The sequence below is a fragment of the Salmo trutta genome, chromosome 9, assembly GCF_901001165.1.
Source record: "Salmo trutta chromosome 9, fSalTru1.1, whole genome shotgun sequence".
In the NCBI taxonomy this organism is placed as follows: domain Eukaryota; kingdom Metazoa; phylum Chordata; class Actinopteri; order Salmoniformes; family Salmonidae; genus Salmo; species Salmo trutta.
The window spans coordinates 12008592-12150756 of NC_042965.1; the positions used below are offsets into that span (position 1 = coordinate 12008592).

Consider the following 142165-nt stretch of genomic DNA (forward strand, 5'->3'; position numbering starts at 1 on the left):
AATGTTTTATACACTGTAGATTATTATAACAGAGAAATTGCACAAAAATATTTTAAACAAAACTTTATAGGCCCCATGTGCTGTCGGCCATGTCATGTTTTTCTAATATTTTCATGCTACGGCTAGGCAATAGGCTTGTATTTTAGGTGATAATCTGTAAAGTGATAACAGTGTATTTGCTTTGTGATTTGTCAAAAACGACATGTCAAGTCATGTGCTCCGGTTCTTGTGTACAAGTGACAATGGGCGCAGCAATCCTCGACTTTGTTTATTTGCGATTTATAGTGAAAGGCATTCTAGGATTAGGGAGTTTTCGCTTGTCAAACATACATTTGTTTATTAGAGTTTTTATAGTGAATGGCATTCTTGGATCCAACATAAACAAAAATGGCTGCCATCATAAAGAATTTAAACAATATTACATTTCTTCCTTGTGCTCACCAGAGATGTTGTACATTGTAAACAAGTTAACAGCTAGCTGTTAGGTCACTAAATTAGGTTTGTTTTTTTGTCAGCGCAACCTGTTTAGACTGGTTTATGGAACGAGTTTGGCTGTGGATGTGTTCCGTGTGATGCTTCGATGATGAAGTTTGCATTTATCTTTTACAATAAAAGGAATAAGGAATAAAGTTGTGAACGCCATTTATTTTCCATCAGTACAAAACATTGTTTTGATGCTTTAAAGACAACAACGCTATTTAGACTTGCTTGTTGCATCATATGTAGATGTTCTGTTGATACTGTCCTAATCACATATTTGCGATGGTATGCTGCAGTGACCACTCAACAATGATCACTAATATGTAATTGTATGCATCAAAAGGCTTTTAAGTAATCTTCTGTCTTATGTAACCATACCAAACGTAACATATCATACTAACTGGCTACTTGTATGAGAAAAACACTGAGTGAATGTGTGAAGAAATGTTTTAAATAAAGGTTGAGTGTGATGTCAATACAGATTTACAGCTGTTGCCCCCCTCCTCAATATTCCCCCATCCATTGTACATACAGTTAGGCTAACAAGTAATGTTTTTTCTCTGAAAAAGGTAGGAGTAAAAATAATTGACACTCATTTTCAATACCTCACCTTGCAAGGATAATGCCACTGAGCCTTTTTCTAAAATGTTTTATGAGTTAGGAGGGATCTTATAACATTCTTCCTTTCAGAATCCTTCCAGATCCTTGATATCCTTTGTCTGCGCTTATGGACTGCCTTCTTCGATTCAAACCACAGGTTTTCAATGGGTTTCAAGTCCGGACACAGATGGCCATTGCAAAATGTGGATTTTGATGTGTGCTTGCAATTATTGTCTTGCTGGACGATCCACGTGACCAAGTTTCAGCCTCCTAGCAGAGGCAACCAGGTTTTTGGCAGAGGCAATCCTGGTACTGGTTAAAGTTCATGATGCCGTTGACCTTAACATGGGCCCCAGGACCAGCGGAAGCAAAATAACCCCATAACATCAAAGATCCACCTCCATATTTAACAGTAGGTATAAGGTTATTTTCTGCTCATGCATTCTAATTGGACACCAAACCCACCACTGGAGTTTGTGGCCAAAGAGCTCCATTTTCATGTCATCCAACAAATGTAAACGCCTGGAGTTTGCTAAACAACATTGTCACTTAGATTGGAACAGGTGGTTTGGTCCGATGAGAATACATGAGCAGAAAATAACCCCATACCTACTGTAAAATATGGTGGTATATCATTGCTGTTATGGGGTGGGCTATTTTGCTTCCACTGGTCAATTTTGACCCCTACCTTTGAGAGAAAAAAATAGACTTGTTTCTGAGCAATGTACTGTATCAAAATATACATTTCCTTTTTTTTGCATACAATATTGCTCACTATTTGAATTATTTATTTTATACTAATTTTGCCTAATCCTTAACAGGCGTGTCAATCATTTAAAAAATTGTATTCACAAAAAACACCACTTCTTTCTCTAGATGAGACTAGGATTTTTTCATTACTTCGTCCTCAGGAACAGTTCAGGAACAGCTAATATCCTTAAAACAAGGAAGTGTTTTCACAAATGGAATATCTATAAAACAATAGTTCTAGGATAGTAATTTATTACAAAAATGTTAAAAAGACAACAGGATGAAAATATTAAGAAAGCACCAAAACTAATTCGTTGGAAATGTGAACAGCTGTCATTCTGGGATAAGACCTTGTGTCCTTTTGTCCTACAACAATAGTTGCAGTGTCTCCTCAGTCAAGACTAGTTACAGGTGGAAATCATATGCAACAGTTTCATTTGAAATTCACATAATCTCCTTGCTGTTAAAATCAGCATTTCTCAGCAGCAACACCCTCAAAGTCAGTACATCCTTATCAGTTGCACCGACACACTGAGTTACAAGCCATGGCGCATCACATGTCGTTCCAGGTCAGTGCTGTTCATGAGAGTTCGGCCACAGAGCTTGCAAGAAAGCGCATTTTCATTTCTGGTCGATGGAATTATCCTCAAGGTAGCGGAGGCATCTATACTCAGGGTAGGAGGCATAGAATAGGAATGATAATAGAATAAGTAGCAGAGTTAAACATCTGACAGGGAACCAGAAACAGTTTGATCAATTGGATATCAATAGTTTCATCATGTGAAAATGTACATACCTTTTGGTGCAGATGTGTTGCCATTTTCATGATCTTGCTTATCGTCACTCATGGGGTTTTCTTCAGACTTTTCGTCCTCTACAGACCCTTGCTCCTGTTTTGTATTGCACTCAGGTTTCAGGCTGTCATTCTTCACCACCTCCTCCTCATGTTCCTGTTTCTCACTAGGATTCCTGTGTGTTTCCTCTTTGCCCTCTTCATTTTCAAGCACTGGCATTTCATGATAGTTGCAGGCTTCATTTTTAAGCACTGGCATCTCATGATATTGGTTGTTTTGTTCTCCTATGTCCATCTCTCCAAGGTCTCGGTTCTCTTCCTCAAAGTCCATAAATTGTTCCTCTGCCATCTCCTTATCCTCATGCTCGAGTTCCCCATGGCATTCTTCATATTGTTCCTCCTTGTTCTCCTCATAACTAAAATCATGGCTCTGATAGAATTCACTGCTTTGGGCACTGTTCTCTGACACCTCATTATCTCCATCTTTGTTCACCTCATCTTGTTGCCCTTGGTTCTCTTCACAGTCCATGGATTTTTCTTCTACGTTCCCTTTGTTCTCATATCCTTGAAATTCATATTTCTTGGGGACAATGTTCTCCCCTTTTTTCTCGAACCTTTTTTCCTCAACGGTATCCCCTTCTTTAAGCCCTTGAGTTTCTTTAAGTCTTCTGTTAGTTTCTTCCTGGTCTTTCTCTTCTTCTTTTCCTAGCTTCTCTATGTTCTCTCCCTCCTCCAGCACCTGCTGCTTCTCACTATGTCTGCGGTTGGTTTCTTCCTTCTCTTTGTTTCTTAGCTTGTCAGCATTCTCCTCCTCTTCCTCCAGCCCTTGTTTCTCACCATGTTTATTTATTTCTTCTTCATTTCCTAATTCCTGGTCACATTTCATTTCCTTTTCTCGGTTGACTCTGCCCAGTCTGGTCTCCAGTTCCTCCAGATGGACCTGTCCCACCAGCTCATGGTTCCTCACGACCTACAAGAGAGAACAACACAAATCAGAAGACATTTACATCAGATATAGAAGGACAAATGACTCAACAGAGAAGAGTTGACTATAGAACAGACTTTCAGAATTAGCATTAACAAAACAATGTGTAAGAATACTACTAGTTGTGACCTTTGATTGGCTATTTGTCAACATAACCACTGTCCATGTGTAGAGACACAGGCTCTTCCAGAAACAACCCTGATCACAAAGGTACTGTGCAGCTCTGATGGGAGTGCAGGTGTAAGCAGTACGACAGAAATCCCCCCAGTCTTTCAGAGGAAAGGTTGCGCAGCGGTCTAAGGCACTGCATCTCAGTGCAAGAGGTGTCACTACAGTCCCTGGTTTGAGTCCCGGCTGTATCACATCCAGCCGTGATTGGGAGTCCCATAGGGCGGTGCACAATTGGCCCAGCATCGTATGGGTTTGGCCGTCATTGTAAATAAGAATGTGTTCTTAACTGACCTACCTAGTTAAACAAAAAAACAAGTGGATACACAACCATATTGCTTACACCTATGCAGTCCTCTCAGATCTTAAGGGTAGAACACTAACCTGGTGCTTATCGCATAGGTGTGCCTCCAACTCGCTCAGCTGTGTGAAGTCAAAGTAGCACAGTCTGCATTTGTACGGCTTGATATCGTCGTGCTTAATGAGCATGTGCAGATGCAGCTTCTCGTCACTGGAACTGGTGAAGGTGCACTTGTGGCAGCGGAACACGAGGCCCTGGAGATATCGCGATAGCCTTGGACGACGCACCTCTATCGGGGCCACCGGCTCCTCTGTTGTAACATGTAATAAAAACCAGGATCAGCAGCATAGAGTCGGGTATGATACTGATTAGTATCCGACAGAATAAACGGTAGACAGACAGATTAAGTGTCTAGTGAGTGTCATGGATGTATAAAGCATAATTTTGTATAGTCATAATGTCATTTATTGTATTAATACCACAAAAATACCTACCACGATGGAGGAGGATGTGGTCGATCATGCAGTTTTTGTTTTTGGTGTGGTAAAGACAGAGAGGGCAGCGTAGGTCCTTAGGAGCTTCTGTTGCGCTACTGGCATGTGCCGTCTCTATGTGCATATCCAACTTCTTCCTAATGTAAGCATTCAGAGAAAAACGTGTTACACTCATTTGGCAATACAGCATATTGAGGCTTAATAGTAGAAAAAATTATGACCAAGAAGTGATCATTTAAAGAGGGAGTTCATTTAGCAACCCTTGTCGTCACAGGTGCTACTTGTTCAATCACTTCAATTAGTTTCTACATTCTTAAGATATCCATAGCAGGAATATGTATACTAAAGCCCCAACTATGACCCAGCAAAGTCAAGCATTGGCATTTGAGCAGATTCTACCATTGAAAATAATATATTACCTGAAGCCCGTGAAAAAGGAGCAGTCCTTGCACCTCACCAGCCTTTTCCCATTGTGCCGATTTATGTAGTGCCGGCGCATACTCTTGATGTGTGTTGAGGTGTAGATACAAAACTCACAGACGAATAAGGCATCTTGAGTGGTCGCGGTGCCCTGTTGGGCTGGATGTCTGGAAGCCTGAGCCACCTGCCTGTAGTGGTTGAGCTGCCGCTGGACATCTGGGGGCTCCAAGTACACTGGTTCTGTAATGGAAAGTACACTGGATATTAGTACCACATTACATTCAGTCACTCAGCAGAAGCCTTCTCTGATTTAAAGAAAAGGTAGGGGAGGTATGCTAATGACAAAATACTTGAGGGGTCAATACGCAAAACGTTAATCGTTTTTCAAAAATATTGATTTTCTTGTCTGTATGCTGCGCAACACATTTGATCATTTATAGGAAAGGTTCTAAATCATGAAGTTTAATCATTCAAATTCAAATAATGAATGTAAAGGGGAGCACTTGCTTTCAGTGAGGTCTGTTTCCTCAGAATCATCAGACATGTTATTGCCTTCCTGAGGTTCTGGCAGGTTAGGGGCCTCTTCACTGGCCCTCAGGGTGTGTTCCTTGTCCTGGCTACCGGTCACGGAGGAAGGAAGGTTCTTAGATGGGTACTCAGCTACTCCAGCAAGACAGATTAAAAAAGGAAACAGGTTTTAAAATGTTTTCCACAGCTTTTTCCATTTCAATTTACATTTTATACAGTATCAAATTCTGCCAAATTATCAGATAGATATATATTTTTTATCTTTAAAATGTGGTGCCATGACAAATCAAATCAAATTGTATTGGTCACATACACATATTTAGCAGATGTTATTGCGGGTGTAGTGAAATGCTTGTGTTTCTAGCTCCAACAGTGCAGTAGTATCTAACAATACACAAATCTAAAAGTAAAATAATGGAATTAAGAAATATATAAATATTAGGACGAGCAATGTCGGAGTGGCATTGACTAAATACAGTAGAATAGAATACAGTATATACATTTGAGATGAGTAAAGCAGTATGTAAACATTATTAAAGTGACTAGTGTTCAAGGTATTATAGTGACCAGTGATTCCATGTCTATGTATATGGGGCAGCAGTCTCTAAGGTGCAGGGATGAGTAGCCGGGTGGTAGCCGGCTAGTGACAGTGTGCTATATTAGTAAGGCTGCCTCACCACCATGTACTTTGAGCAGGTGGTTCTTCAAGAGGCTCAAGATGGTAGTTCTGTACTGACAGAGCCCACAATGGAAGGGTTTGATGGTCCCGGGGCGATGTCTAATATGGCGGTCAAACCTGAGGAGACATTTGCAGACAAGCAGTCATTTCACAAATTGATTTATTCAGATGTTTAAGCAAATCTTTATGGTTATATAGAAACAAGAAAGAATGTTGTATTGTGGTACCTAAGAAAGTAACATTACAAGATAGAATCAATCACATACTATCAATACTCTCCTCTGATGTAAATATACAATATATTTCCTCTTACATCTGCTTCTGTTGATGTGGTACGTTGTCCAGCCGTTTGAGCGCTGCCGTAGCTGCATGGCTCCGCTCGTGTGAGCGTAAACCTTTCAAAGACATGAAAGTTCGCCCGCAGTGCTTGCACTCCTCTCCTGCTGACCCCCCCTCTGGTTCTGTTGTCGACGGCACAGGGGAAGGGGACCCCATTGGATCCATCCCTGTTGCAACAGATTCCACCTTTGTCACAATCCAATGACTGTCCGATTCCACTGCCGTCAGAACATCGGGCAGTTCTTGTCTTTCATGCTGAAAGACAAAGAAATGATTATGGTTGAGAATCACATATGGGAAAACACAGATGTATTTTCCCAATGTTGTACAGTACTACCATCTGTCAAACAATCACAAGCCCATAGGCTTGCAGTTTACTGCATTATGTGCCCCTTACCGTAACAGACTTGGTCTTTATTGGTGGCTCACTAAGGTGTTGTTTCCTCTTCTGTCCATTTTCCAGCGTCTGAAACTCTTCATTATGATGGTCAAGATGGGAGCCGAGGTCCGCACTGCCCTGGATTTGGAGGTTACAGTATCCACATCTGTAGAACTCTGTGCCAATCTCTGAAGTCTTTGAAAGTATAGTGAAGTCCCGTTTGAAATCTTCGTTGTGGAAATTGGTGTAGTGGATACTTAGCAGGAGATCTGAATTGAAGAATAATTTCACACATTTCTTGCATTCAACTGGACGCAATGCACTGCCTTTCTCACATTGTGGATCAAATAACTTGCAGACAGGTTTTTGTTGCCTGTGGCGATTTCTCGGCTTGGGGGGAGAGTGCAGTGTGTTAATCGGTCGGAGTTCGCTAGATTTGTGCATGCTGTGAGAGACTCCTGGATGGCAAATCACATAATGGGAGACCATGCCTTTTTCACTAAGACATTGGAAAAAACAGAGAGAACAGTTTCTCTTCTCACCAGGTGATTTGGTTTCCTGACTCAAAGAAGCCTTATGGTGCGGTGAGGTTGGAGGAATGCGGTGAGGTCTGAATGCTGGAACAAAGTGGTTGTTGAAAGCGGCATTGTCATGTTGCCTCCTATAGTGGGCTGCAAGGTACTTACAAATCAAAGTCGTATACGAGCACAGTGCACACTTGTAGGAAAACTCTTTGTCCTCAATTGGAGCCACTGTACTGTGGTTAATGCGAAGATGGCGGGCAAGACCCTTTTTAGTGGTGCAAAAGTACTTGCAAAGGTGGCACTTGACTATGACGGTTTTCCTATTTTTTAAAATGGCAGCTTGGGCAATTGAGGTCTGGGAGCCTCTATATTTGGAGAGCAGCTGTTTTTTAATGGCAGCGGATTGTTTCAAGGCCGGTTTGAACATATTGGAGGCAGATCGTTTGTGATCCATCTCATAGTGAGCTTTCAACTTCTTGAATTTTGCATGGATGACTGGACACATATTGCACTGGAAGCCTGCCAATCCTATCCTCTTACCCGATCGGACTTTCACACATTCATCTGGGTCACTGAAGTGTACAATTTCTTGTTCAAGTCTCTCAGTTCTGGCTTTGGTGGCTGGATGCCTCATCTGGCAGTGAGTTAGAACACCATGAGAGCGAGAGTTCACATACGGACAGATTGAACACTTGAATACCAGAGTCCCATCACCTGTACTAGATTCAGGTTTCTTTTCACAAGTTGATGGATCATATTCCGGATGTTTCTTTCCACAGTGAGTTAACATACCATGGAGGGTGTTGAACTCTCCGGAACAGACAGGGCACCTATATCGCTGGCTTGGCTTTGAGGTTTCATGAACATCAGGCTGTTCATGGACCTTCATATCATATTCTGGATGTTTCTTTCCACAATGAGTAAACATACCATGGAGGGTGTTGAACTCTCCGGAACAGACAGGGCACCTATATCGCTGGCTTGGCTTTGAGGTTTCATGAACATCAGACTGTTCATGGACCTTCATATCATATTCTGGATGTTTCTTTCCACAATGAGTAAACATACCATGGAGGGTGTTGAACTCTCCGGAACAGACAGGGCACCTATATCGCTGGCTTGGCTTTGAGGTTTCATGAACATCAGGCTGTTCATGGACCTTCATATCATATTCTGGATGTTTCTTTCCACAATGAGTAAACATACCATGGAGGGTGTTGAACTCTCCTGAACAGACAGGGCACATATGTGTCTCGCTTGACCTCAAGGTTTCGTGAACAGCTTGCTCTTCATGGACCCCTGGCTCTTGGGTCTGCCTACTACTAATGACATCTAACACAGATCCATCTTCCTTGACAGACCATGGATGAACTACACGGTAGTGGCTGCCAATACCCCCCATTGAAGTAGCCTTAAAAGAACATGCTCGGCATGGATAAACTTTTGTGTCACCTTCTCCGGAATGAAAAGATGGGGAGGTCTTCGGAACTTCCCCAAACCTGAGGGTAATATTTTCATGTTTAACATTGCACTCTGTGTTAGGCTTAATTGTTTTAGATCGAGTCTTAGGGCCAACATGTAACCTCAGGATGATGGACTCAAGTCCCGTATTTTTATCTGGATGACGTTGACGGTAGTGCCGGAGGAGTCCCTTCGCTTCAGTGTGTGAACAAACACACCACTCGCAATGATAACCTGCTTGTAAATGGCCATCTTGGTAAGCCCAACGCATAATCGTTGTGATTGGGGCTTTCTCTTGGTGGTTATTCCTCAGATGCCTTTTCAAAAGATATATATGGGGAGTTATATAAGCGCATTTGCGGCATTTTAAGGACCTGAGCGGTGCAGCTTTCTGCGTGCGAGATTGTGAAGCTTTCACAGAGGACTTTTTAGGTTGTTGGGTTATACATTTTTTGGGGGGGCTACAAACAATGGTAGTATACCGGACAACTTGATCCGCAGTAGCCGGCAGATCACTATGTCTTAATTTCTGATGATTCAAAACCCCCCTAACTGTGGGATTGTCATAGTCACAATGCTGGCAGTAAAACAACTTCCCCTCTTCTTCTTGGGATGAGTTAAGGGTGTCTTCTCGTACTGGCTGGGATTTGCCCATAACTGTAGCAGTATATTCAAGGATTTGCTTAGCAGTTAGTTTCATGTCAAGGTGTCTTTTCCTTTGATGATTCAAAACCCCTATCACTGTTGGATTGCTATAGTTGCAAAGCTGACAGAAAAACATGTCTACAACCTCGTCCTTCAAAAGAGGACGAGACAAGATGTGAGGAGAGTTGGGTGAGTGGACTGCTTTTGACTGAGATTGTTTGGTTTGCCCTTGAATCACAACAGTATGCCTTAAGATCTGCGCAGCATTTGTGTCGAGATCACCATGCATTTTATTTTGATGATTCAAAATCCCCCTTACTGTAGAATTGCTATAGTCACAATACTGGCAGAAGAACTTCTCTAATTCTTCTTGGAAAACCTCAGACGTTAAGAATGATGAGTGAGGTGATTTTCCAGATTGGGCCAAAATCATAGCAGCAGTATATTCAAGGATTTGTTTATGAGTTGCCTTAAGATCAGGGTGTCTTTTCCTTTGATGATCCATAACCCCACTCATGGTTGGATTGCTATAGTTGCAAAGCTGACAAAATAACACAGCCTCTTCTGTCACAAGAGGAAGAGGTAAGATGTGAGAAGAGTTCGTTGAGTTGACTCTTTTAGACTCTTCTGATGTTTTCATTTGCCCTCGAACCTCAGCAGTATGCCTGAAGATGTCATCAGGGGTTGTTTTGAGTTCACCGTGTCTTCTCTTCTGATGATTAAAAATCCCGCTCATTGAGGGATCTCCATAGTTGCAAAACTGGCAGAAAAACAAGTTACCTGCCTCATTCCCAACATCAGATCTGAGGAGAGAGGAGTTAGGGGCCCCAAATCCAGCAGACTGAGATGTAGATTTTTGACTACGAAGCTCAGATGTATATTGAAGAATCTGATTAGTGGAAATCTGAAGATAGCGATGTCTTAATTTCTGATGATTCAAAACCCCTGCAACACTGGGGTTGCCATAGTTGCAGTACTGGCAAAAAAACAAGTCAGCTACCTCATTCTCAACAGTGGATTTTAAAGAGGAGTTAGATGAGTCAAATGCAGTAAACTGAGGCTTTTCACATTGACCATGAACCTCAGCAGTATGTTTGACGACATTATCAGCAGTCACCTTGAGATGACTATGAGACGACATCTGATGATTCAAAACCCCTCTCACATTGGAGCTGCTACGAATCACAGCAGTATGTTTGATTATACTTTCAGCAGTTGACTTACGAGTACTGTGTTTTAACTTCTGATGATTCATAATGCCTCTCACTGTGGGGTTGCAATAGTCACAAAACTGGCAGAAATATGGACTCTCAACATCTGCCTGTGAAACATTGGATATGGGAGGGGATGTGTTCGGAGACTTAACTTCTGGAAGTTTGAATGGCTTTAAAACTTCTTCCTGTGCAACATCATTTTGGAGGGGAGTGCTAGGTGAGACTATTACGATGCCCTGTGATGTTTTACATTGACTACGAACCTCAGCAGTATGGAGGTGTATCTGCTCAACAGAAGCCTTGAGATCACGGTGTCTTGACCTTTGGTGATTCAACACCCCCCTCACTGTGAGGTTGCCATAGTTGCAATGCTGGCAGAAAAACATGTTCTCTGCATCTTCCTGTGCAACATCTGGTCTGGAGAGGGAAATGTTGGGGGCCTTAACTTCTGGGAGTTTGAATGGCTCCAAAACCATATTTTCAGAAGACACCTGTGTTTCGTCCTTAGGTTTCCTGGAAGTGGCAAGAGATGCTTGTTTTATGCTGTCAATTGTCAATCCTGCCTTCGGGTGGCTTTTTTGGTAGTGGACAAGCATGACAACCACTGACTTATTGCTGAATACACAATGTTTGCAGTGGTATAGTTCCACATCCACTCCCATGGAAGCAGAACATGCTTTTGAGGGTGTATGGGTGATATCAACAGTTTCTTTATGTGGGGTCGGAGACCTCTCAGGAGAGACATCCTCTGCATTCTTTAGGCTGGAGGTTTGCCCTACATATTGTGATTTAGAGGGTTCATGTTCAGAGGGTTTGGTAGTAAAACTGCAGTACATTAAGGGATTGCTCATTTTCAGTTTTGGATGCTTGTTTTTGTAATGGGGTTTCAAGTACTTGCCATTAGAAATGGTGAATGGGCAGGCAAAGCACTTGTACACCAAATCAAGTTGATCTGATCGCATCATGAACACATTTGGAGCTTCTGGGTGATGATCCCTATAGTGCTGCTTAAGGTCATCAGGGGCGGCAAACTCAACAGGACACTCCAAGCAACGGAAGGTGGCAGTCCAATCATCTGGATTCATGATGTACTGAAAGTCATACCTGATGTAAGGGTGCATTCTCTGGTAATGGGTGCTCACACTGCGAGATGACTTGTGACTGTAGTCACAGTGTTTGCAACGATAAAGTTTTTTGGGGTTGTCCCCGCTTTCTCCATTTGCCAACTGATCTTCCATTTCATTTCCTGAGGCATCTAGTTCAGTTCCCCAGGCATTTTCCTCCTCTTCATCCTCGCTAACCTCAAAGGTGAAAGCAGTGCCCCCTGATAGCTTACTTTGGATGACTGTACTGTTGGGGCTTGTTTTGATATTTTTCTTTGCAGGATTTAAACAGGTGTCATCATGCGTTCTCTTCTTGGTGGTTTTAGCTAATGGCTCTGTCAGTGACATTCCATTATACGTTTCAGGTTTGAGATTCCGCTGTTCTGTCACCGTTTTGTCCCGCAGACTTGGCCCCACGCTGTAAAAAAGGTAACTGTGCTTACTTCGCTGGTGAGTGTGAAGATCTTCCAACCAAGTCGCAGAGAAGTTGCAGAGCGAGCAGCAGTGAGAGCCCATCTGTTCACTTTCTGAATTAAATCTCTCGTCAGTTACTTTAGAAACACCTTTACCATTGTCTTGGTCATAGCTATGGAAAGGCGCATCTGACATGACGGTCACATCACGCGCACGTGATGGCCTTGGGAGGGTGGACATCTTCAGTTGCAAGGAATTTAAAGATGATTCATGCGCTGAACTTCCAGGTGTGACTCTGAATTTAGAACAATTTCCTGAGGATCCCACTTGAGTTTGCAGGTTCTTCAACAATAAACTAGAGCTAGGAATGTTTATGGTTTTTAAGGTAGACTTGGAATTCACTCTCCCCACGTCCCCTTTTTTGAGTTGGCGTGCTGACACATTTTTGTGATTCTTCTTACCTGGCAGTGACACTTTGGCATTGAGACGCTTGCCCCTCAAATACCGTTTCTGTGTTTTCAAGGTCCCGCCCTTACCAGGACCCCTTACCGGCGCCTTGTGATATGTTTTTTCATGTTTGATAATAACTGTCCAACTGGAAGACATAAACACACAATGCCGGCAAGAGAAAACCTTTTTTGAACTGTTGTAGTGAGTGCTACTGTGAGGTGGTGTGGAACTCTCGGAGGGAGTAGAACTCCCTTCACTTTGCGAAGGATCCACATCAACGCCATGCACCTTCTTCATGTGTTCAAGGAGGAAATACTTTGATTTGAAGAGGAGGACACAATGGTTACACTGGAATGACTGACTTGGAGACACGAATTGTTGAGAGCCTGGTTGACCTTGGGTCATTTGGTCAGACTTGTCGAGGTGCCCGGAATCTGTGGGAGTATAAAATATCTTAATAATGAATGAAAATACTATACAACTGCAGAATAAAAATGTGTATCATCAGATATTAATGACTAAATGTGCCATGCACCTAAGCATTTCCAGACCAACTAAGCAGTTAAAAACGTCGGTGATAAAGTTCACCATTCTCCTGTATACAACTTATATTATGGTATAAGAACAAATCATACCTTCGTCCATCTCCCCTGGCTCTGTGAGATTCTTGATCCCAGAAATTCACTGACAAACAGGAGAGAAACCTGTTGGGCAGCATAATAATTTAATGACAGTAACCAGGTTTCTATCCAAACATTTTTAAATGAATTACGTGAGAAATGGTGCTGGAAACACCTTTATGCGCAAATATTGATATAATATTCATCATATTGAAGTAAACTTTTTGTGTGGTCCTCCCACTACGACTCGGGAAAACATGCAGTTTATTAGGCTACAGATTAAATACATTTAGATGAAAGTGCACTATGATGAGCTTGATGCTCCTTTCCAATTAATATTGAGGGTCTTATTCTGGTGACATGATAAAATGCTTGGCTGCTGTTTGACAAATAAAAATAATCTCACTCTCATCTATAATAATCTCACGTACAGGATTAAATAAAATAAATTCGCTCATCAAGCTACACAGAAGACCCAATCATGACAAAGCAAAAACAGGTTATTTAAAATGTTTGCAAATTTACTTTAAAAAAATGTTAAAAGTGAAATTTAACATTTACATACGTATTCAGGCCCTTTACTCAAATCAAACTTTATTTGCCACTTGCGCTGAATACAACAAGTGTAGACTTTACCGTGAAATGCTTACTTACAAGCCCTAACCAACAGTGCAGTTCAAGAAGAAGAAAATATTTACCAAGTAGGCTAAAATAAAAAGTAACACAATAAGAATAACAATAACGAGGCTATATACAGGGGGCACCGGTACCGAGTCAGTGTGCAGGGGTACAGGCTAGTTGAGGTTATCTGTACATATAGGTGGGGGCGAACAAACACACAGCGAGAAGCAGCAGTGTAAAAGAGGGGGGGTCAATGTAAATTGAATTGTTCAGCAGTCTAATGGCTTGGGGGTAGAAGCTGTTGAGGAGCCTTTTGGTCCTAGACTTGGCGAACTGGTACCGCTTGCCGTGCGGTAGCAGAGAAAACAGTCTATAACTTGGGTGACTGGAGTCTCTGACAATTTTCTGGGCTTTCCTCTGACACCGCCTATTACATAGGTCCTGGATGGCAGGAAGCTTGGCCCCAGTGATGTACTGGGCCGTTCGCACTACCCTCTGTAGCGCCTTACGGTCAGATTGCGAGCAGTTGCCATACCAGGCGGTGATGCAACCAGTCAGGATGCTCTCGATGGTGCAGCTCTTGAACCTTTTGAGGATCTGGGGACCCATGCCAAATCTTTTCAGTCTCCTGAGGGGGGAAAAGGTTTTGTCGTGCCCTCTTCACTCAGTACTTTGTTGAAGCACCTTTGGCAGAGATTACAGACTCGAGTCTTCTTGGGTATGATGCTACAAGCTTGGCACACCTGTATTTGGGGAGTTTATCCCATTCTTCTCTGCAGATCCTCTCAAGCTCTGTCAGATTGGATGGGGAGCGTCGCTGCACAGCTATTTTCAGGTCTCTCCATAGATGTTCGATTAGGTTCAAATCCGGGCTCTGGCTGAGCGACTCAAGGACATTCAGAGACTTGTCCCGAAGCCTCTTAGAGCTGGCCGTCCGAATAAATTGAGCAACCGGGCAAGAAGGGCCCATGACCATTCTGACAGAACTACAGCGTTCCTTGACTGAGATGCGAGAACCTGCCAGAAGGAAAAGCACTTAAACAATCTGGGCTTCATGGGATAGTGGCCAGACGGAAGCACATGACAGCACGCCTGGAGTTTTGCAAAAAATGCACGCAAAAGATTCCATGGTCTGAGACAAATTGAACTCTTTGGCCTGAATGCAAAGCACCATGTCTGGAGAAAATCATGCACAGCTCTTCACCCAACTAATACCACCCCTACCTTGAAGCATGGTGGAGGTAGCATCATGCTATGGTGATGCTTTTCAGAGGCAGGGACTGGGAGACTGGTAAGGATAGAGGGAACAATGAATGGAGCCAAATACAGGCAAATCCTTGATGAGAACCTGCTTGAGAGCGCACACATCCTTAGACTGGGGTGAAGATCAACGTTCCAACAGGACAATGACCCCAAGCATACAGCCAAAGCAATGCTGGAATGGCTTCAGAACAAGAATGTGAAAGTCCTTGAGTGTCCCAGCCAAAGCCCAGACTTGAAACCCATCGAAAATCTGTGGAAAGACTGTTCACAGCCGCTCACCATCTAACTTAACAGTGCTTGAGAAAATCTGCAACGAAGTATGGGAGAAAATCCACAAATCTAGATGTGCAAAGTTGATAGACATACCCAAGACGACTCAAAGTTGTAATCACTGCCAAAGGTACTTCTACAAAGTATTGAATCTGGGGTGTGAATACTTGTGTGAATTAGATATTACTGCATTTAATTTTCAAAAGATTTGCAACAATTTCTAAATGCATGTTTTCCCTTTGTCATTATGGGGTGTGTGTGTAGATGGGAGAGAGAAAAAAAAATCTATTTCATCCATTTTGAATGTGGAATAAGTCAAAGGGTATGAATACTTTCCGAAGGCACTGTACATAGCTACACCATTGGATCACCCCTCATAACAACCAGCCTGGACAGCCACTAGTGGTCGCTATTTACCCGTCTTTTGACAGATCCCCTATCGGCTGGACGCACATTGTACATCAGCTCGCACACCTAGTGGTTAGAGCGTTGGGCCAGTAACCGAAAGGTTGCTGGATCGAATCCCCGAGCTGACAAGGTAAAAATCTGTCGTTCTACCCCTGAAGAAGGCAGTTAACCCACTGTTCCTAGGCCGTCATTGTAAATAAGATTTGTTCTTAACTGATTTGCCTAGTTAAATAAAGGTCAAATATAAATGAAATCAATCGCCGAGCTGCTACATTAAACATGCTGCATTCAGACTGCAATGGTGTCAGTTTCCGCCTTTAAAAAGGTAAACCGTACCTGTAGACTTGCAGTCATTGCGCTAGTTAGCACTGGCTTGCGAAACTACCGCTAACTTCCTTCATACTGCACGCGGAGACATAAAAATGGTATCCATGAGTTCATCGGACTCTGGGTAAATAAAACAAACGCCAGAATCTAGCAGTATTATCCCTTTAAAGCATACTTTGTGGACTGCACCACCAGTCAGTGATAGTAGCAGGGATAAAAATACAGCCATTTGACAAGACCATCATTGTCAACCTTTTTTTCTTCTTCCTCGATGCAACTACAAATATAAACGTATAATCCATGTTTTGTTTTCCTTCTTAAAAGCACATGAATGCAAGTGAAAGGGTAAGCAAAAACATGGAATTTGGTCATATGTGAAAACGTGCCTTTTGGATTTTGTGTAAGGTCACCTGCATTACGCAATGTCGGCACTCCAGTTGTTAGAACAAGGAAGTAAACCTTGAAGGTTTAAGAATCTCCCTCTGGTGGACAAGTTAACCTGTTTAACAAATGTGATTGGATGGTTGCTATATTGTGTTAGATCTGTAATAGGTTGATTTGTTATTGGATATAATCATGCTGCTCAACTGGTGGTACTTAGCATAATGGATCATTTTGCCAGGTTTACCTGAGAAAAGCTATCAGCCATTTTAGACCAAAGGTCTAAACCTTGGGTCTATGCAAAAGTTTGCGAGTATGGAATCTGCAGTAAGGGAAACAGCACCACTGTCCGTATTCCCACTGCTGTTATTGTTTCGTTGATGAAGCAGAGGTGAGGAGCGTTGTGCAAGGTGGTCATTTTTTTTGCAGTACACATTATGCTGTTCTATCGCGCGCACGTGCAAAGATGACCAAAGGACCAAAAAAACTGTGTCTGTTATTTGCAGTAACGTCTTTGTTATTGTAATATCGCAAACAGACATAGCAGTTTCACCATTAAGGATTCCAGCTTTAAAGTTGGTAAAGGAGGAAACCACAGTTTAAATACGCTATGAAAGTCCTGCCTACTTCCTGGATCATGTCCTTTGCTGTGCAGCGATATGCTTATGTTACTAGCTAGTAGCGCCTAACAATGCAGTAAAATGTCAAAGTACAAAAAAAACAAGGTCAGGAAGAATCCAATCAACAACCCAAATAGCACAGTAACAGTAATCCAAATGCAAACTATACGTTTGTAAACGGGAAGAATTTACACAAGATATACAAAGAATGATATGAACAGCAGTAGATACAACAGTGAGCCATGTCAAGAATCTAGTATTTAAATAAATATGTGGTGTGTATAAGCAGTTTAACAAAAATATAAAGTACAAGTAGAAATATTACACTGAACAAAAATATAAACACAACATGTAAAGTGTTGGTCCCATGTTTCATAAGCTGAATTAAAATATCCCAGGAATTTTCCATACGCACAAAAAGCGTATTTCTCAAAAATACTGTGCACAAATTTGTTTACATCCCTGTTAGGGAGCATTTCTCATTTTCCAAGATAATCTATCCACCTGACAGGTGTGGCATATCAAGAAGCTGATTAAGCAGCATGATCATTACACAGGTGCACCTTGTGCTGGGGACAATAAAAGGCAGCTCTAAAATGTGCAGTTGTCACCAAACAACTACAGAGCGTAGTGCGTACGGCCCAGTACATCACTGGGGCCAAGCTTCCTGCCATCCCAACATGACAGTCAAAGACTCCAGTCACCCAAGTCATAGACTGTTCTCTCTGCTACCGCATGGCAAGCGGTACCGGAGCACCACATCTAGGTCAAAAAGGCTCCTTAACAGCATCTACCCCCAAGCCATAAGACTGCTGAACAATTAATCAAATGGCCACCCAGACTATTTGCATTGACCTCCCCCCCACGCTGCTACTCGCTGTTTATTATCTATGCATAGTCACTTTACCCCTACCTACTTGTTAAAATTACCTCGACTAACCTGTACCCCTGCACATTGACTCGGTACCCCCCTCATTGTTATTTTATTGTGTTAGTTTTAATTTAATTTTTTACTTTATTTAGTAAATATTTTCTTAACTGCATTGTTGGTTAAGGGCTTGTAAGTAAGCATTTCAAGGTAAAGTCTACACCTGTTGTATTTGGAGCATTTGACAAATATAATTTGATTTGACAATGCCACAGATGTCGCAAGTTGAAGGAGTGTGCAATTGGCATGCAGACTGCAGGAATGTCCTTTATAGCTGTTGACAGATCATTTAATGTTCATTTCTCTACCATAAGCCGTCTCCAACGTTGTTTTAGAGAATTTGGCAGTACGTCCAAACAGCCTCATAAGTGCAGACCAGCCCAGCCCAGGACCTCTACATCCGGCTTCTTCACCTGAGGGATCGTCTGAGATCAGCCAGGCAGCTGATGAAACTGAGGATTATTTATGTCTGTAATAAAGCCCTTTTGTGGGGAAAAACTAATTCTGATTGGCTGGGCCTGGCACCCCAGTCGGTGGGCCTATGATTTTAAGCAAGAGACATCTAAGCCTCCCCTAACCCGGATGATGCCGAGCCAATTGTGTGCCGCCCCATGGGGCTCCTGGTCACGGCCGGCGGTGCCACAGCCTGGGATCGAACAAGAGACCGTAGTGGCGCCTCAGCACTGCGATGCAGTGCCTTAAACTGCTGAGCCACTAGGAAGGCTTAGATGTCCCTCAAGTTTTGAGGGAGAGTGCAATTGGCATTCAGGAATGTTCACCAGAGCTGTTGCCAGAAAATGTCATTTTAATTTCTCTATCATAACCTGCCTCCAACGTTGTTTTAGAGAATTTGGCAGTACGTCCAGTCGGCCTGACAACCGCAGACCACGTGTATGGAGTCGTGTGGGCGAGCGGTTTGCTGATGTCAACATTGTGAACATAGTGCCCCATGGTGGCAGTGGGGTTATGGTATGGGCAGGCATAAGCTACGGACAACGAACACAATTGCATTTTATCGATGGCAATTTGAATCCAAAGAGATACCTTGACAAGATCCTGAGGCCCATTGTTTTTTGTTGGTATATGTGCCCAACAGATGCATATCTGTATTCTCAGTCATGTGAAATCCATCGATTAGTGAATTAATTTCAATTGACTGATTTCCTTATATGAACTGTACTCAGTAAAATCTTAAGAAATTGTTGCATGTTGCGTTTATATTTTGGTTTAGTATATTTGTCCTACAGTACTTCACAAATGTATTATACACACCTCAACCTAACGTAGCAGGCGTAAAAGAAACACCTGAAACTAGATCCCTTACATACTGGTCTTGACGAGAAGGGGGAAAAAAACTGTCGGGGGGGTTCTCTTCTGCACTGTTCAACCAATCCAGTAAATGTGGAGGAGGAGTTAAGATGGAGTGTCACCTTGTTAACATCCAAAAGCGGAAGTTGTGTCACAGGCTCTCTTTCCATTTCCCCTGAAAACCGGAACATCCGGATGCTGGGGTCTCGGCGAGGCTATACGCACCCTGATACACCCTCGGAGAGTGGGTGAATGAGACTTAAACATGAACACACATTGAAAATCTATTTAGCTTCAGCTATTCAAGCACAACAGAGGCATGGCAGTGCCTCTGTTAAAGACTAATAACAAAATAAACAAGGGCAACTTATAGTCAGGTGAAGGTGTAATCATCATGTTGGCCATTTTGGATTCAGAATGGGCATAAGCGTTGTACACAATTCAGAAAAAAAGCCTATAAAATTAATATCTACACGTGATTTAACCTTCAAATGGTAATATGGCAGCCATATTGGATTTGAGGCTAAATCCATGGTGAACCCAAAGAGAATCTGTGGTGGCCCCGGACTTAATTACAAGAGTATGGCCTAAAAATACAAAATCCTTCAAGGAACCTTGGACCCCCAAAAAATGTAATTCCGAAGCCTGAGCCCACTTGTTTTCAGTCAAGCTGGTTACAATAGACTCAACATTTTTTTAAAACATGCTGGCAAAACCGGCACCGCGCGTGTGTCCGCATGTTGAGTTTGTCTATCCCGACCAGACGCGATCAGGACACGCAGGTTGAAATATCAAAATGAATTCTGAACCAACTATATACATTTGGGGACAAGTCGAAACACATATGTAACATTCATTCATGGACATTAAGCTAGCTAGCTTGCTGTTGCTAGCTAATTTGTCCTGGAATATAAACATTGGGTTGTTATTTTACTTGAAATGTACAAGGTCCTATTTTTGCTGGATCTTTGTAGAATACCGACCCATTTTGAGTCACACAAAATCGTGTGTTCTCTACAATTAATCCACAAATAAAAGGGAGAAACCTAGTTGGTTTCTAGTAATCTCTCCTCCTTCAGTCTTCTTCATCTGTGGATTTTATATGGCAGTTGGCAACCAACTTGAAGGTGCATTACTGCAACCAACTGGACTGGAGTGTGGACCTCATTCATCTCTTCAGTCACCCCCGTGGGTATATGCTTCTAAAAACCAATGAGGAGATGGGAGAGGCGGGACTTGCAGCGCTTCAAGCATCTAAAATAGAGCCAAGTATTATTTTCGCACCCGGCTACGCAGACCAGGGATGCCAACTGGTGAGAGACCAAAAAAGTGACACTTTTTTGTTGTTGCCAATGAAACATGCAAAAAATAAATAATCCCTGCTAGGGGGAAATGCAGGTTTTAACTAATAAACAACAAAGAATATGATCTACATGATCAGTCTCTGTGTGTTAAATAAAAAGTGGTTAATGTGAACCTAACAAACAGCAAACAAATGTAAAGAAAGCAATCCAATGTTACTTGTTGCCTAGACTTTACTGCAAATGACACTCTTGAGAAAAAACATTACACTAATATTGCAGTTAGCCATGACAGCCTTTATAATAGAACGCTTGTGACCACACACACACACACAGATCTAAATATTGCACTTAGGAAAAAAAACATCTTAAAGTAGAAATAGAATGAAACAGGCATTCTATTTTTGCTGTTTTTGACATTGATCAAGTACACAAGGCTACATGTGTGCAAAAATAACATTCACGGAGTAAAACATTTTATAATCCCCCCTCACTCACCCACAAGTGTTACTGTCAAATTCAACACAACAAAATCAATATCTTTGGGCTACACTGCACATTATTACATTATACACTTTCTGCCTGTGGATCTGTTCTACAATGTGCCAGCAGAGCAGGATACCGTTTGTTGGCATAATTGATCTCTTTCAGGCAGAGAGTACACCTGGCATACCCCTTTTTATCCACTGTATTGAAAAGTGAGAAAGAGGGAAAGTGTGTTGTGTTCCTTTCACCTCTATAGTGGCATCCAGCTTAAGCCAGGCCCAGCTCCAGCTACACTTGTTTAAGTTACTAATGTTAGCTCATCTGATGTTGTAATGTTAGCTGTCTGCCTTTAATATCCAGCTAATTTTCATAAACTCAATAATTTGATCAGACAAGTTGGCTAATGTTGCTCAACATTTCTCTGGCTAGCTAACGGAGAATTCGATCCACCTAGCAAAATTCTTTACAATGCTAACAATGCTTGTTCCTCCACACTTTCTCCCTCACCTCAAACTTTCCAAAATGCCAGTTGTTTTTCAGTTACAGCTCATGAAGTTCGTTCAGGGGACGCGCTGCTGTAAGTTAACTGGCAAGCTGCCTTTCCAGAGCGCATGCTGATGCTGTAAGCAAGTTGGTTGTCTCTTCTCTCTTCAGTTGCGTGCTGCATTCTGTTGCCATGTGAAGGATTGGAGCCTTGATACAGCCAGTATTGCTCCAAAGCCCCCCTCTCAACGGATCTACATGAATCACGTAGTTCACCTATTTTGGATTCAAAACAGCGAATTTTGCCAAAAGGTGACTAGTTTGCATCCGTGTCAGACGTCCGTTGACGCGTGCAAGATGTTTGGATGTTATGACTGAATAACATTTAGGGGTACACTTATTTCGCTATGCTCGTGCACGCAACGCGGACGGTGTGGTGTGCATGTAACAGTATGTCTTTTTTGTCAGGGAGGCTCATACAACACGGAATGAGAGCAAATTTGACTTGGAAAGTTGTCTATTAATCAGCTACCAAAAAGTAAAGCTTACATTCATAAATATTAATCATTTAAAATGTCTTCCTATTGTATCTCTGTGTTTACAGGTATACATTTCCAAGATGCATTAAAACATCCTAATGCTGTTTGTTTATGTATGTAGGGCAGACAACTGACTACTTGTATTCCACATTTTTGCTACAGTAAATCAGAGCTTCCACTATTGGGTTACATGAGCTTATGCGGCCCATCTCCTTTCCAGCCAGGCATTATTCTGCATTTTGAGTTTAAGGGGTGTGCCACAATATCTTTAAAATGTAACCATGTTTGCAGTAAACTATTTTTACCCAACCATCCATTTCATAAATCTGAGACATTAGGGATGTGAAAAAACATATTTTGCTTGTCCATTCCCAGCGTGCCTCTACAGGGTGCTGTTGGAGAGATGCATCGCTGAGGCGCTCCACCAATGTTCAATCAAATAAATCATGTATCAGATATAGGATATGGTAGAAAGAGTATGTGGCCTTTTCTGTAGCCTACAGGCTGGAGATAAAATGTATAACAATGTAATGAGATGGACACTAGCGATGCACCGATATGAAATTTTTGGCCGATAACGATATCTGATATTTTCCTTGCCAGAAAAACCGATAACCGATGTTTAAAATGTTAGTGTCCTTTTAAGCATTCAAGTACAGTTAAACAGTTAACACACATGGACACAGTGGTCTAAGAGGTGTCACTATAGTCCCTGGTTTGAATCCAGGCTGTATCACATCCGGCCGTGATTGGGAGTCCCATAGGGCAGCGCACAATTGGCCCAGTGTCGTTCGGGTTTGGCCGGGGTAGGCCATCATTGTAAATAAGAATTTGTTCTTAACTGACTTGCCTAGTTAAATAAAGGTTACGCACACACACACCACACTGACCAAAAAGTTATTTTGTTGGCATTTTTACGTATGTCCCCATTACCAGTAAAACATTATCAAAACCTATTTCTTTCACTTACTTGCTGTGCTGTTTCGTTGTTCATTTGTTCAGACCAGGATTTCAATGGAACGCTGTTCGGGTCTTTGCATGTCAAAAAAGATACCAAATAACACTATTTGACATTTCAAATAAGCTTGTTGACAAAACAGGACCTGAATATGACTGCACGTCACATAATACTTTAATGCGTTCATAAATTTTAAAAGTAGTTATTACACATCGATTACACTATCACTCATATTTCACAACGATTCATCGATACGTATGCTATGATGCCAGTAAAGTTGTCTCACGGACCTACAGTGCTGGTCATAAAAAAAGCTAGCCATCTCATGGATGCAAACAATGTTCTCCCCCAAAAACCCAGCAAAACGACAATCTGTTTCAGTAGCTATAGTTAGCTAGCTAACTACATAGCTAGGTGTCATCATCTAAAATAACCCTAATTTATAAGACAGTTTTAATTTGATTAATGGTTGTTGGAAACATCTATGTGAAGCGAGCCACAATAAGGATTAGTCACAATAGTGGACTTTGCGGTTTGCCTTCAAAATAAAAGTATGTCATTGACAGTGATGCAAACGCATACAAATAGTAGAAGTATGCCTTAATTTAATAGATCATGCTAAATGAGGTTTGAATGTTGTTATATAGAATCAACAAAAGAATAATTAGTTAATTTGACAAATCTGTTGAAATCACACTGGATGTATTATACTTTAGAATTGCATTGGGGGCCTACTTATTCTCACTGTAAATCCTTGCATATGGATTGTGGATCAATTACATGGTGTTTCAGTCTACTCAGTGACACCCAGAAAACATTAGCATTGTAGCTCTTATTGCGGGATGCAAAACAACTGAATTGAGACACATTTATTGTCAACCTATGTGTATTGAACAGTATTCCAGAGGAAAACAATACTGTGTGGATGTTTTGGAGTCTGATAACTCTGAGGAGGATGTTGGGGAAAAATATATTGGGTATTGAGTAGACTGTTACTACATTTCATTGATCCCCAATCCTTAGGTAAAGCTGTACAGTGCAATATGAATGTCAATACACACAATAGGATGACTGGGGAGGTGATTTCACACAGTCACAGTCCAGCAATAAGAGCTACAACGCTAATACTTGCGTAAACTCTTCACAGTTGTGTTCTGTGGGTGTCACGGAGTAGACTGATACCCCATTTCATTGCTTCACATTCCAACCGTGTTTAATGTTATCTAGTCTAAATATGGCATGATTCCACCAATTGTAACCTTCTGCATCACTTTCAAATGGGTACTTTTATTTTGAAGGCAAACCGCAAATTCCACTATTGTGCCTAATCCTTATTGTGGCTAGCTTCACAACACATAACCCAGTCAGATCGAGCTTCACTAGCCAGATGAAGCTAGCTGGCTGCTTATAACTTTCGCTTTGGGCAACAGGGTTAAGTAGCTGGCTAGCTATTTATTTTAATGAACTGAAGTTAAATTTCAATAGGCGAACAACAAGTGGCTACCTAGCAAATACTCACCAGGATTCCTAAATCATTGCTAAGAATAGTGAAAATGACTGCAGATTCTACTGGTCATAGTTTTTTTGAGGCTGGTTGTATTTGCGCTAGCTAGGTACCAAGCTAAAGCTAGCTAGCTACCCCAGAAGTTGCGGTTGAACAAATAATGCTTTATTACTAACGCGGTATTGTAAACACATTGTTCGTGGCCGGTGTTTGCTTGTTTGCAGACTTTTTTTGTACAGCTTTGACAGTGCTACTGATAGTAGTGGTGACGCTTGTCTTGCACGTGCAAATTCAGAACACAACATTCTATAATAGAACTGTGTTATTTGACGTGTCAAATTAAAAGCTTATTTAACACGTCAAATAGTGTTATTTGACGTGTATCTTTTTTGACACGCAAACATCCAAACGGCGTTCCATAGTATGTCGTGAAGCTAATAGCAGTGTCGCTATTACTGTGTAACTCCAGTTGGGCAACATCTGAACAAAAGCGCACTTGGTAACGTTAGTGTGTACCGGTGCTCAACCAGTCGCGAAAGCCAACCTCACCCACGACAGAGAACGGTTGATTGTCAAGGGCAATGAATTTGAGTTGTCTCGCTGAAATGTTGTTACTCTTTCAAATGACTGCTCAACTTGTTGACTGCTTGATCCACATAGCAGACATTGTGGGCTAGGTTAGGAATGCTGTGTTGCAGTATAGCGCAAAATTTTACATGGCGTCATTACGTCATGTACCTACGTTATATAGGTATGCACGTCAGCTTTGACATTGGTTTTTCACATCAGCGTTAAACTACACATCGGGCCGATACAGATGTTGGCATTTTTAGCTAATATCGTCTGATTCCGATATGTTCACCGATATATTGTGCATCCCTAATGGACACTTTTTAAACCATGCAGGTTTCTCTGACCAAATAGCCTAACCTAAATGGTGCAAAATCCAACAAAAACAAATGTGTTGTCATGTAACAAACTATCCTAAAAAAAATATCCTAAAAACAGGCCAGGTCAAAGTAAAATGGACAATATGGAATGGACAATCACAACTGCTGTCCAGGAGTTTCACCCCATTGTCATAATCTGTGGTTTAAAGTTTGTCAAAAATTGACAATCTGTCATAGCAAAAATAAAATACTTCTGCACTTCCTGCTGTAAACATGTTGCAAATAGAGTCATGATAACTCCTGATAAAGATGGGTTGCTGATATTCAGAGCTTAAATAGCCAAACTGATTAGTCACAGGAATCTGGACTAATAAAGCCAACGCAACAGCCTGCTTTACAAATGGTGGGCCTACCACATGGATGGGCATTCATACAATTCTATTGTGGGCTGATATGGTAGGCTACACCCCAGTATGCACGGGCCGACGCCTTTTGGACGTCTTTTTTTGGTGCAGTCCGGACCGGCCTTGATTTCCACATCCACAGACATTCGTTTTTGGTCCAGTCCAAATCTGAACCAATCATAGACATCATAGATTTGTTAACGGTCTGGACCAGCCTTGATTTGACCCAAACATAGACGTCTATAAATTAAGTCCTTTCAACTTACATTCAACCCAAAAATGAGCCTGATTTCAACATTAGGAAAATACGTATTTTTCAACGTCCTGGAAAATATGTACCCTGGCCTTAACAGTCCTCCAGACGATAGTGTATCCGTTAAGTAAATAGCGACCATTAGCGGCTGGCTGGGAAACAACATACTGCAAACTCCGATAACTCACTGCAGAGATTTACCAAAAATCACTTACTGCATTGTTATTAGAATCAAACTTGTGAACAAAATTAAGGTGATCCGACTAACTGTTTGGCCACTCAATTAAGTTTACAACATTTTCGTCCCAGCCCTAACGTTAGGTCACTTGTCGAAGAAGAATTAACAAGGGGCGTAATATCTGAACCCCTCTCTATTTGATCCACCATAGAAATCTGAAATTGTTTGGCATGCAAATAGTTAACGTTACAAAACGTGGCATAAAAATTACCAAAACGTTAACGAAATAGATTGAATAGCCTACTTACACGTTTATACAAAGAAAAGGGGCGCCTCAGACAATGTTTTGAGTCCTCAATGTGCTAGCTAGCTTCGTAGATGTTCGTCGCCATTTTTTTCCCGCTCCTACAACAACCTCATGTGTCTTCTTACGTCTGCGGACCAAGCTACACTGGTGACCAGTAGCTAGAGACTACAAAGAACTCTGCAGTCAAGCAAGAAACGGGGTGGCGGTGCAATGCAAAAAAAAAAAAAAAAATCTGCCAATTGCCGCTAAAGCACATCCCATACTGTCTCTGATGGGCCCTCGTGCATACTGATTTATTTTGAAAGAAAGTTTACTGAACATACACTATACCTATCAATTGTAGCCACTTTAACTAAGACTTGCATGTGATAATGTCATCTTTCGTATTTTCAAAAATAAAGTTTAATTTATGTAGACACCCTCAAATCTACTAGCGACAAATGTATTAGTTTCCACTTGGCATTTATAAGTGTCAACCACGAATATGACCATAAAACATTTAGCTGCGCCAAAATTGTTGGTGTTTTGATATCCCACGTGGAATATGGTCCCACAAGCAGAACAACAACTGACCGGGCGAGTGTTTCTTGCGGAACATTTAACATGTCGTACCAAACATTCCGCGAGAAAAAACGGGAAGTCATGTTAGTAAGGTACGTTTGCATGTTTTGTAAAAATATGACCGTTTAGTGAAAAATATTACATTTAACACATATCGTCCTACAATCTGAAATAATATAGCAATTGAACTTTAACCTTAATGCGTTCAGATTTATGAATCCATAGATTATTTAGACCGATAGTGCCGATCTAGCATCTATGCACTAAGCTTGATGTGCATTCCCGGCGTTCATGTCCCCCGTGGACCTGCTCATACATAAAGCATCCACCATTTAGTCTGCGAAGACAACATGTTTCTCTAACTAGCTTTAATGGCGAGAAGGCGGGAAAACCGGGGAAAATATGCGTATTTTATTAAACATAATTTTTCTATTTTCGGACAATTTAGGATTTTGCACATCGCGTCCTGCCAAGGGTGTGCAACAACCTAAATGGTCTGAAATCGGAAATGTGGTGCCTAGGCTATAGGCTGCCTAAGCTATTAAGAGTAATTGATTCACGGCAGGATTTACATTGTGGATTGCAAATGTCACAAAACAATTGGTTAGCTAACGTTAGCTAGCTACTTAGTGTGGCATTGCCAGCTTGTGGTTTATTGACTGTTGACTGTTAACTGTTAGGTACTGTAGTAACTCTTAACAATATCGCCTAGCCAGACAATTACTCTATTCCAGCTGGCTGATAGGCGTTATTAGATATGTACTGTTTTTGGAGTAGCACAGTATTTTCGACCAACCTTAACTTGTTGATACTTCTTCAATTCCCAACTTGGAAGACAACCAATGTGTTCTAAACGTCCATGTCTAGTTGCAAGGGGCTTGTTTTGAATTTAGAAAATGCTCCTTTTAGCCGTTACAGTATCTAACCTGGGACGGCGAATGGAGCATCACATTAGCCCGTTACAATCAGCTAGCTACATTAACTATATTACATTATATTTGAGTCTTTCCACAGTCTGATGGTGTATCAGTCATGTAAAGCCATTCAGCTATGGCACACAATAAAACACTAGTCTGTAAAGGCAAAGAGTGCAACCCTATTGTGTGTGGTTGGCCCTTCGTGACAAAGGACATCATTTGCATATGAATGACAACGTGTCATGTTCCCATCATGTTTCCTCTCGTTCCAGATGTGACAAGTGTCAGTGAGGATAATGTGCATTTGACTGCAGAGAGAGGAGATGATGCTCCCTGCCAGATTAACTTCTCAGGTCGTTCTGAACCCCTGGAGGCTGCGTCACCATGGGACCTGCTACTCCAACCTCCCTAGCCTCTCCAGCAATTACCTGAAGAATCAGAGAAAAACCGCGGTCTCTACCCACCACACCGAAAATAGCCCGCAATCATGGTTGTTAAGTCCATCAACCAGACATGATGCCACCAGGAAAAGACTGTTCAGCCTGTCAGCGGCTGGGATTGTCAACTCTGCCCCAGCGCCCATGCAGCCCTACCTCAGATTAATGAGACTTGACAAACCAATCGGTTAGTAGCTTTAATGTTGACCTAGAGTTTGAATGTTATATTATGTGGTAGGTGGATAACTGATGGACTATAGAGTTAACAGTCTGGAATCGTATTATCATTTTGTATTTTTAATGGTAACCCTTTACACTCATACCCGTATACGGGTTTGAAAATGTCTAGTTCTGGACAGTAATAAAAACCTACATTGGAACCTAGTGGCTGTACAGTAACATGCTATACATGATGTCAGAGTTCTGGCTCTACGCTTTACAGCCCTGTATAGATTTGTACTGACAGCCGTTCTGAACTTGAGCACCACGCACAACAATAAGTTGCCATCAGCCCTCCTGGTAATTGGGCAACTTTTGCATATTTATTGTTGTCTAAGTGAGGGAAATTATGTAAATGTAAGATTACTCAATGTATTTTGAAAGATGAGATGTTGAGGATTATAATAAATACCGCTTTGATGTCATACAAGCAAGTTATGTACAGTTACAAGTGATGTACAGTTACAAGATGACATGGCATCATAACCTGAGTTGTTCTAACCCTATGTTTGTTTATTGTGAAAACAATTTGTCGCAGAATACGCACCTAAATGCACTCATGACTCCTTTTTATGCGTTCCAAAATTACCATCCGTTTTTCTGAATTGCCTTGTGACAGCCTAACACTGTAAGATCTTTTTTTTTTTTTTACTTTGCTAGTCAGGTTGGCAGTAGAACAAGCTTTAAAATCATTCCCACCTGACCCAGATTGGGATTTATAATGGACTGTCTTTAGATTAGGTAAACAACAACAGTAATTCAGGGACGCAGGGTGGTTTTCCAAACAAACAACTAGAAGTATGCTTATCTAGTTATTCAATGGCACAGCTAGGAGAGCTCCAAAAAGTACCTTATAGTTGGAGACTCTTCTTTGAGCCATAAAAGTGCATTGAAATTGCTTAGGAACTGCACATTTGGAGAGGTGTGTGCCAACTTGGAGACATCAGTTAATTCTCTCACTCAAACCCTTGTCATTTTTGTTGTTGTCTTATGTTAGACCTACCCCACATTTTCCAGGAATACTCTTATCATGTTACTGAATGTATCCAGATTATTTTCAGATTTACTTATCAACAAATATGCCGAAGGTATAGAATGTGAAATGCACATAAAATCAACAGTGTAATGTTGTGATTCAGTCTTGTGTCAGGTGAACTCTTGTGCACTCACCTTTGGTCTAATTATTTTCCCATTATCTCCAAACTGTTCCCTTTCAATTGCTACCATGGTCATGCATATGCTTTTCATAGTTATTTTTTAAGAAACATTTCAATTTATCCCTATCCATATAGGCCAATTCCCATGAATGTAAGAGGTGTATGTATGAGGGGGTTAAGCAGGGTTAAGAGGTGTATGTATGAGGTGTCTGAGACGCCATCGGTTGTTCCTCATTTAATATTTTGAAACATTGATCTGATTGCCTGTTCTTTGTGACATAGGAACATGGTTGTTGTACCTGCCTTGCACTTGGAGCATCGGCCTGGCTGCAGACCCAGGCTGCCTCCCACATCTGGGCATGCTCACGTTATTCGGCACCGGGGCCCTGCTGATGAGAGGGGCTGGCTGCACCATCAATGACATGTGGGACAAGGACTTTGACAAGAAGGTAATCTACTAGTTGTCACTTTTTTATAGTATAGACCTACTCATCCTTTTTGTTAAAGTCCTACCCCAGTCTTCTTTTCACCTCATTTAACATCTGATTTACTTAACAAAACGCACATCTCAATAGGTGGTCCAGGTGCCTCATGACATAGCACAAGGGTAGGGGGGGCTTTCCTCTTTTGTTCTCTGTTGTTCCTCAAGCAAGGGAGGAGCCTGAGGAAATCAGCGGGGCACCATCAGACTAACTACTACTTGAATTTTGATCAAAACACACATTTTTTTGTCCTTTAGGCTGTCTACTTTACTGTATTTTGACATGGGATATTGTTTTTCAATGGGAAAAGTAAAAAAAAAGATATCGCCGGAGGGTGCCTTTTTAAATCACACTTGTCACAGAGGTTATGGCCAAAAGTAATTCATCTTTACTCAAAGCAGCACAAAATGGAACAAACTGCCATGGATATTATACAATCGGAGGACTTAATTGAAAGGCTTTTGACTGTGTATTTTGCCGCATCTTTGTACTTTGCAGGTTGCCAGGACAGCTACTCGGCCAATTGCTGCAGGGGAGATCACTCAGATGCAGGCCCTAGTCTTCTTGGGGGGTCAGCTTTCTCTGGCATTGGGGGTCCTGCTTTGTCTCAATTATTACAGGTACATGCCCCATTCAAACCAAAGAACACATTAGCCAGCTGTAAAATACTTTTCGAAAATTAGATTAAGGCTAGATTGTGAAAGTGCACAAGATTGTGACCGGAGTACTGTCTGTCCACGAGCAGACCGCTTGGACAGATGTGATGACATTTCACTTTCCCGTTCACAGTATAGCTCTTGGAGCTGCTTCCCTGTCTCTGGTAGTCACATATCCACTAATGAAGAGGATCACCTACTGGCCACAGCTTGTATTGGGTATGTTTTTGTAAATACTTTTTAATCTGCATTCTTTCAATTGTCACAAATAATAGCTTCCCCTTTGCAATAGATAGTTAGATAAGTAATTAACCTTGCATGAGCCTTGGCTTGTAGGAGCCAGAACGTCTCAGGGCGATCTCGCCAAAAATCCATATCGCGATAAATGTACCCATTTTTTACGATAACTATGAATTAGTGATTTAAATTACAATAAAATGTTTTTTGGGGAGGTGCTAGAGCTGGGCGTTATGGTAAAAAGTCATATTGCGATAAATGTAACTATTTTTCTCGATAACCAACACAACGATAAAGACATTTTTGATGGACATTTACTTTACATTAGCGTCAGGGTTCCAGACATAAACATTTTCAGTGCCAAGTAAGACAACGGAAATGGTAGCCTATTTCATATAACATATCCAGGAAATGCATGATTGATTTTTTTAAATTGCCACCTGGCAAAATAGGATCCAGAATTATCAGATTTCTTTTGGTCTTTTCAGAGAATTATCCACCATCTTTGGGCATATTGTCCGAGGTTATATTATTCACCACCTGAGGAAGTGGGAACTCAAAGCACTTAGCTAGATTTCTAAATGGGATATGGTTGCTAGGTAGCCATGTATGCTAATTGATTAATCTACATTTTCCATTTACATTTTAGTCATTTAGCAGACGCTCTTATCCAGAGCGACTTACAGTAGTGAATGCATACATTTCATACATTTTTTTTATTTTTATTTTTTCCCCCGTACTGGTCCCCCGTGGGAATCGAACCCACAATCCTGGCGTTGCAAACACCATGCTCTACCAACTGAGCCACACGTAATCTATAAGTAAATGTAATGTCCTACAAAAACATTCCAGTGCTAGTGTAACAGTGTAGGTTCCGTCCCTCTCTTCACCCCAACCCGGGCTCGAACCAGGGACCCTTGCACACATCAACAACTGACACCCACCGAAGCATAGTTACCCATCGCGCCACAAGAGCCACGGCCATTGCAACGCAAGGGGAAACCCTACTTCAAGTCTCAGAGCGAGTGACGTCACCGATTGAAACGCTATTAGCGCGCACCACCGCTAACTAACTAGCCATTTCACATCGGTTACACTAGGACTAGGCTACTTGATGAAGGCCTATTCATTGCAAATGGCGTGCCCTGCGGGTGCATCAAAACCATACTAACTACATCCTACTTCGGTTGTAAAGTGGTGCCATGAATTTTAATATTAAGAGGTGAGAAATACATGATATACTCCCAGAAAGCTGTGACTACTCTCTGTAACTAGAACAACAGTAGTTGCTTTGAAAACGGTCTTTTTCCCACAATAGCATTTTGCGCAACAGTCGTATGCTTGTGCTTCAGCAGTCGACAGGGACATTCAGATACTTTCATAACAGGAATCAACATAATGCATTACTGTTGACCAAATAATGGTTTTAGAACAATCTACAGGAACGTTGTGTGGCAAAATGACTGACGTAAGCAAAATGCTTCGGTAAGAGGAACTTAAATCTCGGTGTCAGTAATTTTAGGTTTATTGTCCCAGCTCTAAGCAGGAGCCCATCTCCTTTTTCTGTTGCGTGAGGCAGCTGTATAAGTACACCCCCTGGACAGAACATTTTTTGGGGCGTTAGTTTGTCGCAGGGCATTACCCCCAATATGTCTCCTTAATGCTGAGTGCCAAGCAGAGACTCATCTGGTCCCAATTTTACAGTCTGATATTACTTGGCCAGGGATCAAACTCCCAATCTTAGGGTGGACACTAACCACAAGGCCACTGAGTTGGTCTTTGCAATAGAGCTGCCATATGCCGTGCATTTGGAAAGTATTCGGACCCCTTGACTTTTTCTACATTTTGTTATGTTACAGCCTTACTCTAAAATGGATTAAAGAAAAAATGTGCTCTACACACAATACCCCATAATGACAAAGCGAAACTGCTTTGAAGAAATTTTTGCAAATTTATTAAAAATAAAAAGTATTCAGACCCTTTGCTATCAAACTTGAAATTTAGCTCAGGTGCATCCTGTTTCCATCATCCCTGAGATGTTTTTACAACTTGATTGGAGTCCACCTGTGGTAAATACAATTTATTGGACATGATTTGAAAAGGCACACACCTGTCTATATAAGGTCCCTCAGTTGACAGTGCATGTTAGAGCAAAGATCAAGCCATGAGATGGAAGGAATTGTCCGTAGATTTCCGAGAAAATAACATTTCTGCAGCATTGATGGTCCCCAAGAACACAGTGGCCTCCGTCATTCTTAAATGGAAGAAGTTTGGAATTACGAAGACTCTTCCTAGAGCTGGCCGCCTGGCCAAACTGAGCAATCGGAGGAGAAGGGCCTTGGTCAGGGAGGTGACCAAGAACCCGATGATCACTCTGACAGAGCTCCAGAGTTCCTCTGTAGAGATGGGAGAAACATCCAGAAGGACAACCATCTCTGCAGCACTCCACCAATCAGGGCTTTATGGTAGAGTAGCCAGACGGAAGACACTCCTCAGTAAAAGACACATGACAACCTGCTTGGAGTTTGCCAAAAGTCACCTAAAGGACTTTGACCACGAGAAACAATATTCTCTGGTCGAATGAAACCAAGATTGAACTATTTGGCCTGAATGCCAAGCATCACGTCTGGAGGAAACCTGGCACCATCCCTACAGTGAAGCATGGCGGTGGCAGCATCATGCTGTGGGGATGTTTTTCAGTGGCAGGGAGACTAGTCAGGATTGAGGGAAAGATGAACGGAGCTTAGAACCTCAGACTGGGGCGAAGGTTCATCTTCCAAAAGGACAACGACTCTTAAGCACACAGCCAGGAGTGGCTTCGGGACAAGTCTCTGAATGTCCTTGAGTTGCCCAGCCAGATCCCGGACTTGAACCCGGTCGAACATCTCTGGAGAGACCTGAAAATAGCTGTGCAGCAACGCTCCCCATCCAACCTGACAGAGCTTGAGAGAATCTGCAGAGAAGAATGGGAGAAACTCCCCAAATACAGATGTGCCAAGTTTGTAGCGTAATACCCAATAATTTGCTTCAACAAAGCACTGAGCAAAGGGTCTGAATACTTATGTAAATAAGGAATTTCTGTTTTATATTTGTAATACATTTGCAATAAAAAAAAGTATTTTTTTGCTTTGTCATTATGGGGTATTGTGTGTAGACTGATGAGTAAAAAAAGCAATTGAATCAATTTTAGAATGAGGCTGTAACGTAACAGAATGTGGAAAACGTCAAAGGGTCTGAATACTTTCTGAATGCACTGTAAACAAAATAAAACACTTGTTTCTCCTCAGGACTGACCTTCAATTGGGGAGCACTGCTTGGTTGGTCAGCGGTCATAGGCTCCTGTGAGTGGTCGGTGTGCCTTCCTCTGTATTTCTCAGGAGTGATGTGGACATTAATTTATGACACCATCTATGCCCATCAGGTATTAAGTGTACACATGTGCCATGACTGTCATTTTGTGACTATTTAAAGTTGCTGTTGCAAATGTTGGTGCTTCCTCAGTTCCGTTTGTTGGAGAACATTCTAGATTGTTCCATGAATGACGACTCTTTTTATAACGTGTGCACTACATTCCTTCCTATTGTCATCAGGACAAAGATGACGACATTAGGGTAGGGGTCAAGTCTACAGCATTGAGGTTCCAGGAGCAGACCAAGCCGTGGCTCAGTGGGTTCATGGTGGCCATGATGTCAGGGCTGATTGTGGCTGGGGTCAACGCAGAACAGACTCTGCCTTATTATGCAACACTGTCCACTGTGGCTATTCACCTCACACATCAGGTGAGGGTATATTTCATATACTGTGTGCTAACGTTTTAGTTTGAGAGGATTCAATAATGATTTAGCCTGTGCTAACATTTTAGTTTGAGAAGATTCGATAATGATTTAGCCTGGGTTATGCAGAGAAATATATTTCTATGTGGTTATGTTAATGTTTTACACAGAACCCTCAACTGTGAATCATTCCTTAATACTCGAGACAAATGCATCCCAACAACTATTTTCAGTGGATGCAACTGATTGTGATGCTTTTCTCTTTATCGGCTAGATCTACACATTGGACATCAACAAACCAGAGGACTGCTGGAAAAAATTTGTTTCAAACAGAAACCTTGGACTACTCCTGTTCTTAGGAATAGTCTGTGGAAACTTGTGGAAAGAAAGAAGAGACACTTCATTGCAAAATGATTAACTAGCACTACAATAAACTTCTCAGAACACAAGATTTATATTCTAGTGTGCACAGGACGTTCTAGTTATATAGTAGTACACAACCCATTATTTTTTAAGTTGACCGTATTGGGTGTTGTCTTTAAATAAAGCTCATGTTAAGCTCTGGCTTCTATGAAAATCTATGTCAAGAACAGCTAATCAACCCTATAATTCAAACAGCCCTAAAAAAAAAAAGATGCAACAGCCATACAATTTCGATAAAATCATTAAGTTTCTACAAATCTACACTGACCCTCAACTGGTAGATGCATTCAACAACGTATACTGTTCTGTAAATAAGATAACAATTGGTCCAAAATAATCAGATGGTTGCACTCTCCCAGAACACGATACCTCCCCCTTCAGTCCTCCAAAACAAGCAAGAATAGAAGTGTGCTTTGTGTCAATGACTATGAATAACGGCAACTAATTGATTTTACAGCAACATTTAAAAACCCAGATGATATTACTCTTGATCTTATCATACAATGAAGATAAATAGAACATTAAGAAGAGGGAAAACGCCAGTGTATGTCAGACCCAATATTCTCAAAGAGGAAGTGCTTCGAAGCTCGATTGCAATAACAACACACGCCATGACCATTTGAGTGTTTAACCAACACAGACATGTGCGCACCAATCTCCTCCTAGTAGACGTGAGCTTTGGTTTCAAGTACTTGTGTATCTGGTAGTCTGCTCTCACAGCTGCAGCCCAGACAAGAAAACCTACAAACTGACCCAGATGTATGCCATGCCACCAGATTGAAAACCCAAATGTCATTACCAGCGGAGCGGTCTTGCATCTTTGGAAAACCAGCCTACGTAGCCATGTAGCTGTCGTACCATTCCACCGACGGGCAAATTCGGACACCTGGCAGGACATCTCTGTGGTCCAAAGATCACCGTCAGACAGGCCGCTCCAGTTTGGGCTGTCCTCCTTGACCATCCCCCTGAACCCAAGCCCAGCAGCATTATTCAGACACTCACTGATCTTCCAGTGGGAGTAGTATCTGATCCTCAACACCACAGCAAGGCCCCATATCCACAAGACATCGGTGAGGACGTTGTTGGAGACGGACAAACTGGAGGCATTGTCTCTGAGGAGACGAGTGAGATAGTTCCTAGCCCACTCCAGAGATAACACCTGAAAGCCCTTGTAGGATATAACAGACAGAGGCTGGGGAGGAGGGCTGATGGTTATCTGCTCTACAAAATATACAAATTGGTCAAACGAGGACAGGGGTCCGCCGAGCAAGGCAGTGAAGTTTAGTGCATAGCTGATGAGTGGGAGAAAGACCCGGCATTGGGTCATTAATGTCGCCCTGCCCCCGTCCTGTAGGTCCATTGACACGGAGGTGACTCTCTGGGTGAGTAGCATCAAGGAGGACACTGATAGGAGAAGCCTGACAGAAAATAAAAGTAAGACAGTCAGTCTGTGATTAAGTTCTGTACTTTCCACATTTTATTGGTGGACTGGGAGACGACGACTACTTTATTTCAAATGTACTTATTGTGGAGCTGATGTTATGTTTTTCCATTGTGAACTCATTGATCTCCCCCAAGCCCCAGATTATGGTTTGCTCATGAGGTCTACTGCACAGACCACCAACACAAACATTTAAGTCACAAGTACATGTAGGAAACTAACATCCTTTTGAAAGTCTTGACTGAATTAAGAACAGTGCTGTACCTGGAATCAGTGGGCTCATTGAGGTAGTATTCTCTGTACTGTATGAGCAGGTGCCAGAATGTTTGCCAACCCATCTGCAGTCCAAAGACCCATGGATGGACACGCTCTGGGCTCAGTGAACACACCAGCAGCACAAAGATCACAGTGGAGACGAGCAGAAGCAAGCTGTATACACCCATGGTGACAACTGCTAGGATACAGCCTCCGGATGCCAAGAAGAGGTACCTGTCAAGACCAGTGTTATACCTCCTACCACTCAACCAAAATAAGCAGTTTGATTGAAATCCTTTATTGAAACCTCAATTTGGAATTAACAAGTGGATTAACCAGTGGATAAACAATTTGTATGAACAAGTGTGTGTATACTAAAAGTAAATTATAATCGGTCTGACCTTAGTTGAAAATTATTATATATATATTTTTAAATAGTCCTGATCTTCAACTTAATACTACAATAGAAGTATAAAATATATAATACAGACCTGTATGTCAAAGAGAGACATCCCTGTTTAGCCAAGACGTAGAATAGAAAAGCAAAGGGAATGGAAAAACATTGGTACGTCAGAAATGGATGCTGCTCACACAGCCACTGGATTGGCTCCATTTTAAACCCTTCCTGTGAAATATCACCACTATTATGAGTAGAGAATGGTGGGACTTTAGGCCTATATATAGTGTTTCCTGGGTTGACTGTCTTGATAGACAATTCCACCTGTGTCTGGCATGAACATAATTAGCATTGTTTAATGATAAGCAAGCAGTACATTTGAGCCATCTGCAAACCACTTTGTTTTCTCTTTGCCTATAGCAACCATGAAATCTCTATACTTTACAGTCCACTGTTGATAATGTAAAATGGCCTGAATATACTGTAGTTGTTTCCACCCTGATATATTGGATGGATAAATAAATTGTATTCTACTTTGTTTAAAAGAGCCAACCACAATGAGTGGCAGTAATCTATTATTTTAATGCAAAACAGATGAGCACATATGAGCCAATATTTCTCTTCAAAAACAAGGTCATAATGTGTTTTGAAAAGCTTTTACAACCAGCTGCAGGGGCAAATTCAGTGACATCTATTGCACAACATGTTTTGGTCAGGGTAATGAGGAGAAGCACTATGCAAACTGCCTCCATTCTCATCTGTGGTCAAAGCATTTTAAAAGTAATTGTTTAGTAGACAAACATTATTGCAAAGATTGCAACAATACTCAATAGGGTCCAGATTGCCAAAAAGGCAGTAGGCTTGACTTCAATTTGACCTCCATTCACGAAAAAAGAAACAGTTCTGTCATTGTTTTTACCCTTTACAATTTCTGTGGTGCATGGGAGGCACTATCAATGATTTATATACTAAACAAAAATATAAATTCAACATGTAAAATGTTGGTCCCTTGTTTCGTGAGCTGAAATAAAAGATCCCAGAAATTTTCCAGATGCACAAAAAGCTTATTTCCCTCAAATTGTGTGCACAAATTTGTTTACATCCCTGTTAGTGAGCATTTCTCCTTTGCCAAGATAATCCATCCACCTAACAGGTGTGTAAATAAAATGCCACTCTAAAATGTACAGTTTTGTCACACAACACAATGATGCAGATGTGTCAAGTTTTTAGGGAGCGTGCAATTGGCAGGTTGACTACAGGAATTATGAGGTTGGTCCCTTTACAGAGTGTGACAGCTACTTTAGTCTACCAAAATATACAGTGAGTATACAAAACATTAAGAACACCTGATCTTTCCATGACAGACTGACCAGGTAAATCCAGGTGTAGAGGAAGGGGAGGAAACCAGTTAAAGATGGATTTATTGGCCTTGTGTTTTAGGTTATTGTCTTGCTTAAAGGTGAATTTGTCTCCCAGTGTGTATTGGTAAGCAGACTGAACCAGGTTTTCCTCTAGGATTTTGCCTATTCTTAGCTCTATTCAGTTTATTTTATCCTTAAAAAGAACTCCCAAGTCCTTGCCAATGACGAGCATACCCATAACATGATGCAGCCACCATCATACTTTAAAATATGAAGTGGTTCTCAGTGTTGTGTTGGATTTGCCCCAAACATAACGCTTTGTATTCAGGACATAAAGTTAATTTATTTGCTACATTTTTTGCAGTATTATTTTAGTGCCTTATTGCAAACCGGATGCATGTTTTGGAATATTTTTATTCTGTAAAGGCTTTCTTCTTTTCACTCTGTAATTTAGATTAGTATTGTGGAGTAACTACAATGTTGTTTATCCATCCTCAGTTTTCTCTTACCACAGCCATTAAAATCTGTAACTGTTTTAAAGTCACTATTGGCCTCATGGTGAAATCTCTGAGCGGTTTCCTTCCTCTCCGGAAACTGAGTTAGGAAGGACGCCTGCATCTTTGTAGTGACTGGGTGTATTGATACACCATCCAAAGTGTAATTAATAACTTCACCATGCTCAAAGGGATATTCAATGTCTGCTTTTTTTACCCATCTACCAATAGGTGCCCTTTTTGCAGTGCATTGAAAAACCTCTCTAGTCTTTGTGGTTGACTCTGTGTTTGAAATTCACTGTTCGATTGAGGGACCTTACAGATAGTTGTGTGGGGACAGAGATAACGTAGTCATTAAAAAATCATGTCAAACACTTAATGCACACAGACTTATGTGACTTGTTAAGCAAAATTTTACTCAACTTATACTGAACAAAAATATAAATGCAACATTTGAAGAGTTGGTCCCATTTTTCATGCGTTTAAATAAGATCCCAGAAATGTTCCAGATGTACAAAAAAGCTAATTTGTCTCAAATTTTGTGCTCACATTTGTTTACATCCCTGTTAGTGAGCAATTCTCCTTTAGCAAGATAATCCATCCATCTGACAGGTGTGGCATATCAAGAAGCTGATTAAACAGCATGATCGTTACACAGGTGCATCTTGTGCTGGGGACAATAAAATGCCACTCTAAAATGTGCCATTTTGTCACACAACACAATGCCACAGATGTTTTGAGGGAGCATGGAATTGGCATGCTGACTGCAGGAATGTTCATCATAGCTGTTGACAGATAATGTAATGTTGATTTCTCTACCAGAAGCTGCCTCCAATGTTGTTTTAGAGAATTTGGCAGTACGTCCAACCGGCCTCACAACCGCAGACCACGTGTAACCACGCCAGCTCAGGACTTCCACATCTGGCTTCTTCACCTGCGGGATCGTCTGAGACCAATCACCCAGACAGCTGATGAAACTGAGGAGTATTTATATCTGTAATATCAAATCAAATCAAATCAAATTTATTTATATAGCCCTTCGTACATCAGCTGAAATCTCAAAGTGCTGTACAGAAACCCAGCCTAAAACCCCAAACAGCAAGCAATGCATGTGAAAGAAGCACAGTGGCTGGGAAAAACTCCCTAGGAAAAACTCCTGAGAAAGGCCAAAAACCTAGGAAGAAACCTAGAGAGGAACCAGGCTATGAGGGGTGGCCAGTCCTCTTCTGGCTGTGCTGGGTGGATATTATAACAGAACATGGTCAAGATGTTAAAATGATAAAGTCATTTTGTTGGGAACAACTAAATCTGATTGGCTGGGCCTGGCTCCACAGTGGGTGAGCCAGGCCCACCTATGGCTGTGTCACTGCCCAGTCATGTGAAATCCATGGAGTTAATTTACTTCAATTGACTGATATCATAATATCAACTGTAACTCAGTAAAATCGTTAAAATTGTTGCATGTTACATGTTGCGTTTATATTTTTGTTCAGTATACTTAAACACTTCAACCATCAAACACTTCGGCTAGCTTTTGCTAAAGCCGATATCAATGAGCATTAGCATTCTAGCTAACAATGGCTGCATCCAAAATTAGCTATTTTGCAAAGATCACAACCAAATATAATCTTAGCGCCGTTGAAGCAAGAACCAAAACATAATTGTAAGTGTATGAGCACCCCAAAAATGTATTTTATTTAGAAGTAATAAAAAGGTACATCTAGGCTATGTTGAATTGGTGCAGATGGCGATGGCTTTTTTTACTGCCGCCAAGAGTCGCGCGAATCTCTCAACTGCGCGATATACGTCATGAATTTGGCACCCGGCGTGTCCATATAGTGGCCTATCCCGTGTAAACGCAGGTTGCAATCTGGGAGCCACAAAGTTGGTATAGGGACAGATGGTGGATATATGTCCCGTTTATGATTGGAAAAAAAAGTGTCTACTAAACGGGGTGGCTCTCACATAGGCACCAATGCATTGGCAACCGGGTCTGGTCTGCTTTCATTGACTGTATTTTAACCAGAAAAATTAAGGAGCTTAATGTCTCGCTTCCGTCTCCGGGCTCAGTGCAGCCTGGCATATTCAGCGACCTTTCTCTTATCGATTGGTTAGTTCTTGTGGAATGGGCAGGTTTATAAATTAAACAGTTTCAAGTAGTTTGCAGATACTTTGGGAGAAAGCAGAGCAGTGTCTGAGGGATTCAGTTGAGGTCGGCCGCTTGAAGGATTTCTTTAATATATATATATATTACATTATCGTTTTAGTGAGTTAAAAATGCAAAGCTGTGCAAAGTCATGGGGGATCCTATTCACCAAGTCTGTGAATCCCCATGCACCTTGCAGACACATTAATGGTAAAAGCCGTATCTTTGGGAAACAACAGAATAGAATCCAAACACTTAATGCTTGTGTAACTGTACGGGGTCTACGGACTTCTGCAGTCTATGCTGCTTCTAGACAGATAGACAGAATACTGCCGAGACACGATGATTTTGCAGAGAGGCACATTGGCCCAGGTGAAAGGGACAAAAGGGAGATGCTGAATGTGCTTGGACTTGAGGTAAGATTGAAATACATTTTGGATAAAGAGAGAAATTATAGGACAGAAAGTAAGCTAATGTGTCGATTCAATGCATGGCAGGCACTCTTGCATGTTTCTTACCATATACAGTAAACGTGCAACTATTTATACAAGTTCAGTTGGTTTTGACTTGTATAGCATTTATTGCTTTTCAGTCGATCGCCCAGTTGATAGAAGATACAGTTCCAGAATCCATCCGTATTCAAAGAAGTATGAAAATGGATGATCCTCTCTGTAAGTGTTTCTTCTTTCCAACATCTTTGACAGCACGTGTTATTGTTGATGTTTGTGTTCTCAATAGATATATTGCCTCATCAATGTTATAAAATGCTGAATTTGCTAGCCTGTGATTTTTCTTTACAAGTGCGTTATAATGTATTTCTGTTGATATCCCTGACAAATTCATCTTGAATTGATTATTTATGAATCAATCTTGCATATGTCACTCTTTATGTTTTGTCAATATATTTTACTGATCTCTGAATTGTATTCTACAATCAAGCCAAACGAGTGGCTGAAATGTAGATTGCACTCCTATTGTGTGCCATTGTGAAGCGCTCTTCACCCTTAAGTCTTCCTTTGAACATATTTGGAGTTGTTTTTGCGAAACTCAATGACCAGCACCAATCTCCAGTTGGGAAGCCGATGCTAATAGGATGGCAATTGGAGTGTAAAGTTCAGCCTTGAGCTCCTGTCCCAACTCCAGTTCAATCTGGTTATAACATTACATCACAGTTGAATGAAATGTACAAAAGGAACTTCATGAGATTCCTTGATGGGTTAGGCATTTATTTTATTTTTCTTACTTGAATACATATTTTTCACATTTAATAATAGACTGATTTCAGTTGATTGAGCGAGTAGTGAGACCTTTTCAAACGTGTTTCTATCAATAATGGTTTGTCTACAGCAGATCTACATTTGCAAGGTGTATTTCATTAGCAAACCCATGCTGCATAATTCCATTAGAGACCGACATATCAGATCACTTGCTAGAGATTTACAAGGCTATTAAACACATACTATTCTGGACCTGTTCAGTTGATTGTTTTACCACTTTATCTTATTTTGTATAATAAATGACATTTATTTAAACAATACTTCTGAAGCAACTGACAATATGGCCATAATACAATTAATTAAACAAAAGTCAATTAAACAGACAAGCATTACATGCAAAGTAAATAAACGCAATAGTATTGCTTAAGACAATTATTTGTAATAACATAGATGATACATATTTTGCCAATATTTTCACTACTGTGCATTGATGCTCTAATGCGCTCTTTCCATTTGATAGTGATCCATAATCAATGTCATACAAACTACTACATTGTTTTCAGAGGTCAATAGTGAAACCGGCTCAGCTGTCAAAATTCCTAGTATTATTGTTACATCATTTTCTATTTTACATTAGTTACATTAGTCATTGTTTTCACTATCCTGATACACTATATATTATATACAAAAGTGTGTGGACACCCCTTCAAATGAGTGGATTTGGCTATTTCAACCACACCCGTTGCTGACAGGTTTATAAGATAGAGCACACAGCCATGCAATCTCCATAGTTAAACATTGGCAGTAGAATGGCCTTACTGAAGAGCTCAGTGACTTTCAACGTTGCACCGTCATCGGATGCCACCTTTCCAACAAGTCAAATTTCTGACCTGCTAGAGCTGCCCCGGTCAACTGTAAGTGATGTTATTGGGAAGTGGAAACATCTAGAAGCAACAACGGCTCAGCCACAAAGTGGTAGGCCACACAAGCTCACAGGAAGGGACCGCCGAGTGCTGAAGCGCGTTGCAAAACTTACTACTGAGTTCCAAACTGACTCTGGAAGCAACGTCAGCGTAATAACTGTTCATGGGGAGCATCATGACATGGGTTTCCGTGGCCGAGCAGCCCCACAAAAGCCTAAGATCACCATGCGCAATGCCAAATGTTGGCTGGAGTAGTGTAAAGCTCACCGCCATTGGACGCTGGAGCAGTGGAAACGCGTTCTAGCAGTCAGACGGAAGTCCATCTGGCAGTCATACAGACGAAGCTGGTTTTGGCGGATGCCAAGAGAACGCTACCTGCCCTAATGCATAGTGCCAATTGTAAAGTTTGGTGGAGAAGGAATAATGGTCAGGGGCTGTTTTTTCTTCATGGTTCAGGATAGGCCCCTTAGTTCCAGTGAAGGGAAATCTTAATGCTACAGTATTCAATGACATTCTAGACGATTCTGTGCTTCCGACTTTGTGGAAACAGTTTTAGGAAGGCCCTTTCCTTTTTCAGCATGACAATGCCACCATGCACAAAGCGAGGTCCATAAAGAAATGGTTTGTCGAGATCGGTGTGGGAGAACTTGACTGGCCTGCACAGAGCCCTGACCTCAACCCCGTCGAACATCTTTGGCATGAATTGGAACGTCGATTACGAGCCAGGCCTAATCGCCCAACATCAGTGCCCGACCTCACTAATGCTCTTGTGGGTGAATGGAAGCAAGTCCCCACAGCAATGTTCCAACACCTAGTGGAAAGCCTTCTCAGGAGAGTGGAGGCTGTTACAGCAGCAAAGAGGGGACCAACTCCATATTAATGCCCATGATTTTGCAGTGAGATGTTCGACGAGCAGGTGTCCACATACTTTTGGTCATGTAGTATATTTCAGAAGTGCTCATCTTGGGGGAGAGGAATAAGGCCTTCAATTGGTAATGAAGACTTTGCCTAGTGTACTCTGAAATAACACTGTACTACTAGTCACATGTTAGAACAGAACACAGTATCTGCCACTTGCTATTTGCAAAATGGTTGACTGAATATTGCTTGGACCTTATTCTAGGTTGGATAATAAGGTCCGTGGATCGGGGGGTTTAATACCACCTTCGGTCACTCCTTTCTGCCTCTGTCACGTTCCGTTATGTAGCAAGCCATGCATGAAGGAACAGACTGATGGCCATACTGGTTTTTGCTTGTTCAGGTTGGAGGAGCTTGGTTTGCAAAGCCAGCAAGGGATTCTCTCCTCAACAATGGTTCTGAATCAGGCTTTTCTGTTGCTTTGAGGATCTTTGCGACCATAGTGAAACTCCCCTTTGATGAAATGTGCAAATCCACATTACGGCCCCACACACACAAAACCACTGGCCTCTACTACTGATGATGCTTCCACTTGTTTTGTTATTAATGTTAGATATTTCCAAACACCATCTTGTGCTGCTGTGTCCTAAAGCGTCACATTTTTAAATGCAGGATGGATTTCCAGTAAAAACGTCTTGTGCCACCTAAATTCAAACCGCAAATGTTCACATCTTTGTGTGGTGTATAACAGGAGAAATGCTCATCCTGAATATGAGCGCAGTTTGGCCACTCGGTTCAGAGGGGTCGTGTTGTCCATTCTTTGCTGAGGGAGTTGCTAAGCAGCAATGGAATGCCTGAGGAATTCCAGTGTCTCTGTGTGTATTGGCTGATCTCCGCCACAGCACTGAGGAATTAGGCTAGATAACTAACCATCGGGAAAGGGACCATATGTTGCACATAATTGTCCCCGCCAATGCATAGAAATATGATGACCAAATGAAAATGCATTCGACATGTACCAAAATGTTGTATACAGTTCACACAACATGACACGCAGAGATGTGGATTACACATCCAATCACATAAAGCTGTTTAGTTTAAATTCCTATCCACTCCATTTTGAAAGCAAATCTGATGCTATATGATGTCACTGCCCATTTGTTTTGGTGGGTTGTTCAGAAAATGGATGTGTAAAATCATTTTCAAGTTGGTTTCATGCAAGCCTCATCCCCATCCTGACTGAGTCAGGATGATCCGGAATCATAATGCAGCCACCTGCCTAGATGGGAGAGAAGATGCCATCAATCTCGTGCTGTTTTGCAGTTGAAATGAAGATGCATTTTTATTCATTTAAATCAAACCAATAAGAAAACATACATCATACACATCAGAAATTCCTTTTTATTGAAATGCATTTTTTTGTCTCAAATGCATGTGATACCAATTGTGATGGCTATTTCTCTAGGCGAGAATGAAGTCTTGGACCATCTCCAAAAGATTGCATCAAAGAACAAGGTGTGGAGGTCTTACATCGGAATGGGCTACTACAACTGCTCCGTGCCTCCAGTTATACAGAGAAACCTTCTAGAGAATTCGGGATGGTAAGGGCCACTTTGACACACACACAGAGGGATATGTTCTTCTTGTAGCCAAGTTGTCCCCATTTAGTAGGGCATGCTATATTTGATTGTGTACTCAAGGTGTGTATATGTATGGGCTTCTGTTAGTCATTAAAGCACTAATTGCGACATTGCAGAAGAACTTGCCCCTAATCAGAAATCTTGTGACTTGATGCTCAAGTTTCCAGTATTAGGTTTGCACTGGATTAAATTACATGCTCACATGTGGAATCTTGTGATCCATATTTGTTCAACTTAAAACGAGACAAGACTCTCAATCATAACACTTTGATTTTACATTTTACAAATGCATTTTTCTTTTTATCTTCGTAAACTTCCACTCACGTCTGCCTAGTGTCTTGATTCCTTGAAAACCAGCTTGTTTTTCTGGGTATCTTTTAATGATTTCTCTGTATCCTCTTCTCGTCAGGGTGACTCAGTACACCCCCTATCAGCCCGAGGTGGCTCAAGGTCGCCTGGAGAGTCTGCTCAACTACCAGACCATGATCTGTGACATCACGGGCATGGCTGTAGCCAACGCCTCTCTGTTGGATGAGGCAACAGCTGCCGCCGAGGCCATGCAGCTCTGCCATAGGTGAGGCGAGAATAAACACAAGTGGGAGAGAGTGGTTGACCATTAAAGGACAGTTAATTTAGTAAAGTTCATGTATAGGGTCTAGTTGTAGTCTATAAATTGGGCCCAGGCCCAGGCTTAGTCAGGAAAAACTCCTGGCCCTACAGGTGTTCATAATTTTTTTTGTTACACGCTCCCCACAGACAGAACAAGAGAAGGACGTTCTACATTGACCCACGTTGCCATCCTCAGACGATCGCTGTAGTGCAGACAAGAGCCAAGTATGGGCATCCTTTCAATACTTCAGGAACAAGGTTAGAACTGTGTACCAAAAGCAGCATCCTCACTATTAGGTGCTCTGCTCTGTGATTGTTGACTAACAGCTACATCGGGGTGAAGACAATGCTGAAGCTGCCTCATGAGATGGACTTCAGTGGGAAGGATGTGAGCGGGGTGCTGTTCCAGTACCCAGACACCGACGGCAGAGTGGAGGACTTAACCGCGCTGGTGGACCGCGCTCACAAGGGAGGGGTAAGAGAGCCGCCATGTCTGACGTTCTGCCCCTGAACAAGGCAGTTAACCCACTGTTCCTAGGCCGTCATTGAAAATAAGAATTTGTTCTTAACTGACTTGCCTAGTTAAATAAAGGTTAAATAAAATATATCTTCAAGTAAATTGGGGTGTGGGTTTGGTAGACTTATTTTGGATTTGTCGCTCCTGGTTTGGTAGGAAAGGATCCCTTCTTGCTACGCCACATATATTCACAGTGATTCACTTTGATGCAGGTCTTTGGTTGAACAGTATAGGATGTGGTGATTCCAGTTTGGTACCTAAGTGTATGAAGGCTCACCATCTCTCATCCCTGTAGGCTCTGGCTTGCTGTGCCACTGACCTGCTGGCCCTGTGTGTGCTACGCCCCCCTGGAGAGTTTGGGGTGGACATCGCCCTGGGCAGCTCCCAGAGGTTCGGGGTACCTCTCTGCTATGGTGGTCCCCACGCTGCCTTCTTCTCTGTCAAAGAAAACCTGGTCAGGATGATGCCTGGCAGGATGGTGGGAGTGACTAGGTGAGAGCCCTTGAGATTCACATCGGCCCTGTTCAGAATGGAAGTCAGATCTCTTGAAGTTGTTCAATGTTGGGAAATATAAGCAGCATATTGAGATTCACAGTCTAAAAGACACATGCATACATACATAAAGAAAATATCTTGATGTACATTTGTTTTAAATGTCCCTTTTTCACCTGCAGGGATGCCGCTGGTAAGGAGGTGTACCGCCTGGCCCTGCAGACCAGAGAGCAGCACATCCGCAGAGACAAGGCCACAAGTAACATCTGCACTGCGCAGGTACTGTACAACCGACACACTGAGCCTCCATCCAATATTGACACACTGAGCCTCCATCCAATATTGACACACTGAGCCTCCATCCAATATTGACACACTGAGCCTCCATCCAATATTGACTGTTGGAATCGGCTAAACTTTGAACATTGAGATATGAAATAAATGATAGAGAAGAAGCCTGGAATAGGAAGAGTGAAAGAGACTGGGTTTATGTCAGAAGTTAAGGGTTCTCTGTAGGAAGACGGATAGCTTTGGAATGTGTTGGGTGGAAGGGAGGAGAGCAACGTGTTGAGATGGGGGAGACAGATGCACATCTGTGGATTCGGTGAAGGAGGGGTTGAGGTCAGGAGGTGTGGACAGATTCCCTTAAGGGAGTAATAAGGGTTTGGTATCCTGTTACCCTTTTAACCCTCTTCCTGTTGAACCATAGGATGTAAGGATTGGAGAGAAGGAGGAGTGTCTTAAGTGGGATGTATATAACTGTGATGGTGAGAAATGTTTTTCTGTCTGAATTACAGCTGTACAGGTCCCTTGGGAAGAATTAAACTTGGTTAAAGCTTCTCTAGTGTCCGTGAGTTACTTACTCTGAAAAATAAGAACCTAACATGACACACTGAGCCTCCATCCAATACCGACACACTGAGCCTCCTTACAATACCGACACACTGAGCCTCCTTACAATACCGACACACTGAGCCTCCTTACAATACCGACACACTGAGCCTCCTTACAATACCGACACACTTTGCCCCGGAGCAGTTTTTCTGTGTAAATTTAAAATAAAAAATAAACTAGATGTAATGGTTGTCTGCGTTTTTCGAAGTATATTTTTAAACAACTTTCTCTCACCTTCGAACTGTATATGTCTCTTTCAGGCTCTGCTGGCCAACATGGCAGCCATGTTTGGAGTGTATCATGGACCCCAGGGCTTAAAGCACATTGCTGAGAGGACACATAATGCTGCACTGATCCTGGCTGAGGGTATGTCCTCCAACACACTCACTGCACATATTCATTTTAGCAGTGCATTGCTTTATATCTGCCAACTCTTCTCTTACATCACAACACTTAGGGCTTATGTCAATCAACCGTGACCTAATTCAATCACAAACGTGTATTGAGAAAGAAATAGTAACATTGCTTCTCTTTAGATAAATTATGAGATTTTAGAAATGCCTTTCTCTCCCTCCCTTTGTATCAGGTCTGAAGCGGGCCGGACACAGGCTGCACAGCGAGATGTTCTTTGACACGCTGAAGGTTGGCTGCAGTGTGGCAGCCAAGGACATCCTGGCGAGGGCTGTCCAGAGAGAGATCAACCTGCGTGTTTATGGCGAGGGAGTGGTGAGTAGTACCAGATACGGTTTAGGAACAGATTACATGCGCGTCCATCCAGTGTTCCTACTGTAAGCAGGTCAACAAAGGTACAACAAAACACTCATCACACTTCAGTCCATGCTCCCATGTGCTTTATTGACAATGTTTGACCCTTAGAATACGTTGTCGAATCATTTTGTAAATAAAGCACACGGAAGCATAGATACTCTTACATTGAGTCCCCACTATAGATAAAACCAGGGGCTAGTTCCGGATGGTGAAGTGTTACAGAACGTTCAGATAGAAATGTATTGTAGAGTCATTTGAGCTCTACTCATTAAATATCTATCTGCAGCATTGTAGAATTGGCACCCCTGTGAATAAGCCACATGTGGCCATGTTTATTTATGCTTTACATACACACACATTTCTTTCACTCTGAAATGATGTCTGTGTTTCCCTAGTTAGGTGTGTCTCTGGATGAGACGGTGAAAGAGAGGGACTTGGACGATCTGCTCTGGGTCTTTGGATGTGAATCCTCAGCGGTATGTTTTGATTTCAATATTCCGTATAGGAGTATGCATAAACTCCGCATTGACCCGGTTGCTATCTTGAGAGTTAGTGCAAAAGATGCATCTTGAAGCCATGGGACAAAAACTTTGATTTCAGCTATCCCATATATAATTCCATTAAATCTCAATTTACAGGAGCTCATTGCTGAAAAGATGGGTGAAAGGGTGAAAGGCATTATGGGTAGTCCTTTCAAGAGGACCAGCAAGTACCTCACCCACGCAGTCTTCAACAGGTTGGTCTGTTTGTAACGAACTCAAATTCCAGTACTGTCCTGGGCGTGATGAGGATGATGCTTGATATGCCATAATTGTTATTATGACTTGTGTTCTCAGCTACGATAATATTATCAGTATGACACCAGAATGGTGAGAGACATGAGCTGACCTTCCATATTGATTAGTTATTTCTGTTGTCCCAAACTGCACTTGATTCCTGATAGAATATATCCTTGCACAGCTAACATAAGGATGTTTACGCATGTACTGTAAGTGATAATACAGGGTTTTAGACCTAAGGTTTTAGAAGTGAAATAACATATTAGGCCTAAAACGTGTCTTATAATCTTGATTCACTCTGATTCTTCGTTCCCGTGCAGTTACCACTCCGAGACCAACATTGTGCGCTACATGAAACGCCTGGAGAACAAGGACATCTCTCTGGTTCACAGCATGATCCCACTGGTGAGTCTCATGGGAAAGCAAAGAAGACATGTTTTACTTTAGACATGGTGCTTTTCACATGATCTGAATACTACACAAAAACACTGCAAACCACTGTAAAGATTAGTGGGCTATCATCATTTTTAATATCGATTTTGTTTGCCATGTCAGGGTTCCTGCACAATGAAGCTGAACAGTTCTTCAGAGCTCATGGTGAGTTAATAACAGGGTTAGGGTAAATTTGAATTAAAGGCAGTCAATTCAGGACATAAACTGAAATTCCAGTTCAATAATTAAAAAAAGGGCATGTATTTAATGATTTCTCAATAAACTTAAAAGTAAAAGCTATTTATTTAAAGTTTATTTTTATTATTTTAATATCCAATCAGTGCCTGAATTGACTACCTTCAATTTTAATTGAACCCAACCCTGGTTAATATCTCTCCTTGTACAAAACATTAATACACCTCCCTAGTATTGAGTGAAAAAAATCCTTCTTTAACCTCTCCTCTTCATCTACACTGACTGAATTGGATTTAACAGGTGACATCAATAAGGGATCATAGCTTTCATGTTTTGTACACTCTGTGTATGTCCCCTTTTTACCCTGATTACTACAGTCATTTCTAATGGTGGTGTTCCGAAGAACACTTTAGGTTACCTTGTTATGACTATTTTTCCCATTGTTCCCTCTTTCCAACTGTTTTAGCCCATCACCTGGAATGAGTTTGCCAACCTTCACCCCTTCTGTCCCCTGGACCAGGCTGAGGGTTACCAGCTGCTCTTCAGGCAGCTGGAGAAGGACCTCTGTGAGGTGACTGGCTATGACAAGATCTCCTTCCAACCCAACAGGTAAGCCCCTCACTGAGGGGGGGGGGGATTCATGACCAACTGGGATGTCAGTTTCCCACACATCATCTGAGCGTGATTTACCAAACTGTGATTTACCCCACTGTCAATGGATTCTTGGATTTAGTTCAGGTCATTTTACTTGATCATTTAACTATCAAAGCCCCCCCCCCACACACACACGTATTCAGTATTATCTGGGCTGATGTATAGCACACCGTGCGACATTGGCCTAGATGGAAAGATAGCGGTATGGTTGTTCAACTTAGTCTATGCTTTCCCTTTACAGTTACTGTAAAGCCCATTGACCTACCTTAGAACTTGGTACGTTTGATGATTATGCTGAGACAGGACTTCACTGGGCACATGTTTCTGAGCATGTGGCTGGTACATTAACAAACTGGATGACCTTGTCTTTTAGTGGTGCTCAGGGAGAATACGCTGGCCTCGCTGCCATCAAAGCCTACCTGAACTCTAAAGGAGATGCCCATAGAACAGTAAGTATGGTTCTAATGAAACGAAACACACTCATTTTTGCTAGCATACGTACTAGGCCCTGCAGAGTCATGCAGTATGGGATCGGGAAACGGGGATACCTAGTCAGTTGTACAACTGAAGTGTGTCTTCCGCATTTAACCCAACCCCTCCGAATCAGAGAGGTGCAGGGGGCTGCCATAATCGACATCCACATCTTCTGCGCCCGGGGAACAGTGGGTTAACTGCCTCGCTCAGTGGCAGAACGACAGATTTTTACCTTGTCAGCTTTCGGTTACTGGCCCAACGCTCTAACCTCTAGGCTAGTATGTCCACCCTTTGTTAATTGTTATCGCAATAAAATGTATATTATAAAATTACAGAATTATTTTTGGGAGTATATTGTCAGAAATGTGGGTGTGTATGTACTATAAATGAAGACCCTAATAAATGTTCAGCCTGAATGTTTGCTGTAGTCAGCCATTTCCCTTTTGAACAGCCTGTAATAAGCGTGTCACATGGTATTGCGCACTGGATACTTAGACCTGCCTACAATCATTTTTTTATCAGCGCATGTAAAGCCATCAAGAGACTTGTTTTAGGTACAGACCGCTTATAGGTATGATGGCAAAGATAATCATCCACTCGTTTGCCGACAGACATTGTATTGGAAAAGCCTTCTGAAGAATAGTGCGTTTTGGATACTTATACAGGAACTGTTTGAAAGTCCTCAAGTAGACTAGCTCTGGATGAGAGCGTCTGCTAAATTACTCAAATGTAAATCTAAGTATCACAACCGTGACTGGAGATAAGACTGGGTGTTCAAGTAGATTTCCCGTTTTGTAATTTGCCATTTGTTTCAAGAGCTCCCACCACTATCAAAAATAACAACTCCCTTATAAGCACATCTTAGATAGTGGTGTGAGCTTTTCAAACAGTCAATGTCCAAAGTTGTGCAAATAAAGGACAGAAAACCCAACACTACCTGGAGGTTACTTGATTTCAAGATCCCATATTTGGTGATTTTAAGACTTTGGGATCAGCAAGTCATGGGCAAAACTGATTGAGCGCGGCTGTTTTTCCCGTCAGGGGGGAAATGTAAATGTTACCCAATAAACACACAGGTATTCGTGTCCCTGTGACATTGTTGAAAATGTATAAATAAGTCACCTAATAAGGGATAAAATCAGCTGATTACATATTTTGCATTGATGTCACTTGGAGATTTGCACAAAGAAATGTTAGGACTCTAACGCTGTAATGGTTGACTTGCTTAGGCCTAGTTGGCTCTCTTTTACTTTGTGATGGTCTGATTGTAACTGTCTTTGATGTTTTCTATTTTGCTCAGGTTTGTCTGATCCCCAAGTCAGCCCATGGCACCAACCCAGCCAGTGCCCAGATGGCTGGCATGAAGGTGCAGGTGGTGGAGGTGGACAAGGATGGCAACATTGACATGGCAAACCTCAAAGATCTGGTAATAGCTGGTTGGAGCCATTCTGATAATAAGCTCACTGTTACAGAAGAGCCTTTCAATATAACCAATGATCTTGAGTATCCCCTCAAATGCTTTTAAATCTAGGCACAAAGAATAATTGAGAAACATGATGGCCAGAGAGTCGGTGGTCACTATCTACCGGTCGTGCAACCAGCAGTGAATTAGCCCCCTTAAAAGTGGCCTCTCGCATTGCAGTCACACAGACTAACCCATTATTCCTCTCTTAGGTGGACAAACACAAGGCTAACCTGGCAGCCATGATGATCACGTACCCCTCCACCTTTGGTGTGTTTGAGGAGAGCATTGATGATGTTTGCAATCTCATCCACCAGAACGGAGGACAGGTCTACCTGGACGGTGCTAATATGAACGCACAGGTGAGAGAAGAGTATACGCTTGTCACCTTGCTCATAAAGTATGTTTTTGTGTGGATATACTGCATAGATACTTTTTAAGTTGAACAGTGTGTTTATATAAACTATTTTGTATAGTAAAACTTTAACCCTTTTTGCTAAAATAATGAAAATAACACATTGGGTTGCTTATCCAGGTGTTAACTGAATCATGGACCCATCAACCATAAATGATTTGAGTTAGTTGAGATACTGTGTGCGTGTGTGTATACACACACACACAAGAATGTGGACACCCCTTCAAATGAGTGGATTTGGCTATTTCAGCCACACCCGTTGCATACATAATCAAGCACACAGCCATGCAATTTCCATAGACAAACATTGGCAGTAGAATGGCCTTACTGAAGAGCTCAGTGACTTTCAACGTGGCACCGTCATAGGATGCCACCTTTCCAATAAGTCAGTTTGTCAAACTGCTAGAGTTGCCCCGGTCAACTGTAAGTGCTGTTATTGTGAAGTGGAAATGTCTAGGGGCTGTTTTTCATGGTGTGGGCTTGGTTCCAGTGAAGGGAAATCTTAATGCTACAGCATACAATGACATTCTAGACGATTCTGTGCTTCTGACTTTTTGGCAACAGTTTGGGGAAGTTCCTTTCCTGTTTCAGCATGATAATGCCCCTGTGCACAACGCGAGGTGCATACAGAAGTGGTTTGTCGAGATTGGTGTGACCTCAACCCCATCGAACACCTTTGGGATGAATTGGAATGCCGACTGTGAGCAAGGCCTAATCGCCCGACCTCACTAATGCTCTTTTGGCTGAATAGAAGCAAGTCCCCAAAGCAATGTTCCAACATCTAGTGGAAAGACTTCCCAGAAGAGTGGAGGCTGTTCTAGCAGCAAAAAGGGGATCAACTCCATATTAATGCCCATGATTTTGGAAAGAGGTGTTCGACGAGCAGTTGTCCACATACTTTTCAACACTACTTTTGGTCATGTAGTGTATATTATTTAGTTATTTATTTGAGGCATTTGAACATGGCATTTTTACAAGGCTCCCAGGGAGCGCATGGGCGTGCGGTGACTATTCCACAGCGTACAGTACACACCTTTGACCACAAGTCTGTGAAAAATGCAGATTACGCATTTCTTCAAACCTCCTTGCACCAATAGCCATCGGTCTGAGCGCCACACCCCAAAATTCCTTTCTTGAGCAGAGGTCAACTTTATCATGCTTTTCCTCCCCTGTCAGCAGTGGCCTCTTGCATAGTTAGTCTACACAGGATCCTAAGGGCAGAGATATTTCGATGTGGAGTGGTGGGGGGGGAAACCCTCTTTCATATGAATAACATGTTTCACTACCTCGTGCATTGCAGACATGGATTCAAATAGTATTTCAAATCATTCACATAGTTAGGCTGTGCTTCATAGAGCTTGCCTGGGGCAACAGAAGCAATGCAGTAGTCCCAAACGTGCAAATAAACAAACATTTGGTACTCCAGGCAGGATCAAGTATTTGAGCAATTATGTTTGAAAGATTATTTTGAATGCATTTTACCCTCCACCAATTACAGCACCCACTTCTGCAGATAAGAGGAAATGTAACTTTGGAGCATTGCCTTTCTATCACCCTGTAATCTCCTCTCTCTCTCCTGCCTGCTCTGCTCTCTACAGGTGGGCTTGTGTCGTCCTGGTGACTACGGATCTGACGTGTCTCACTTGAACCTCCACAAGACCTTCTGTATCCCCCACGGGGGTGGAGGACCAGGGATGGGACCTATCGGAGTGTAAGTGACCATAACGGGATTATTTCCATCAAATGCACAGTAATGGACTAAGTACAAAAACTGAACCTGCCCAAAGCAATATAACTGGCCAAATCCATTATAAATGGGGAGTTTTGTCCTGGTCAGGTCACATAATATATGTATGCCATTTAGTAGACACTTTTATCTGAAGTGACTCAGTAATGCGTGCATACATGGTAAGGAAACACTACTGGCACAATCTTTTTGTGCAAAACACGACTTAAAAGTGAACAATGAATGACTTTTGATGACTTAATGGAGTGCATGTTGAACAGGAAGGAGCACCTCGCCCCGTTCCTGCCCTGCCACCCAGTGGTCAGCATGTCAGCAGGCAACATGTCCAGCTCCCTGGGCACCATCAGTGCTGCCCCCTGGGGCTCCAGTGCCATTCTGCCCATCTCTTGGGCTTACATCAAGGTCAGCACCAGTGTACTGTAACTATCCTATGGTTCAGTGCCATGAAATGTAAATAAAGATAATGATAGATTTGTTAGAATAGTGCTATTGGTGTTACTTAAAAGGTCTTTATAGGCAAATGCAGCAGAAAAAACATGCAACTGAAGTGGGGCCGTACCAGTTTAGTACATGCGTTGACACCCTTTTGGATCCTACTGTGTAGATGATGGGAGCCAAGGGACTGGTTCATGCCACAGAGGTGGCTATCCTTAATGCCAATTACATGGCCAAGAGATTAGAGAGCCACTACAAGATCCTCTTCAAAGGCAGGAAAGGTGAGTGGTATTGGTCCTATTCACCCAAGTATGGTGTCCTGTGTCCATCAGTAATCGGCCAACACTAGCAAATGTTGATTTTCTTAACACAGATTTTTTTGGGGTCCACAGGTTTTTGTGCCCACGAATTTATTTTGGATGTGAGGCCATTCAAGAAGACCGCCAACATTGAAGCGGTGGATGTGGCAAAAAGGCTACAGGATTATGGTGAGCTGGAACATGGATATTCACAACATTGCATTTACGGATAGTTTGGTACTGCTTAAAAGTCAACAGGGTCTACTTCTGTCTCTTTCTGTATCTTATGCAAAAAATAATTGCAAAAAAATATATATGTATATATATATATATATATGTATGTATGTATCCCCCACATTCCACACACAGGACCTGCTTACTTAAGTACATATATTTCAAGTAATGTTTTTTACATTTTTTTATTTAACTGAGGCCTCTCCTCATCCCCCTCTGTATCTGACCCTGGCCAGGTTTCCATGCACCCACCATGTCGTGGCCCGTGGCAGGAACCCTGATGATCGAGCCCACGGAATCGGAGGACAAGGCAGAGATGGACCGCTTCTGTGATGCGTTGATGGGAATCAGACAGGAAATAGCAGACATTGAGGAAGGCAGGATGGATGCCCGCGTTAACCCACTGAAGGTGCACTGCACTGGCCTGACTCATAGACACAATTTACACTCTGTGTATTAAGCCATGCAATCAGCTACGTACAATGGTCTATAAACTCATAGTTATTTTCCTCAATTAAATAGGTGTGTGTGTGTGTGTGTGTGTGATAGCCTTGTGTGCTTTATTCATAGGACCTAAATGTAGCAAGAGTTGAGGTATGTTGCCAGAGCAGCTAAAATAGGTGTTTACTTGGGTCTGTCTGTGTCCACAGATGGCCCCTCACTCCCTGGCGAGCATCACCTCCTCCACCTGGGACAGGCCCTACTCCAGGGAGTACGCTGCTTTCCCCCTGGTGAGTCTTCCCTCTGGAAAACATCACAACACACACTACCAACTCCACTTCCCCTGAGGAAAAAATGGCTCTGTTTACAATTTGATTTACCAAAATCATTATACACAGATTATTTGACTCTCTCTGTATTAATGTTAACAAATTGTAAGCATGGTAAACACAAATGTTTCTCATTTTAAAACTTCCAGCCATTTGTGAGGCCAGAGACCAAGTTCTGGCCATCCATCTCCAGGATCGACGACATATACGGTGACCAGCACTTGGTCTGCACTTGCCCCCCTATGGATGTGTACGAGTCACCATATGAGGAGAAGAGAGCTTCCTCATGACACTAACGCCTCTGTTATACCAGCCCTCATCGTTCATCACACTTCCATATTCTGAAAGTCCATGAAGAGTTGTGTATCTTTTTTCTGTATTTCCGTGATGTGCCCTTGGTGCCTCAACTCTGTCTATATTCTATGTTGTACAAATAGTTGCCTTGACTCTCCCTTCATGCTGTTTTATTCTCTAAAGTCTAGGATCGGCCAAAAAAACGTATATCTCAACTTGTGTAGGGTTGTTCTTTATTTGCCATCTGTTTCGTGTATGAACATTTTTAAATGTGTATTTTGACACTTGTTTGCCTAATTACTTATGCTAACGTTAGTCTTGATGTTAATAGTTTTTGGGGATAAAGAAAGTTAATAATCTTTAAATTACTTGTTAGGAAACATAGTTGTAATAAACATTGATTGTCTGGATCTTTTCTTGTTCAGTTTTGGAAGTAGACTGCCAGCTAGATGTGACTGTTGGAATACCAGCACTTGTTCTGTCTCACATGGTTTGCCACATGATTTGTTCTGTGGGACACAATACTAATACATCTGGACATTGAGAGGTTTTTTATCACCAGATTACATTATATAATTGGGTGAAAAATAATAAGTGAAAATTACAGTTCTCGTAACTGTCCTGTGTTCAGTCTTTGATGCTAATGAATTGGCTTTTAAAGTATTACAGTTCAAAAGAATGAATGTCCTTTTCAGTCTGCCCACAGACATGGAATGAGAACCTAAGGGAAGTTCCTTCATTTTCTTAATATGGTTAATCCTATTTGGTGATCATTTTTTTGCTTTGCCTCAGAAAATCTATTTTGTGTCATTGTGAAAGCACAATCAATGGAACTGTTGTGGGTGCATGACTAGTTTAAAGTAATACTTACACTTACTGTATGCAAGAAGCTATGGCATTTTTCCATTGCTTAAGACACCCTATTTTTACCCCATCTGCTTTTTAACTCCCCACACGGTGCTAAAGTTTTGGGGATTGACATTAAGGATTCCCCTATTGCCTGGGGCAAGTGAGCAGTCCTACTCTGAGGTTGCCCCATTGGGCAGGTTTTATTTAGTATTTTTTTTTTATGTGAAAACAACCAAACTGCTAAGAATTCCGGTTGCCTAAATTTTATCATCTGGGGCCAGATTCCCAAAACCTTATTAAGAAGACATTTCTTAACTGCCATTTTTTCCTTAACTATAGACTTAAGAAGAAAGAACATGTTTTAGAACAGTAATCTCAGTATGAAATATGCTAACATGATTGCCATTGCTAACTAGATAGCTAGCTAAATTGGTTACCTAGCAACAAACATCTTAAGAAGATTCATAAGAAGATATTTGGAAAGTTCATAACAAAATCATTAAATCTTAAGATATTGCACTTACAAACTATCTTAAGAAAATATAAGAAGTTCTTAAGTTTTTGTGTAAGAAGTGTTTTGTGAATCCGGCCCCTGGTTCCTCCCCATTGTTTAAGTGAAAGAAAGACAGTCAAGTTGAGCCTCCTGAGACTAACTTATTTTTCTTTTTTACACCCCTTGACATTTTCCACATTTTGTTGTGTTACAGCCAAAATGTTAAATTGATTACATTTGTCTTGTCACTGGCCTACACACAATACCAATAATGTCAAAGTGGAATTGTTTTTGAAATTTGTACAAATTCATTCAAATTAAAAGCTAAAATGTCTTGAGTCAACAAGTACAGTGCATTCAGAAAGTATTCAGATCCTTTGACTTTTTCCACATTTTGTAATGTTAAAATAACAACCAATGTTTATATCCCAGGACAAATTAGCTAGCAACAGCAAGCTAGCTAGCTAAATTGCCATAAATGTTTAATGCTTTTCAACCTGTCCCCAAATGAATATAATTGGTTCTGAGTTTGTATTGATATTTCAACCTGCGTGTCCTGATTGCATCTGGTGTGGGGGGACAAAATCAACATGCGTGCGATAGTGCACGCAGACTCACGCGTGTGTTCTGGTCAGCATGTTATTCTAAAATGTATTTAAATCGTTTTTTCCCCTCATCAATCTACCAACAATACTCCATAATGACAAAGCAAAAGCAGGTTTTTAGACATTTTGCCAAATTCATTTTCAGGTCTCTCGAGAGATGTTAGATCAGGTTCAAGTCCAGGCTCTGGCGGGGCCACTCAAGGACAATCCGAGACGTGTCCCGAAGCCACTCATGCATTGTCTTGGCTGTGTGCTTAGGGTCGTTGTCCTGTTGGAAGGTGAACCTACGCCCCCAGTCTGAGGTCCTGAGCGCTCTGGAGCAGGATCTCTCTGTACTTTGCTCTGTTCATCTTTCCCTCAATCCTGACGCGTCTCACAGTCCCTGCCGCTGAAAAACATCCCCATAGCATGGTACTGCCACCACCATGCTTCACCGTAGGGATGGTGCCAGGTTTTCTCCAGACGTGACACTTGGCATTCAGGCCAAAGCGTTCATTCTTGGCTTCATCAGACCTGAGAATCTTGTTTCACATGGTCTGAGAATCCTTTAAGTGCCTTTTGGCAAACTCCAAGCGTACTGCCTTTTACTGAGGAGTGACTTCCGTCTGGTCACTCTACCATAAAGGCCTGATTGATGGAGTGCTTCAGAGATGGTTGTCTTCTGTAAGGTTCTCCCATCTCCACAGAGGAATGACCATCGGGTTCTTGGTCACCTCCCTGACCAAGGCCCTTCTCCCCCGATTGCTCATTTTGGCCAGGCGGCCAGCTCTAGGAAGAGTCTGGGTGGTTCCAAACTTCTTCCATTTAATAATGATGGGGCCACTGTGTTGTTGGAGACCTTCAATGCTACAGAAATGTTTTGGTACCCTTCTCCAGATCTGTATCTCGATACAATCATGTCTCGGAGCTCTACGGGCAATTCCTTCGACTTCATGGCTTAGTTTTTGCTCTGACATGCACTGTCAACTGTGGGACCTTATATAGACAGGTGTGTGCCTTTCCAAATAATGTTCAATCAATTAAATATTACACAGGTGGATTCCAATCAAGTTGTAGAAACATCTCAAGGATGATCAATGGAAACAGGATGCACCTGAGCTCAATTTCGAGTCTCATAGCAAAGGATCTGAATACTTACGTAAATAAGGTATTTCAGTTTTATATTTGTAATACATTTGCAAAAATGTAAAAAAAAACGTTTTGCTTCCTGTAGATTGATGAGGAAAATGTTTTATTTAATCCATTTTAGAATAAGGCTGTAACAAAATGTGGAAAAAGTCAAGGGGTCTGAATACTTTCCGAATACACTGTATCACCTTTTCCACTTGGAAGTTTTTGAAATGCTGGCCTTGTAATTTAGGAGGAAATTTGGAGACCCCAGCTACAGGCTTCTGTAACCATACGTAAATGAAAGAACAGTGCCAAACCTACTGAGTTGATTTATGATTTCAAGAATGTTCTAATTATTAGCCCAGACTTTTCACTGTATTTTTTACAATTTCTATACTGTTAAATATTAGCCACTATCGGTAGCCACTGTCAGTTACACCCAAATAAATGTATAACTTTTACTGACTTTAGTGTTATAGTTTCCTTTCATTTTGCATCATTCAATTACATCGTTAATTGACCTTTTTGTTTCCACTGTCACGTTCATGTGGTTGTTCCTGAGGATCGATCGCTAGCAATAGTGGATCATATTAGGCTAACATATTACAAGTTGTGCAATAATTTGAGACATGTAGCCTATTTGAATCATTATGAAACGCAGACCACATGTAGCAGTTTAAACCTCGAGCATGGCCGCACGGTTCACGAAGAATGGACCGTTGTCATCACAGTTCCATGATTGGGGAGGATTATTATGGTAGATTTATAGGACTAGTGTTCAACCCCTATTGTACACTTCTCACCTTCCAATATTTCATGCATGGAGCAATTGAATATGGCAATTTGAGGATGACTCAAACCACTGTATTTTTTATTCACCAATATATTTTGTATTATTCATGAATATTTTCCTAACCCTAAATAACATACAAGATTTTTAAATCTACAAATTGGTGCTGAATTTATTCTAGTCTGTCAAGAAAATAAAAATTAAATGTACACCACATTTAAAGGGATGGCTTCAGATAAATGTATTGAAAAACCTAATGAATGAAAAGTCCAGGAGAAAATAGCTTGGCCAGCAAGTGGGAGAGTTTTCAGCGATTGAATTACATCTATTCAGGACGCGCCTGCAAAGCCTGTTACGCACCAGCATAAGTGAAGTCTGAATACCAACTATTGAGAAGTGCTTAAGAAAAGCATACATTTTTTAAGTCTGAATCAGGACCTCAGTGAACTGCAAAATGTTGGCGAACACAAAACCCACTTCGATGAGCATAAAAATACATTAAAAAAATTTCAAGTACCATTTTCAAAACTTTATTTTCATACAAATATTGCAAAAGTACTGTTCTATTTTTCTAAATGAAGGCTACTACTCTTCGGCTAATCGTCTCAGCCAACTAATTCATTGATTAAAGTCCTTATATACAACACAGGTATGTGTGTTATTCAAGTAGAACAAAAATGGTGCCCCCGAGAGCAAGGCTTGGGTACTCCTATCACAATGACTTTTAAACAAAATAAATGCTGGGCAATGCATCTTCAGTTGACCATTAGTGAAAGAAAGTGGGAAGACAAATGGTGTGGCAACAGTTGACACTGTTTTCTGATGTGGATGGAAGGAAAAAGTTCATTAAGAAATGAAAGCGGCCAGGACTTAATTCAAAAGTTAGTTGGTTTTGCAGTGTGGTTTGATGTGAGTGTCTCGTGTGTGTTTGCAAATGATAAGATTTCCGGATGCTAAGATGCAGGAGTATTTTGCTAGCACAGACTGGAATATGTTCCAGGATTCATCCATTGGCATTGAGGAGTGTACCACATCAGTCACCGGTTTCAGTAATACGTGCATCAAAGACGTTGTCCCCACAGTGAACATTTGTACATATCCCAACCAGAAGCCATGATTACAGGCAACATCTGCACTGAGCTAAAGACTAGAGCTACCGCTTGCAAGGAGCAGGACACTAATCAAAACACTTATAAGAAATCCTGATACGCCCTCAGATAAACAATCAAACAGGCAACGCGTCAATACAGGACTAAGATGAAATCCTACTGCACCGGCTCTGATGCTCATCGGATGTGACAGAGATTGCATGCTATCATGGATTACGAAGGGAAACCCAGCCGAGAGCTGCCCAGTGACGCAAGATGAGCCAGATGAGCTAAATGCCTTCTATGCTCGATTCGAGGCAAGCAACACTGATCCATACGTGAGAGCACCAGCTGTTCCGGACGAACAGTGCTTAATTTGTAAATCGAGAGGTGCCAAAACAAAAAGTGAGCACGAGAGGAGGGTGACCTGGGGAGCTCTGAGTTACTTGAACGCATTTGTGTGGTGGCATAGAGCAGTAGAGTAGAGGCAGTTACAGAAGTTGCACATATGGGGAACATTTTAGTAGCCGTCTGGGAAAAAATGTGGCCTTTTATAAACACATTTTATGCAAATTATTTTACATGACTGGAGACTTTTTTAATATGATCGAAATGGCAGGCTACTTTGAAACTGACAAACTGAGATCCACGCACACAGATTCTTACATTGAATCCAGGGGCCGGATTCACAAAACACTTCTTACACAAAAACTTTAGAAGCTTCTTAAGAAAAAAATAAGAAGTTCATAAGATAGTTTGTTAAAAAAGTATTTATTGAAGAAGCCTTTGACTCGCCTCCTGAAGTGCCACCATACACAGCACAGCCATTGGTTAGGCAGCACAAAAGGGTTTGCATCAGCAAGAGCAGGGCAGGCCAGGGCTTATGATTGGGATAGCCTATCCATTGCAGTGTGTAATGCAGTCTAGCCTAGTTTTATATACACCAAACATAACACAGTGTAGCCTAGTTTTATATACACCATCCCAGCAGTGCAAAAACTTGGGAAGGAAGTATATTTTTTTGCGCTGTGCTTCTCCGATTATGCTCTTCGTATAACCTAGGCCTATAACCTATAGTATAGGCTATGGATCAGTTTATTGAGACTTTATATTGCACGCCCAGCAGAGAATCAGGGGTGAGGAGCAGCATCGGGCAACCATCGAGATATAATAATAAGCAACTAATTCTCAAATACTGAGCAATATGACATTTAATCAATTACAAATTACATGACCCTCCATTGGACTAGATCATACTAAACCCTCCTCCTGAATGAAATTGAAAAAGCATGACCCTCGCCCATTTTCCTCCAGGTAGCAATTGTGTAAATTTTGACCTCTCCCTCAAATAGATTTGTTTTCCTCACCCATCTACATACAATACCCCATAATGACAAAGTGAAAACATGTTTTTAGAATTTTTTGCAAATGTATTGAAAATGAAATATAGATAACTAATTTACATAAGTATTCACACCCCTGATTCAATACATGTTAGAATCACCTTTGGCAGCGACTACACCTGTGAGATTTTCTGGGTAAGTCTCTAAGAGATTTGCACATCTGGATTGTACAATATTTGCACACTATTCTTTTTAAAATTCTTCATGCTCTGTCAAGTTGGTTGTTGATCATTGCTTGACAGGCATTTTCAAGTCTTGCCATAGATTTCAAAGCCGATTAAAGTCAAAACTGTAAGTAGGCCACTCAGGAACATTGAATATCATCTTGGTAAGCAACTCCAGTGTATATTTGGCCTTGGGTTTTAGGTAATTGTCCTGCTGAAAGGGGAATTTGTCTCCCAGTGTCTGTTGGAAAGCACACTGAACCAGGTTTTCCTTTTGATTTTGTGCTTAATTTTATTCTGTTCATTTTTATTCAAAAGAATCTCCCTAATCATTGCCGATGACGAACATACCCATACCATGATGCAGCCACCACCATGCTTCTTTATATTAAGAGTGGTACTCAGTGATGTTTTGTGTTGGATAAAAAACATCCACTGTCCAAATAACCTTTGGAGCTTACTGTGTGTAAACTGGCAACTTTAAAATAGTGACTGACCGGGTATAATATCAACACCCTCTGTTACTTACTGTAACTCCTGTGAAGCAGCTTAATATGGGTAAAACCCTAGCTACACACTACAAGCTCTGACTCGAGAAATCCCAAGAGCTCATAAACTGCAAACACAGTTACTGCAATATCATCTGAAACAGATGAATAATATTTGCAGTAGCTCTCACAACAACCTCCTTCACCTCCTTAACTCCCATCTTGTAAGTGCAGGCCCGGGTGACCTCTGGGTCTGTTTCACTGGGAGCTGCCTTCCTCCTCTCGACAAGCCAGTCTACCAGCGCCACAAACACACCAGATATGATGAGGACCAATCCAGACAGGTAGAAGCCTGCACCGAAGTCATTGGCCCAGTCAACCAGCCAACGAGAAGGAGGAGAAATTAGACCACACAAACAAGTGGCCTGGATGAATAAACCAATAGCTTCACTGAATGAAAGCTTAGTTCATTCAAAGTGCAAATGAATGCAAACCCTTAGTTACGTATTTAGACAGTTCATGTTAACATTGTCATTACGCCCCAATTCTCACCTGCAGCAGGTGGACCAATGAAGCCCCCGGTGCTTCTGAAAAGCATGAAAAGTCCCAGGCCACTGTCAAACCCCTCCAGTCCCACTATGTCTAAAATGGACATCACATGGATGGCCACCACGCAGCCAAACAGAAAACCGTAGAGCGAGGAGAAGACCAGGAGGGTCCTTTCTAATGGGCAGCAGCAGTAGCACCACCCTCAACATGGTGACCACCAACGTCAGCAGCGTCACAACATTGCATTTACGGATAGTTTGGTACTGCTTAAAAGTCAACAGGGTCTACTTCTGTCTCTTTCTGTATCTTATGCAAAAAATAATTGCAAAAAAAAAAAAATATATATATATATATATATATATATATATATGTATGTATGTATCCCCCACATTCCACACACAGGACCTGCTTACTTAAGTACATATATTTCAAGTAATGTTTTTTACATTTTTTTATTTAACTGAGCCCTCTCCTCATCCCCCTCTGTATCTGACCCTGGCCAGGTTTCCATGCACCCACCATGTCGTGGCCCGTGGCAGGAACCCTGATGATCGAGCCCACGGAATCGGAGGACAAGGCAGAGATGGACCGCTTCTGTGATGCGTTGATGGGAATCAGACAGGAAATAGCAGACATTGAGGAAGGCAGGATGGATGCCCGCGTTAACCCACTGAAGGTGCACTGCACTGGCCTGACTCATAGACACAATTTACACTCTGTGTATTAAGCCATGCAATCAGCTACGTACAATGGTCTATAAACTCATAGTTATTTTCCTCAATTAAATAGGTGTGTGTGTGTGTGTGTGTGTGTGTGTGTGTGTGTGTGTGTGTGTGTGTGTGTGTGTGTGTGTGTGTGTGTGTGTGTGTGTGTGTGTGTGTGTGTGTGTGTGTGTGTGTGTGTGTGTGTGTGTGTGTGATAGCCTTGTGTGCTTTATTCATAGGACCTAAATGTAGCAAGAGTTGAGGTATGTTGCCAGAGCAGCTAAAATAGGTGTTTACTTGGGTCTGTCTGTGTCCACAGATGGCCCCTCACTCCCTGGCGAGCATCACCTCCTCCACCTGGGACAGGCCCTACTCCAGGGAGTACGCTGCTTTCCCCCTGGTGAGTCTTCCCTCTGGAAAACATCACAACACACACTACCAACTCCACTTCCCCTGAGGAAAAAATGGCTCTGTTTACAATTTGATTTACCAAAATCATTATACACAGATTATTTGACTCTCTCTGTATTAATGTTAACAAATTGTAAGCATGGTAAACACAAATGTTTCTCATTTTAAAACTTCCAGCCATTTGTGAGGCCAGAGACCAAGTTCTGGCCATCCATCTCCAGGATCGACGACATATACGGTGACCAGCACTTGGTCTGCACTTGCCCCCCTATGGATGTGTACGAGTCACTATATGAGGAGAAGAGAGCTTCCTCATGACACTAACGCCTCTGTTATACCAGCCCTCATCGTTCATCACACTTCCATATTCTGAAAGTCCATGAAGAGTTGTGTATCTTTTTTCTGTATTTCCGTGATGTGCCCTTGGTGCCTCAACTCTGTCTATATTCTATGTTGTACAAATTGTTGCCTTGACTCTCCCTTCATGCTGTTTTATTCTCTAAAGTCTAGGATCGGCCAAAAAAACGCATATCTCAACTTGTGTAGGGTTGTTCTTTATTTGCCATCTGTTTCGTGTATGAACATTTTTAAATGTGTATTTTGACACTTGTTTGCCTAATTACTTATGCTAACGTTAGTCTTGATGTTAATACTTTTTGGGGATAAAGAAAGTTAATAATCTTTAAATTACTTGTTAGGAAACATAGTTGTAATAAACATTGATTGTCTGGATCTTTTCTTGTTCAGTTTTGGAAGTAGACTGCCAGCTAGATGTGACTGTTGGAATACCAGCACTTGTTCTGTCTCACATGGTTTGCCACATGATTTGTTCTGTGGGACACAATACTAATACATCTGGACATTGAGCGGTTTTTTATCACCAGATTACATTATATAATTGGGTGAAAAATAATAAGTGAAAATTACAGTTCTCGTAACTGTCCTGTGTTCAGTCTTTGATGCTAATGAATTGGCTTTTAAAGTATTACAGTTCAAAAGAATGAATGTCCTTTTCAGTCTGCCCACAGACATGGAATGAGAACCTAAGGGAAGTTCCTTCATTTTCTTAATATGGTTAATCCTATTTGGTGATCATTTTTTTGCTTTGCCTCAGAAAATCTATTTTGTGTCATTGTGAAAGCACAATCAATGGAACTGTTGTGGGTGCATGACTAGTTTAAAGTAATACTTACACTTACTGTATGCAAGAAGCTATGGCATTTTTCCATTGCTTAAGACACCCTATTTTTACCCCATCTGCTTTTTAACTCCCCACACGGTGCTAAAGTTTTGGGGATTGACATTAAGGATTCCCCTATTGCCTGGGGCAAGTGAGCAGTCCTACTCTGAGGTTGCCCCATTGGGCAGGTTTTATTTAGTATTTTTTTTTTATGTGAAAACAACCAAACTGCTAAGAATTCCGGTTGCCTAAATTTTATCATCTGGGGCCAGATTCCCAAAACCTTATTAAGAAGACATTTCTTAACTGCCATTTTTTCCTTAACTATAGACTTAAGAAGAAAGAACATGTTTTAGAACAGTAATCTCAGTATGAAATATGCTAACATGATTGCCATTGCTAACTAGATAGCTAGCTAAATTGGTTACCTAGCAACAAACATCTTAAGAAGATTCATAAGAAGATATTTGGAAAGTTCATAACAAAATCATTAAATCTTAAGATATTGCACTTACAAACTATCTTAAGAAAATATAAGAAGTTCTTAAGTTTTTGTGTAAGAAGTGTTTTGTGAATCCGGCCCCTGGTTCCTCCCCATTGTTTAAGTGAAAGAAAGACAGTCAAGTTGAGCCTCCTGAGACTAACTTATTTTTCTTTTTTACACCCCTTGACATTTTCCACATTTTGTTGTGTTACAGCCAAAATGTTAAATTGATTACATTTGTCTTGTCACTGGCCTACACACAATACCAATAATGTCAAAGTGGAATTGTTTTTGAAATTTGTACAAATTCATTCAAATTAAAAGCTAAAATGTCTTGAGTCAACAAGTACAGTGCATTCAGAAAGTATTCAGATCCTTTGACTTTTTCCACATTTTGTAATGTTAAAATAACAACCAATGTTTATATCCCAGGACAAATTAGCTAGCAACAGCAAGCTAGCTAGCTAAATTGCCATAAATGTTTAATGCTTTTCAACCTGTCCCCAAATGAATATAATTGGTTCTGAGTTTGTATTGATATTTCAACCTGCGTGTCCTGATTGCATCTGGTGTGGGGGGACAAAATCAACATGCGTGCGATAGTGCACGCAGACTCACGCGTGTGTTCTGGTCAGCATGTTATTCTAAAATGTATTTAAATCGTTTTTTTCCCCTCATCAATCTACCAACAATACTCCATAATGACAAAGCAAAAGCAGGTTTTTAGACATTTTGCCAAATTCATTTTCAGGTCTCTCGAGAGATGTTAGATCAGGTTCAAGTCCAGGCTCTGGCGGGGCCACTCAAGGACAATCCGAGACGTGTCCCGAAGCCACTCATGCATTGTCTTGGCTGTGTGCTTAGGGTCGTTGTCCTGTTGGAAGGTGAACCTACGCCCCCAGTCTGAGGTCCTGAGCGCTCTGGAGCAGGATCTCTCTGTACTTTGCTCTGTTCATCTTTCCCTCAATCCTGACGCGTCTCACAGTCCCTGCCGCTGAAAAACATCCCCATAGCATGGTACTGCCACCACCATGCTTCACCGTAGGGATGGTGCCAGGTTTTCTCCAGACGTGACACTTGGCATTCAGGCCAAAGCGTTCATTCTTGGCTTCATCAGACCTGAGAATCTTGTTTCACATGGTCTGAGAATCCTTTAAGTGCCTTTTGGCAAACTCCAAGCGTACTGCCTTTTACTGAGGAGTGACTTCCGTCTGGTCACTCTACCATAAAGGCCTGATTGATGGAGTGCTTCAGAGATGGTTGTCTTCTGTAAGGTTCTCCCATCTCCACAGAGGAATGACCATCGGGTTCTTGGTCACCTCCCTGACCAAGGCCCTTCTCCCCCGATTGCTCATTTTGGCCAGGCGGCCAGCTCTAGGAAGAGTCTGGGTGGTTCCAAACTTCTTCCATTTAATAATGATGGGGCCACTGTGTTGTTGGAGACCTTCAATGCTACAGAAATGTTTTGGTACCCTTCTCCAGATCTGTATCTCGATACAATCATGTCTCGGAGCTCTACGGGCAATTCCTTCGACTTCATGGCTTAGTTTTTGCTCTGACATGCACTGTCAACTGTGGGACCTTATATAGACAGGTGTGTGCCTTTCCAAATAATGTTCAATCAATTAAATATTACACAGGTGGATTCCAATCAAGTTGTAGAAACATCTCAAGGATGATCAATGGAAACAGGATGCACCTGAGCTCAATTTCGAGTCTCATAGCAAAGGATCTGAATACTTACGTAAATAAGGTATTTCAGTTTTATATTTGTAATACATTTGCAAAAATGTAAAAAAAAACGTTTTGCTTCCTGTAGATTGATGAGGAAAATGTTTTATTTAATCCATTTTAGAATAAGGCTGTAACAAAATGTGGAAAAAGTCAAGGGGTCTGAATACTTTCCGAATACACTGTATCACCTTTTCCACTTGGAAGTTTTTGAAATGCTGGCCTTGTAATTTAGGAGGAAATTTGGAGACCCCAGCTACAGGCTTCTGTAACCATACGTAAATGAAAGAACAGTGCCAAACCTACTGAGTTGATTTATGATTTCAAGAATGTTCTAATTATTAGCCCAGACTTTTCACTGTATTTTTTACAATTTCTATACTGTTAAATATTAGCCACTATCGGTAGCCACTGTCAGTTACACCCAAATAAATGTATAACTTTTACTGACTTTAGTGTTATAGTTTCCTTTCATTTTGCATCATTCAATTACATCGTTAATTGACCTTTTTGTTTCCACTGTCACGTTCATGTGGTTGTTCCTGAGGATCGATCGCTAGCAATAGTGGATCATATTAGGCTAACATATTACAAGTTGTGCAATAATTTGAGACATGTAGCCTATTTGAATCATTATGAAACGCAGACCACATGTAGCAGTTTAAACCTCGAGCATGGCCGCACGGTTCACGAAGAATGGACCGTTGTCATCACAGTTCCATGATTGGGGAGGATTATTATGGTAGATTTATAGGACTAGTGTTCAACCCCTATTGTACACTTCTCACCTTCCAATATTTCATGCATGGAGCAATTGAATATGGCAATTTGAGGATGACTCAAACCACTGTATTTTTTATTCACCAATATATTTTGTATTATTCATGAATATTTTCCTAACCCTAAATAAGATACAAGATTTTTAAATCTACAAATTGGTGCTGAATTTATTCTAGTCTGTCAAGAAAATAAAAATTAAATGTACACCACATTTAAAGGGATGGCTTCAGATAAATGTATTGAAAAACCTAATGAATGAAAAGTCCAGGAGAAAATAGCTTGGCCAGCAAGTGGGAGAGTTTTCAGCGATTGAATTACATCTATTCAGGACGCGCCTGCAAAGCCTGTTACGCACCAGCATAAGTGAAGTCTGAATACCAACTATTGAGAAGTGCTTAAGAAAATCATACATTTTTTAAGTCTGAATCAGGACCTCAGTGAACTGCAAAATGTTGGCGAACACAAAACCCACTTCGATGAGCATAAAAATACATTAAAAAAAATTCAAGTACCATTTTCAAAACTTTATTTTCATACAAATATTGCAAAAGTACTGTTCTATTTTTCTAAATGAAGGCTACTACTCTTCGGCTAATCGTCTCAGCCAACTAATTCATTGATTAAAGTCCTTATATACAACACAGGTATGTGTGTTATTCAAGTAGAACAAAAATGGTGCCCCCGAGAGCAAGGCTTGGGTACTCCTATCACAATGACTTTTAAACAAAATAAATGCTGGGCAATGCATCTTCAGTTGACCATTAGTGAAAGAAAGTGGGAAGACAAATGGTGTGGCAACAGTTGACACTGTTTTCTGATGTGGATGGAAGGAAAAAGTTCATTAAGAAATGAAAGCGGCCAGGACTTAATTCAAAAGTTAGTTGGTTTTGCAGTGTGGTTTGATGTGAGTGTCTCGTGTGTGTTTGCAAATGATAAGATTTCCGGATGCTAAGATGCAGGAGTATTTTGCTAGCACAGACTGGAATATGTTCCAGGATTCATCCATTGGCATTGAGGAGTGTACCACATCAGTCACCGGTTTCAGTAATACGCGCATCAAAGACGTTGTCCCCACAGTGACCATTTGTACATATCCCAACCAGAAGCCATGATTACAGGCAACATCTGCACTGAGCTAAAGACTAGAGCTACCGCTTGCAAGGAGCAGGACACTAATCAAAACACTTATAAGAAATCCTGATACGCCCTCAGATAAACAATCAAACAGGCAACGCGTCAATACAGGACTAAGATGAAATCCTACTGCACCGGCTCTGATGCTCATCGGATGTGACAGAGATTGCATGCTATCATGGATTACGAAGGGAAACCCAGCCGAGAGCTGCCCAGTGACGCAAGATGAGCCAGATGAGCTAAATGCCTTCTATGCTCGATTCGAGGCAAGCAACACTGATCCATACGTGAGAGCACCAGCTGTTCCGGACGAACAGTGCTTAATTTGTAAATCGAGAGGTGCCAAAACAAAAAGTGAGCACGAGAGGAGGGTGACCTGGGGAGCTCTGAGTTACTTGAACGCATTTGTGTGGTGGCATAGAGCAGTAGAGTAGAGGCAGTTACAGAAGTTGCACATATGGGGAACATTTTAGTAGCCGTCTGGGAAAAAATGTGGCCTTTTATAAACACATTTTATGCAAATTATTTTACATGACTGGAGACTTTTTTAATATGATCGAAATGGCAGGCTACATTGAAACTGACAAACTGAGATCCACGCACACAGATTCTTACATTGAATCCAGGGGCCGGATTCACAAAACACTTCTTACACAAAAACTTTAGAAGCTTCTTAAGAAAAAAATAAGAAGTTCATAAGATAGTTTGTTAAAAAAGTATTTATTGAAGAAGCCTTTGACTCGCCTCCTGAAGTGCCACCATACACAGCACAGCCATTGGTTAGGCAGCACAAAAGGGTTTGCATCAGCAAGAGCAGGGCAGGCCAGGGCTTATGATTGGGATAGCCTATCCATTGCAGTGTGTAATGCAGTCTAGCCTAGTTTTATATACACCAAACATAACACAGTGTAGCCTAGTTTTATATACACCATCCCAGCAGTGCAAAAACTTGGGAAGGAAGTATATTTTTTTGCGCTGTGCTTCTCCGATTATGCTCTTCGTATAACCTAGGCCTATAACCTATAGTATAGGCTATGGATCAGTTTATTGAGACTTTATATTGCACGCCCAGCAGAGAATCAGGGGTGAGGAGCAGCATCGGGCAACCATCGAGATATAATAATAAGCAACTAATTCTCAAATACTGAGCAATATGACATTTAATCAATTACAAATTACATGACCCTCCATTGGACTAGATCATACTAAACCCTCCTCCTGAATGAAATTGAAAAAGCATGACCCTCGCCCATTTTCCTCCAGGTAGCAATTGTGTAAATTTTGACCTCTCCCTCAAATAGATTTGTTTTCCTCACCCATCTACATACAATACCCCATAATGACAAAGTGAAAACATGTTTTTAGATTTTTTTGCAAATGTATTGAAAATGAAATATAGATAACTAATTTACGTAAGTATTCACACCCCTGATTCAATACATGTTAGAATCACTTTGGCAGCGACTACACCTGTGAGATTTTCTGGGTAAGTCTCTAAGAGCTTTGCACATCTGGATTGTACAATATTTGCACATTATTCTTTTTAAAATTCTTCATGCTCTGTCAAGTTGGTTGTTGATCATTGCTTGACAGGCATTTTCAAGTCTTGCCATAGATTTCAAAGCCGATTAAAGTCAAAACTGTAAGTAGGCCACTCAGGAACATTGAATATCATCTTGGTAAGCAACTCCAGTGTATATTTGGCCTTGGGTTTTAGGTAATTGTCCTGCTGAAAGGGGAATTTGTCTCCCAGTGTCTGTTAGAAAGCACACTGAACCAGGTTTTCCTTTTGATTTTGTGCTTAATTTTATTCTGTTCATTTTTATTCAAAAGAATCTCCCTAATCATTGCCGATGACGAACATACCCATACCATGATGCAGCCACCACCATGCTTCTTTATATTAAGAGTGGTACTCAGTGATGTTTTGTGTTGGATAAAAAATATCCACTGTCCAAATAACCTTTGGAGCTTACTGTGTGTAAACTGGCAACTTTAAAATAGTGACTGACCGGGTATAATATCAACACCCTCTGTTACTTACTGTAACTCCTGTGAAGCAGCTTAATATGGGTAAAACCCTAGCTACACACTACAAGCTCTGACTCGAGAAATCCCAAGAGCTCATAAACTGCAAACACAGTTACTGCAATATCATCTGAAACAGATGAATAATATTTGCAGTAGCTCTCACAACAACCTCCTTCACCTCCTTAACTCCCATCTTGTAAGTGCAGGCCCGGGTGACCTCTGGGTCTGTTTCACTGGGAGCTGCCTTCCTCCTCTCGACAAGCCAGTCTACCAGCGCCACAAACACACCAGATATGATGAGGACCAATCCAGACAGGTAGAAGCCTGCACCGAAGTCATTGGCCCAGTCAACCAGCCAACGAGAAGGAGGAGAAATTAGACCACACAAACAAGTGGCCTGGATGAATAAACCAATAGCTTCACTGAATGAAAGCTTAGTTCATTCAAAGTGCAAATGAATGCAAACCCTTAGTTACGTATTTAGACAGTTCATGTTAACATTGTCATTACGCCCCAATTCTCACCTGCAGCAGGTGGACCAATGAAGCCCCCGGTGCTTCTGAAAAGCATGAAAAGTCCAGGCCACTGTCAAACCCCTCCAGTCCCACTATGTCTAAAATGGACATCACATGGATGGCCACCACGCAGCCAAACAGAAAACCGTAGAGCGAGGAGAAGACCAGGAGGGTCCTTTCTAATGGGCAGCAGCAGTAGCACCACCCTCAACATGGTGACCACCAACGTCAGCAGCTGTAGGTTCCTCACCAGCCTCAGGTTGGCCAGTCAACCACAGGCCAGATGACCAAACAGATCAGCCAATGCCAGCACAGACAGGATGGGTGCCGCCCGGTAGTTCTTCAATCCCAGGCTGGTGGCATAGGGAACCAGGAACAGTGGTTGGATGAAATTCCTGCAGCAGCGAAAATGGCGAACAGGATGTAGAGCAGCAGTTCTGGTTTCCTTCTTTGGTGTCGGGTCAGCAGCAGCTTTGGAGTCCTGGTGGTTGAAACAGTTTTTAAATATTATTTATTGTCACTCGGGAACTCTGTTTGCTTCAAAACCAGAGGGAGCCCTCAACCCTACCTTGCAGTATGCTGACACTGAGGTACATCCATGGAAGTCTGAGGTTGAGAGGAGCCAGGATCATCCCTGAAGCAGTGAGGAGCTCTCCCATCATGAATACTGCCCTCTGGGTACAGTGCATGCTCAGAACACTGGCAACTGCGGCTGCGGTGAGGTGAGATGAGGTGAGGAGACAAATCATTACAAGAACCAGAGTGGAATGTTCAAGTGGGTGCTACTAGGTAATAGTTCCCCTTCAGGACAAAATGTCAACATTGTCTCTAGCTGTTTGAGCATGAAACCCTTTTTTGTTTCTTTGGCCAACTTTAACTCTCTAAAACTATGCAATATAGAGTTATATACAGATGAAAAAGAAGTTATACTGCAATACAAACAAGACAAGTTGCACTCAGCCTCCCTTACCTCCTGCATAGTCACTTTAATACCTACATGTACATATTACCTTAATTAGCTTGAATAACCGGTGCCCCCGCACATTGACTCTGTACCAGTACCCCCTGTATATAGCCTCGCTATTGTTATTTTACTGCTGCTCTTTAATTATTTGTTACTTTTATTTCATTTTTTTAGTTATTTTTCTTAAAACTGCATTGTTGGTTAAGGGCTTGTAAGTAAGCATCTCACTGTAAGGTGAGTACTGTTGTATTCGGCGCATGTGACAAATAACATTTGATTTTATTTTATTAACAAGCATGACAAGGCATTCTAGGCATGCACAGCGGGGGCGAGAGTGTGCATCTCACCAATGCAGGTCAGGAACAAAGAGAAAGAGAACGAATCTGAGTCCTTTTTATAACATCTGAGTTTTTGGGATTCAAAATCTGAGTACTTGACCAATAGCATTACTGTAAAATGAATCTCCAATTAGACATCAGACCTACAGGATGTAAAGACAACAGAACCTCTGCTTCACATCACAGAGGTGTGACATAATGGGGTTTGGAGAGAAACACAGAAGGCTGAATTCCTGAGAAGACAATAAACCCTTTTGCATAGAGCGTAAAAACTCGGGGGCCTTCCTACATAATGCTCCCGGATGGCCACTGGTAGTCACTGTAGACAATCTCATGGTCATAGTAGCTTCACTTCAGGAGGGTCCTTTTGGTGGGTAACATTGTCATTCTTTAGACATGCAAATGTACCTAGGTAACACCTTCCCTGCAAGCAAGCTATAAAGGAATGCCCTCTGGGTACAGTGCATGCTCAGAACACTGGCAACTGCGGCTGCGGTGAGGTGAGATGAGGTGAGGAGACAAATCATTACAAGAACCAGAGTGGAATGTTCAAGTGGGTGCTACTAGGTAATAGTTCCCCTTCAGGACAAAATGTCAACATTGTCTCTAGCTGTTTGAGCATGAAACCCATTTTTGTTTGGTGGGTAACATTGTCATTCTTTAGACATGCAAATGTACCTAGGTAACACCTTCCCTGCAAGCAAGCTATAAAGGAATGCTCCATTCTTCTTGTAAAAGCAAAGCACAGAGAAACATCACAGATTAATTCAACATTTCAACAGGCATAAAATAGTCTGTTAATCTGATTGGATTGGTCAATGTCAACTTCAGATGTAGTTTTATCAAGTCAGTCAGATGAATATTAAAGATGATCAGAGATCACTGCCTCATAAAATACAGAGTATTCAACATCAAACAAAACTCCCAAACTCTCCTCCCTTTGAGAGAAAATAGATTCACCTTGAAAATGAGAAAATAAACAAAATAACCAGAATTTTGAAATATTCAAGAACAATTTCAAAACAGCTTTCAAGCAACTGGTTTCACAAGCAATTTGAAAATGAAGTGTATTAGCATCTCAGTTTACAGCAACAAACATTAGCGTACCAATGGTGAAGGTTCTAAGATAAATTTGTGAGAAACAAGGCAATTACTTTTCCACACACACATCTATACATTCAGATGGACTTAGCCATATGCACTGCACTACACATAGGAAAACAAACTCTTTGTGTCTTAACAGGAGCTATTACATTTTGTCTATCTGTACACATAAAAAAGCACATTCACAAAAGTAACCTATATACTGTAGGATCACAAATGGATATAGAAACTATTGAGTTGCAAAGGATGGCTCTAATCCTGAATGCTGATTAGTTAAAACCGCATTCCGGCCGGTGTCTATTCCACAAGTTACCACCAAGCTAAATCTATGACATTAAAATGCCTATTTACTCTTTTCCATTTGACTGCACAATCCACTGTCGCATCAGCCCAGCCAGGCAATTTATAAACTTGATCTCCACTATAAAAAGCCTCTAGACATTATCTCACATTTCTTTTAGACTAACAGCAGAGGTTTGTATAAACCTTGAGGTCTGTCTCTCAGACATTTGCAACATTGCTTCAATATTAAAATTCGATCTCCAGCTGTCCTATAGTAATGAATGTGTTGGGAGTCAGGAAGAGACAGACAGACAGGCAGGCAGTGTTTCTCAGCCAGTCGAAATCATGAATCAGCTGGCATCATTTTTATGGATATATACATAAAATATATATACTCCCCTGAACAACAGTGTCCTTGCTGTTATTCTGGCTGCACTATTTGACATGACTGTAAGTTACCCGTAGTTGGCTAGCTAACAAGCAAGGGATAAGAACGTTGCCAGCCAGTATGGCAATGGAACACTTACAATGAATGTCTGGGTCACGTCCATAGATACAGAACAAAAAGACTGAACGACTAGGACGTCTCCAGCAACCTTAGATTTGTGTCGGGACTATATCTTGTGGAAGGATGAAATAGTATGAATGAATTCAACAAAATAACATTTTTTATGGAAATATGTCAATCATTATTTGAATATGTTGGTAACCTGTTGTATAAAAGGGATAATGCCCGAGAAGCTGGTGTTTGGAGGATATAAGTTGAGGGCCGGACTTCATCTCGGGCTTAACAACACCCATACCAATATATCCTACAAACACCGTCTCCTCTGGCATTATCACTTTAATAATCAACATCCTAAGTTTGAGAAAGCTCCAAATTGACCCTATGCTGCAAGTAAAATCAAGACCCTCCCTAAATCGCAACATTTCTGCATCATGAGAACATTTCTCTCAAAGCACAGCTGATGAAATTGTCAACAAATCATCAAGCCCTTGACTAGGTGAATCAGGTGAGTTAGAAACCTCTGGAAGTCCCAGAGGAGAGGTTTGAGAACCACTGCTCTAGCTAACCTCTAAATCACCCTCACAGGTTCTGTCACTCTCCACATCTCCTGATGGACCAGTCCCTAATCAATGCCAACCACCCACAGTTAATATCGGCCAGATTATCCTCCTACCCGACTTCCAAAAGAAATATAAAGAAACATGTAGGACATGACCTGCAGGACTTTTGCCATATTCAACATAAAAAACTTCACACACAGGCCAATTAGGCATCTAAAGGCAAGTCTGTTTGTGACAGCCCTTTCACAGACTTTCCTTCACAACCAGACAAGTAAGATGGCGCCGGAGCAGAAGGCAGACGTTTTACTTGCCCCCAACTGATTGTGTTTTTTGTTCGTTTATCTGCGTTGTTTGTAACTTATTTTTTTACTCTTTTTGTACATAATGTTGCCGCTACCATCTCTTATGACTGAAAATAACTTCTAGACATCAGGGCTGCGATTACTCACCGCGGACTAGCAGAATCCTTTTTCTTCTTTCACGACTCTGATGAGCCCGAGGATCAACGGCTCCCTCGGGAACAGGCCCCGACCCCAGTGATCTGCGTGAAGAGGAGGCGGAGAAAGAGAGGCCAGAGGGCAGGCTGCCTTCTGAGAAGTCGGAGGCGATCGAATAATCCCCCACTCCCCTAAATTCTGCTAGCAAACATGTAATCTTTAAACAATAAAATGGATGAGTTATTGGGAAGATTAAACTATCAACGGGACATTAAAGACTGTAACATCTTATGCTTCACGGAGTCGTGGCTGAACAATGACAATATCAACATACAGCTGGCTGGTTATACGATGTACCGGCAGGATAGAACAGCCGGCGTCTGGTAAGACAAGGGGCGGCGGTCTATGTATTTTTTTAAACAACAGCTGGTGCACGATATCTAAGGAAGTCTCGAGCTATTGCTCGCCTGAGGTAGAGTTTCTCATAATAAGCTGCAGACCACATTACCTACAGAGAATTGTCATCTATATTCTTTGTAGCTGATTACATACCATCACAGTCAGAGGCTGGCACTAAGATAGCATTGAATGAGGTGTATTCCACCATAAGCAAACATGAAAATACTCACCCAAAGGCGGCGCTCTTAGTAGCCGGGGACTTTAATGGAGGGAAACTTAAATCAGTTTTACCAAATTTATATGAGCATGTTAAATGTGCAACCAGAGAGAAAATAACTCTGGACCACCTATACTCCACACATAGAGATGCATACAAAGCTCTCCCTCGCCCTCCATTTGGCAAATCTGACCATAATTCCATCCTCCTGATTCCTGCTTACAAGCAAAAATGAAAGCAGGAAGCACCAGACGAGCTAAACTACTTCTATGCTCGCTTCGCGTCAAATAGCACTGAAACATACATGAGAGCACCAGCTGTACTAAGGTAACCTGCCTAAATGACTATCGACCCGTAGCACTCACATCGGTAGCCATGAAGTGCTTTGAAAGGCTGGTCATGGCTCACAACACCATCATCCCAGAAACCCTAAATGCACTCCAATTTGCATACCGCCCCAACATATGCACAGGTGATACATTCTCTATTGCACTCCACACTGCCCTTTCCCACTTGGACAAAATAAACACCTATGTGAGAATGCTATTCATTGACTACAGCTCAGCGTTCAACACCATAGTGCCCTCAAAGCTCATCAATAAGCTAAGGACCCTGGGACTAAACTCTTCCCTCTGCAATTGGATCCTGGACTTCTTGACGGTCCACCCCCAGGTGGTAAGGGTAGGTAACAACACATCCGCCATGCTGATCCTCAACACAGGGGCCCCTCAGGGGTGCATGCTCAGTCCCCTCCTGTACTCCCTGTTCACTCATGACTGCAAGGCCAGGCACGAATCCAACACCATCATTAAATTTGCCGATGACACAACAGTGGTAGGCCTGATCACCGACAACAACGAGACAGCCTATAGGGAGGAGGTCAGAGACCTGGCCGTGTGGTGCCAGGACAACAACCTCTCCCTCAAGGTGATCAAGACAAAGGAGATGATTGTGGATTACAGGAAAAAAAAGACCGAGCACGCCCCCATTCTCATCGACGGGGCTGCAGTGGAGCAGGTTGAGAGCCTCAAGTTCCTTGGTGTCCACATCACCAACAAACTAACATGGTCCAAGCACACCATGACAGTCGTGAAGCGGGCACGACTTAACCTATTCCCCCTCAGGAGACTGAAAAGATTTGGCATGGGTCCTCAGATCCTCAAAAGGTTCTACAGCTGCACCATCGAGAGCATCCTGGCTGGTTGCATCACTGCCTGGTATGGCAGCTGCTCAGCCTCCGACCGCAAGGCACTACAGAGGGTAGTGCGAAGCTTCCTGCCATCCAGGACCTCTACACCAGGCAATGTCAGAGGAAGGCCCTAACTGTTCTCGCCACACGGCAAGCGGTACCAGAGCGCCAAGTCTAGGTCCAAGAGGCTTCTAAACAGCTTCTACCCCCAAGCCATAAGACTCCTGAACATCTAGTCAAATGGCTACCCAGGCTATTCGCATTGCCCCCACCTTTGTATTGCCCCCACATTTTGTAATGTAGTGGTGTAATAATTCGTTGAATGATGTATTGTTTTATTTTTTGTGATGTAATTGTTTTAATCTTGTCTGGACCCCAGGAAGAGTATGCCTTGGCAGCAGCCAATGGGGATCCTAATAAATACAAATACCACCACTGGCTACTTTGTCTCCTCATCCGGTTAGGACAGACTCATGTCCTGGTCACCTGAAAGACATTGCATATTTAATTTTAGTGTGGAAAAGAGGGTCTGTGCATATCTGCTACTAGAGTAGCTGACTGTTGTATTACGGTTGGTTACCTGTAACTTAGTTACGCTGCTATGTGCTTCTGTCGTGAAAGGCTTTTTATTATATTTTGTGGAATTGCCCATTGTTTATATGCTGTAAGTGTGTGAATGAGATTAAAACATGAACATACATTGAAAAACTAGTTGGCTTGGGCTATTCAAACACAACAGAGGCATGGCAGTGCCATTCCCTAGATATAATGTACCAAGACTCTTATGAAACACTTTCAAAGACAGAATAACATTATATAAAATAAACAAGCATAAAAGGAATGTCTTTGTATAATGGACTTCAGAACGTTCTCTGAATAAACTGTACGAACCTTTTGCAGAAGCTGAGTCTTTGCCTAATTATTCTTAACCCAGTGTCTTACAAACCTTGGGGATTAGTCAAAGCTTATTGATTGTTAGTTATCATTGGGATAGAAAATTCTTCTGACATAATCTGTGATGATTTAATTGAAAGACTAGGGGCTAAAGATACAAAATCCTTTAAGGAACCTTGGACCCCGAAAAAGGTCATTTCGATGTCGGAGCCCACTTGTTTTCCTTAGAGACCAATACAATAGCCAAAACATCAAAAAGCATGTCTAACTGTATGCATTTTTGTCAGGCAGGACCATGCAGTACTGGTTAACGTTCATCATAAATACTTAAAGTTGATATTTCCGCCTATTGTATCTGTCTGTTTACAGGTCTATATTTCCAAGATGAATGAAGATATCTTAATGCTGTTTATTTGTGTATTTTAGGCAGACAACGGACAACTTGTATTCCAAATTTGAGCAATATCAGAGCTTGCAATATTGGGTTACATGAGCTTGTGGCCAACCCCTCATTATTCCGTTAGCCGTGGTATAAATGGCCATATACCATACCTCCTCGTGCCTTGTTGTTTAATTATACCTCGGGTAGGGGTATCTAAAACATTTTGGGCACTTGCCACTAGCCTAAAATACAGCCAATGGAGTTGTGGTTGAATCCATTATATGGTTGTATTCTCTTTGCTTGTATCCTACTTGTCCCGAAGCCACTCCTGCGTTGTCTTGGCTGTGTGCTTAGGGTCGTTGTTCTGTTGGAACGTGAAACTTTGGCCCAGTCTGAGGTCCTGAGTACTCTGGAGCAGGTTTTCATCAAGGATCTCTCTGCACTTTGCTCCGTTCATCTTTTCCTCAATCCTGACTAGTCTCCCAGTCCCTGCCGTTGAAAAACATCCCCACAGCATGATGCTGCCACCACCATGCTTCACAGTAGGGATGGTGCCAGGTTTTCTCCAAACATGACACGTGGCATTCAGGCCAAAGAGTTCAGTCATAGTTTTATCAGACCAGAGAATCCAAGAGGGCTGTCATGTGCCTTTTACTAATCTATAGATTTCACATGACTGGGAATACAGCTATGCATCTATTGGTCATAGTGTCATGCAGCGTGACACATCTCCTTTGCATAGAGTTTTTCAGGCTGTTGATTGTGGCCTGTGGAATGTTGTCCCACTTCTCTTCAATCGCCGTGTGAAGTTGCTGAATATTAGCGGGAACTGGAACACAATGTCGTGCACATCAAACCAGAGCATCCCAAAAATGCTCAATGGGTGACATGTCTGGTGAGTATGCAGGCCATGGAAGACCTGGGACATTTTCAGCTTCCAGGAATTGTGTACAGATCCTTGCAACATGAGGGGCTGTGCATTATCATGCTGAAACATGTGATGGCGACAGATGAACGGCACGACAATGGGCCTCAGGATCTCACGTTATCTCCATGAATTCAAATTGACATTGATAAAATGCAATTGTGTTCGTTGTCCGTAGCTTATGCCTGCCCATACTATAACCCCATTGCCTCCATGGGGTACTCTGTTCACAACACTGATGTCAGCAAACCTCTCGCCCAGACGACATAGTACATGTGGTCTGGGGTTATGAGACTGGTTGTATATACTGCCAAATTCTCTAAAACAACAATAGAGGCGGCTTATGGTAGAGAAATTAACATTCAATTCTCTGGCAACAGCTCTGGTGGACATTTCTGCAGTCAGCATGCCATTTGCATGCTCCCTCAAAACTTGAGACATCTTTGGCATCGTGTTGTGACATAACTACACATTTGAGTGGCCTTTTGTTTCCAGCACAAGGTGCACCTGTGTAATGATCATGCTGTTTAAACAGCTTCTTAATATGCCACACCTGTCAGGTGGATGGATTATCTTGGCAAAGGAGTAATGCTCACTAACAGGCATGTAAACAAATTTGTGCACATCATTTTAAAGTATTAAGCCTTTTGTGCGTATGTAAAATGTCTGGGATCTTTAATTTCAGCTCATGAAACCAACAGTTTACATGTTGCATTTATATTTGTGTCAGTGTATATTGGGTATCATGTGTATATTTATGTTGTATATACAGGGCACATTTGTAAAAGAGATCAAGGTCTTAATGTGTCTGCCCTGTTAAAAAAGGTTACATAAACAATTTTTAATTGCCCGATTTCCTTATATGAACTGTAACTCAGTAAAATCTTGTAGTTAAGAGTGCCCACTGAACAACACCATAACCCCTAGAACCATTCAGGGGAAAAAACGAATAGAATACGCAAGGAAAAAAATGAGGTGCTAATATGATATAGACAAATCTCTTTTATTAACACGATATTATGACCATTCACTAGTGTACCACTTTGAGTTCCAATGTTTGGCACTGTCAATTATATTACAGTGTACATTGATACTTTAAACTGTATTCACACAACCATTCTTAACAAAATTACATACTTTTTTTTTTAGAAAGGTGGAAAAGTGAGTATTAACATAGTTATTTGAAAATACATGAACAATTATAATTCCAAGAGGACATTAATGCACACTTAACTCAAGTTGTACATTTGTATCAAAACGACATGTATTTAAAAACATACCACAGTTCCCGTTTCTCCTGGTGCTTTATGTTTAAAGGTTCACCTGTATAGAAAGTGTCAGTGTTGTGTAGATGTGCTCAGTGCATTCGTTTTTAAAAACTTTACCTGTATTACAAGTGCATCAGTAACTCATAGTATACCGACATGGTATAAACAGAACATTAAAATCAGCCAACAAAATATTATTTTGGAACTATTCAATTATCATTATGGGCCAAAACATTTGTGTTCTCACATTTCAATAATGCAATAACCGTTTGTGTATTGGAAAAAATAATACATACAAAAAGTGTTTCATTATTTTTGTGTAATCATTCTTATTATTATCTATAAGTAAAATGTACAAATATCTCAGGTTCGTAAATATTTTTTAAATGTGTGAATTGAATTACTCCAGTGAATTTTCTTTTGTAAAAGTACCATTAAAAAGGTCGTTTAAGAGGTCCAGCATTCATTCAGGATGCCCAACAGGCCAAAAACCCAGACTGCAGGACCCGCTACTAAGTCAGAGTAGAGCATAATACTCAGCCACAACCATTGTACTTTTTAAAGTAAGAGAAAGTGATAGATTATCCCATCTTAAAGGATCATCCAGAGAACTATCAATCACAAGGTATCATGAGACCCTCCAAACTGTACTTCTGTCCCTGTTGAGGTTATATTTGGCGTTAAGTTTGTCTATTGTAGCTTAATTGTTCTGGAGTCCCTTTGAAACGTGCCTGGATCTGCTCTAGAGTCTTGCCTTTGGTCTCCGGGACAAAGATGATGGTGAAGACTATGTTGAGCGCACAACACCCAGAGAACAGCCAGAAGGTTCCAGCACTGGTTAGGAGATCCTGAAATACATTTTCATGGTTTGTTATTACAATACCCAAATACATCCTTACCAGTATTACCTTATAGACCTCTGAGCTGATCCTCTAAAATGTATTGACTGACACTACACATGAACTGCAGAGTAAACTTCTTTGTTCAGCGCATTAAATGTCTATCTGTATACATAGCAATGTTTGTATATCTGTAATAAAAAAGCTGTTAAAGTTCGCATATAGACATTTATGTCTCTGCTTGGCTAAGAAAATGCGAACCAGTAAAACCACAACTGCAAAATGGCTTCCTCACAAGCCCTCTTTATCTGCCCGCTCAACATCTCTTTATCCCCCACATCTGCCATATAGGATGCCCAAAATCAACACCAGCTCACCATCAGGTTCTGGAAGGTCTTGGTGATGATGAAGGCAGAGCCCCAGTTGGTGAGGACACAAACAGAGCTGGCAAACCCCTTTACTCGCGTGGGAAAGATCTCTGACATCACCAGCCAGGGGATGGGACCCCAACCAAGAGAGAAACCTGAATTGACCACATGGTATGATGATTAGAATAAGTTTCACACTAAGCAAAATGTCAGATCTGAACTTAAAATTTAAAAATGGCTATACGGTTGATAGTAAGTTCAAAACACATGGAATAATTTACAGGTGACTAAACCAACTATACTCTAAAAGAAACATTACTAGGCAATGCAGACAATTAATTTCAATTTGTTTTTATCTAGCCAGGATAGTTTGCTGGGTCCCAATAGTCACAATTTAAGAGTGGGGTTCACCTGTGATGAAGAAGCCCATGCTGGACAGTGCGAGCCATGACAGATCAGCCGCAGGGTTCTGGGCAAGGGGACTCTCTACTAGGCAGAGTCCTGAGGAGTTACCATGGGTTTCACTGGACAACTTGAAGTAGACACCAAAGGCAGCAGTGCTTAGACACATAAAAACTCCTTAATAGAGAAAGAGAGAGAGACAAAGGACATTTCTTTTCACAATTGAACATGGATTTTCAGGTAGTTGGGGCCCAGTTTGGGTGATGGGTGTGGTAATTTGATGTCAAGCTTGACAGTGCCTTATTTCCGCCGTAAAACTTTGGAGAGGGATTGCCAAAAAGGATTCTATTGATGCATTATAAAAATCAGTGGAGGAAGAAAGATAAGTAACTGATAACACGCAGACAGTGACAGACACACACGTTTGTGAGACATAAGCACCAGAGACGATGAGGAGAAGCTTCCTTCCAGCGCGGTCCATGACCAATGCTGCTACTGCAGTGAATACTACCTGGGTTGCTGCTACTACCACCGTAGCAACATCGCTGTTCTGAAAAACAAATAATCACCTGTCATTTTATTACATATAACCTCACTGGTATGTCAATATTCATAGTATCTATAGTACTTAGATAATCACATTACAGCTTATGAATAGTAATGAAATTAAAATACATCAAACCAATGAATCTTAAAAACAAACTGAATCATAAAAGATGACAATAAATAAAGCATTGGTTGGTCCAGCTGCTAAAATACCGATAACACTTAACAATTCTTACCTTAAAATGGGCCTTCTCAAAGATAGTCTCAGCATAGAACATGATGGCGTTGATACCGGTGAGCTGCTGGAAGAGCATCAACATGATGCCCACTCCAAGGGGCTTGTATACTCCAGGGTCCTTAAGATCAGCCATCCCAAAACGACCTCCCTGGTTTAACACAAAGCACACAGTCATCACACCCTCTAATGCCAATTAACACGGGTCAGATGTGTTAGCATGCTTCTTTGTTCCAGATTCTTCTCAGACTAAATCCACAACGTAGAGGACAACCGTTTCTCAGCTCTGTCAAGTTTCTCTCTGCTCTGGTTCCCTACACTAGTGGGGCTGACCTAAATATACTTACTCAGACACATAACCGTGCAAGTGAAGAGAGGTCCCGCGATAAAAATGGTAAGACTGTTCCTTCTGATTTGGTTAAGAGCAACACAGACGTGTGACTCTCTCTCCCTACCTGAGTATTATTCTAGTTCTCTGCTGCCAATGACTGGAACGAACTACAAATATCTCTGAAACTGGAAAAACTTATCTCCCTCACTAGCTTTAAGCACCAGCTGTCAGAACAGCTCACAGATCACTGCACCTGTACATAGCCCATCTATAATTTAGCCCAAACAATTACCTCTTCCCCTACTGTATTCATTTAGCTCCTTTGCACCCCATTATTTCTACTTTGCACTTTCTTCCACTACAAATCTACCATTCCAGTGTTTTACTTGCTATATTGTATTTACTTTGCCACCATGACCTTTTTTGCCTTTACCTCCCTTATCTCACCTTGTATATAGACTTATTTTTCTACTGTATGTTTGTTTTACTCCATGTGTAACTCTGTGTTGTTGTATGTGTCGAACTGCTTTGCTTTATCTTGGCCAGGTCGCAATTGTAAATGAGAACTTGTTCTCAACTTGCCTACCTGGTTAAATAAAGGTGAAATAAAAATAAATTTAAAAAAAATACCTTTGTCTCATACATTGTGAAATGGCATAATGCCTTTCTTAAAGCAAGTCTTATACTTCATGATTACTAGGGAATAGGCAAAGCTCACCTGGTCGTCAGAAGCATCCTCGATGCGGGCACACTCCCACTCTGCAGGGGCGTCTGGCCCCCTCAGAAAGCGCAGTGCCTCCTCAGCTTCCCTCTGTTTACCCTGAGACAGCAGGAACCTGGGTGTCTCAGGCATGAAACACATGAACACCATCATCAGGGTGGGAGGGATGGAGCAGCAGATCGCTAGCCAGCGCCAGTCCAGTGACATCCCTGGGAAGCATCTACATTTAAGTCATTTAGCAGACGCCCTTATCTAGAGCAACTTACAGTTAGCTGCATGTAGGTGGGACAAACACATATCTCAGTCATAGTAAGTACATTTTCCTCAATAAAGTAGCTATCAGCAAAGTCAGAGCTAGTAAAGGGGGGGAAGTCAAGTGCGAGTGTTAGTTCATGAAAGGTGGGGTGAGTAGGGGGTGCGAGGGGGGAGGGTGATGGAGGGATTATTTAAGACTCTTTGAAGAGGTAGGGTTTTCAGGAAGATGGGCAGGGACTCTGCTGTCCTAGCTTCAGGGGAAAGCTGGTTCCAACATTGGGGTAACAGGACAGAGAAGACCTTGGACTGGGCTGACTGGGAGCTGCTCTCCCGCAGGGGTAGGAGGGCCATGAGACCAAAGGTGGAAGAATGGAGTGCTCGGGTTGGGGTGTAGGGATTGAGCATAGCTTGAAGGTAGGGATGGGCAGTTCCTCTTGCTGCTCCGTAGTCAAGTACCATGGTCTTGTAGTGGATGTGAGCTTCGATTGGAAACCGGTGGAGTGTGCGGAGGAGCGGAGTGACATGGGAAGGTTGAACGCCAGGCAGGCTGCAGCGTTCTGGATAAATAGCAGGGGTTTCATGGCACCCAGCCAAAATAGAGTTGCAGTAGTCCAGACGTGAGATGATATGTGCCTGGACTAGGACCTGCGCCGCTTCCTGTGCGAGGTAGGGTCGTACTCTACGGATGTTGTAGAGCATGAACCTGTAGGAGCGGGTCACTGGAAGCAGAGAGACAGTAGAGTATGGAATGTGCGAAGGCAGTAGTGCAATGACCCTAGTAGAGTCATTCCGTGTGAAAAAACTAAGTTCTGGATTCCACAGCTGTGTTGTTGATATTACGTAATTTTATGTATAAAAAAAAGAAGGTAACTCCAGAACATGAACAATGAAAATGCAGAATGTTGATTATTAGTATCCATCACTAGCCTAGCACGAACGAGATCAGGATGGTTCGTACTAGGCAAATCCATCACCCTGGTTGATTAAATTGAAATTCATATTTAGAAGAGCATATACAGGCAATGAGTGAATGAAACGTTTCTTCCTTTCAACATTCCTCAGCCAAAGACCATTGCCTACAAATACTAGAGACGATGGAGACAAAACAGCCAACCTCTCCTGCAATGGTACTGTCTACTGAGGAAGTAAATGGAGAAACACGCATGGTATGTCGGTAACTAGATAAGGCATAGCGGTGGCTTGTGAGGCCGGCAAAAATGAGAGCACTCTCAGTTAGTAGGATGGAATCTTGATCATGCCTGGCGATGATAATCACATGACAATACCGAATGCAGCTGAATAGCCTTTGATGGTGGTTTGTACCTTGAACAAAACACCACATCATTAAAACATTTACCTCTACCCGTATGACTACTGTTGTAACCTCTGTCATAAAATTGTACAACACTGACAAACCCTTAATGACATGGTCAGATGCTTGTCAAATCCTGTCTGCTGACCAGATACAGTATACAAACGGCATATAGAATTCCTCATGAGATTCAAAACAATAAATCATAACATTCAAATGTTGCCAACAACTGGCCATCTGTGGCGTACCTGCTATATATACTCCCATGATTCCTGTGACCACCATGAGTTGAACACAGGAGCCCATTGCCCCACGGACACGCTCATGGGCCATCTCTGAGATGTACAGCTAGAGCACAGAGGAAGAGAAAAGTGAAAAGCGATGTTCACACAGGAAGAGTATGCAGCATGACATATTGCTAGAAGCGATAAAACAGAGGTACAGCGTAAAATAGGAATATATGAGGAAATATACTAATTAGAATGCATGCATTCATTCCTACAGTCATGCATCTTAGTCATCAATCTTGATCAATTTAAGCAGATAGCATCAGAGTAAACATTCCATAGTACTTACTGGGACCACTAGAGACGTAACCCCACTTGCCAGTCCTGTGAGGACCCTTCCAAGATACAGCATCCAGATATTCTGAGCAGCAATGATGATAGTAAAACCAAAGATATAAGGTATGGAGCACAACATAAGACTCAGCTTCCTCCCGATCTTGTCCACCATCCAACCACCGAGTAGACCCCCTATAGCAGCTCCTATCGTCACGATAGACTGCAAAACAGAAAACAGAACAGAGTCAATGAAATGGATAACGTCCACTTCAATCTACACAGGAATGATTAGGGCCCTGACCTGACCAGGAAAAAAAACTCTGTGTTATAGCATGACAATGGTCCAGAGCTCATCCTGGTTGGGTTATGAGGGGGGGGGGGAAATCAGGGCCCCATGACAAGAATGTTATCTTACCCCAAACCAGGAAGCCTCTTCTTTGTCTAGTTGTAATCTCGGGTCAGTAATTGTGCTTAGTTCAGGGATGGCAGGGGAGCTGTACCCTAACACGAACCCAAAACTCAGGGGGCCAAGGACTGCTGCAAAAGTGGCGAGGTACAGCTTTCCATTCTTCACCTTGCTGTTGAAAATATAGAACAGGTGGGGTTACAAAATCAGCTTTATTGTAACAACACTATTTACATGCAAGACTTCACCAACCCAACAAAACTAGACCATGTTTTTAGTAAAGAACTACAGTATGCTACTGCTGTCAAGTAAGCAGACACTCGCAGTCAAGCCATCCCCCTGAATTTGGGTGCTCGAATACACAAGACTTTACCGGTGTCGCTTGTTTTCTGGTAGGGAAACTGAGTCGGATGCACATTTGGAGACGATAGCTACAAATCATTCCAAGCAAACAGTTTGAAGCACACATTCAATATTCCACAAAAATCATACCAAATAGTATATTTCAGTTTCGCGCCTTATCGAAAATGACTTTATCACGGGTAGAGTGAGGCTGCAGTAGCTTCCCGGGGGGTGCTGTTTAGCAAATATTAAATTGTGAAAGCAAGAAGTGTTTACAGCCATGACATCCAAACACAAACCTATGATCTAAGTGAGCTTGATGGGTTTTCCATTAGAGAGAGAGATTATACATTTTTTTAAAGTGTTAAATAACTACATTTTACTTGATCTATTCCCACATTCTTTATCTTAAGCATTATTTTAAGTACTTCTATTAAAGTGTACTTTGATGACTCCTAAGAAATCCACAGTGAAAATGTCTGGTAGACTTTTTTGTTGTTGTTGCGTGTCACCAGTAGATAATTAATCCAGTATGATGACCATTGCATACCACAAAGTGACAATATTATGCCACATCTTAAAAGGAGCTGACACACACCAGTTCTATGCAGCCTCTTGAATGGTGTTCCTTTCAATACTTGCCCCTTGGAACTGTTCAAAACGTGTGTGTGTGTGTGTGTGTGCTCTTAGATCAGGAGTGAGGGCTGGTTCAGGTGTGTCTCCCCCTCCCCTGAGTAACACCTTCTCTGTTTTCCTTCCTCTCCATCCCCTCCCTCGCTTTTCTCCTGTTCCTAACATCCGTCTCTGTCTCCCTTCCAGGGTTCCCAGGGGAACTATGAGGCGAGGACACAGGAGAGAGGGATGAGGCAGATGACAGGAGAAAAGCGAGGGAGGGGATGGAGAGGAGGGAAAACAGAGAAGGTGTTGCTCAGGGGAGGGGGAGACACACCTGAACCAGCCCTCACTCCTCTAAGAGCGCACACACACACACACACACACGTTTGAGCCAGCTATACCCTTCCTGTGACGTTATATGCTTGCTTTCTAAATACAGAATCATGTAAGAAAGATATAATTTGTGCTTGAATATGATATATTTATGGACTGACTTAATTACAAAAAATGTTAAGAATTGTCATTAACGTCAGATAATTTCATATGTTATAGCTTGAAAAACATGAAACCCTGTGGTGCTGTAGAGCAGGAATGGCGGAGGTGAAAACAATGTATTTTTCCACCAGAAATTAGTATAGGGGGATTTCAAAAGGCTTCTGATGTTCTTATGCTCATAATTTGTGTAACTCTGTGTAATAAACAGCTCCCTATCCTCCGGATGTGTACCAAACTCACTACAAGTGGCAGTAATAAAGCCTCTCCTGAATAAGACAAACCTTGACCACTCGAAAAATTAAATTATAATAAATAAAAATGGCCTATATCAAATCTCCCATTCCTCTCAAATCTTTGGGAAAAAGCTGTTGCTCAGCAACTCACTGCCTTCCTGAAAATAAATCAAGTTTACAAAACGCAACAGTCTGGTTTTAGACCTATTCATAGTACTGAAACCGCACCCGTAAAGGTGGTAAATTATATTTTAATGGCATAAGACCAAGGCCCTGCTTCTGTCCTCGTGCTCCTAGACCATAGTGCCGCTTTCGACACCATCGATCACCACATTCTTTTGGAGAGATTGGAAACCTTAATTGGTCTACACTGACAAGTTCTTGCCTGGTTTAGATCTTATCTGTTGGAAAGACATCAGCTAACCTCTGTGGATGGTTTGTCCTCTGACAAATCAATGGTAAGTTTCAGTGTTCCGTTCTAGGACCACTATTGTTTTCACTAAATATATATAACACACACTCAGCAAAAAAAAAAAGAAACGTCCCCTTTTCAGGACCCTGTCTTTCAAAGACAATTCGTAAAAATCCAAACAACTTCACAGATCTTCATTGTAAAGGGTTTAAACACTGTTTCCCATGCTTGTTCAATGAACCATAAACAATTAATGAACATGCACCTGCGGAACGGTCGTTAAGACACTAACAGCTTACAGACGGCAGGCAATTAAGGTCACAGTTATGAAAACTTAGGACACTAAAAAGAGGCCTTTCTACTGACTCTGAAAACCACCAAAAGAAAGATGCCCAGGGTCCCTGCTCATCTGCGTGAACATGCCTTAGGCATGCTGCAAGGAGGCATGAGGACTGCAGATGTGGCCAGGGCAATAAATTGCAATGTCCGTACTGTGAGACGCCTAAGCCAACGCTACAGGGAGACAGGACGGACAGCTGATCGTCCTCGCAGTGGCAGACCACGTGTAACAACACCTGCACAGGATTGGTATACCTGAACATCACACCTGCGAGACAGGTACAGGATGGCAACAACTGCCCGAGTTACACCAGGAACACACAATCCCTCCATCAGTGCTCAGACTGTCCGCAATAGGCTGAGAGATGCTGGACTGAGGGCTTGTAGGCCTGTTGTAAGGCAGGTTCTCACCGGCAACAACGTCGCCCATGGGCACAAACCCACCGTCGCTGGACCAGACAGGACTGGCAAAAAGTGCTCTTCACTGACGAGTCGCGGTTTTGTCTCACCAGGGGTGAGATGGTCGGATTAACGTTTATCGTCGAAAGAATGAGCGTTACACTGAGGCCTGTACTCTGGAGCGGGATCGATTTGGAGGTGGAGGGTCCGTCATGGTCTGGGGCAGTGTGTCACAGCATCATCGGACTGAACTTGTTGTCATTGCAGGAAATATCAACGCTGTGCGTTTCAGGGAAGACATCCTCCCTTTTTGCAGGCTCATCCTGACATGAACCTCCAGCATGACAATGCCACCAGACATACTGCTCATTCGGGGCGTGATTTCCTACAAGACCGGAATGTCAGTGTTCTGCCATGGCCAGCGAAGAGCCCGGATCTCAATCTCATTGAGCACATCTGGGACCTGTTGGATCGGAGGGTGAGGGCTAGGGCCATGTTTTACTTTTAAACTCGGACAAAACAGATGCTAGTTCTAGGTCCCAAGAAACAAAGATCTTCTGTTTGATCTGACAATAACTCTCAATGGTTGTACAGTCATCGCAAATATCATTGTGAAAGCCTTCGCAGTTACTCTGGACCCTGATCTCCCTTTGACGAACATATCAAAAATATTTCAGGAGCAGTTTTTTTTCCATCTTTGTAACACTGCAAAAATCAGAAACTTTTTGGCCAAAAATTATGCAGAAAAACGAATCCATGATTTGTCACTTCAAGATTAGACTACTGCAATGCTTTACTCTCCGGTTACCCGGATTAGTGCTAAATACAGCTGGTAAAATCTTGAGTTGAACCCTAAAGTTCTAATTACTCCAGTGCTAGCCTCTCTACACTGGCTTCCTTTTAAGGCTAGCCTACAAAGCATTACATGGATTTGCTTCTACCCAGCTCTCCGATTTGGTTCTGTTGTACATACTGGGGCAGCAGGTAGCCTAGTGGTTAGAGCGTTGGACTTGTAACCGAAAAGTTGCAAGATCAAATCCGAGCTGACAAGGTAAAAATAAAAAAAACGTGCGCTACAGTCACAAGACGCAGGCCTCATTGTTCCTAGTATATCTAAGCAAACAGCTGGAGGCAGGGCTTTCTCCAATATAGCAACAGTTGTATGGAATGGTCTGCCAATCCATGTGAGAGATGCAGACTCGGTCTCAACCGTTTAAGTCCTTAATGAAGACTCATCTCTTCAGTAGGTCCTATGATTGAGTGTAGTCTGGCCAAGGGGTGCGAATGTGAATGGCAAGGCACTGGAGTGACGAACCACACTTGCTGCCTGGCTGACTCCTCTCGCTCCACCGGGAATCTCTGCCTCTGATCCTATTACGGGGGTTGGGTCACTGGCATGCACTCCGTCCCTAGGGGGGGTGCAACACGTAGTGCCAGACTTTGTTGCTATACTCGACTTGAGTGGGTTGAGTCACTGTCGTTATTTTCCTGTCCAGTTTTGCGGCTCCTCTGGTTTGTGCGGTGGGGGAGATCTTTGTGGGGTATACGCAACCTTGTGTCAGGGTAGTAAGTTAGTGGTCTGTTGATATCCCTTTGGTGGTATGGGGCAGTGCTTTGGCAAAATGGGTGGGATTACATCTCCTGCCTGGTTGGTCCTGTCCAGGGGTAACTTTGGATTGGGCCACAGTGTCCCCCGATCCCCCTGTCTCAGTCTCCAGTATCTATGCTGCTATAGTCTACGTGCCAGGGGCCTATGGCCAGTCTGTCATATCTGGTGTAATTCTCCTGTTTTATTTACATTTACATTTAAGTCATTTAGCAGACGCTCTTATCCAGAGCGACTTATCACACAGGACACCAGATCTTACGTATTTATCTAATTCTCCCATCTCTTTCTCCCTCCCTCCCGGAGGACCTAGGACCATGCCTCAGGACTACCTGGCCTGACGACTACTGGCTGTCCCCTTCCCCAGTCCACCTGGTCATGCTGCTGATCCAGTTTCTGCTGTTCTAATTTTCGATAATGTCGATATAGAATAATTAGGTACAGCAGTCCATTTCACCTCTGTGTCGCAGCAGGAACGTGCGGAGAAGTGACAATATGCACGTGGAGAGGTATACGCCCATTAAAAACCACTTAGCACCTCGAGTGATGAAGTAGCCACTATTAACCACAAAAATGTGTGATGTAGGTGAAAACACTGGCAGCGATAGCCATGGAAAAGGAGCAGCTTCCAATGAAGAAATTATTGATAAAAAGGGTTCAACTGTTTCAGTTATTTGAAAGTGGTTTGGCTTTTTGAAGTCCGACAAAGAGCAGAGCAATGTTCATTGCAAATTGTGCCGTAGACAGGTGGCTACCAAGTCTGGAAATACGACAAACCTTTTTCATCATCTGAAGCAAAATCCCTTTTTCTAACATGCAGAAAGTTTGAGTTTGCGCCACGGTATTGATAAACTCCCCTCAAGCACCAGCCAATCTATGGATGTTCGCCCGAAGCAGTCAACACTGACAGCGTTTATGCCCTACGAGCAATCACAAATGCTATTATGCATTGCTAAGGACATGTTACCAATTAGCACAGTTGAAAAGGAAGGTTTCAATAGGCTTATCAATGTAATTGTCCCCAGGTACGTGCTCCCTGGCCGCAAACATTTCTCTCACACCGCACTGCCTAAACTCTACACCGAGTGTAGGGAAAAAGTTAAGGAACAGCTCAAGACAGATTTGACGTATTTTGCTACTACTACCGATCTGTGGTCTAGTCGCACGTCAGAGCCTTATATTAGCCTCACTATCCACTATATTGACAAAGAGTGGAATCATCAAAATAAATGCCTTCAAACATCATACTTTCCCGACGACCACACGGGTGAAGCTATAGCAGAGGGGCTCATTGACGCTCTCGCCTCCTGGGGACTCAGTCAAGACAGACAGGTCTGCATTACAACGGATAGTGGTGCAAACGTGGTGAAGGCCGCTCAAATCAACAAATGGACCCGACTGCAATGTTTTGGACATCGTCTGCACTTGGCCATTGGTAAGTAACCTTGTCAATTGTGTATATTGAAGTGATTGGTTAGATGAAACTAAATGTGCATTTTTCTTCATCAACTGGATTAAGTTAAATATAACATTTATACATAACTATAAGGGATTATTGTGATTTTATTAAAATCTCAATTTATCAGAGTGGGTAGAGACAAACGGGTGGATCGTGCAATTGGAGTGTGTAAGAAAGTGGTAGGTGCCTTTTCCTATTCGTGGAAAATGAAGAGACCTGGCAGTTACTAAAAAATTAAAAAATATATGAAAATTTTTTTAAAAAACGGGTGAAAAAAACCAGGTGGCGATCAGATCAAAAGATGGTGCAATAAGTACTGGAGCAGGAGAAAACCATTTCACAGGTCTTGTCCAGTGACAAGAAGACCCAGCACTTAGCTCCCACCTATACAGATATTCTTGAGTACATCAACCAGGCATTGACCCCACTCCTAGAATCCACAGATGCTCTGTCTGGTGAGTCTTATGTCAGTACTACACCTGTTCAATACAGAGGTCATGAAACCTGATGATGGTGAAACAGAGCTCACCCAAACCATCAAAACAATAGTCATGGACTATCTGAATGAGAAATATGATGACCTAGCAACAGATGACATCCTGGACATAACCTCGTTGGTCGACCCTCAGTTTAAAACATACTACATCAAAGAGGCGAAGGTGGGCCACATAAAAGCAAGAGCTGTCTCAGAGACAGTCAATGAGGGACATAAAACCCAAGCCCAGCACAGGGAGACATTGCTGCTGCTTCACCACAACTGACTGCTAAAAAGAGAAAGTCTTATATATATATTCATTCAGATCTAGGATGTGTTGTTTAAGTGTTCCCTTTTTTTTTGGAGCAGTATATATATATATATATATATATATATATATATATATATATATATATATATACACACACACACACACTGCTCCAAAAACACATCCTAGATCTGAATGAATGAATGAATGAATATGTGTATATATATATATATATATATATATATACATATATACATATATATACACACACACACACACACACACACACACACACACTGCTCAAAAAAATAAAGGGAACACTAAAATAACACATCCTAGATCTGAATGAATGAAATAATCTTATTAAATACTTTTTTCTTTACATAGTTGAATGTGCTGACAACAAAATCACAATAATTATCAATGGAAATCCAATTGATCAACCCATGGAGGTCTGGATTTGGAGTCACACTCAAAATTAAAGTGGAAAACCACACTACAGGCTGATCCAACTTTGATGTAATGTCCTTAAAACAAGTCAAAATGAGGCTCAGTAGTGTGTGTGGCCTCCACGTGCCTGTATGACCTCCTTACAACGCCTGGGCATGCTCCTGATGAGGTGGAGGATGGTCTCCTGAGGGATCTCCTCCCAGACCTGGACTAAAGCATCCGCCAACTCCTGGACAGTCTGTGGTGCAACGTGGCGTTGGTGGATGGAGCGAGACATGATGTCCCAGATGTGCTCAATTGGATTCAGGTCTGGGGAACGGGCGGGCCAGTCCATAGCATCAATGCCCTCCTCTTGCAGGAACTGCTGACACACTCCAGCCACATGAGGTCTAGCATTGTCTTGCATTAGGAGGAACCCAGGGCCAACCGCACCAGCATATGGTCTCACAAGGGGTCTGAGGATCTCATCTCGGTACCTAAATGGCAGTCGGGTTACCTCTGGCGAGCACATGGAGGGCTGTGCGGCCCCCCAAAGAAATGCCACCCCACACCATGACTGACCCACCGCCAAACCGGTCATGCTGGAGGATGTTGCAGGCAGCAGAACGTTCTCCACGGCGTCTCCAGACTCTGTCACGTCTGTCACATGTGCTCAGTGTGAACCTGCTGTCATCTGTGAAGAGCACAGGGCGCCAGTGGCGAATTTGCCAATCTTGGTGTTCTCTGGCAAATGCCAAACGTCCTGCACGGTGTTGGGCTGTAAGCACAACCCCCACCTGTGGACGTCGGGCCCTCATACCACCCTCATGGAGTCTGTTTCTGACCGTTTGAGCAGACACATGCACATTTGTGGCCTGCTGGAGGTCATTTTGCAGGGCTCTGGCAGTGCTCCTCCTGCTCCTCCTTGCACAAAGGCGGAGGTAGCGGTCCTGCTGCTGGGTTGTTGCCCTCCTACGGCCTCCTCCACGTCTCCTGATGTACTGGCCTGTCTCCTGGTAGCGCCTCCATGCTCTGGACACTACGCTGACAGACAGCAAACCTTCTTGCCACAGCTCGCATTGATGTGCCATCCTGGATAAGCTGCACTACCTGAGCCACTTGTGTGGGTTGTAGACTCCGTCTCATGCTACCACTAGAGTGAAAGCACCGCCAGCATTCAAAAGTGACTAAAACATCAGCCAGGAAGCATAGGAACTGAGAAGTGGTCTGTGACCCCACCTGCAGAACCACTCCTTTATTGGGGGTGTCTTGCTAATTGCCTATAATTTCCACCTGTTGTCTATTCCATTTGCACAGCAGCATGTGAAATTTATTGTCAATCAGTGTTGCTTCCTAAGTGGACAGTTTGATTTCACAGAAGTGTGATTGACTTGGAGTTACATTGTGTTGTTTAAGTGTTCCCTTTATTTTTTTGAGCAGTGTATATAATTTGTTTGACATATCGCCCAGCCCTACTCCTGAGGTGTTGACCTGTTGCACCTTCTATAACCACCGTGATTATTATTTGACCATGCTGGTCATGTATGAACATCTTGAAGAACGACCTGGCCATGTACTCTTATAATCTCCACCCGGCACAGCCAGAAGAGGACTGGCCACCCTACAGAGCCTGGTTCCTCTAGGTTTTTATCCTAGGTTCCTGTCTTTCTATGGAGTTTTTCTTAAACACTGTGCTTCTATATCTGCATTGCTTGTTATTTGGGGTTTTAGGCTGGGTTTCTGTATAAGCACTTTTTTTTTCACCTTTATTTTACCAGGTAGGCAAGTTGAGAACAAGTTCTCATTTACAATTGCGACCTGGCAATTGCGACTTTGTGACAACTGCTGATGTAAAAATGATGCAAAAAGGACTTCATAAATAAATTTGATTGATTGAGTCTCTGGACTTTATCCCCATTTAAAATCTGTAGTTTGAATTGAAGAGAGGAGTCCATAAGTGCAGATGAAGGATATCAAAGATCTGGAAAGATCATGTATGGAGGAATAGTTAAAAAAAAAAAAAAAGTTCCCAAACAGGTCACTGTTTCCCATGTAAAATAGCACTTTGAGTGACTAAAATATCACCCATAATGTTGGTTTTGGATAGAAATGCTTAAAATGTGAAAGTACTCTCAATGGCTAACTACTAGGAAGTTTGAACGTTTTTCGGGGCATGGAAACATTGCTCAATTGGTATCAAGGGACCTAACGAGTGCCAGGAAAACATTCCCCACACCATTACACCACCAGCCTGTACCATTGACACCAGGCAGGATGGGGCCATAGCTAGCTAACTATAGCTACTGAAACAGATTGTTGTTTTGCTATGTTCTTGGGGAAGAACATTGTTTGCAACTTTACCAGCATCATAGCATACTGGACGCTTTTAAGAAATCCCGCTACGCCCTCAGACGAACCATCAAACTGGCAAAGCGTCAATACAGGATTAAGATTGCATCCCATTACACCGGCTTTGGCGCTTGTCGGATGTGGCAGGGCTTGAAAAAATTACGGACTATAAAGTGAAACCCAGCCGTGAGCTGCCCAGTGATGCGAGCCTACCAGACGAGCTAAATGCCTTTTATGCTCGCAACACTGAAGCATTCATGAGAGCACCAGCTGTTCCGGACGACTGCATGATAACGCTCTCAGTAACCGATGTGAGCAAGACCTTTAAACAGGTCAACATTCACAAAGCCACGGAGCCAGACGGATTGCCAAGATGTGTACTCAAAGCATGCGCGGACCAACTGGCAAGTGTCTTCACTGACATTTTCAACCTCTCCCTGACTGAGTCTGTAATACCTACATGTTTTAAGCAGACCACCATAGTCCCTGTGCACAAGGAAGCGAATGTAACCTGCTAAATGATTACCGCCCCGTAGCACTCATGTCGGTAGCCATGAAGTGCTTTGAAAGGCTGGTCATGGCTCACATCAACACCATCATCCCAGAAACCCTAGACCCACTCCCAATTCACATACCCCCCAAACAGATCCACAGATGACGCAATCTCAAATCGCACTCCACACTGCCCATTCCCACTTGGACAAAAGGAACACCTATATGAGAATGCTGTTCATTGACTACAGCTCTGTATTCAACACCATAGTGATGAGCTTTGTGGGCACTAAGTTAAGGACCCTGGGAATAAACACTTCACTCTGCAACTGAATCCTGGACTTCTTGACGGGCCACCCCCAGGCGGTAAGGGTAGGCAACAACACTAGTGGTTCGGGGGGGGGGGGGGGGGGGGGCAGTGCCCGTGACAACGATTTTGGACCCTGTTTGTTACTTTGTTGCAGTATGAAAAAGGATAAAATATATGATCAACAAACTCATGGTGCTGAGTGTTTTTACTTAAACCACACTCCGGAAACGCACTGTAACGTAAAACGGTTAGACATAAAGGGTAGTTACCTAGCAAGTCAGTTATTTTAAGTAAATGAATTAATAAGCGTGGTCCCCATTGCTTTTGCTCTTTAGTTTTCACCAAAATGAAGAGAAAGAAGGACATCATGTTCTTCTTCCAAAGAAAAGACAAGGCAGACAGTGAGACAGAGCCAGATGGTTCAGGTGTGGAGAGAGCAGAGAGGCTGCAGAGAGAGAGCAGGAAGACTTGTCCATTGGAGAGACTGAGAGTGAAGGCATAGTAGAGCAGGAAAGTGAGACAGATGGAGAGACTGAGGCTGAGGTAGAGGCTGAGAGTGAGACACCAACAGAGGAGCCTCGTGCGTCCACAAGCAGTGAACCATCAGGTTTGTGATGTTGAATACATCTTTGGTTACTTGTAAAGCAGTGCAATTAGTCAGTTTGGGCACAGTGAATGGGCACAGTAAGTCCCAGTAAATCCCGGGAGGAACCACCGGTGCAGCCAATGATGAACATATACCCAAGAACTCCGATGGGGGACCGGAGGAGGAGCTTCAAGGCGGCCTGGTACCATATCCATCCATGGCTTGAATATTCAAAAAAATCAGACTGAGTTTTGTTACGCCTGCAGGCATTTTAGCCCTCCCAAAGTCTCAGAGACTGTATTTGATTCACAATTGGGTTTTAACAACTTGAAGAAGGCAACTTACAAAGAGGGGGGATTTGCAATTCATGCAAGGTCTGAGCGGCACAAACAAGCAATGATTACATGGAGAGACTATCAGAAAGCTGTAAGAAGTAATGTAACACTGGTAAATGCCCTAAACAAGGAACACAACAAACAGGTTCAAGAAAATCGGGACTATATTAAAACAATAGAAGTACTACTACTTACAGCCACACAAAACATTGCACAAAGAGGACATGATGAGCCTGCGGTGACAGATAATAAAGGGAACTTCATGGCAATCCTAGAAACAATAGCTAAGCATGACAACTGTGAAAAAAAGGTTGACTTCCATTCATAATGCAAAATATACAAGCAAAGGGATTCAGAATGAGGTTCTGAGTTGTTTGGCAGACATGGTTCCAGCAAAAATGATAGAAGAAGTGAAAGACAGTGAGGTCTTTAGCATAATGGCAGACGAAACAAAAGATGTAAAAAAAAAAGGAGCAGATATCTCTAGTACTCAGGTACTATCTCAGAGGAGCTGTCCATGAGAGCTTTCTCCACTTTGAATCAGCTGATCAACTAGATGCAGCACAGCTTACTGACAAAATCATACACATATTAGAAAGTCATGGTCTTGGATACAAAAACAACCTAGTAGGCCAAGCATATGACGGTGCTTCCGTTAAGAGTGGCAAGCATTCAGGCGTCCAGGCAGGCATTAAAGAACAAGCAAAGCATGCTTTTTACATCCACTGCAGTGCACACTGTCTAAACTTAGTTTTAGTGGATACAGTCAAAGCTGTCCCTGAGGTAGGACAGTTCTTCTCCTTACTAGAAAATACTTTTCATCTTCACATCTGGGTCATATGTGCATCAAAAATGGCTTAGCATACAAAAAGAGATGTACCCAGGTGCACCTAGAGAGCTTCAGAGACTAAGTGACACTCGCTGGGCATGTCGATATATGGCTCTACATACTATTATGGATAGATTACCTGCCATTAAGCGAGTCCTGCAAGACATAGTCCAAGAACACAATGGTGACAGATCTGTTGAGGCACGAGGTCTGCTTGCACAGATAGATTTACAATTCATTGTGTGCCTTGTTACACTCCATAGTGTTTGGAGAAGCAACATTTCTATCAGATATGTTACAGTCACTTGACCTGTCAAAGGCTGTTGATTTAATTGAAGCCTCAGTTCAAACTTTGAATGACTCCAGGGATGAGTCATTTTTTGACAACCTATGGAATGAAGTGTTGAACACAGCTGAGCAATGTGATACTGCAATACACCCCCCTGCAAAACGACCAAAAAAGCTAGGCTCTCAATTTAATGGAGACGGTGTACTCAGTACAGTGGGTCAGAGGTCAGATTCAGAACAAGAAAAAGGCAGTACAACCCTTTTCTACCCTGTTTTAGATCATATGCTCAATGAGCTTAACAGAAGGTTCCCTAGCAAAAACTGTGACATAATGAATGGCATCCAAACTCTAAACCCTACAAGTGATGTGTTTCTCAAAGAGAAGTACTTGTTTCCATTTGCTAGAATGTATGAATCAGATATTGATGACTTGGGGCATGAACTACATCAGTTCAGAAGACTTTTAGAAAGGAGAAAACAGAGTGGCATGCAGAGACCCTCCAGTGTAGTAGAGCTGGCATTATTCATTGAGCCTTATAAAGAAGTTTTCTTTCTTTAAACTGTGCAAGATAGCTGTTTCAATCCCTGTTAGTACTGCTTCTTGTGAACCCAGTTTTTCTGCACTAAAGCTGGTGAAAACGTATCTCAGGTCCACAATGTCAGATGACAGATTAAGCAATTTAGGTGTATTAAGTATTGAGTCAAGGAGGGCAAAGGCCTTGAGTCTAGATTAATTTGCTGATCTTTTTGCAAAAAAACACAAAAATCGGAGAATACAGTTGATGTTACCTGATACTGAATATGTAATGCAAATTAAAATTATACTGGCAATGCAAATAAATTGTTGAATGATTATGAACATGGTCTTTTGCCTGCTAATACCTGCAATGCAGTGAATAAAACGATATGACAACAATAACGTCTAATGTAACTGGCCCCTCTAACAGTACAACTGGCCCCAGCTTGGCCCCCCCAGTTGAAATGGTCTAGAACCGCCACTGGGCAACAACACATCTGCAACGCTGATCCTCAACACTGGGGACCCTCAGGGGTGTGTACTTAGTCCCCTCCTGTACTCCCTGTCCACCCACGACTGTGTGGGCAAACACAACTCCAACACCATCATTAAGTTTGCTGACAACACAACAGTGGTAGGTCTGATTACCGACAACGATGAGACAGCCTATAGGGAGGAGGTCAGAGACCTGGCAGTATGGTGCCAGGACAACAACCTCTCCCTCAATGTGAGCAAGACAAAGGAGCTGATCGTGGACTGCAGGAAAAAGCGGGCCGAACAGGCCCCCATTAACATCGACAGGGTTGTAGTGGAGCGGGTTGGGAGTTTCAAATTCCTTGGTGTCCACATCACCAACAAACTATCATGGTCCAAACACACCAAGACAGTCGTGAAGAGGGCACAACAACACCTTTTCCCCCTCAGGAGACTGAAAAGATTTGGCATGGGTCCCCAGATCTTCAAAAAGTTGTACAGCTGCACCATCGAGAACATCCTGACCGATTGCATCGCCGCTTGATATGGCAACTGCTCGGCATCTGACCGTAAGGCGCTACAGAGGGTAGTGCATGTGGCCCAGTACATCACTGGGGCCAAGCTTCCTGCCATCCAGGACCTATATAATAGGCAGTGTCAGATGGAAGCCCAAAGAATTGTCAAAGACTCCAGTCACCCAAGTCATAGACTGTTCTCTCTGCTACAGCACAGCAAGCGGTACCAGGGCGCCAAGTCTAGAACCAAAAGGCTCCTTAACAGCTTCTACCCCCAAGCCATAACACTGCTGAACATTTAATCAAATGGCCACCCGGACTATTTGCATTGAACCCCCAGCCCATTTGTTTTTACACTGCTGCTACTCGCTATTTATTATCCATGCATAGTCACTTTACCCCTACCTACATGTACAAATTACCTCGACTAACATGTAACGTACCCCCCCCGCACATTGACTCGGTACCGCTTGTATATAGCCTCGTTATTGTTATTTATTTGTGTTACTTTTTTAAATTGTTTTACTTTAGTTTATTTCGTAAATATTCTCAAATCTTTCTTGAACTGCATTATTGGCTAAGGACTTGTAAGTAAGCATTTCCCGGTATGGTCTACACATGTTGTATTCGGCGCATGTGACAAATACAGTTTGATTTGATCATGCTGGGTGGTATAGGGCCACCAAAGATATTGGGTTAAAACTTTTCTTTCCATAACCATAACACAAACTTACTCAAGATATTCGTCCTGCTCCGACCTCACTCCTGTCTCTTCTTCTCCATATTCTGCATCAAGCAATCGCCTTGACTCATGATTTTGGATTTCCATCATGTTTTGTGCTGTTGTTTGCGGTCACTTTAAAAACAAAGACCATGAATGCTGGACATGCAGAGCCAGAGAAAATCTTTGCCAAAAACTCTTCGCGAAAGGAAAACCTCCGCACGAGTGACTACAAACCCTCAATTCAACAAGAACATTATCAGGAAATTCTGAAAATCATAATGATATTAATATTTTTGTAAGCAAAATATATCCGTTTCACTGTTGTCAACTGACAGACCGGACGGTTATTGTCAAATTGGGTCATGTGCTTTTTCAGAATCAGCTGATTCGCATTCTCGCCATAAATTCATATTTCCGGTTCCGTTTATGGAACCGAAATTAAAGTTGTTGCCGTTCCGTATAAAGATAATGTAATCATATTTTCAAACAAAGTACAAGAAGTTGGTGAATGGGGTGCTGATAGACAATCGTTGATGGATATTTATAGAGCTTTGATCAGGACAACACTTGATTACGGGTGTATAGTTTATAAACATCGCCGAAGACTTTGCTTCAGAGGCTGGACAGAATCCAGTATATAGCTTTAAGGATGTGTATTGGTGCATTTAGGCCGTCATTGTAAAATACGACTTTAACCGACTTGCCTAGTTAAATAAAGGTTAAATAAAAAATATTTTTAAAATGATCAACATCTGTATGTGCCTTACTAGTGGAGGCAGGTGAGATACCTTTGGAAACACGGCATAAAAATAAAATGCTTATTGGGTTAAGTTGAAAGGCTGCCATTGAACATCGAGTTTGACATGTCAACAGGATGATGTGGCTTTGACATTAATGTATATTAGCTACTTCAATCACAATATGATTTCTGAAGATGAGTTGAGTTTACCTAAAGGGGCACTCACCTAGATTTAGCAATTTGCAGCTATGGAGAAGAGGCAATGCCAATAGCAGTATCAATTTTCAAAGCCTGTGACTTGCTTCGCCAAAGCCAGCAATATTTGGGCTCCTGAGTGGCGCCGTCCAAGGCACGGCATCTCAATGCTAGAGGCGTCACTACAGACACCCTGGTTCAAGTCCAGGCTGTATCACAACCGGATGTGATTGGGAGCGCTGTAGGGCGGTGCACAATTGGCCTATTGTTGTCTGGGTTTGGCCGGTGTAGGCCGTCATTGTAAATAAGAATTTGTTCTAACTGACTTGCCTGGTTAAAAAAATATATATATTCAGCTGAAACAGGTACAGAACCACATAAATATAGTCTAATTTGTATAAAGTAATTGTCTGAAGTTTTCATGTGTTCTGACTTCCAGCTCTATGTGACCCAGGTGGAGGCTTATCTACAGATGTGTGACTTCCAGTCTACAGCCATCAGCTGCAGACATGCCTGCCTCCTGGAGCCTCAGGCTAAGGCCCTCCACAAACCTCTGGCCTGCTGTGTTATGGCTGTGATCTTCTTAGAACAGTCTGGGAAACAATTCAGACATAATGATCACCCCTACACAGTCAAGCACGCACCCAGCACTATTGAAGTACCTCTTGCTTCCACTTTGTAAAATGATGTAGGCCTATCTGATAGCACCCTTTTTATAGATCTCATCTGAAAACGGTTGTAATTGTCTTGTTTAGAGAAGAGAGATAATATTGAGTTATGTCCACTCCACAAGGGATGTTCCTGGATGCTCTGGAGTTGTTTGCCAAGGCCTTACTGCTGGTCATATCACATGAGGAGGTCAGTGGGAAATTTGAGGTGTTCACATAGAGACCTATGTGCATGAAAATGAATATAGTTGTTACTGTTTCCACTATATACAAACACTTTCTTTGGCTTTATCCAAATGTTATCAGCCTAAGGAGGGCATGTGAAATCCTTTGACCTCAGCCATTTCTACAGACAGACATTCCTTGCACAGCCAACAGATGGTGCTATTCACCTAAGATTTAAAAAAAAATGTTTCATGGGTGTGAACCGCTGAAGTGTCTCCCTTTGTTGCTGTTTTAGCCTGGCATGTCTGACGGCCCTGGGCCGTTATACTGACTGTCTGAGGCTGGTCGGTAACTGGCTAGAGGTAGACTCTGAGACCGCAGATCTGCTCACCCTCAGAGCACGGCTCCACAAACAGCTCAACCAGGTCAGTAGTACCCTCTCACACTCCGTTACCTCGGCGTTAACGCTTGGCAATATATGACAATGCTATGAAGAACGCAGGTGTGACGATTTCTAGCACCAAATGCAATTTCAACCACTAACCTTATGAACTGTAACCTTTGGGAAAAATAGCTTATGTACTAGCTCGATACTTGTGACATCATTTCCACTTTTGTCCTCTCAGACCATCTAGTGACTACCTATAAAAATTATTTAAAAAGTCAAATTTACACGCATTCTAATGTAATGACAGCACCATTCTTCATTAGTGATCTGGGGAAAAAATCAATACAGTTACATATCGCAATATTATTTTTGGACGATATATAGATATTTGGCTCCCAAAAATTGCTACCATAGATAGCGTTAACTAGCGCTAGTCAGCTGTACCTCTTCCAAAACATAAGTGTTTTTCATCCTATAGCATGTTCTCCATCTTCTTTTTAAATAGTGAGCCAACATGTTTTCAGCACATTTATTTCTCTGACTGATCAAAAATTGTTTTATCTTGTCTCTCTGCAGCAGACATAAAGTGAGCAAAATGTTTGGAACATAAAATCGCAATAAAATATCAGTATGGAATCGCAATACATATAGAATCGTGAACATCGTAATACATACCTTATCGACACTAAGTATCGTGATAATATCTTATCGTAAGGTCCCTGGCAATTACCAGGACTCTTCTCCATACAGGTAACACTGTGCTACTGTGATCTGAGGTCAGCCTTGGCCCTCAGTCCATCGTGCCTAGAGGCAGGTGCCCTGCTGGGCTAGAGGAGGCCAGTGAGAGGGCCAGGCAGCAGGCCATCAGCAGGGCCCTGGCAGGGAAGCTCACGGAGGCCCTCTCCAAGGTCAACATGGCCCTGGAGCATTGCACTGAGACTGAAGAACGATCTGGCCTTAATAGCGATGCACTCTTATAATCTCCACCTTGCACAGCCAGAAGAGGACTGGCCACCCCACATAGTCTGGTTCCTCTCTAGGTTTCTTCCTAGATGCCTGCCTTTCTAGAGAGTTTTTCCTAGCCACTGCACCTTTAAATCTGCATTGCTTGGGGTTTTAGGCTGGGTTTCTGTATAGGCACTTTTCTGAAGTTAAAAGAGTTTTATAAATATATTTGATTTGAGCAGCACTACCTCTTCAGGTGTTGACAGCAAATCAAATCAAATTGTATTAGTCTCATGCGCCGAATACAACCTTACAGTGAAATTACTACTTACATGCCCCTAACCAACAATGCACTTTAATAAAAATAAAAAAAAGAATAAGAAATAGAAGTACCAAGTAATTAAAGAGCAGCAGTAAAATAACAATAGTGAGACTATATACAGGGGGGTACTGGTACAGCAGGTGGTCATAATGTTATTGTTAGAAGCTAGAATCTTGATATTGTTGACAGAGTATTTATCTGTACGTGTCAAGGTTCTGATACAGCAAGCAAGAGTGTTGATTAGGCCTGTGGTTTAGGGGATACATGCCTGGTTGATCCCATTTTACCAGACCATTCTCCTCTACCAATGAAGAGATATACACTGAGTGCACAAAACATTAAGAACACAATCATAATATTGAGTTGAACCACCCCCCCCCCCCCCTCCCTTTTTCCCTCAGAACAGCCTCAATTCGTCAGGGCATGGACTACAACGTGTCGAAAGCGTTCCACAGGGACGCTGCCCATGTTGACTCCAATGCTTCCTACAGTTGTGTCAAGTTGGCTGGATGTCCTTTGGGTGGTGGACCATTCTTGATACACACGGGGAAACCTTTGGGCGTGAAAAGCCACCTACTTCCATACCTCGTTCAAAGGCACTTAAATATTTTGTCTTGCCCATTCACCGTCTGAATGGCACACATACACAATCCATGTCTGAATTGTCTCAAGGCTTAGCAATCCTTCTTTAACCTGTCTCCTCCCCTTCATCTACACTGATTGAAGTGGATTTAACAAGTGTCATCAATAAGGGATCATAGCTTTCACCTGGATGCACCTGGTCAGTCTATGTCATGGAAAGAGCAGGTGTTCATAATATTATTGTTAGAAGCTTGATAATGTTGACACGTTTTCAGACTGATTCTCATCTACCAACCTACAGTAAACAAATGAGGATACATAATCTATATTGTGTTGCTGTGATATGCTCCATACTGTCTATTATCCACTAATATGTAGTATTTTGCAGCATAGGGGTATTATGTACCGTAGGCTGAAATACTTCACTTCTGTCATTGAGGACCTGGTCCTGGCTGTGGAGCTGAGTGAGGGCTTGAGTCCAGGGGGCGGAGCCGAGCGGACACACCCAGGACAAACCGAGGGCCGTGCAGGAGGCGGCCCAGCCCCAGCTGGTGCTCACCTTTAACGACTTTGCCGTGCCGTGCTTCTTCCCATAGCTTCTACGCCGAGGAAGCCATGCTGCTCAGCAAGGCCGTCCAGGAGCAGAAGGAGGAAAGCGGTCTCCACATTAACAGAGGAGGTGAGGGGAGGGGAAAGAAGAGGACGGGAGACAAAAGAAGAGGAGAGATGAGGGAAGGGAGGTATGTTTAAGGGGGTGTGAGGAAGTGGAGGCGAAAGGGGTGAGTTTGGCTGAGGTAAAATGAGAGAGGTTGTGGGCTCCCTCTTGAAGAAGGTGCAATTGATGTCTGGCTCTGTGAAAAGGAAATAGTGTGTGAATATGGATGGTGGGCAGGAGTCTCTGAGATCAAGAGAGGATGTGTTTAAAGTTGCTGGAGTTTTGATTTCATATCACCTCACAGACCTTGAATACATCAATGCATAAAGTCAGTACCTATATCCATTATATCCAATTTCAGGAAGGAGTGCATCTGAGTCGACAGTAGATATCACCTCTGATATTTACAGAGGTGGTTGTGCTTTGTGCAGACTGTTTCTTCCAGCAGGACGAGTGGGAGTTTGCCCTGGCTGACAACCAGCAGGCGGAGGAGATGTCGCCTGATGACCAGGCCATCTGGATCCGCCTCGCTGTCATCCACAACACCCTGGGCACACACTGCTACCAGGACTGGTGAGTCTGAGTCTGTCATCCACAACACTGTGTATTGTCTTCACCGCAGGAAGTACCATGAGGCAGCTCTGACAAGTTCTCTGAGGCCATCAAGTAGAACCCTGGAGTCAGCCAGTATTATGAGAACTGGGCCAAAGCCCCACCGTAAAGTGCCCAACGTGGAGGGGGCCAAGCAGGATGCCATCAGTACCCTTCTCCTGGACCCCACTAATGATCAGGCAAGACCCTCAACGCCTGTACTGTGTGTCTCATCCACTCTATCCATAATACTGAGCTGTTATAGCTAGGGCCTAATGTGGACTAAGGACCCTAGTTATGCAAGTACTAAGCTCTCACCACTTGTTTCCAATGCAGATTGGGGGGGAAAAAACATGTTTCTTATAAGTATGTGAACAGGTTATTCTTTCTTTTAACGCACATTTCATTTTATGTAATACATGTTTCATAAAGTGGTGTGAAACTCTCACTTGGTGCAGAACTGACTACTGTAGTAAATCTGTCCCTCTGTCTGCATGTGTGTGTTTCCAGTTTTAATGTCACATGGACAGGTACAGTGAAATGTCTTTCTTGCAACCAACAAAGCAGTAATCAATAACAATGTAATACAACAAATAACATGGTAGAACAAAAAGAAACGAGATATAAACATAACAAATAAGAAGAACACAATAAAGTAAGTAAGCATACTATATAAAGGGTCAGTGCCAATACCATATTAACAATGTGCAGGGATACTGGATCGATAGAGGTAGATATATACAGTACCAGTCAAAAGTTTGGACACACCTACTCATTCCAGGGTTTTTCTTTATTTTTACTATTTTCTACATTGTAGAATAATAGTGAAGACATCAAAACTATGAAATAACACATATGGAATCATGTAGTAACCAAAAAAGTGTTAAACAAATCAAAATATATTTTATATTTGAGATTCTTCAAAGTAGCCACCCTTTGCCTTAATGACAGCTTTGCACACTCTTGGCATTCTCTCAACCAGCTTCATGAGGTGGTCACCTGGAATGCATTTCAATGAACAGGTGTGCCTTATTAAAAGTTAATTTGTGGAATTTCTTTCCTTCTTAATGTGTTTGAGCCAATCAGTTGTGTTGTGACAAGGTGGGGGGGTATACAGAAGGTAGCCCTATTTGGTAAATGACCAAGTTTATATTATGTCAAGAACAGCTCAAATAAGCAAAGAGAAACGACAGGCCATCATTTTATTTTTTGCTGCAGAGGATAAGTTCATTAGAGCACCTCCGATTGCAGCCCAAATACATGCTTCAGAGTTCAAGTAACAGACACATCTCAACAGCAACTGTTCAGAGGAGATTGCGTGAATCAGGCCTTCGTGGTCGAATTGCTGCAAAGAAACCCCTACTAAAGGACACCAATAAGAAAAAGAGACTTGCTTGGGCCAAGAAACACGAGCAATGGACATTAGACCGGTGGACATCTGTCCTTTTGGTCTGATGAGTCAAAATGTGAGATTTTTGGTTTCAACCGCCGTGTCTTTGTGAGACGCAGAGTAGGGGAACGGATGATCTCTGCATGTGTGGTTTGCTGGTGACACTGTCTGTGATTTATTTAGAATTCAAGGCACACTTAACCAGCACGGCTACCAAAGCATTCTGCAGCGATACGCCATCCCATCTGGTTTGCGCTTAGTGGGACTATAATTTGTTTTTCAACAGGACAATGATCCAAAACACACCTCCAGGGTGTGAAAGGGCTATTTGACCAAGGATAGTGATGGAGTGCTGCATCAGCATATGTGGGAACTCCTTCGAGACTGTTGGAAAGCATTCCTCATGAAGCTGGTTGAGAGAATGCCAAGAGTGTGCAAAGCTGTCATCAAGGCAAAGGGTGGCTACTTTGAAGAATCTAAAATATAAAAAACTATTCTGATTTGTTTACTTATTTGGTAAACTTATTTCATAGTTTTGATGTCTTCACTATTATTCTACATTGTAGAAAATAGCAAAAAATAAAGAAAAACCCTTGAATGAGTAGGTGTGTCCAAATTTTGGACTGGAACTGTATGTACAGTGCATTCCGAAAGTATTCAGACATTTCCACATTTTGTTACATTACAGCCTTATTCTAAAATTGATAAAAAAATTGAAAATCCTCATCAATCTACACTCAATACCCCATAATGACAAAACAAAAACAGGTTATTAGAAATGTTTGAAAATGTATAAAAAATGAAAACAGAAATACCTTATTTACATAAGTTTTCAGACCCTTTGCTATGAGACTTGAAATTGAGCTCAGGTTCATCCTGTTTCCATTGATCATCTTTGAGATGTTTCTTCAACTTGATTGGAGTCCACCTGTGGTAAATTCAATTGATTGGACATGATTCTATATAAGGTCCCACAGTTGACAGTGCATGTCAGGGCAAAAACAAAGCCATGAGGTCGAAGGAATTGTCCGTAGAGCTCCGAGACAGGATTGTGTCGAGGCACAGATCTGGGGAAGTGTACCAAAACATTTATAGCATTGAAAGTCCCCAAGAACACAGTGGCCTCCATCATTCTTAAATGGAAGAAGTTTGGAACCAGCAAGACTCTTCCTAGAGCTGGCCGCCTGGTCAATCTGAGCAATCGGGGGAGAAGGGCCTTGGTGAGGGAGGTGACCAAGAACCCGATGGTCACTGACAGAACTCCAGAGTTCCTCTGTGGAGATGGGAGAACCTTCCAGATGGACAACCATCTCTGCAGCACACAACCAATCAGGCCTTTATGGTAGAGTGGCCAGATGGAAGCCACTCCTCAGTAAAAGGCACATGACAGCCCGCTTGGAGTTTGCCAAAAGGCACCTAAAGACTCTCAGCCCTCCTTTTCCTATAGTCCACTATCAGCTCCTTTGTCTTGCTCACATTGAGGGAGAGGTTGTTGTCCTGGCAGTGTCTCTGACCTCCCTATAGGCTGTCTCATCGTTGTTGGTGATCAGGCCTACCACTCTTGTCGTCAGCAAACTTAATGATGGTGTTGGAGTCGTGCTTGGTCACGCAGCCGTGGGTGAACAGGGGAGTACAGGAGGGGACTAAGCACGCATCCCTGAGGGGCCCCAGTGTTGAGGATCAGTGTGGCAGATGTGTTGTTGCCTACCCTTACCACCTGGGGATGGCCTGTCAGGAAGTCCAGGATCCAGTTGCAAAGGAAGGTGTTTAGTCCCAGGGTCCTTTGCTTAGTAATGAGTTTTGTGGGCACTATGTTGTTTAACGCTGAGCTGTAGTCAATGAACAGCATTCTCACATACGTGTTCCTTTTGTACAGAGGCAAAAGGGCAGTGTGGAGTGCGATTGAGATTGCGTCATCTGTGGATCTGTTGAGGCGGTATGTGAATTGGAGTGGGCCTAGTGTTTCCAGCATGATGGTGTTGATGTGAGCCATGACCAGCCTTTCAAAGTACTTCATGGCTACTGTCATGAGTGCTACGGGGCGGTATTCATTTAGGCAGGTTACCATCGCTTTCTTGGGCACAGGGACTATGGTGGTCTGTTTGAAACATGTAGGTATTACAGACTCGGTCAGGGAGAGGTTGAAAATGTCAGTGAAGACACTTTGTCAGTTGGTCCGCGCAAGCTTTGAGTACACGTCCTGTGAATTTTGAATGTTGACCTGTTTAAAGTTCTTGCTCACATCGGCTATGGAGAGCGTGATCACACAATTGTCCGGAACAGCTGGTGCTGTCATGCATGCTTCAGTGTTGCTTTCCTCGAAGCGAGCATCAAAGGCATTTCGCTCATCTGGTAGGCTCGCATCACTGGACGGCTCGCGGCTATGTTTCCCTTTTGTAGTCCGTAATATTTTTCATGCCCTGCCACGTCTGACGAGCGTCAGAGCCGGTGTAGTAGGATTCAATCTTAGTCCTGTATTGACGCTTTGCCTGTTTGATGGTTCATCTGAGGGCATAGCAGGATTTCTTATATGTGTCCGGATTAGTGTCCCGCTCCTTGAAATCGGCAGCTCTATACTTTAGCTTGGTGCAGATGTGGCCTGTAATCCATGGCTTCTGGTTGGGAAATGTACTTACGGTCACTGTGGGGAGGACGTCGTCGATGCACTTATTGATGAAGCCGATGACTGAGGTGGTATACTCCTCAATGCCATTGGATGAATCCCGGAACATATTCCAGTCTGTGCTAGCAAAACAAATTTCTCTGGTCTGATGAAACCAAGCGTCACGTCTGGAAGAAACCTGGCACCATCCCTACGGTGAAGCATAGGGGTGACAGCATCATGCTGTGGGGATGTTTTTCAACGGCAGGGACTGGGAGACTAGTCAGGATCGAGGAAAGATGAACAGAGCAAAGTACAGAGAGATCCTTGATGAAAATCTGCCCCGGAGCGCTCAGGACCTCAGACTGGGCCGAAGTCTTCCAACAGGACAATGACCGTAAGCACACTGCCAAGACAAACCAGGAGTGGCTTCGGGACAAGTCTCTGAATGTCCTTGAGTGGCCCAGCCAGAGTCCGGATCGAAAATAGCTGTGCAGCAACGCTCCCCATCCAACCTGTCAGAGCTTCAGAGGATCTGCAGAGAAGAATGGGAGAAACTCCCCAAATACAGGTGTGCCAAGCTTGTAGCATCATACCCAAGATGACTCAAGGCTGTAACCTCTGCCAAAGGTAATTCAACCAAGTACTGAGTAAAGGGTTTGAATACTTATGTTAATTTGATATTTCATTATGGGGTACTGTGTGTAGATTGATGAGGATTAAAATACAATTTAATCCATTTTAGAATAAGTCTGTAACGTAACAAAATGTGGAAAAAGTCAAGGGGTCTAAATACTTTCCGAATGTACTGTAAATGTGTGTGCATATTATGTGTGAGCAATTGATGGAGTGAGTGTTTGTTTGTATGTGTTGGCATGTCAGTGTGCGTAAGTGTGTAGGGCTCTGAGTGTGGTCAACTCTGATTGTGGTCAACTCTGAGTCCGTGTAGCCATTTTGTGTGTGTGTGTAGGTGGCCCCTCTGCTGCTGAGTCTGTTCCCAGGCTGCTCAGTGTCAGATGTGCTGTCCAGTGAGACGGCCAGAATGGTTAAAGCCCAGCTGATGGACAACATCCAGGCCTGCAAACACTGTATCCTCCGTGCTAAAGTTAGGTTAGGCTAACACTGTTTGTCCACAACCCCTCCCTGCCACGGCTAAAACTGGTCAGACCTGAATCAGAAAGATAAATAAATACCTGGTTTAGTTTTCCAGGTACAATAGAATGGAATAACCCCCAAAGTACAGAATCAAAGCTAAATCAAGCACATCTACTTTTATGTTTTTTTTTTTACATATTTATTTGACTGAAAATGGTCAAAAGGGCAGTTGCACAGATCCAGATGAACTCTTCTCCTGGACTAAAAAGAAGCCTGTTCAATAGAGAGTCTCAATTGGAAGTGCTTTGTAGTCCTTCCTTACATAGGCCAAATATGGGTGTGTACACCAGTCCCAAAGTGTACTAACTAACTGTGGTTGATGCTAATTTCAGATGTGTTTCCCCAGAATCTGCAGTGGGCTTGACACGATGACCCTGTCACATGACACAGACACCCAGTCTGACAGCCAATCCTCAGAGGAACAGTCTGACTAGGTGGCGGAGCCGCTTAAAGCCTGTGTGGCACCGCAGTACGTATACAAGCAGATCGTCAGGATCAACCAGCAGGTACTAGACCAGGAAAACACACAGACACTGGGACAGACAAACTCATCTACCCTCATCTAGTGAGGTCACTTAATAAAGCCCTTCAGTTCAAACTCTCTTTCCATACCTCTTATTCACAAAATCACATAAAACACTCAACTTATGCTTCACCATTAATCCGTATTTGTTTTAGTTGGGTCCTCCACCCGTTGAGAGCATTGAAAGAGTCTCTCATACTAAGCAGAGGTGCACTTCCTGTGTTGGCTGTGCCAGGTGAAGCGAGCAGTGCGATTGGCCCTTGAACGGCGATAGCCTCTGCAGTATGATGGGTCCAGTCTGGCCCCCACCCGCACAGTGGAACAGGAGCAGTCTGCACTGGTCTCTAAGGACAGGCTGTACCACTGTAGGACGTTTGGGGGGGTTTGGAGTGAATTCCACATAAGCAGCAACACTATGGTGTTTACTACTCTTAGCGTGACATGGTGGAGTGTGGCCATAGTACTGTAGCTTGAGGTTGTCATGGCACAATACTGTTCTCAAATCCAACAGGTGTCAGTAGAGGCCCAGTTTTCCTTAGTTCCACCTCACCTGTTTGGTTTTACAGTAATTTATCCATTAGTCTAGATTGTCAGGGCTCAAGGATTTTCTACTGGGATTGTTTTGTATTGTTTATGTCCATAACTATGATTGACAGGCAAATGGAGACATGTAAAGGGCGTATGACAAAAAGGAAAAGGTGGGCCAGTTAGATGAAGGCAGTTCAATGATATGACAGATAGAAATGATGTACAAGCTGTAGCTCTATTGTATATGTTCTGTTCCCTTGATAATTTAGTTGAACGGTTCATGGTATTGTGCCATGGACCGTTTTTTTTCTCAACATTACAGTAAATCTTCATTTTTAACAAGATTATTTAGCTATGTAAATTTGCCTGAAAATGAGTTTTTTTCTCCCCTGCCAAATAAAATAAAGATATGCATCAAGATTATAGACAAGTGTATAGATTGAATTCACCCTGAAACTGTAAATGTATCTAGAGTTTAAAAGATTTGAATATGTGTGGCAATAAAGTGGTTTACAGTGTGTACCAGTTGGGTATTGTAGCATACTGTGCATGGTGGAGCCTGGAGAAGAGAGGGGGTTGTTTTGAGAGAGAAGCAGCTGCTCCCTCCCTGCTCTGACAGCAGCTATAGTAACAGCTGATAAGGAGATTGTGACATTCAACCCTGTAGGAAACACCCCAGCAGCATCTGATCACATGCACTCCATCCACACCAGCTATCGTTTCTATTACTGAACATACCATACTTAATTTGGATTCATTTGTGATCAGAATGAACGTACAGTACCAATTCTACTCAAGCTCCCCCCTTGCATGTATAAGACGTCATTGAGAGCAGTGGCATAATCACATGCGGAGTGTGGCGTAGCAGAGAAGCTAGTTTAAAAGTACACGTTCATACAGTACGCCCGGTACCACCCAAATCTTCTCAATGGTGTCTGTCCAATGTTTGTGCAGACGACCACGGAGCCCATGCCCAGACTGATGTCAATTATTAGATGTGGTGATGATGTTGTGGCTCCGTTTGGAAAGCGTGGTCGACCGCCGCCTCACAATGCGATGTCGACGTGGGGATGGGGCTTGGTGCTTGGTTCAGCTCCCTCAGACAGTATGTGTGGGCTGCAGCCCTTGAACAAAGTGGTCTGGGACAGACAGTGGTCATAAAGGAGCTGAAAAGTGTTTCACCCCCACGCAATAAAAGTTTAAGGTTACCGTCCTGTCAGGAATGGGAAATGCAGCCAGGAGAGCCCAGTGGCCGCCAGGTTCTACCCCAGACAAAAACACCTTTCTCTGGGCACAGGAGCTGGTGGCTTTGCCCCCAGTCAAAAAATGATTGGTGGACCGGAGGAGTTTCATTCACGTTTGGCTCGAGACTGTTTTGTCTAAGACTTGCAGAACACGTTTGTAATCTTTGGGTAGTGTTCGGAACAGGTGACGTGCAGCTAAAGCACCCCGCTTTTTCCTCCTGAAGGGAAATGTAGAATTCTTGCAGTTTTATGATGTGAAGGGCTTTAAGTGGATTAGTGCTGCTTGAATTAAGTATGTGCCAGTCAGGGTGTGTATCAATGGTGAAAGAGCTGTTCTTGTGCAAAAGAAAATGACACTGATACAGTTAGTTATTTTCACATGAGGGGTGTCTGCTGAATTCCATACCTAAAACAAGGATGCACAATCAGAGCAAAGGAAACATCAACCATTTATTTTCAGATATTTATTTTCAAAAGAATGGCATACATTATAGTGAAACCATCACGGTTAAATAAAGCCCTTCCCATTGGAATAAATAAGCATTATGTAAAGTTCATCGTAAAAAGCGAGAGTGAGGCTGAAAAGTAAGGATACAAAGTCAAAGTTGCTTGGTCACTCAATATAGTGGACTAAATACCTGCCGCCTCATTGTAAACATTCTAAAACGCCGCAGTTGGTTTACAGTCTAGTGTCTGGACCGGATTCTGCTGCACTCAAAAGTCTGATGCACCAGATGACATGTTTGGCACCTAGGGGATATATAAAGCGAGTAAAATGTGCTTTTACAATCTTGTAATTTTCATAACTGAATTTAACTGCATAGTTCCTTTCTCGGAGAGAGAGAGCAGCAGACGAAAGGTCCCTCCTGAGAAACATTTGAAAGACAATTTATTCATCTTGGAGAGAAAAAATGTCTGCCGCCTGTGCTACTCACAAATTTTCCAGTCAGTTTTACTGGCTTGCCTCAGGAACCCTTCTCCCTGTCACTCTCCTCATGTTTTGAAGTAAAGGGCTTCTCTCCTGTTTTCTGTACAGACAGAAGAGACAGCCATACTCTTTGTCTCCCTGAGGGCACAGGCCAGGGCTTGACCTTCGTGGATGATGTCTGTGTTCCTGTAACCCTGTATTGTATGACATTGTTCTCTCTCTATTTGCTTTCTCTCTGGACATCACCAAGACCAACTGACTCATAAAAGTTTATCTGTCTTGTGGGGTCACTTCCACCCATTCTGTTCTTTGAGCTTGCTGATGTCCAGTCCTTTGTGAACAGGTTTAGTGCTGCTAATATCTAGTCTGATGTCCAGTCCCTTCTCAACTGGTTTAGTGCTGCTGAAGTCCAGTGCTCTCTTAACAGTTTTAGTATTGTTGTCCAGTCCTTTCTTAACAGGTGTAGTACTGATGATCTCCCATCCTTTCTTAACAGGCGTAGTGAAATCCAGTGCTTTCTTAACAGGTGTAGTACTGATGATCTCCCATCCTTTCTTAACAGGCGTAGTGAAATCCAGTGCTTTCTTAACAGGTGTAGTGTTGATGTCCAATTCTTTCTTAACAGGTGTAGTGTTGATGTCCAGTGCTTTCTTAACAGGTGTAGTGTTGATGTCCAGTGCTTTCTTAACAGGTGTACTAGGTGGGTTGTACAGAGGGAGAGTTGGTGAGCTGCAGGCCCGTGTCCAAGGCCGCTCAGTGGGAATGGTCCAAATGGTTCGAGACGGGGTCTTCTTCTTGTCCTTCTTCTCCTTCGTAGAAGCAGGAAAAGGTGTCTGATAGTACAGAGAGAAAAGTTTGACAAACCTTGGTAAGGAGAGTTGGAGAGACAACAAACATTTTTTGAAACAAATGTGACTATAGGAGCTTACAGCACCTTCTCTGACTAGCAATTCAGCAAGTATGTTTGTTCAACTGTAAAAGACATGGCAGCTCTGGTACAAGCACCATTGTAGTCGCTGTGACTGATTATCTACGTTATAGGCAGAATCCAACTTTTCATTGAACAAGCTTAAATGAACTTGTTCTGTACTTCATGCAACATGTTCATAGCACTGAAAGCCTGTCCATTGCTGAGATAAAAAGGGTGACATACACAGCAGAGGAGGGTGTAGCAGCTGAGCTTGGCAGGGTTGCCATCTGTCCCTGCATAGCGGTTCTTTTTGGGTAGCAGCAACACGAAGGACACAGCCATAGACAGGTGGTAGAAACTGTGGACATAGGCGTAGTCCCACTCCTGACAAACAAATTGAAATCAATTGGTCCCCCACCATAAATTTACTTTTTTTGATGTCAATGTTGTTCCCACAGAACAGTTCCCACAAACACAGATCTCAACAAAGTGTTTTGCAGTTGACCATCTAGTTATTGCCTTGATTGTGAATGGCGAGGGGAAGGAGGGAGATGGAGTTGTTCTGATACCTCAAAGTAGAAGCGGAGCATCAGAGCCAGGGCACCGAAGCAGCATCCTGGTCCCACCTGTTGGGTGTATACGCTCTTCTCGGGGTAGAGGCCCCTTATCTCTTTCATTTTCTGCAACTGAAATATGATACACCGGATGTATTTAGAACAAAATAGGTTTCGTTGAAGAGATAATCAATGCAATGTTGCTAGGCAGTACATTACATTTTTTTTTTTTAGTACCTCAACTAATTATGAACTTAAGTATACATTTCACATTGGTGAGATTATGAGATATCTTATCAAATTACTGTAAACATGACCATATTAGGGCATATCGTTCTCAGTGTTTGTCATAGCCATATTGTAAGTTGTCTTCACACACCCATTTGACAGTGATTATGAATACTGCTGATCCTATTGGTCCAGAGTAGATCCCATAGCCCCAGCGGTCCTGGTAGATCCTCACAGCACAGGTCAAAACCCCAAACATGGTCAGAGTAGAACGCTTTGGCTCATCAAAATCCCCTAAAGCTGGAGAAAGAGAGTGTGTGCGTGTGCGTACAGGAGACTGAGAGACAGACACAGCACATGCTTCCGAACAACTGTTCAGTGGTACTGAATGCAGAACTCACGAGCTCTCTGAACATAGTTTTAGGCCACTTAACACACACTGAGGGTAAGCCACACTGAGGGTAAGCCATGTCATGATACAACAGCGTGCTGTTTACACTCACCTATCAGCGTGACCCAGATCGAGATGGCTGTTCCGTACACGCTGAAGTACTCCAGGATCTCATACTTCATGAAACATATGATGGAGAGGCCCGGCCCATCACACGCATGGTAAATCTAGGGTTAAACACATCCCATGGGTTTCAAGTACAACAGTATTACACAGTCACTTCCTTTCTGTTCGTTTCAGTTCTGATAGGACATACTGTCTCTGGTGGGTTAGCAGAGACACACTTTAGGTTGTAATCAGAAGCACCCCTAAGAAATGACTCAAATGACTGTACAAGGGACTGTACCACAGGAGGTTGGTGGCACCTTAATTGGGGAGGATGGGCTCGTGGTAATGGCTGGAGCTTAATGATGGAATGGTATCAAATACATCAAACACATGGTTTGATGCCGTTCCATCTGCTCCGTTCCAGCTGTTATTATGAGCCGTCCTCCCCTCAGCAGCCTCCACTGGTCACTGTGCAATGCATTTTCTTCAGTATTACAGTACTAATCATAGCTTGTTTGAAGTTGTCTACACAATCACTCACAAGTACAGTACACACACACAGCCCCACTCACAAGTACAGTACACACACACAGCCCCACTCACAAGTACAGTACACACACACAGCCCCACTCACAAGTACAGTACACACACACAGCCCCACTCACAAGTACAGTACACACACACAGCCCCACTCACAAGCAGTGTCAGTAACACACAGACAGCCTCCATAATACAGTAATGCACGTTGTCAACATCTCAGCGTCATGCCATGGTTCTTACCGTGGTGAAGAACATGGTGAAGAAGTAGACCATGGCCTCCATGTGGAAGCCTCGCTTGGTGGCCACGCTGGCTGCAGGCAGGAACACCAGGCTACTAACGGTGGGCAGCAGCATCTTGGCAATGTAGGCTCCCATGGTGGCTAACTACAGCCACACCAACTCACTGGGTGTTGGGTATCTGGTGCAGATGATAGGTTGATCTGATCCGAGTTTTCAACCAGCAAGAATCACACCTCAGCTGAATTGATATTGATACAGGCTGTCTACAGTAGTACTCCTCTGTGGCTATCTGGCAGCGCTGGATGGTGGCTATCTGGCAGCTCTGGATGAGAAGATGTCCTTGAGTCCCTTAGTCCTCTACCAGTGAAATGAGAGAGCTGGTAAGTGGACAGGGAAATGTACACCACACCACAGACACACTCTCACACACAGCTGTCCTGTTGGAGCTCTTTAAAGTTTTAATTTGCCCCAGGAAGGCGTGCATGTGCGCTGTCGTCGTAGGACAGCTGTCTGCATACCAGGTCTGGCAGGCACGGCTGGGAGGGGAGAGTGGTCGCATGCCATGACATCGTGGCATGTTTGTGAAGTGTCGTGTTTCAGGTTGTTAGGTTCTAATTTTCAGAATACAAACTCAACGGATACAACGAAAGCTTTAAAACCAAGATAATTCTGCCCAGAGGGTCAGTACAGCTGCATTCAGACAAAGACATGGTTTCACCCGGGGTAGTATACAAACCCCACTTTGGGTGGAGTCTCCTCATTGCTAAACATTGCATCCTTATTGCTAGGCAGGGAGCTGAGTGATATGGGCCTGAAACGGTTCCTCCCCTTATCAGTACTGCCACGTGTGACCGTGTTCCCGGCACTCAGCCCCTTCCAAGCTTCATTACGGCACCCCTCATGTCTTTTTTATAACAATTAGTAATAGTTCAAGCTCAGAAACCAAACCTATCATGGTCAATGGTGAGGCATACGTTAGATTCAAAGCGCTGCCATGGGTTTTGTTGTGGTTGTATGATTGTTATTGAGAACTTCAATCTCTTGTGGCAGTCACTCCAGACAGGTCAACTTTTTAACAGTGGCTCTGTTAGTGTCCCATACAGAGAAACACTGCTCGTCTGAATTTGCCAATGGTGACCATGCAATACCAGTCCACCCCAGGCAGCACTCATAAAGTACATCTACGAGTATGTTGTACATTGGATCAATGTTTTTCCAGAGCCAATTGTGAAGTAGTAAATGTAAAACTCGCATGGATCTAATTAAATTAGGAGGTCGGGGTAGAGAGGGAGCTCTTTAAGCCTTTAGAAGAAGCTGGTGGTGCAGCAGTTGCCCTCTCCTTCTCTCCTCTCCTCTCCTTCTCTCCTCCGTTACTTCTCTCCTCTCCTTCTCCTCCATTCCTTCTCTCCTCTCCTCTCCTTCTCTCCTCCGTTCCTCCTCTCCTCTCCTCTCCTTCTCTCCTCCGTTCCTCCTCTCCTCTCCTCTCCTCTCAGCTCAGCTGTTGCACCTGCCCTGTGGGGCTGACGGGGGGAACACAAAGGGTGCAGTGTAGTTGGGAACACACCCCACGCCTCAGATTCTTGGAGGGACTCCGTAACATGAGCACTCGGGACATGGTCAAAACGGCACTCTCAGGCTCGGCTTGGGGACCCCTATTGGCTTGACCCTGCGCTCTGTCAGTGTCCTCTCCATACCAGCCCATAGTTTTTATTTTGTATATTTTTTTTAAGTCAGTTAAGAACAAATTCTTATTTAAAATGACAGCCTACCAAAAAGCAAAAGGCCTCCTGCGTGGATAGGGGCTGGGATTAAAAATGTAAAATAAATAAAAATATAGGACAAAACACACATCACTACATAAAGAGAGACCTAAGACAACAACATAGCATGGCAGCAACACAACATGACAACAACATGGTAGCAACACAACATGGCAGCAGCACAACATGGTAGCAGCACAAAACAAGGTACAAACATTATTGGGCACAGACAACAGCACAAAGGGCAAGAAGATGGAGACAACAATACATTGTACAGCCTTTGGGATTTGGAATGACCTCTGGAATGGGGTGGGCTGGCCCCAGGATTCTGAGGTTGAAGTTCGTGGGCTGAGTTTGTTGAGAATACAATGTGAGAGCAGGGGGATAGCTAACAAAATGAAAGTGTGTCATTGTTACTTTCACCCCAGCAGGCCCATGCCCCTGCTCAGTCCCTGTCTAAACATGGGCATGGACGGTAGTGTGGGAATGTGGCAGCCAGGGACTTCCTGTAAGCATCTGAGAAAACACTGGGCTTCCTTTTGATTTTCTCATAAATAGTTCTGCCCTCTGCCCTCTAGTTCTTTTATAAATAATTGAAAAGTTGATGTTTTAGTTAGTCTTCTCTTTGAGCGCATAATTACAAAAAATATATTAGTTTTAAAGCTGTGGGAATGTATCCAAAGTACGGTGCATTCAGTATTCAGACCGCTTGACTTTTTCTACATTTTGTTACGTTACAGCCTTATTCTAAAATTGATTAAATATTTTTTTCCCTCATTAGTTTACACATAATATCTCATAATAACAAAGCAAAAACAGTTTTTTTGAAATGTTTGCAAATATATAAAAAACGGAAATATTACATTTACATAAGTATTCAGACCCTTTACTCAGTACTTTGTTGAAGCATTTTTGGCAGCGATTACAGCCTCGAGACTTCTTGGGTATGACCCTATAAGCTTGGCACACATGTATTTGGGGAGTTTCTCCCATTCTTCTCTGCAGATCCTCTCAAGCTCTGTCAGGTTGGATGGGGAGCGTCGCTGCACAGCTATTTTCAGGTCTCTCCAGAGATGTTTGATTGCCTTCAAGTCCAGGCTCTGGCTGGGCCTCTCAGGACATTCAGAGACTTGTCCTGAAGCCACTCCTGCGGTGTCTTGGCTGTGTGCTTAGGGTCGTTGTCCTGTTGGAAGGTGAACCTTTGCCCCAGTCTGAGGTCCTGAGTGCTCTGGAGCAGGTTTTCATCAAGGATCTCTCTGTACTCCCTTCATCTTTCCCTCAATCCTGACTAGTTTCCCAGTCCCTGCTGCTGAAAAACATACCCACAGCATGATGCTGCCACCACCATGCTTCACCATAGTGATGGTGCCAGGTTTCCTCCAGACATGACTCTTGGCATTCAGGCCAAAGAGTTCAAGCTTGGTTTTATCAGACCAGAGATTCTTGTTTCTCATGGTCTGAGAGTCCTTTTGCCTTTTTGGCAAAATCCAAGCGGGCTGTCGTGTGCCTTTTACTGAGGAGTGGTTTCCGTCTGGCCACTCTACCATAAAGGCCTGATTGGTTGAGTGCTGCAGAGATGGTTGTCCTTCTGGAAGGTTCTCCCATCTCCACAGAGGAACTCTGGAGTTCTGTCAGAGTGACCATCGGGTTCTTGGTCACCTCCCTGACCAAGGCCCTTCTCCCCCGATTGCTCAGACAGGTGTGTGCCTTTCCAAATCATGTCCAGTCAATTGAATTTACCACAGGTGGACTCCAATCAAGTTGTAGAAACATCTCAAGGATGATCAATGGAAAAAATATGCACCTGAGCTCAATTTCGAGTCTCATATCAAAGGGTCTGAATACTTATGTAGATAAGGTACTTCTGTTTTTATTTGTTATAAATTTTCCAACATTTCTAAAAAACAGTTTTTGCTTCATCAGTATGTGGTATTGTGTGTAGATTGATGAGGACTTTTAAAAAATGTAATCCATTTTTGAATAAGGCTGTAACGTAACAAAATGTGGAAAAAGTCATGGGGTCTGAATATTTTTCGAATGCACTGTATATTTGGAAAATAACATAGATATACTTATAGAATAGTATAGTATAGTATATAGAATAGTATAGAATAGTTTTGTGTATAAACTGTTATTGCGAGTGCATTGTGCTCTACTCCCTATTGAGAAATGATTTCCAGGGCACGTGCGTGTGTGTGTGTGTGTGTGTGTGTGTGTGTGTGTGTGTGTGTGTGTGTGTGTGTGTGTGTGTGTGTGTGTGTACGTAGGTATGTAGTTGTATTTTGTGTGTGTGTCAGTCTGTGTCATCTGCTTGATGATGTGTAGGTCTGCCAATCTGTCTGGCTGTCTGACTTGCTGCCTGCCTGTTTGTCTGTCTGTCTGTCTGTCTGTGAGCATGAATGTGTCTGTCTAAAGTGCAGTACAAGCCTGAATAAACCTGGGCTGTGAGCCAAGAGAACATCAGAGAATTTTATGACAGCTCCTCTCCTCTCCTGCTGAAGAAGAGCAGTCTCTGTGCTTCTAAACTCAGAAGAAATAGGTTGGAATTTGAAAATATAAGACTATAACCTTTGAAATGGACTGAAATCAATTTACCAGGTACCTAGATAGCTGATATACATTTAAGAGAAATAAAACCATTTAAAATAAAATGTGTAAAAGACATCTCACAAATGAATAGAGGTTTATCACTAAACAATTCAGATAGGTTTTATAATTCCAATTTTAGACATATAAATTATAATACACAGTAAATTACGTTTTGTCGTGGATTGTTATATCTCAGTTTGAGAATACACCTTTTTATTCTAGAACCTTTCTCTCACTGAAAGAGTGTCATCCACTTAAACAGTGTATATTTCTTTTCCAACATCTGTGGAGGGGAAAAAACACTCTGTTTTTTCTTGTCTGTGTGTAGCCTACTAACCACAATGTCTCCAAAATGTTTCTCCACACAACACAATACCTAGGGACTATTGTTAGCCCTCCACGACGCATTTCCTCTGTTTTCCTCCTCTACTTAGAGAGAGAGAGAGATGGGGAAAGAGAGACACACAGAGAGAGACACACAGAGAGAGACACACACAGCGAGAGAGAGAGACAGAGAGAAAGCGAGACACAGAGAGAGAGAGAGAGACGCAGAGAGAGACACAGAGAGAGAGGGAGAGAGACAGAGAGAGAGAGAGAGACACACAGAGAGAGACACACAGAGAGAGAGGGAGAGAGAGAGAGAGCATGCTTCTTGACTTGCAGACTGTGCAGTTCTCCCCCTAAACTACTGTATGTCTATCACCATATAAATCTGTGATGGCATGGAGGATGTGATTGAAGCCTAGCAGTGTAGTGTAGCAGAGCAGGCCTAATGCACGTAGCAGACACCGAGGCAGCGCAGCAGAGAGAACATGTGGCTGCTGGGTGCAGACGTCGTGGGCAGGCATGGTGGTCCTCCCTGTCCCAGCGTCCGTCACTCTCTCTCTCCCTGCTGCTCGAGACATTCTAGAGACTCAACCTCTGTGTATGTCTCTCTCTCTCTCTTTCTCTCTGTGCTGCTCAATACATTCTAGAGACTCAAAACTCTCTCACTTTCACCATAGATTTTTTTCTCTCTTTTTCGTTCACTCTTGGTTCATGTAGCTTTCGATATGCATATGCTTTCTAATGGAAATATTTGTTGAGATATTCTGGATTCACCTCGGAGATCGGTAAAGGCCTGCTCTGAAACTCATGACATCGGTAGGCCATTTCCAGGTGTGTTCTCTCCATATAGAAACATATGAGATGAAAGAGGGGAGCACACAGTGCAAGACACCAGCATCTGAGGAGGAGATGGAGCGAAGGACATGAGGGGGACTGATAAGATGGGGTGATGGGAGGGGATGTGGGGGGGTAGGGTAGGGGGTATGGGGGGTCGCACTGTGGGAAACAGCGACTTCCTCTGTCTGTCTGCCAGTGGAGCGAAGTGGAGTGGAGGGGGAGAGCAGAGAGAGAGAGTTGAGCTGCCAGCCTTGGCTTTGGGCTGTCAATGGGACAGAGTCCCCACCACATACAGCAGCAGCAGCAGAGGCAGGAGAGGCAGACCCCAGTGCTTGGCACTGGGCAGGAGCCTCCTGTTTTTCTAGGCGTTCCTCCCTACTGCCACTCTCTTCCTGCTGCTCGGAGGAGGAGGAGGGGTGGGGGGGAGGAGGAGGAGGAGAGGGGCTGAGGGAGGGAGGGGTAGAGGGATGCAAGGCACACACCTTACCTCTCTCCCTCTCTCTCCCTCTGCACACACATCGCTACAGCACCACCACCACCACACCACCCACTCTGACCCGGCATCACACAGCTCGGCGGCCCCTGGACTGCAGCTAGGTGAGTGGGTAAATATTTACACTCCTCCAGCCTGTCTGTGTGTTTAAGTGTGCATAAGTGTGTGTGCATGTGTGTGTGTTCATATGTGATTCTGTGTGTGTGTCTGGCGTTTTGTGAGGTGGCAGGTCGAGCCAATGGGACTTGTCTCCTGTTCCAGACCAAAACAAATCCTCACAATGATGTTTACTTTCCTACAGCGGTGTGCGTGTGTGTGTGCGTGCGTGCGTGCGTGTGTGTGTGTGTGAGTGTGTGTGCTGATGCCAGACTCTGTCTGGAGAGCTCTCTGTTGCTGTGGGAGAGACTGATGAGGTGAAGGCTCAGTTTCATGCTAATTCAATTTCTGAAAGTGATGTAATAATTTGGTGCTCCGCAATGAAACTGTGATTTGGAAAGGTGATAATGTGTTCTGCATTGTGTTCGGATGATGTAAGTTGTTCTATTTAAGAAAGACAAGTGTTCAGTCATGTCTAGGTCATAGGTATCCAGTTAAACGTGTGAAGATTATCAGGTTTTTGTTCTCAGAGAGGCGACGGCAGCAGAATTAGAACCTTGAGTAGAAAATGTACACAATTGATGACACCATGATTGTGGCACCAGTACAGCAACAAGCACCAGTCTAAGAGAGAGTCCGTGTACATTCTGTAATATTATGTTTTACAAGAGTGAAATGAGTGAATTGCTTGGAGTTAAAGGAGTGGTGATTGTTTTTTTTGGGGGGGGGGGGGAAAGCACATGGAAATGTACCATATCAGAGCAACAGATACATAGGGAAATGAATAGAGTGGCACAGTGGCACCAGTGAGATGATCCACCTGTTGCTTTTTACTGTTAATGACAAAGCTCCAGGAAGTTTCCCTGGTAAAGGAGGAATTCCCACCAGCTGCTCTGAGGAAGGTAGGCTGTTTGGAAGTGCCTCAGTGTGAAGGAGAAGTATTTGGTAGCTAGACCATTACTCACAAAGGACACATCAATTGCTGTTATGGTCACTGAGGGAAAACAATGTATGCAGAATGAGGTGTGGAACAAACTCGTGGAAGGCACTCTATCACAAAGAGGACTGCGTCCCCAAAGGGGTGTGTACTAGAAACAATGTCTAAAATGTCACTCATTCTGCAAATACATACCACATGCACTCTCTCTCTCCACTCCAAAACACCAGTATCCTCTCCTCTCCTTCCCTCAGCCATGCCTCTGTGTGCACTTTGTATAAGCAGAGCAAGGTCAAGGACCCGTGGAGAGCAACGAGCGATTGAGTGGGAGCAACATCAATTTTCCACTTCACATATGAACGTGAGAAGGCTGCTACGAAAAGGACGAAGGAGGAAGGAGCCCCAGTCTGGTTAAACAGCTCCTCCAGAAAGGATGAGTCTGCCTGGGCCTTCCATCCAGACCAGACAGCCCCGATCTGACCGGCCCCAGCTCCCCACAGCCTCCCCAGGGATAGCCTGCTGTCTGTCTGCTGCCTGCGAAAGAAAAACACCCCTCCTCCCCTGAACAGGGGGCCCCAGGGGGGCAGAGGGCCGGGAGGGGAAAGGGGGACGCAGGGGGGTGTGGCTAGGGGGAGACGCGCGGGGCTGTGTTTACTCTCCTCTGTGGCCCTGTGAAGCCATGTGAGGAGGAAGGCCTGTCTCGACGGCGACAGACTGCGTGGTCTGTGGGAGAGAGAGAAAGGGAGAGCGAGAACGAGAGCATGGGAGAGGGAGAGAGATGGAGAGAGAGAAAAAGAGAGCGAGAGAGTTTGGCAGCTGGACACGTTCCAGCTGTGTCTGGGAGGATAATGAACTCCAGGTGTTCCAGCGGGTAGTTTAAGACACCTGTCACCAATATTTAGTGCCAGAAAAAGCCAGACTGCAAACAGGGCTAGACGATCTGTTTGCTTATTTTAAGAAGCCTACCTAACTGGAGTTGTGGGCCTGATGAGGAGGAGAGGTGGGACAGGGGGATGTGCAAGAGGGCCTTTTCTAGAGTCAGAGCGTGTGTATGTCACTGACTGGATGTGTGTATCACGCGTGTGTGTGTGTGTGTGTGTGTGTGCGTGCGTGCGTGCGTGCGTGTGTGTGCTTGCATGAACGTGTGTGTGTGTGTTACCTTACAGTAAACGTCTGGGGCAGCATTCACACTAAGGTGGAGGAAACAAAGGCCTACCTGTGTGGAAGGCTAGGCCTTCAGTTAGGAAACTTACCTTAGTCACTCCAGCACTGAGACTTGTTTTACATGCTGCTTCCATGTTCCAAATCCTGTCTCCAACACCTGTGCTCACTCAACAGCCTGTCTTTGTCACCACCTGACTGGTACTGACGGTTTTCATCCAAGTACACAGTGATTGCCAGTGCACTAAAAAGTCTGAAGACATTTACATTGAAGCCCACACAGATGTGGCACGAATATGTTTCCTCGGAAACACTTTTAAGTGCTCTCTGCAAGGACAGTAGATCCCTGATATACGCAAAAGCTGAGGACTGTTATAAAAGCCTGTTTTATATCACAGCATACAGATATTCAAGTGTTGTATTCGAATTGGGACTGGTGATCTGTGAACTGTTTACTTCGCACTAATCGTACAGTGATGGAGTCTACTGTAGGAGTCTACTGTATCAGATATACCAATGTAAGTTCATTGAAGATGTCTTTTCATTTTCACAGTGTTCTTCCCATCCTGTTTGTCTGTACCTAGTTCAGGTTTATCGGTGTGAGTCGTCAGCTCCTACCTTTCTGTCCCATTGAGGTGTTTCTGTATATTTGATCGTGTCAGGATGAGGATCTGGTCGTGGGAACAATGTGGGGAGACCAGCCTGGTGCTACTGGGGTTCCTCACCCTGGCTCTGTCTGTAGGGAACCTCTCAACCAGGGGACAGGTACGCTGTCCCGCTCTCTCTCTCTCTTTCTCTACATGGACCATGCTCGCCCAACTCAGGCCTCTCTCTTACACACACTCTCTATCACTGGCATCATTTCAGTCAGTCAGTCACACTGCTTGTCTGTTTGTCTGTCTTTCTCTTTTTCCCAGTTGTTCCCTCACTCACTCTTGCTCCCTCTTTCTGGCCCTCGCATCTCCAGACTATTCTTTGTTACATGTGTTCTTATAAAAACCAACAGCTGTTTTCTCTCACACCTTTTACAAGGAGAGCACAGTACATATCACTTGTCTCCACTTAACCCAGATTGGCAGAGTGGCTAGACATGCTTATAATTAGTCACAGTGTGTACAGGGCCCTGTTCTGCTGCTTCTCTCTAAGGGTTCTGTGTTGTGTCTAGGAGGAAGGGGCAGCCTCCAACAGTCTGGAGGACGAGCTGGAGTCCACCACATACTGGTGGGGGGAGTGGGCCAAGTGGACCGCCTGCACGCGCACCTGCGGAGGGGGGGTCATGTCCCAGGAGAGGCACTGTCTCAAACAGAGGTCAGTCCGCTGACAGACAGTTTCTCTTCTATTCTATTCCATTCTATTCTAACCTGTTCTATTCCATTGTATTCTATTTTACTCAATAAATGGCTTATTTATCTTCAAATCTCAACATGCAGATTTACTAAATCCATTCATTTTCTATCTAAAGAAAGAAAGCAGCTGCTGCTAGAGACAACATGACCTGCACTGGCACTTCGAAGAAATACCTCCTCTGTAACACCAAGGTTAGCATGCATCTATTACTGCCACCCCGTTTCTTGCCGTTAGCAAAATACATGTTGATACAACACCCCACAACCCGAAGCCTATGATGCAGAAGTCAATGTAGACCACACAGCTCTTTTTGTAATCAATTGAGATACAAATTGCTTAAGGTTTAGTACAGCGGCCACAAACCCTGGTCCTGGAGAGGTACAGAGTGAACAGCCTTTTGTCCTAGAGTTGTCACACCCTTTCATAATACATTGTAAAGCTATTTTAAAATTAAAAATACATGGAGCAGACAGAAAAGTATGTGTATATTTTCTGTCTTGTGCAGGACTGCCCTTCCTCTGGGAGAAGCTTCAGGGAAGAGCAGTGCTGGTCGTTCAACTCACAGGTCTACAATGGCAGGAACTACCACTGGAAACCCCTGTATCCGGGTAAGACACCCATAATAAACCCAGTCAGCTCTGTGTCATTCTCTCCTGCGTGGCCTGTCCTTCGAAGCTCGTTATTACACTGTGACCTCTGACCTTTGTATCCATCCATCCACAGATGACTATGTCCATATCTCCAGTAACCCATGTGACCTGCACTGCACCACGGCCGACGGCCAGAGACAGCTGATGGTTCCTGCTCGGGACGGAACGTCCTGCAAGTACAGCAACTACAGAGGGGTCTGTGTGGACGGCAGATGTGAGGTCAGGGAACGCTTGTTTCTTCATCTGCTGAGGAGATTGCTTTGCATATTCTGTGAGAATGGCCGAAATGCTTATTATCCTGGTCACGCGATAGTATCAATAGAATAATTCAGTTTACTTGCGATATTCCGTGTGTGTCATACGTTCAACTTGCTTTGCATGTGCCGAAATGATTCAAAATGATCATCATCCTGTTTGTCTTAACATCGTTTCTGTAGCCAATCGGGTGTGATGGAGTACTTTTCTCGCCCAACATGCTGGATAAGTGTGGTGTGTGTCAGGGGGATGGCAGCAGCTGCAGCAGGGTCAATGGAAATTTCCGCCGCGGGGCCACCACTTTGGGTAGGAGTGTGTTCAACCACAAACTGAGATAGTTTGGGTGTGTGGAGGGATGGATGGGTGGGTGGGTGGGTGGCATGGATAGAGGGTAGTGATGGAGGAGATATGTCTCTCCATCTATTCCAAACCTTGAACACACCTATCTGGGACGAGCCCCACAAATATGTCTCTGAAAGAGAATGATAGCCGGTTAGTCTGACAACAAGCTCAATATGTGTTTCTTTAGCCAACTCTTCTGATTTTCAGGCTATTTAGTTGCAGGTAAAATGGAGTCATCATGATGTTTCCTGTCTCCAAGGTTACTCCTTCATCACATCAATCCCTGAGGGCTCCTGGGACATTCAGATCATTGAGAGGAAGAAGTCAGCTGATGTTTTGGGTGGGTACTTCCTTATCCTGCTCACCATGCCATGTATACACACGTCTCTAATGTTCCCTGTTGGTACGGTGGGATGTTGTTATGTTGCATATAAGGTGCAAAACATTTATTCAAGATTTTCAGAAAATACAAAGGACATATTCTCCCCAGCAATGGGATCCCTATTAATCTTGACAGTGGGAAGCCAGTAAAGGAAGTACATTAATCAACTGAAATGAATCTCTGATGATCTACAGTTGAAGTCGGAAGTTTACATACGCCTTAGCCAAATACATTTAAACTCAGTTTTTCACAATTCCTGACATTTAATCCGAGTAAAAATTCCCTGTCTTAGGTTAGTTAGGATCACCACTTTATTTTAAGAAAGTGAAATGTCAAAAGAGAATGATTTATTTCAGCTTTTATTTCTTTCATCACATTCCCAGTGGGTCAGAAGTTTACATACACTGAATTAGTATTTGGTAGCATTGCCTTTAAATTGTTTAACTTGGGTCAAACATTTCGGGTATCCTTCCACAAGCTTCCCACAATAAGTTGGGTGAATTCTGTCCCACTCCTCCTGACAGAGCTGGAGTAACCGAGTCAGGTTTGTAGGCCTCCTTGCTCACACACGCTTTTTCAGTTCTGCCCACAAATTTTCTATGAGATTGAGGTCAGAGCTTTGTGATGGCCACTCCAACACCTTGACTTTGTTGTCCTTAAGCCATTTTACCACAACTTTAGAACTATGCTTGGGGTCATTGTCCATTTGGAAGACCCATTTGTGACCAAACTTTAACTTCCTGACTGATGTCTTGAGATGTTGCTTCAATATATCCACATCATTTTCCTTCCTCATGATGCCAACTATTTTGGGAAGTGCACCAGTCCCTCCTGCAGCAAAGCACCCTCACAACATGATGCTGCCACCCGCGTGCTTCACGGTTGGGATGGTGTTCTTCGGCTTGCAAGAAGTTCCTACAAACATAACGATGTTCATTATGGCCAAACAGTTCTATTTTTGTTTCATCAGACACAGAGGACATTTCTCCAAAAAGTAAGATCTTTGTCCCCACATGCAGTTGCAAACCGTAGTCTGGCTTTTTTATGGTGGTTTTGGAGCAGTCACTTCTTCCTTGCTGAGCGGCCTTTCAGGTTATGTCAATATAGGACTGTGGATATAGATAATTTTGTACCTGTTTCCTCCAGCATCTTCACAAGGTCCTTTGCTGTTGTTCTGGGATTGATTTGTACTTCACACCAAAGTACGTTCATCTCTAGGAGACAGAACAGGTCTCCTTCCTGAGTGGTATGATGGGTGCGTGGTCCAATGGTGTTTATACTTGCATACTATTATTTGTACAGATGAACGTGGTACCTTCAGGCATTTGGTAATTGCTCCCAAGGATGAACCAGACTTGTGGAGGTCTACAATTCTTTTTCTGAGGTCTTGGCTGATTTCTTTTGATTTTCCCATGTCAAGCAAAGAGGCACTGAGTTTGAAGGTAGGCCTTGAAATACATCCACAGGTACACCTCCAATTGACTCAAATGATGTCAATTAGCCTATTAGAAGCTTCTAAAGCCATGACATAATTTTTTGGAATTTTCCAAGCTGTTTAAAGGCACAGTCAACTTAGTGTATGTAAACTTCTGACCCACTGGAATTGTGATACAGTAAATTATAAGTGAAATAATCTACATGTAAACAATTGTTGGAAAAATTATTTGTGTCATGCACAAAGTAGATGTCCTAACCGACTTGCCAAAACTATAGTTTGTTAACAAGAAATTTGTGGAGTGGTTGAAAAACCAGTTTTAATGACTCCAACCTGAGTGTATGTAAACTTCTGACTTCAACTGTATATATTTTCATTTCCTTCGCGATCTCTTGAATTGACTGTATCCATTTATGGTCATGTATGGGGAGGAGAAATTCCAGTGTACGGTGAACATCAGAGATATGACCTTTCTGTAGAGTCAACCAACCGGTCCTCCTCCAATGGTCCTCCATCCCCTCCATGAGACTATGTTCTATCCTATCCCCCCACAGCTGTGACCGATCAGGCGGGGAACTTCTTCTTCAATGGGAACTACAAGGTGGACAGCCCCCAGAACTTCCATGCGGCAGGGACTGTCTTCAAATACCGGCGGCCCATGGATGTGTATGAGACGGGGATCGAGTACATCGTAGCCAAAGGGCCCATCGACCAGGCCATCAATGTTCTGGTACTGTATCCTGCTGAGGTCTGCTCTGCTCCCTCCCCTCATCTGGCAGCCAGGGCCTCTGGTGATGTCTAGTTTAGAAGTAGTGTACACGTATCCAGTAGCTTGCAGGTGCAGGGTAAAAGAAGGAAAAGTTCTGCAAGATAGATACCTGCAAGCTGATAATGCTCCTTCAGTTTCATTGCGCATCTTTTCGGGTTATCGCGTTACACAGTAAGCCTAAACAATAGTGTACATGTATCTTATATTTTCTTTCATGGCCTCACTCACTGGCAATCAAGCCCCATGTCTGAATGAGTGCAGGCAGGCTAGATGGCTGACTCTAACAGCAGTCGTGTACTGTAGAGTATTTACTGTATATGTGCAATTGACTGAGTTTGATAGGAGGGAGGAGGGAATGGGTGAGCTCTCGGTCTCTGGTGCTATTGCTGGTCTGTCTCTGCTGCTTGCATGTTCTCTCTTAAGTCATCCAAAAAAAGACCTTGGCAAATACCTGGTCAGTAATAATTCTGTTTGACTGTGCTGTATTTGTGCCCGAGGTAGTTTATTACGTAGAGCATTACCGCTGGTGTAAGGCACTGTAAAAGACAACTATAACTAACATCATTTAATCCAAAGAATCCGTCTGACCCCCACCCTCCCTCAACCGCTATTTCTCCTCATAGGTGTGGAACCAGAATGGTCGTATTCCTTACATCACGTACGAGTACACCGTCCTGAGAGAGTCTCTGTCCACCGTCCCTCAACCTCCCGTCTACACTGGCCCCGACAGCACCGCCCCAGGGGTTTCCATGGAGATGGGCAGTATGGTGGCCCCCAACGGGAGCACGTATGACAAGGTGGCCCCTGAGACCCAGAGGAACCAGGTGCTGAAAAAGGGGGCCAAGGCGGCAGGGGCAGAGGACCAGAAAGGCCAGGAGACCAACGAGGTGTATGAGGAGACAGGAGCCATCGGCTGTCACCAGGACAGCCCAACCCCACCACAATACACAGGTAACACCAGTATACTAGAAACCAAAAAAAACAATACAATAACCATAACACAAATAATCCTAATTATACATAACCCCAATGCACAAGTGATTAATGCAGGTAAATGGGAGGGAGGGAGGGTGGGAGAGAGGGAGAGAGGGAGGGAGAGAGAGTAGTACTCGATTTGCAGACTGTGCAGTTCTCCCCCTGAACTACTGTATGTATCACCATATAAATCAGTTCACCACTCAGATATCAGATGAGATAAAATGTTGTTTTAAAAAAAAAAGAGAGTCCTCGCTGCTGGCCCTTTGGAGTCCTGCATTATTCACAGGCATATATACAAAGAGGAGCTGGGGGAGATGAAAAATTCAGAGAGCTCTGGCATTTTCTCCTTTTTTTAAATGGCTGCATCACAAACATGAGTGGTAATGAGTGCAGGCCGACCTGCCTGTACCAAGCTCTCAGACAGCCCTTCCACTTAGACTGTGGGACAGTTATGCAGGGAGTTTGGCCATTGGGTGAGACCGAGGCCCTCTCGACTGCCTTATGGAATATGTTGAAAGGCTTTGTGTGCTGTTTTGTTGTAGTGCACAAACTGCACATAAAATTCCTCTTTAATTAAAGAAGCACCAGGAGTTTTTCCTGACCACCTGACCAGGAAACACCTCTGGTGCGACTTAGTATAAGACTTTCTCCCACTTTAATCATTTCTCTATCTTTCCACGCCCTTCTTGTTATCTCAACAGACGGCAACAGCAGTCACACAGGCAGCGTAGCAGTCCCTGCCCCGGCAGCCAGCAGGCCTTTAGAGGAGGGGCCAGACTCAGAGAACCTCATCTGGAGAGTCTTGCTGGGCGAGCAGATTGGTCCAGATGAGCTGCGCACCAACATCTCAACCAATCAGCTCCTGACGGAGGGAGAGGGTGTGTTCTCGTTGGAGGTGGACTATAGCAGTGTGGAGCAGGGAGGCTTGTTCCCCCTCAACAGCTCTCTGGGGGAGTTCAGTCTGGGCCCGCGGAGGAATGATTCTGGAGACCTGCTGTACCCCAACAGGACGCTACTGACAGGGATGAGGAGCAACAATCGCACCAACAGAACCAGGTAGAGTAAGGAGGGATCCACACAATGTTGAGCAGAAGTAAAGAGGCAATGTTGGCCCAACGTCAGCTTGCTATCTGGTATAGGAACCCGTCCAAACAATATCACTTCAGAATCACATCCACAACCCCTCTGGTCTTCCTCTTCCACCTCCAATAGTCTTCACTTAGTGATGCTGCAGCTGAGGGGTTAGAGTGAACGCTACAGACCCACTGGATACACACTGGTTGAATCAACGTCCATGTCATTTCAATGAAATTGCGTTGAACCAACGTGGAATAGATGTTGAATTGACGTCTGTGCCAAGTGGGGAGTCCTTCTCTCTCTAAGTAAGGACTGAAGTGAAGGGCTGTGACGATACTAGTATCGCAATATGTTTTCCATGGAAAAAATGAAAACACGAAGCAGACCAAACTCTTTGGTCCTTTAAAAGCCTGCTTTGTAAAATATAGCTTGGAAAATATTTACATGTGACTGTGGATGACAACATAATGATGTTTGTTTCCAACATTAAGGCTGTTTTCCTAAAGAAGTTAAATACGCTTCGTGTTTTGTTTCCTTACCACGATACTAACGCGTATCGCGATATTGGTATCGTCCCGGCCCTACTGGAGTGAGTCATTTCAAGGCCCGGAGCAGAGGGGCATGTAAAAGGGCTGGATATTCTCATCAGGAAAAGGGCCCATGCTGCTGGCTGGGCTGGCTGGGGGAATGGAATGTGCTCCAGGCTGGCTTCTGGCCCCATCCATCCCTTACTTCTTTTTTCTTTTTGAGACATCCAAAGAATCGCATAGAGAGGAGACAGCCAAAGAATCATATGGAGAGGAGACAGCCAAAGAATCACATGGAGAGGAGACAGCCAAAGAATCACATGGAGAGGAGACAGCCAAAGAATCATATGGAGAGGAGACAGCCAAAGAATCACATGGAGAGGAGACAGCCAAAGAATCATATGGAGAGGAGACAGCCAAAGAATCACATGGAGAGGAGACAGCCAAAGAATCACATGGAGAGGAGACAGTCAAAGAATCACATGGAGAGGAGACAGCCAAAGAATCGCATGGAGAGGAGACAGCCAAAGAATCGCATGGAGAGGAGACAGCAAAAGAATCACATGGAGAGGAGACAGCCAAAGAATCACATGGAGAGGAGACAGCCAAAGAATCACATGGAGAGGAGACAGCAAAAGAATCGCATGGAGAGGAGACAGCCAAAGAATCACATGGAGAGGAGACAGCCAAAGAATCACATGGAGAGGAGACAGCCAAAGAATCACATGGAGAGGAGACAGCCAAAGAATCATATGGAGAGGAGACAGCCAAAGAATCACATGGAGAGGAGACAGCAAAAGAATCGCATAGAGAGGAGACAGCCAAAGAATCACATGGAGAGGAGACAGCCAAAGAATCGCATGGAGAGGAGACAGCCAAAGCGCAGGGCTGGCTGGGGTAGCATTCCATCATATTTATAATTCATGTTGGCTTCCCTGCACTGTGTCCAAACACCGCTTTGCCAGTTCTCCTGCCAGAGCCCCATAAAACACATCACATGACACACCGTCTTCCCCTGCCCTGGGGAGAAGAACGGATTGGAGGAGAAGAAGAAGAGGAGGAGGAGGGGGGGAGGAGAGGAAAAGAGGAGGAGGATGAGTAGGAGGAGGAAGGGGACAGATGAGAGGAAAAGGAGGATGGGAAGGAGGAGGAGGAGGAGAAAAAATGGGATACGGTCCACTTAAAAGCAAATAATTCAAGGTATTTGCGGCAAAGTGAAAAATATGACTGGGAAGAAACATACTGTCAGACTATAGTCACCTCTAGGGATAAATGTGCAGGAATTAGTCACAGTTACACTGAGATATGCCAGTTAAGAATGATTCAAAGTTCCTGTGTATTTTCAAATAAACATCTCTGCTCTGGCTATAAAAAAAACAGCCAGTGATATGACAAGAATGTTCATGTCACTTTTATGTGAATTAATGAAAAACAGAATGTCGCTGGCTGTTATGATTTGGAGGGTGAGGTGTGTGTGTGTGTGTGTGTGTGTGTGTGTGTGTGTGTGTGTGTGTGTGTGTGTGTGTGTGTGTGTGTGTGTGTGTGTGTGTGTGTGTGTGTGTGTGTGTGTGTGTGTGTGTGAGAGAAAGAGCTGGGGTTCAGTGGGTTTACTGGGAAGGCCTGGACATGTCTTATTTGACTGTGTGAAACCTTGTGAAAACCATAGTGTCATGTTGTGTTTGACAGGACTAATCAGAGGTTCCTGCAGAAGAACTTCAAGCTGAGCCCTGCAGACATGTACCGCTGGAAACTGTCTTCTCAGGAACCCTGCTCCTCCACCTGCTCTATAGGTAAACACACACACACACACACAGTATGTATGGATTAGTTTATGAAATTGTAAGTTATAATTTCTGCTGCAGGAGTGTCAAAGTCCTTTGCCATGTGTGTTCGCTACGACGGCGCTGAGGTGAATGACATGCATTGTGACACTATGACCCGACCTGAGCCTGTTCATGACTTCTGCATTGGGAGGGAGTGTCAGCCCAGGTATGCACCAGAATACAACACACTGTTTACCAGTCGGACGATTCTTGAAGTGATGCAAAGTTCTTTGAGAACAATGTTTGCCTCTTGGCCATTACCATTTTATTTCAGATTTGATTTAATTTACTTCAGAAGATATCTAATTGTGCCTGAACTCTGCTCTATTTGCATCCCCTCACCCTCAGGTGGGAGGCCAGCAGCTGGAGTGAGTGTTCTCGTACCTGTGGTGAGGGCTTCCAGTTCCGTCTGGTGCGCTGCTGGAAGATGCTGTCCCCCGGGCTGGACAGCTCTGTGTACAGTGACCTCTGCACCCTGGCGGAGCTGGAGAGGCCCCTGGAGCGCCGCGCCTGTAAGAGCCCAACCTGTGGCCCCCAATGGGAGGTGGCCGAGTGGACTGAGGTGGGTGGAGCTATACTGTGGGAGTGGATGGTGGGACAGGGGTTGTGTGTGTGTGTGTGTGTGTGTGTGTGTGTGTGTGTGTGTGTGTGTGTGTGTGTGTGTGTGTGTGTGTGTGTGGTATTTGCCATGGTAGTTCCAAAGGCAGGTAAAGAATGACTGAGTAGGAACACTATAGTAGGTAGATTGTTGCATCCAACTGTTTGAGCAACTGTAGGTGATATTGAAGGTGAGTGTGTCCTCTCTCCTCTTTCCTGTACAGTGTCCAGCGAAGTGTGGCCGCAGGGCCCAGGTGACCCGGGAGGTCAGGTGTTCAGATGAAACCAAGTCATGTGATCCCCTGACCCGCCCCCATAACACCAAGAACTGCACAGGCCCGCCCTGCGAGCGCCAGTGGACTGTGTCAGAGTGGGGGCCGGTGAGTACACTACTTCCACTCACTACTACATTTCTATGGTACGTTGATGACTGATACAAATAGTGATTGCACTGGCTGTTTCTCTGGATCAGTAATACTATGTGTTATTGCCGTGTCATCCCTGTTGAAACTGTGACCTCTGCAGTGCTCTGGGTCATGCGGCCAGGGGAAGATGGTACGTCACGTGTACTGTAAGACACCAGAGGGCCGTGTGGTGCCTGAATCCCAGTGCTCTCCGGAGAATAAGCCCCTGGCAATCCACCCCTGTGGGGAGAAGGACTGTGCCCCACACTGGCTCACTCAGGATTGGGAGAGTGTAAGGCAACTGGGTCGTTTTGTTGATGTTCTGTTGGTGTTCTGTCGGATGTTTTATTGATATTCCATATATGGTCTCTTAATGCCCCGTTTCTGTCCTATTTTGACAATGTTTACTTGATGTTCTCTTGATGTTCTGTTGATGTTGTCTTGATGCTCTGTTGGTGTTCTCTTAATGTTTTGACATGGTTATCCCAACGTTCTGTTGATGTTCTACATATGTTTTCTTGATGTTCTCTTGGTTAGAGATTCATTAGCTGAAAGCAGTCTTTTTTCCCTCTCAGTGTAACACGACATGTGGCCGCGGTGTGAAGTGGAGAATCGTGCAGTGCGCCGGCATCACTGCTGGGAAGTTCCAGACCCACGATGACGAGGCTTGTGGTGCCAGTAAGAGGCCAGAGGATGAGAACACCTGCTTCGAGAGGCCCTGTTTCAAGTGGTACACCACGCCCTGGTCTGAGGTGAATAACATTTCAACCATGACATTGTTCACAAAGGCAGTCGGTCACACTCACTTGCTACAAATATCATACCCCCAAGATATGCGAACCTCTGACCATTACAATAACAGGGGAGGTTAGCATTTTGAGGGGGATGATATTGATGCTGCTGTAACTTTCTAAGTGATCATTATTCACAATTAATTCAGAACTATCCATCCATTCTACAGTAACATCCACATTACTGTGGAATATTTTAGAAACAAATGATATTATTTTACAAGCTTGATGTTATCATTACATGCTAGGAATATGGACCGAATACTAAACGTTTGACAAATTTAATACACAAAAAAGAAACGTCCCTTTTTCAGGACCCTGCCTTTCAAAGATAATTCGTAAAAATCCAAATAACTTCACAGATCTTCATTGTAAAGGGTTTAAACACTGTTTCCCAAGCTTGTTCAATGAACCATAAACAATTAATGAACATGCACCTGTGGAACGGTCGTTAAGACACTAACAGCTTACAGATGGTAGGCAATTAAGGTCACAGTTACGAAAACTTAGGACTCTAAAGAGGCCTTTCTACTGACTCTGAAAAACACCAAAAGAAAGATGCTCAGGGTCCCTGAGTCTGCGTGAATGTGCCTTAGGCATGCTGCAAGGAGGCATGAGGACTGTAGATGTGGCCAGGGCAATAAATTGCAATGTCCGTACTGTGAGACGCCCAAGACAGCGCTACATGGAGACAGGACGGACAGCTGATCGTCCTCACAGTGGCAGTGCATGTGTAACAACACCTGCACAGGATCGGTACATCTGAACATCACACCTGCGGGATAGGTACAGGATGGCAACAACAACTGCCTGAGTTACACCAGGAACGCACAATCCCTCCATCAGTGCTCAGACTGTCCGCAATAGGCTGAGAGAGGCTGGACTGAGGGCTTGTAGGCCTTTTGTAAGGCAGGTCCTCACCAGACATCACCGGCAACGTTGACTATGGGCACAAATCCACCGTCGCTGGACCAGACAGCACTGGCAAAAAGTGCTCTTCACTGACGAGTGAAGAGCACCAGGGGTGAGACAAAGGAATGAACGTTACACCGAGGCCTGTACTCTGGAGCGGGATCGATTTGGAGGTGGAGGGTCCGTCATGGTCTGGGGCGGTGTGTCACAGCATCATTGGACTGAGCTTGTTGTCATTGCAGGCAATCTCAACGCTGTGCGTTACAGGGAAGACATCCTCCTCCCTCATGTGCTACCCTTCCTGCAGGCTCATCCTGACATGACCCTCCAGCATGACAATGCCACCAGCCATACTGCTCATTCTGTGTGTGATTTCCTGCAAGACCGGAATGTCAATGTTCTGCCATGGCCAGCGAAGAGCCCGGATCTCAATCTCATTGAGCACGTCTGGGACCTGTTGGATCGGAGGGTGAGGGCTAGGGCCATTCCCCCCAGAAATGTCCGGGAACTTGCAGGTGCCTTGGTGGAAGAGTGGGGTAACATCTCACAGCAAGAACTGTCAAATCTGGTGCAGTCCATGAGGAGGAGATGCACTTCAGTACTTAATGCAGCTGGTGGCCACACCAGATACTGACTGTTACTTTTGATTTTGACCCCCCCCCCTTTGTTCAGGGACACATTATTCCATTTCTGTTAGTCACCTGTCTGTGGAACTTGTTCAGTTTATGTCTCAGTTGTTGAGTCTTGTTATGTTCATACAAATATTTACACATGTTAAGTTTGCTGAAAATAAACGCAGT

At 43.0% G+C, this 142165-nt stretch overlaps 8 protein-coding genes, 2 long non-coding RNA genes and 1 pseudogene across 15 annotated transcripts in view; 6 read left to right on the plus strand and 5 right to left on the minus strand.

Moving 5' to 3' along the window:
- Nucleotides 1-2064: 2064 nt before the first annotated feature.
- Nucleotides 2065-26963, minus strand: LOC115199886 (zinc finger protein 462). 2 transcript variants are annotated; one of them, XM_029762419.1, is made up of 12 exons: nucleotides 26778-26963; nucleotides 23253-23314; nucleotides 13363-13431; nucleotides 6935-13161; nucleotides 6512-6792; nucleotides 6197-6315; nucleotides 5499-5651; nucleotides 4991-5231; nucleotides 4572-4708; nucleotides 4161-4387; nucleotides 2627-3593; nucleotides 2065-2494 (listed from the first exon to the last, which is right to left on the minus strand). In XM_029762419.1, the coding sequence occupies exons 3-12, from the start codon at nucleotides 13370-13372 to the stop codon at nucleotides 2367-2369; spliced, it is 8490 nt and encodes a 2829-aa protein (XP_029618279.1). In that variant the 5' UTR covers nucleotides 13373-13431; nucleotides 23253-23314; nucleotides 26778-26963; the 3' UTR covers nucleotides 2065-2366. The 2 variants fall into 2 exon arrangements, with proteins under 2 accessions (XP_029618279.1, XP_029618278.1); XM_029762418.1 differs by lacking the exon at nucleotides 23253-23314.
- A 386-nt stretch (nucleotides 26964-27349) lies between these two features.
- Nucleotides 27350-35781, plus strand: coq2 (coenzyme Q2 4-hydroxybenzoate polyprenyltransferase). The gene is made up of 8 exons (XM_029762420.1): nucleotides 27350-27429; nucleotides 28527-28878; nucleotides 30350-30516; nucleotides 31048-31169; nucleotides 31339-31424; nucleotides 34730-34863; nucleotides 35033-35221; nucleotides 35490-35781. The coding sequence occupies exons 2-8, from the start codon at nucleotides 28578-28580 to the stop codon at nucleotides 35631-35633; spliced, it is 1143 nt and encodes a 380-aa protein (XP_029618280.1). The 5' UTR covers nucleotides 27350-27429; nucleotides 28527-28577; the 3' UTR covers nucleotides 35634-35781.
- Nucleotides 35782-35810: 29 nt separating this feature from the next.
- mboat4 (membrane bound O-acyltransferase domain containing 4) lies at nucleotides 35811-38060 on the minus strand. The gene is made up of 3 exons (XM_029762422.1): nucleotides 37826-38060; nucleotides 37344-37568; nucleotides 35811-37056 (listed from the first exon to the last, which is right to left on the minus strand). The coding sequence occupies exons 1-3, from the start codon at nucleotides 37945-37947 to the stop codon at nucleotides 36135-36137; spliced, it is 1269 nt and encodes a 422-aa protein (XP_029618282.1). The 5' UTR covers nucleotides 37948-38060; the 3' UTR covers nucleotides 35811-36134.
- A 3471-nt stretch (nucleotides 38061-41531) lies between these two features.
- Nucleotides 41532-59510, plus strand: LOC115199889 (glycine dehydrogenase (decarboxylating), mitochondrial). The gene is made up of 25 exons (XM_029762423.1): nucleotides 41532-42148; nucleotides 42325-42403; nucleotides 46196-46331; nucleotides 46780-46944; nucleotides 47127-47204; nucleotides 47307-47454; nucleotides 47792-47988; nucleotides 48171-48267; nucleotides 49143-49248; nucleotides 49469-49608; nucleotides 50046-50126; nucleotides 50289-50386; nucleotides 50750-50834; nucleotides 50985-51026; nucleotides 51523-51665; nucleotides 52084-52159; nucleotides 53485-53610; nucleotides 53859-54008; nucleotides 55660-55772; nucleotides 56069-56210; nucleotides 56413-56524; nucleotides 56636-56731; nucleotides 57013-57185; nucleotides 57427-57507; nucleotides 57696-59510. Exons 1-25 carry the CDS (start codon nucleotides 41864-41866, stop codon nucleotides 57834-57836), a joined length of 3090 nt encoding a protein of 1029 aa, XP_029618283.1. The 5' UTR covers nucleotides 41532-41863; the 3' UTR covers nucleotides 57837-59510.
- Nucleotides 59511-64970: 5460 nt separating this feature from the next.
- LOC115199581 (monocarboxylate transporter 7-like) lies at nucleotides 64971-75008 on the minus strand (annotated as a pseudogene).
- On the plus strand, nucleotides 65856-68492 carry LOC115199890 (glycine dehydrogenase (decarboxylating), mitochondrial-like). The gene is made up of 3 exons (XM_029762424.1): nucleotides 65856-66055; nucleotides 66403-66483; nucleotides 66672-68492. Exons 1-3 carry the CDS (start codon nucleotides 65900-65902, stop codon nucleotides 66810-66812), a joined length of 378 nt encoding a protein of 125 aa, XP_029618284.1. The 5' UTR covers nucleotides 65856-65899; the 3' UTR covers nucleotides 66813-68492.
- An 8524-nt stretch (nucleotides 75009-83532) lies between the features above and the next one.
- LOC115199891 (solute carrier family 2, facilitated glucose transporter member 8) lies at nucleotides 83533-104661 on the minus strand. The gene is made up of 10 exons (XM_029762425.1): nucleotides 104296-104661; nucleotides 89804-89966; nucleotides 89402-89608; nucleotides 89074-89173; nucleotides 87256-87467; nucleotides 86208-86357; nucleotides 85867-85975; nucleotides 85435-85602; nucleotides 85033-85178; nucleotides 83533-84664 (listed from the first exon to the last, which is right to left on the minus strand). Exons 1-10 carry the CDS (start codon nucleotides 104391-104393, stop codon nucleotides 84497-84499), a joined length of 1521 nt encoding a protein of 506 aa, XP_029618285.1. The 5' UTR covers nucleotides 104394-104661; the 3' UTR covers nucleotides 83533-84496.
- Nucleotides 104662-104688: 27 nt separating this feature from the next.
- Nucleotides 104689-110172, plus strand: LOC115199892 (uncharacterized). 3 transcript variants are annotated; one of them, XR_003879436.1, is made up of 5 exons: nucleotides 104689-105064; nucleotides 105659-106077; nucleotides 106348-106477; nucleotides 108886-108968; nucleotides 109376-110172. It is a non-coding gene; the product is annotated as an uncharacterized LOC115199892 (long non-coding RNA). The 3 variants fall into 3 exon arrangements; XR_003879435.1 differs by having other exon boundaries at nucleotides 108678-110172; XR_003879434.1 differs by having other exon boundaries at nucleotides 108886-110172.
- A 4163-nt stretch (nucleotides 110173-114335) lies between these two features.
- On the plus strand, nucleotides 114336-116255 carry LOC115199893 (uncharacterized). Its single transcript, XR_003879437.1, has 2 exons — nucleotides 114336-115188; nucleotides 115441-116255. It is a non-coding gene; the product is annotated as an uncharacterized LOC115199893 (long non-coding RNA).
- A 1204-nt stretch (nucleotides 116256-117459) lies between these two features.
- Nucleotides 117460-121175, minus strand: LOC115199894 (protein myomaker). Of its 2 annotated transcripts, XM_029762427.1 has the most exons (6): nucleotides 120877-121175; nucleotides 120101-120215; nucleotides 119749-119897; nucleotides 119385-119501; nucleotides 119059-119199; nucleotides 117460-118738 (listed from the first exon to the last, which is right to left on the minus strand). In XM_029762427.1, the coding sequence occupies exons 1-6, from the start codon at nucleotides 121009-121011 to the stop codon at nucleotides 118193-118195; spliced, it is 1203 nt and encodes a 400-aa protein (XP_029618287.1). In that variant the 5' UTR covers nucleotides 121012-121175; the 3' UTR covers nucleotides 117460-118192. The 2 variants fall into 2 exon arrangements, with proteins under 2 accessions (XP_029618287.1, XP_029618289.1); XM_029762429.1 differs by lacking the exon at nucleotides 119059-119199.
- A 5736-nt stretch (nucleotides 121176-126911) lies between these two features.
- The window catches only part of LOC115199895 (ADAMTS-like 2), an 18061-nt gene continuing 2807 nt past the window's right edge, over nucleotides 126912-142165 (plus strand). The window contains exons 1-17 of one of the 2 annotated variants that reach the window (XM_029762430.1): nucleotides 126912-126986; nucleotides 129475-129841; nucleotides 130242-130384; nucleotides 130539-130614; nucleotides 130929-131031; nucleotides 131147-131292; nucleotides 131511-131634; nucleotides 131930-132010; nucleotides 134042-134217; nucleotides 134880-135207; nucleotides 135936-136290; nucleotides 138525-138628; nucleotides 138701-138827; nucleotides 139010-139223; nucleotides 139483-139638; nucleotides 139784-139954; nucleotides 140238-140414. In XM_029762430.1, the coding sequence (XP_029618290.1) occupies nucleotides 129740-129841; nucleotides 130242-130384; nucleotides 130539-130614; nucleotides 130929-131031; nucleotides 131147-131292; nucleotides 131511-131634; nucleotides 131930-132010; nucleotides 134042-134217; nucleotides 134880-135207; nucleotides 135936-136290; nucleotides 138525-138628; nucleotides 138701-138827; nucleotides 139010-139223; nucleotides 139483-139638; nucleotides 139784-139954; nucleotides 140238-140414 (2583 nt within the window). In that variant the 5' untranslated portion in view covers nucleotides 126912-126986; nucleotides 129475-129739. The remainder of the gene's footprint in view (nucleotides 126987-129474; nucleotides 129842-130241; nucleotides 130385-130538; nucleotides 130615-130928; nucleotides 131032-131146; nucleotides 131293-131510; nucleotides 131635-131929; nucleotides 132011-134041; nucleotides 134218-134879; nucleotides 135208-135935; nucleotides 136291-138524; nucleotides 138629-138700; nucleotides 138828-139009; nucleotides 139224-139482; nucleotides 139639-139783; nucleotides 139955-140237; nucleotides 140415-142165) is intronic. The other variant, XM_029762431.1, reaches the window with a different exon arrangement.

Bases quoted from the DNA above. Each gene is read 5' to 3' on its own strand.
- LOC115199886 (XM_029762418.1), bottom strand. The intron at 4,388-4,571 runs GTAGGTATTTTT...ATGTTACAACAG, and splicing joins CCACATCCTCCTCCATCGTG to AGGAGCCGGTGGCCCCGATA. The intron at 3,594-4,160 runs GTTAGTGTTCTA...TCTCTCTTGTAG, and splicing joins ACCTATGCGATAAGCACCAG to GTCGTGAGGAACCATGAGCT.
- coq2 (XM_029762420.1), top strand. From the start codon at position 28,578: ATGATGCTCCCTGCCAGATTAACTTCTCAGGTCGTTCTGAACCCCTGG. The intron at 28,879-30,349 runs GTTAGTAGCTTT...TTTGTGACATAG, and splicing joins GAGACTTGACAAACCAATCG to GAACATGGTTGTTGTACCTG. The intron at 34,864-35,032 runs GTATTAAGTGTA...TATTGTCATCAG, and splicing joins ACACCATCTATGCCCATCAG to GACAAAGATGACGACATTAG.
- LOC115199891 (XM_029762425.1), bottom strand. From the start codon at position 104,393: ATGATGGAAATCCAAAATCATGAGTCAAGGCGATTGCTTGATGCAGAA. The intron at 89,967-104,295 runs GTAAGTTTGTGT...TATTTTCAACAG, and splicing joins GAGCAGGACGAATATCTTGA to CAAGGTGAAGAATGGAAAGC. The intron at 85,976-86,207 runs GTAAGAATTGTT...TTTGTTTTTCAG, and splicing joins TTGAGAAGGCCCATTTTAAG to AACAGCGATGTTGCTACGGT.
- mboat4 (XM_029762422.1), bottom strand. From the start codon at position 37,947: ATGGAGCCAATCCAGTGGCTGTGTGAGCAGCATCCATTTCTGACGTAC. The intron at 37,569-37,825 runs GTCTGTATTATA...TGGTCTTGACAG, and splicing joins TGTCTCTCTTTGACATACAG to GTACCTCTTCTTGGCATCCG. The intron at 37,057-37,343 runs GTACAGCACTGT...ATTTTCTGTCAG, and splicing joins AATGAGCCCACTGATTCCAG to GCTTCTCCTATCAGTGTCCT.
- LOC115199890 (XM_029762424.1), top strand. From the start codon at position 65,900: ATGTCGTGGCCCGTGGCAGGAACCCTGATGATCGAGCCCACGGAATCG. The intron at 66,056-66,402 runs GTGCACTGCACT...CTGTGTCCACAG, and splicing joins CCCGCGTTAACCCACTGAAG to ATGGCCCCTCACTCCCTGGC. The intron at 66,484-66,671 runs GTGAGTCTTCCC...TAAAACTTCCAG, and splicing joins AGTACGCTGCTTTCCCCCTG to CCATTTGTGAGGCCAGAGAC.
- LOC115199894 (XM_029762427.1), bottom strand. From the start codon at position 121,011: ATGGGAGCCTACATTGCCAAGATGCTGCTGCCCACCGTTAGTAGCCTG. The intron at 119,898-120,100 runs GTGAGTGTAAAC...CTCTTTCTCCAG, and splicing joins GATCTGGGTCACGCTGATAG to CTTTAGGGGATTTTGATGAG. The intron at 119,200-119,384 runs GTATCAGAACAA...TTTGTTTGTCAG, and splicing joins TGCTCCGCTTCTACTTTGAG to GAGTGGGACTACGCCTATGT.
- LOC115199889 (XM_029762423.1), top strand. From the start codon at position 41,864: ATGCAAAGCTGTGCAAAGTCATGGGGGATCCTATTCACCAAGTCTGTG. The intron at 42,404-46,195 runs GTAAGTGTTTCT...CTATTTCTCTAG, and splicing joins GAAAATGGATGATCCTCTCT to GCGAGAATGAAGTCTTGGAC. The intron at 56,211-56,412 runs GTCAGCACCAGT...CCTACTGTGTAG, and splicing joins TCTCTTGGGCTTACATCAAG to ATGATGGGAGCCAAGGGACT.